Source organism: Centroberyx affinis, unplaced genomic scaffold, assembly GCF_046629955.1.
Source record: "Centroberyx affinis isolate AG114_WGS23_722 - 3 ecotype Tasmania unplaced genomic scaffold, CSIRO-AGI_Caff_v1 ptg001183l_1, whole genome shotgun sequence".
Lineage (NCBI taxonomy): Eukaryota > Metazoa > Chordata > Actinopteri > Beryciformes > Berycidae > Centroberyx > Centroberyx affinis.
Genome location: NW_027279709.1, coordinates 120140 through 238270, shown reverse-complemented (window position 1 = coordinate 238270; position 118131 = coordinate 120140). Strand labels below are relative to the sequence as shown.

Sequence of the window (118131 nt, the reverse complement as noted above, 5' to 3'; positions counted from 1 at the left end):
AAAACTGTTACAGTGTCAGGTTCTAACAGTTGACTTGAGTAGTATGGAACTCACTGCACCTTATATGGCACAACTTCACCCACTAGCAAGGTGCATGGGAAAGAGCAGGAAAACTGAGCATGAAAGGAATCCAGTCACACTTGCAGTACTGAGAAGAACAATTTGTTCTTAAAACCTACACATATCTGCACTTGGACTTCATTATTATAATCCCTGTTGGGCAATTGGTGTGCAGCAACTGCCAATATGAAACACAAACATCCATACATGAACATAATTCAAAGGGTCACAATTCCAGGCCTTTACCAGGGTTCCTTATTTGCTCACACTCAGTTTTTTTGGTGCATAGGTCTCAATGAATACATGTATAGTAAATGGCAGGAAACCTGCACTGCACCTTGTGCTTTTAGCACTTGGGAATAAATTGTACTCCCAGCTCACATTAGCCAGCCATTCTTAATGTGACGTGGTGGTAAGGAAAGGAGAAGCAGACGCCACCTTGGGGATTTCACCCAAGGAAATGTCACAGGTATCGGACTAAATACCCAAGTAGTATGCATAGGTTCATCCACTAAGGATGACAGAGATACGTTTCCAAATTATACATGTAATTTATTAAGATTTAAAAAAAAAAAAAAAAAAAAGGGGACTGGAAGGAGCTGGGGAAGAACGGGGTTATGAAATAAGACTGTCATAAACAATAGAAAAATAGACAGTTTATTCAGTGACACAATACAATATCTTATTTTAATCAAACTACTTCCAGTCTATTGGGTCGATTGCTAGTGGGAGGAGTTGTCACTACCATATATGGGATCCTACTACCATATATGGATCCCTCTAGGGATGCAGTGGAATCCAGTCAGGAACAGTGCTCCCTGCTACATTAAGTCTTAATAGTGTGCGGGTGTCAAGCCTTTTACAATAACAGTTGATGTATAAATGTATAATTGCATAGACGTGTGTATACCTGTAGGTCTTTTTATGATGTCTGGTAAATGTCAATGCCTGAATTCGAAGTAATAAGTTGTAATAAGTTGGATAAAGGTAAGGATTGTTCATTGGTTCCGAGGTGGATAATGCCCAAAAAGTCTGAATTACTGGGACTTTCACAGTCCTTTGGTTGTATGTGCCAAGTATCACATCTTGTCAGTGGACTAATAGAATGAGAGGCAGATGTCCCTGAAAGAGGCCAAGCTAGGACAATGTGTCCAACATCAGGCAGGAGTTAGACACTGTGAGGGTGCTGCATCAGAGTGAGGTGTTCATACTCGCTTCAGGTTAGTGTGGGAGTAACATGTGGGCCACACACTTGCACAGCTTTGCCTTTGGCTCTGGATGTACAGAGATTGTTCAAGCATGCACTGCACGTCCAACTTCACTCATCACTCAAAATCACAACTGATTTCTCAATAGAAGCTCTTCCACAGTATATCTCTTGAACATAACTAGTAGCAGTTAATACTTAATACTTAGTAATTGAATGAAAACTGTTCAGTACCTGGAGGTGGGCCTGAAGGTGGGCCTGAAGGTGCATGAGAACTGGGCCCAGTTAGACCGGGGCCAGTGTAAGACTTATGTGCTGCTGAGTGAGCTTCAGGCTTGTGATGACATGCTGCACAACGCTAGTGAGGCTTTACTTATCAAGGTAGTGAGAGGCAGCACTCAGTATATTTGTGATCAACCTAAAATAATCTGTGTTAACCAGTTTGAAGAAAAATGCATTTTGGAATCAATCTATGTAGCTTTTTTTTGTCATCAACAGGGTTTACTTTGTCTTAGGAATGTGACTCCACTTGTCTGAGGGCAAAGAGATCTGGTTTAGAAAGATCGCGGTGTCCTAGAGCATTGCTGTGAATTCTGGCCTGTGCCCCTTAGGCTAAATCAACACACTGAACACCATGAAGGTACAGGTCATAGGGAGAGTACAGGTCCTCTGTAGGAACAACAGACAGGCCTGATGCTGGCTCCTTGACCTGCCTCAGGGCCTGAGGGAGCCTGAGCCACACCAGAGCCAAGCAGAGCGTTGTCTGCAAAGCCCACGGCAAGAAAGACTAGATTCACATTTTACTCGCACAGGAACACAGCAATAAACCAGGCAAGGCCATCAGATCAGACTCAACTGCCAATAGAAGGGAGCCCCACTCCTGACCTATACAGCTCAAGTGCACCCTTCAGGTGAACTAATATACTTCTAATACCTTTTGCCCTTGTGGCATTATACAGTATTTCAAGTTTTCTTGTTCCTCTGTATTCTGGATGGAGCCGATATACAGTGAAAGTAAGCCTCATGAAATGAAGAGCAGAGTGTCAACATGTGCTCCTATGGGGGATTGCAGATAATCCAGGAATATTGCTCAGTAATATGCATTTCAATATACATTAAAAAGGAGACTTGCACCCTTTCTTGTTCTGTTTTTTTTTTTTTCCAAATGAACTGAACTGAACTTGTAGTTCTGTCATATCAAGTGCAGCAGTGTTTTAGGTTCACTCAAGTTAGGACAAGTATGGCAGACTTGGAGTTATGCAATCAACTGTGTTTGGATTGCATGTGTTTGTGTGTGTGTGTGTCTGTGTGTGTGTGTGTGTGTGTTGTCTTGTGGTAGCATAGTGGTATGCCTTAGAACTAGGATTGTGTGTTTTGTGTGCATAGCAGACAATGAGTCAGAATGTGCTGATGCAGCTCTTTGATAGAGGGAGTGATGGACCCAGCCCTAACCTGAGTCGACCGCCTGAGCACAGCCATCCCAGGACGGAGATTTGTGCCTTTCCTTTCTGTCCTGCTGCCACATAGGAGACAAAGTGGCCAAATCCTCCAGCTGCTGACAGGCCGCTGCCAGACAATTGCACCCACGGTCAAGCACACGCTTAACAGCCAACAGCTCAACTGCCAACGCTAGTCAAATCCAACAGCAATCACGCTTGATTTAATCTACGTAACCCCAAGACAAGTTTCTATCTTGCTCCAATATACAGAGGGGGTGGACAAAATAACGGAAACACCGAACAATATATGAATACCAAGTTCCAGAAATAAAGAGTAGTGTCACCCTTTGCATTCAGAGCAGTTTCAATCCTCCTTGTAATGCTGTCATAAAAATATGTAGTGGACCATTCTTCAAGAAGGAAAGTGTCCAGTTCTGCAGGGATGAAGGAAGTGGAAATCAACGTCGCACTCTGCGCTCCAGGACTTCCCAAAAACAGGTTAAATGATATTCAAATCTCGTGATTGGGAGGTCATGCAGGCGTTTGACTTCACCCCAGTGGTCATGGATTTGTTCAGCTGTGTGTATGGGGGCATTATCATGTTGTAACATGGGAACAACGTGTTTGCTCCATAGGTGCACCTGGCCCTGTAAAATGGCCTCATATTCCTCAACCTTTGTACGACCATGCAGGCAATCATTGGACTAAGTGACACCCACGAGATTGCTACCGATACCATTACAGATCCATCACCATAAACCTGGCAGCAGACTTTGTCAGTGGAAGGCATCCATTGGCTTTCTACAAGTCTGTCCAGATGTAGGAAACGGGTGGAGGACGATTTATCAGCCCATATTACTTTTTTCCAATGCTCAGGGGTTCGGGTTTTGTGCTCCTTACACCAGATTATGCATGTTTGTGTGTTTGCCTTAGTTTCCGAATGGCAGCCCTGCCATAAATACCAGCTTTGTGAAGCTCACAATGCACAGTTTTTGAGCACAGTTGAGTCTATAGTCACACTAGTTTTGATTCAATTCTGCAGTAATTTTAAGGCTGCAGTTTTGTGGTGTAACACTAACAGTAACAGGATATTCTGTTAAATGTCTGTCTATGGCTGTCGGTGAGCTTCAGCTTGCAACCACTGATGTTTAATGATGCAGTTTGTCCTTGTTTGGCATATGTTGTCATAGTTTTCAAGACTGTTCTCATTGTCACATCAAATAATTTTGCAGTTTTGTGACTGATGCACCTGCAGTTTGGGCACCAACTATTTGGCCTTTTTGGAACCCTGTTACTTGCCCAGTGTTTCTGTGGTGATTTGAATGTTTTTTCATTTGCCTAAATTGTACCAATTGTACAATGTTGGAAAACAATATTGATATGCTTTCAATTTATTTTCCCTTTGCAAATATCCATCTGTGATATCAAAGTTCAATTGCATAAACCGTCTTGCATTTATGAAGAAAGCTGCATGCAAAGGGTGTTAAATAATGGCTCATGATGGATTTAATGGGAATATTAAAAAGAAAGTGCTGTCTTTCGGTGTTGGTCTCCTGCCACCAGTATGCCAAGATGACATAGCAGCTTTTCTTGAATTGTAGTAAATATTCTGGTTGATGATGATGATTAATGACAGTGTAAAATCAACACACAGAGATACATTTTACGAATGGGTGCAGATCACTTTAGGCTAAGTGTGTAACCTGTAAGCAATTAAATTTAATTCCCTGCAATATTTATTTTTAAGCCAATTTGAATGGCAATTTACAATTTCTTTCATATGTTCCATCAATTTTGTGCAAAATGTACATCTTTAGACCACTGCGTCTGCAACTTTTAACACATATTTTTAGTTTGCAGGCCTACTTAGGTGCGCATAGCTCTTGTCACCACTCTGATCAAAATCAAGCAAAAGACAAAACATTCTTGATTCATACTTCATACATTACATAAACGACCTCAAGTAGGCTATTTTACATCTATAGGAGACACTGCTCCTTATAGTTTCCCTTACGAAAAACCAAAAGACCACCTTAAATGTTTCTTGATTGGATTTGTCGGTGTGGGACGGGTGTTATTCGTGTAGCTTCTTGTTGCCCGTGTCCTGGCGGGGTTAGGATGCGTCAGCGGGACACGCCTCTGTCGGCACACGGATGTTTTCCAGGCTATAAAGCTATAAAGCAGTTGCAGACAGCCTGTGCGGAAATCAGTGCAGCAACTTGTAGCTACCCTTTTCTCCACTGCCAGCATCTGTCTTCTGCCCTCACCAGGTAAAGACAAAGATCTATTATTCATTTGCATGCTACTGTAGGCTATATATTTGGAAAATAGACTAGTTCTGAGAAGTTATTTCAGCTGGTCAGTCATCATTTATTAAATTATACTGCTTAAAGTATTTTGCCCTTTTCGAGGTGTTACAGTTGGTATTCGCCTTAATTACAAACAAGTCGCTGCTAGTCTGAAATCTAGTAGGCCTAATTGTTCCTCATTGTGGGCTGATTTCGACAATATAGGGTTCATTATCACATACAGTCTGCAGTCAAAGAAAGAATGCATGAATAAACGCAACTTTTTTTTTTTTTTTCAGAGAATTGATCTAGTTTTCATTGCCGTTGCAGGCGCTTATGTTAAATGAGAAATAAATTATAGAAACAAGGATTTTCGTCTTCTTAATAGACAGGAAAAGTGCAGATAGTTGCATCTCACACAAGATCTGGATACATGTTGAATTTTCCTCTCTAACTACACCATTTTATTTTTCCTCGCATAATTGGAAAATGTAGACAGGGCAATTACAGGCTACACCGTTTATGTCCTTGTCTTTGGGGAGTGGCTCTTACTCGTGGGATCGGCTGCCTCTGTCAGAATAGCCTACCTCACATCAGCATTTTGCATTTTGATTTTGACAATAAGGGAAGAGGACTGGGCACTCCCATCAGGTGACTGGCTGAAGCTACAAAAGCTGCAAAGAAAATAAATGGATTTTGAGAGCTTTTTGAGATTTTGAGAGAGAGAGAACTCTATGGAAGCCCGTTTCGGACACCTGTTAAAAAAAAATCTGGCGCATTTTCTTTTCTTTTTTTAACATCAAGTGAGATTTTTTTCCCAATAGTATGACTTTGTATCTCATAATTATAAGATGCTAATTCATATTTATGAGATATTATCTCATAATTATGAGATGCTAAGTCATATTTATGAGATGCATGGAGGTTAACTTTAAAGTCAAGGGAATGGGATGATTGAAGTAACATCATGCAGTAATGACGAAATATAATAGGCTACAATAGCTGCTTTAATGAAGTTGTCATGCACACAAAATACTACATTTTAACACAAATGAGTGTAATCAAGCTTTTCACTCACATTTCATAGACCAACTGATGTTTGCTATAATTAAAAATCCCTGAAATCTGCCATAATTTGTTGATTCACTGAACATATCACACCCATCTTAAGCAAACAATTCCATGCACAATGCCAGTCGACATCCACTGTTTTACAGGAACCTGTTTATGTAGCCTACATAAGAAACATCTTTGGCTTTCTTACAGCATTATGTTTACCTGCAGCATATAAATCATCTGCTCTGATGGGAATCTATGGGATATTGTGAACACAAGACTTTTGAATGCTTTGTGACCTCCACCATTCATTCACCTTTAGCAGTGTGATTAACCTTTAACACCGCAGAGGCTCTCCAAGTTAAGGCCGAGTTAACAGGCGATACAGAGTGTGTATCAGTATGTTTATATTACTTTGTAGACTAGGGCTGGGCAATATATCGATATTGATATCGTGATATGAGACTAGATATCGTCTTAGATTTTGGATATCGTAATGTGATATGGCATAAGTGTTGTCTTTTCCTGGTTTTAAAGGCTGCATTACAGTAAAGTGATGTAATTTTCTGAACTTACCAGACTGTTCTAGCTGTTCTATTATTTGCCTTTACCCACTTAGTCATTATATCCACATTACTGATGATTATTTATCAAAAATCTCATTGTGTAAATATTTTGTGAAAGCACCAATAGTCATCCCTACAATATTGTCGCAATATCAGTATTGAGGTATTTGGTTAAAAATATTGTGATATTTGATTTTGTCCATATCGCCCAGCCCTACTTACAACTGAACATTTAGCCCACTTCGTAGAAAATACCGAGATATATATTGTGTATCGCCATTCAGCCTAAAAATACAGAGATATGATTTTTGGTCCATATCGCCCAGTCCTATTGTAGACCTTTTTTTTCTCAATAATGGCAGTTCTGTCCTCAGCTGAGGATGAAGAGAAAGGCTCAGTTGACCTGAAGGGTCTGGTGAGCCCCCTTCCAACGCTAGTCTATACTGTGTGTCAAGGCTAGTTTATACTGTAATTGCAGTGGCATGTGTCATTTGTTATTCATACAGGTGAGAAACATGGCTCACAAGGTGTTCCAGACAGCGGGGAAGGAGCCTGGCCTGCAGGTGTGGCGGGTGGAGAATATGGATTTAAAACCGGTTCCTAAAACACTCCATGGAAACTTCTACACCGGGGACGCTTACCTTTTGCTGTACACCACACCTTCCCCTTCTCACTGCATTCATATGTGGCTGGGTAATGGATTTAGGTTGTTCATTCACTGATGACACCTCCAAGCAAACTCTGGCTTATAATGCATGTTCCCCCATTTCATTACATGATGCATGTACACCAATCAGTGCATTTTCTCCCTCTTACATTTTTAGAGTTTTTCATTAGTGTTTAACTATTATCACTGATACCATAGGTGAGGACTGTTCCCAGGATGAGAGAGGTGCTCTTGCCATTTTTGGCACCCAGCTGGATGATTTCCTGGGCGGCGGCCCAGTACAATTCCGTGAGGTTCAAAACATGGAGTCACTTGACTTTTTGGGTTACTTCAAGTCTGGCATCAACTACAAGGTGAAACATTGTGTGTGGATGTATGTTGTTTTCATGGTGGTGTGAATTATTTCAAACATATTTGCATGTTGTGCAACAACCTTACTGTTGCTATAATTTTTTTTCTTGTTCAACATTTAGTAAGATATGAAATTATTATACTTCATGTTAATATACACACTTACACCAGGACTGGCAGTGGATTGTACAAAAAGTTACAACGTTAGCCTAACATAGACCCAGTCAGCTGGCTCCACTAATGTAAAAAAGTACAATAAACTGTAGAAAGAGATACTAACTGAAACCGATGGAAAGACATAAGTTAAACAGGTTTTGAACTGTCGTATGTTGATGTGAGAAGTAGGAATCCTTACAGTGCTATTTTGAGAACTGGAGTCTTAGTGGGTTGCTCCCTCAGGTTTTCCACGGAGGGTTTCCATGGAGAGATTGAACTGGCAAACAGGCCGAGTGAAAACACATTGCTCTCTTATGCCAAAACACCAAATGGCTGCAAATGTTGTAAGCTGAAGTAGGCCAGCAGTCGAGGCAGAGTTGGCAGAATATATCGTTTAATGAAGTGCACTTCAGCATTGTGCAACTGCAGATTTGGAGCTGAAATGTTAACTAATCTTCTCATGTCAGAGATACCATGCAGTTGTAGTTAAATGTAATCATCCTAATGCTATATTTCCTCCTGTCACAGAAAGGTGGGGTAGCGTCAGGCTTCCAGCATGTGGTGACCAACGACATGAATGTGAAACGTCTGCTGCATGTTAAGGGTCGTCGATTCATCAGGGCCAGAGAGGTGGACATGTCCTGGGACAGCTTCAACAAAGGAGACTGCTTCATCATTGAGCTGGGAATGGTGATCTGGAATAGGGGCTAGATAACAAAAATAAAAAAAGACTGAAATAATACTGCCTTCTAGTATTGCAGTACTGTTTCACTGTAACTTCACCTTCATCTCCTTTTCCTGTGCTCTCTTTCAAACCATAGGACATCTACCACTGGGCTGGCAGCGAATGCAACCGCTACGAGCGCCTGAAGACCTCTCAGATGGCCCTTAGTATTCGTGACAATGAGAGAAACGGCCGTCCTAAGGTGCACATGATTGAAGAAGATTGCGAACCTGATGCTGTCATTAAAGTGAGTTTTTGTTTTTAACACAGGAAACCCTGGGAAATGTTTGTGGGTGGTGTTGTGACAACAGAGAGAGAATATTTATCTGACTCATTTCAGGGCCAGGAAGGATGTTAGTAATCATGCAGGCTTGCCTCTAATGTGTGTGTATTTATTTATAGGTGCTTGGATCAAAGCCTAACCTCCCACCAGGAAGCTCTGATGACGAGTCCACTGATAAAAGCAACAAGAAAAAGGCATCTCTCTATGTGGTAAATATACATTGGTAGTAACACGGCATCAATTATGATCCATGGTAAACATGTTATATAAATGTACTGCATGAAAATTTTAAATGAATTCCTTTGGATATATAGTACAGTATCCCAAAGATTCAGAAGATAGATACAGATATTTTGAGTATCTCTTTATGCTTTCTAGATCTCTGATGCTGCTGGCTCCATGACAACATCTTTGGTGACTCAGAGTAACCCCTTCAAACAAGAGATGCTCTCCCCCAGCGAATGCTACATCCTGGACAATGGAGCAGACAAGAATCTCTTTGTCTGGAAAGGTACTGGAGCATGGAGTTTTCTTCTGCAGTCTCTTGTTCTTTTGGTTACACTGTTTTGTTTATTAATCATTGCTCAAGTAACTCTTAGCAACAACTTGGTAGTCAGTATTCTGAGGCTCCTTTTCCATTTGAGAAAAGAGGAATATGACTCAATCATACATTTTTCTAGACGTTGAGGTCTCTAACCACTAAACCACACCCCAAACTACAGGCCCGAGTGCAAATCCATCTGAGCGCAAAGCTGCCCTAAAGGCTGCAGAAAATTTCATCAAAGAGAAGCATTACCCCAACAGCACCCAGGTACAGTAGTGACAAAAACCTCCTAACAAAACTTTCTATAAAAAACCCTAACTCCCTGTCTCTTCTTACAATCTATAAATACATTTGTGTCTATGAATAAGCCCTGCAGCTGGGTGCCTTTTTGTCTATTACTGACATGCACAGGTCCAAATATTTCCGGCTGGAAGTGAGACCATCCTGTTCAAACAGTTCTTCTCCAACTGGAGGGACAAGGACCAGACCATGGGCCCAGGGAAGGCCTACACCATTGGTCGCATTGCCCGGGTGGAGCAGGTTCCCTTTGACGCCTCCACCCTGCACACCAATAAGACCATGGCTGCCCAGCATGGCATGGTGGATGATGGCTCCGGGAAAGTCCAGGTCTGCTCACTACAGTAGCATAAAGCACCATGTTTTAATTTCACTACTTCTATCCTGTGTGTTATTTAGCATGGAGTATTACACTTACGGCATTGATGCGTGTCTGTAGATTTGGCGTGTGGAAGGGGGTGAAAAAGTCCCTGTAGACCCATCTAACTACGGACAGTTCTATGGAGGCGACTGTTACCTGGTGCTGTACAGCTACAACACAGAAGGCAGAGAGCAGCATATCATCTACACCTGGTGAGTGTTCCCTGTTGGCCACATGAGGGAGACATTGCAGGCTTTTTAGACGTGATAGTGACTGGAGAAGCTCTTGCAATATTCCCCTCCATTTCCCCTGAGGAAGTTGACTGTATTATGTAACGGGCATTGCTGTCCTTAGGCAGGGGCTGAAGTGCTCTCAGAATGAGCTTGGCGCCTCAGCCCTCCTTACCGTCGGACTGGATGACTCCATGGGAGGATGCCCTGTTCAGGTGAGACATTTACTGCAAAAACATTATATTACACAGTTCTTGCTTCAGTGCTTTATTCCTGCCATTCAAGCATCTGGAGAACCGATTCCTATCATCCCTCTCTTAATTCATTATACATGTAGGTAAAATGCATCTTGCTGAGGTGTTTCCACTACTGTGTCTCTGCAGGTTCGTGTCACTCAGGGCCAAGAACCCCCTCATCTTGTGAGCCTGTTTAAGGGGAAGCCTATGGTCGTCCATTTGGGTGGGACATCCCGTAAAGGAGGTCAGACCCAGGCTGGCAGCACACGACTCTTCCATATCCGTCAGAGCTCCACTAAAGCCACACGGGCTGTTGAGGTCAGCCTCGTTTATTAGACTTAACATGCATAAATTGATAGCTAAAGAAGTCCTTTTTATGACTAGCAGTTCAAACCATGTCTCTATCTCTCTCTTTCTATCTCACTTATCCAGGTGGAGCCATCTGCTGCCAATTTGAACACTAATGATGTGTTTGTGGTGAAGTCACCTAATTCTCTGTTCCTGTGGAGGGGAGTGGGAGGCACTGAGGAGGAGATGGTCGCCGCTAAGTACGTCGCCAGCCTGCTTGGAGGAAATCCCACTGAGGTGGCTGAGTCCAAGGAGCCAGGTGAGTACTGCAAATATAGCATTGTTTTCTAATGAGAATGGTATAAATGAATCATGCACCCTACTGTTCTTTTTGCCTTATCCGCAGCTGGTTTCTGGTCAGCATTGGGTGGAAAGAAGGAGTATCAGACCTCCAAGAGCCTGAAGAAGATGGTACAGTCTGTACGGCTGTTTGGCTGTTCAAACAAGACCGGCAGGCTGATAGTGAGTATTTCACTTTTTATCCATTTTAATTCATTATGGGGTGGCAGTATTTCTTTCTTCTTTTCTTTTTAAAAAAATTGCTGCATGGAGCCAGCATGGAAACTATGTACTGCACAATATTTATCTTTAGGCAGATGAGGTGCCTGGGGATTTCACACAGATGGATTTGGCAACCGATGACATCATGCTTCTGGACACCGGGGATCAGGTAAACCCTTGGCCTGCCATCACTTTCGATGAAGTGGTCCAGTCTCTATGTGAATTTCACTTTTATGGTTTCCTTATCCCTAAATCCCTTGCGGTTGTTTCTTCCTCCATCCCTGCTCCCACCAGATCTTCCTTTGGGTTGGCAATGACGCCAATGAGGTGGAGAAAACTGGAGCAGATAAGATTGGTAAAATAAACTAAGCTATAATTAGGGATATATTGTATATAACCTGATTTTCACAGCCATTTTCATAATCTATGCTCATGTATCACTTCTTTTTCTTACAGCCAACGAGTATGTGGAGTCTGACCCCTCTGGTCGTCGTGGCACTCCCATTATCACCATTAAACAAGGGGCAGAGCCGCCCACCTTCACCGGCTGGTTCCAGGCCTGGGACCCCAAGATGTGGGAAAACAGACCCTTTTGAACGTTCAGTCACCTCAATCACATGCGTACCCACTCTCCCTGCCTGCTGTTTGCTTAGCTTTAGTGCATAATCCTTTAACTAGAAACACACAAAGCAGGGGCATCTGCAAGACATCTGCAAAGACACATTGCTTATCATCTGAAGTTGGACTTAGAAGCATAATCAAAGGCAATATCCTGTAACATATTGTGGGCTTGGAACTATAAGTTTCTATCTGAGTGGAGTGCAGTTCTGAAATATTGAGCGTCAAAGATTTGACAAACCATCTGGCAAAACTGTTATGTACTTTGTATCTTTTCAAATAGTGAACCCCAAAAGGTTCTATTTAAAAGATAATAAACAAATAACATCACAGAAGCATAAAGTAACATTCAAAGATCATATGTGGATTTTGATTAAAAAAAAAAAAAAAAAAGTCAGAAACTTATAATTACAAGCTCATGATATGTAAAAAAAAATATTGGACCAAATGTTTTTTATATATATATATATTTTTGGGGAAATACTGGAGAAAAAATAAGGACACAGTATATGGTAGCTAAACACTATACAATATGCCTCACAAGTGCAATGTGGCCTTATCATAACTAGAGAGTTTATTTGTTATTTCATAGGAAAGAGATTAGGCAAATTTGAATGAATCTGTTTTCGACATGAAGAATGTATGTTCTCAAGACCATTTTGCTCATTTCCAGACTCGACTGCAAAGCCACATTTACTGAGAGTTTCTCCATTTAAATGTTTTTAATAAAACATTCTGCATTTTGAAAGTCTGTCTGTCTATCTGTCTGATTGTGTTTTTAATTATTTTTATTCAGACATCAGCCTATGTTGCTGCTGTCATGTTTCTGACCATATTTTTCAAATTTCACAAATCACTGCAACAATAAACATGAGTCTCATATCATTAGCCTAAGCCCTCAGTGGGTGTCAGCAATGTGCGTAGGCCATGCTTGATGGTAATCATAGGCCCATGTGCACAAGGCTATTCTGCTGAGTTGCAGAACTGCGGATTAAGAAGAAGGGTTTTAAAAGAGCCTCCATGTCTTGTACCGCCTCCTTCTTATGTTTGCTCTCATTCCCTGCTGCGGGAGTTGTGAGACAAACACCATCAGACACAATGAGCCAGAAGGTAGTACTCATCACAGGCTGTTCCTCTGGGATCGGCCTAGCCTTGGCTGCCCGCATTGCAAAGGATGAGAAGAAGAGGTTCATGGGTAAATTAGTGACTTTTTAATAAGTCTACACTTGCCATGGCAGACGACGGTGTTTCTTTGAAATTGTTTGAGTCATTGATGTGCAAATAGACTGTAAAGAATCAAAAGAACTGAAGGAAAGTTAAATTCTTTGAGGTATACCTGATTAAACATTTATTAAATAGCGGCAACTGTAGTATCTGCATGGCACATGTATCAGACTGGTATGAAAACGGATTCGGTTTTGTTTATTGATGTCAGTATCATTAGAAGAGACCGCTACTGGTACAACTGTATTCTGTATGTTGTGCCTTGCAGTGTATGCCACCATGAGGAACCTGAGCAGAGGCGAGGCGCTGGTGGAGGCAGCAGGTCGGACACTGGGCAGGACCATGGAAATCAAACAGCTGGACGTGTGCGATGAGAACTCCATCAAAGCCTGTGTGGACAGCCTGCCTCAGCGCAGAGTGGACATTCTCAGTAAGTCACAGCCATCTGGTTCGAAAGAGAGATCCAACAGTTATTTTCACCAGTATTGTTTATGCCAATATGCATTTTCTCAGTTCATTGCAATTTGGCCTGAATAACGTTTTACCTGACCGTGATGTAACACTGGTCTCTCCTTGCTATTCCTCTCATAGTAAGTAATGCTGGGACGGGTCTGATTGGACCCATCGAGTGTCAGTCTATAGATGAGATGAAGGCTGTCATGGATACCAACTTCTTTGGACTAGTGCGGTTGCTTAAGGAAGTACTTCCCGATATGAAGAGGAGGAAGAAAGGCCACATTGTTTGCATCAGCAGTGTCATGGGCATCCAGGGTGAGGAAGGATACAGCTTTTCATGAGAACATTTAATTACGGTTACAAAACAGAGGCTTAAAAACATTTTGTTCTGTTTTGCAGGAATTTTATTCAATGACGTCTACGCAGCATCCAAGTTTGCTGTGGAAGGTTTCTGTGAAAGCTTAGCAGTACAAGCCCTGAGGTTTAATCTGAAGTAAGAGACTGTCTTCTTTCATGCTGCTTCTGGACTATATGGGGACAACATGTGCTTGTTTCATTTTGGTCTTTTGGTGAGACATAAATTGGTCTCATGAGACTGGGATCAGTAAAGGAAAGATAATGCATCCTGGAGCAATATTCCTCTCTGGGGCCAACAGAATGCAACACTTGTCCACATCACTAACATCAGCACACTCAGACTGCAATATCCCAACACTGTTTCATGCCAAGTGGGGAAAAAAGTGCCATCCTCAGTATGTCATAGCAATAACAACCACATCACACCAATGTTTCGGGCAAGTCCTAACACATTTGAGCTAGTAGAATATTATGTAAGAGAATAGCTCCACTGGGTGGTTTCATCTAAAATGTGAGCAACAGAATAGGGGCAAATATTTAAAAACAAAATGTACCATTACACTATTGAAGGTCAAGCAAAAATCTCTGTAGCATTTTGTTATGTTTCTAACCAAGACAGTATACTACTTTCTTCAGTTTCCTGGGGAGAGGGATGTGATAATACTCATGTTGTGCTTCTCCTCCTTTTGTTGCCTCAGTATCAGCCTGATCGAGCCAGGCCCGGTGATAACAGAGTTTGAGCGTAAGGTCTACGAAGAGGCCTTGAAGACCGATCTCAGCAAAGCCGACAAAGTGACCGCTGACATGTTCACTAACATCTACCTGAAGAACTACAAACAAATCTTTGAAACCCTCGGGCAGACCGCTGAGGATGTAGCAGAGGTACAGGACTGCTCACCCACAAAACATGCTGAACTCTCACTTTGTCTTTAACACAAGAAAATTGCCACCGGGACAAATTCATGTACATTTATTGCACCTGGTGAATAGCGATTCTGATTCTGAAATATGTTACTGTCATGTCTGGATTTCAGTCAAATAAGTGCAATATGGTTTGTGATTGTTTTGTTTTTTTCTCCTAGCATACTCACAAAATCATCACCATGAAGGATCCCCCATTCCGCCACCAGACCAACACGCTGTACACTCCCATGACCACCCTCAAATATGCTGACCCTGATGGTGACCTGCCCATCGAAACCTTTTACAAAATGGTGTTTGAACATGACAAGGTCTTCAATGCCAGTCTGAACTTCCTCAAAATGTTGCGCTGGAGAAGTCGCAAGAGCTTTACCTTGGACAAGGATATGGATAAGGATAAGGATAAGGATAAGGAAAAGGAAAAGGAAAAGGAAAAGGAAAATGAAAATGACAAGTCGTAGAATTCACCTAACATCTTTTCATTTTACACAGCAAACTTCCTTGATTCAGCTTGATATAGTCTCTTTGTGTTTTGTGATATAGAGTCTTCTCTGTATAGTTTGCCAATGCTTCTGCAATTTTCCATTATTTTATTTTTAGCTTTCAGAATTCTTTGATGTGAATGCTCAAGAGATGATTATTGTGAACGGATGAAAGATGAAACGTCATGAATGGATTTTCAAGGGATGACAGTAGAAGCATGCAGTCTCCTTTTTGAGGAGTCTATGAGCTCCTGCTGGAGCTTTTAAACTGTACTATATGGTATTCATCAGACCCCCTACCTCTCTTAATTCTTTAAGCCTCCAAAGCCCTACATTACACCATTATGAGCAGTAAGCAAAACTGTGAAGGGCATAGACAAAGTCGGTGCATCAGATGATGTGAGTTTATGTTAATTTGAGAAACATTTTTGAAATAAATGATGATAGTTCAGACGGGATGCACCACCTAATGGAGGGCCAATGTGTGTTTTTTTTAAGTTCTTTTCTGAAGCAGATTTTTTTAAATGTTTTTTATTAATTCTTACACAACACGTTCTTACACAACGTTCCTTGCACTGACATATTGTATTTAAGCACTGGATTATGCAATTACACATAGCCTAATCTGGGATTCAGCCTTCTGCTTAAAGTATATGGCCTCACATCACGTGGATTTTTATTTGAGACGATGTTCATCATACTGTTATTGGGTTATTGTTTTGTCTTAGATCGAATAAGTGATAGAATAAAATAGAATAGAATAGAATAGAATAGAAGACATCTTTTGTAATGCTCTAAGTGGGCAGTAGATGGCGGTACCCAACACGTAGCAGACAACACACGTCTCTAAACGAATAATATATCCGGCTCTTTGTTTGACGTTGTATCCGGACAAATTTCAGCTAATGTTGCCCAGAATAGAACGTTATAAATGAATTAGTAAGGCTATCTGACATGTTTGGCTAATCCGGTCGATATTAGAAAAAATAACCTGCCGTGCTGTGGCGACGTTATTCTGATCAGCGTCTCTGACCGTCCAAATATATGCAGAGTTGATTGTTAGCAGCCTAGCCATGTTCTCAAACGCCGCTTCCCCTCGTCTTCAGGGTTGTGGCTCGCTTGCGACAGGCACCACAGCCACTAGCTAGCTTGTTAGCTAGCTAGCCTAGCATTTTTCCAGTATTCCCTTTTCCATGTTCTCTTCTTTGTGCTTTAACGTTGCCTGGACCATTTTTGTCACATTCCGCGTAGCAACAGACAGAAGAAGCTGCTCCTCGTTTGTTTTAACAGTTAGAACTAGCTTAGTTAGCTAACTAGCCAGCCAGCTAACTTTGAAGAAACGTCTTGCTACTTAGCTAATTTAGATAGCTAATTTACTGTTGACGCTGTCTTCGTGTTGCACACATTAACTTTACAGAGAGAGCGCCCTGCCAACGCAGGCTAACTTCTTACACAAGCTCAGCCGTGAACCTGAGCTCTTATATTTCGGAGTTTGTTGTCAAATCGCATGCCACGATGGCTTCTTCTTCTGGAAACGATGACGACCTCACCATTCCCAGGGCAGCTATCAACAAGATGATAAAAGAAACCCTTCCCAATGTACGAGTTGCCAACGACGCGAGGGAGCTTGTGGTGAACTGTTGCACAGAGTTCATACACCTCATATCCTCAGAGGCCAATGAAATATGCAACAAGTCCGAAAAGAAGACCATATCTCCTGAGCATGTTATCAATGGTGAGTTCTTGTTTTCATGTTTCCCTCTGTGTTCTTCCAACTGCTGCCATCGTGTATTGATGAACACAGGTGGGGGGGGGGGGGTGTCCCTTTCCTAGTCATGCGTGTCTTGGCTGAAGTTTCACATGAGAGAGTGATAGTTTTGCTTTTGCCTCTTACTTTCTATTTTCCAGCGCTTGAGAGCCTTGGTTTTGCATCATACATCACAGAGGTGAAAGACGTCCTGCAGGAGTGTAAAACTGTAGCGCTGAAGAGGAGGAAGGCAAGCTCTCGACTAGAGAATCTGGGCATTCCAGAGGAAGAGCTCCTCAGACAGCAACAGGAACTGTTTGCCAAGGTACGATCTGAAACTAAGTATTTATGTTGTGAACATCACATAGCATCGTTCTCAAATGGTGCAGCATATGATCCTTTCCAATTCCCTAATGAGCTCTTCATTTGTCTTCTTATATTCTGTGACTCTGATGGTTTGATTGTGTTTCCACAGGCACGCCAGCAGCAGGCGGAGCTGGCCCAGCAGGAGTGGTTGCAGATGCAGCAGGCTGCCCAGCAGGCACAGATGGCAGCAGCATCTGCCAGCGCTGCCCAACAGGCTGGTTCCTCCCAGGATGAAGATGAGGAGGACGACATGTGATCCCAGGACACCATTAAACCTGTCTGAATCCCTCCCTTGGACAGTGTCGGCACAAATCGCCCAGTACTGTCAATGGCAGAGACCTGAGATGTCTTTTGACAACTGGCGTACATCAGTCCAACTTCAAAAATGCACATCGGCATGGACAGTTTCAAAGATGAGGGGGGGATTTCTAGATAGCCACATGTCCGGAAACAAGTACCTGAAAAGACAACTGTTTGGATTAAGACGCTGTTATGAAGTTTTTGATTCATCTCATCTTTCCCCTTTTTTTCCGGTTGCTTATGTTCAATTTTGTCTTGACATTGTTATGTTGTGAGTGATTTGTAGATTTAGAGATGAATTGTGGATACACTGAAGACAGATGGTGGTCAGAACATGTCAGTGATTTTGGCTAAAACGCAGCAAGTGTTCACCTCTTCAGGTATTGCCCCTTTAGCTAAATTTTGTTATCGGTTGTACTAGATAACATTTGGTGGCTTAGGAGAACGGCTCTAGAATTATTTCAGAGCAACTGATTCCTCCTTTCTTGTTGTCCTTTTTTGACAGTAATTTTTACAGAAAAGGTTTCCTTTTACCCTCCTCTTGATATATTTGTTTAACAGAGGATCATTTGAGGGTTTGTGAATATGTATTTGAATTTTTTTTGTTAAATAGAAAATGAAATGGACGTTTTGTTTTATTTTAGCTCGGTCATACAGTTTATGATGCATTTTCTTTTCGTACTTTCAACCACAGTATTGCTAATTAACTACACCTTTCAGAATCCGAATATTTTTGACTCATAGAACCAAAGATAGAGGATAGACTAACACCCCTTGAGTTTGTGATTTTCTAAGGTGTAGGTGCTATGTGATGCTTGGTTGCTGATTGCATCCAAGATAATATACACAATGTTAAGGATGAACTATCACTTTGTAAAATGCTTTGATATCCCGGCTGAATTTGTTATTTCCCCTCCTCCGGCGCAGTATCAAACATTTGCATTGTGACTGTGGTAAATCCTCAGTGTAAAGATAAGTAAACTAGTTGTGATACACATTCACTTGCCTACTACAGAGTTGTATTCTTTAAGCAATAAAGGAAACATGTTTTATAGACAAATATTTTCTCATTGTGTTCTTATGAATTATTAAACAGCACCCATAACTATTTGCTCTTTTAATAATTCTTCTAAAAGATTATGGTTAGATACACATGGTGATGAAAACACCTGACCTCCCTTCAACTGCGGGATACTATTTTTGGATGTCTGATGTTATGAAACGTCTTGTCTCGGATACCTGTCGGCAAGTAGTCCAGCTGCAGAGGAGCAGTTTGTCTGTCTGTTGGACCAGTAGCATAATCGCCTAGTCGTGTACGTCATTTTCCCAAATAGCGTTTGAGATGTCTGGAGCAATCATCGAGAACATGAGCACGAAGAAATTGGTTGTATTCGGTTTTATTATACTTACTTTCCAAGTGCTGTCAGTTTTGGTCGGAGGATTAATTGGTAAGTAATCAGATTTTCATCCTTGTTAAATTGCTCTAATTGGAAATGGTTTATTGACGCCGTCAAGACAAGCGCACTAATACGGTCCGTGCGTAAAAAGCGCACCGAAATAACTGCGCGCGTAAATCGACACATTGACTTAACTAGCATCTGAGCGAGATCATTAGAACACATCTTTATTCTACTAATACTGAATGTTACTTTATTAAAACAATACACTTCTATTCCACTATTATTTCTCTTTGTTAGCTCCCAGTCCCACCAGCGCCATTCACTACTTGGCCACCAAATGTGTCGCTCGCCACAGAGCGGGCGGCTGGCTCATGCCATGGGGATCAAACCGGTGTCAGAAGATTTACAATTTTGATGACGCTCTGGCGAAAACTCTTGATGCCAACGACATAGTTTTTGCTGTCCATGTCCCGCTGCCCAACAAGGAGATGAGCCCCTGGTTTCAGTTTATGCTGGTTGTACTACAGTTTGACATTGCCTTCAAAATGATCAATCAGATTGGTAAGAGGTGTGTCTTTGGGTGTCAGTTACACTGGTTCTTGTGGTGGATAACAAATGATAAATGTAACCATATACTCTTTCCGTGTAGAAGAAGGTGTTATCATCACTATTGATGCTGGTTTGGCATACAGAGATGACGTGTTGTCTGACTGGACCACAACATTTCACTCTGTGGAGCAACGACCACTCACGTGTATGTTTTCAATCCCCAAGGTAAACCTTTTCATCTGAATGCATAGACCAAATACATAGACCAATAATCATCAAATTTAATTTGTTTATGCCCTGTAACATGTAACAGTCCATGATTTTTGCAGACATTTGAAAATGAAGGACGCTTTTATGACTGCGACCCCATACCGTTTATAGAGCTTGGGAGTGTGGCCCACAAATATTACCTCATTAACCTGCGCCTGCCAGTAAATGATACAATGAATGTTGGCATTGGAGAAATAAAGGACATCCATGTAGTGGTGAGTTTTATAGTCTAATTTGACTGCTCATATGTGTTTTGTTTGCAGTAGAGACTGTGTCCCATACAAATATGTAATGTCTCCCTTCTCCAAGGGCATCCACCAGAACGGAGGCTTCACTAAAGTGTGGATCAGCATGAAGACTGTCTTCAGTCCCTGGATATTTGCAGCAACAGCCTGGTACTGGGGGAGAATCAGCCTCATGACGAGACCACCGGTCCTGCTGGAAAAGTAGGAGCCAATTAGGGGAGAGTGAATACATACAAGGAATGCTTTGTCTTATAGTGATACATTGCGATGTCAAAGCCTTTTTTTTTTTTTGTCTACAAAATTACATACTATTGAAAAGGTAACAGTATCAAAGGTACAGCCTCTCAGGTTAGCCTCTCAATGAGAACTTAAAGCCATAGGTGAAATCTTTGTCATATGTTAAGAGGTACACAGAGCCTCAGGGTGGCGTGTGGAAAGCAGGAGAAAGGAAAGATGCTTGATCTAAAGTGCTTGATTGGCCTGGTAGAAGCAGGTTAATAACCCGCCTGCAGCATAAAGGCATTTGTCTTTTAAGAGCAAATGCAACTCCTTCTCTGTAGAGCACTAGTTCCACTGTCTGCCTTGTGTAGGGTGATATTCGCCCTGGGTATCTCCATGACGTTCCTGAACGTGCCGGTGGAATGGCTCTCCATGGGGTTTGAGTGGACCTGGATGCTGCTGTTTGAAGATGTGCAGCAGGGCGTCTTCTACTCCACACTCTTCTGTTTCTGGATCATCTTCTGTGGTGAACACCTCATGGTTAGCATCTTGTACTTTCTGTTTTGTCCTGATGCTGCATGCCTTCACAATATCTATACCATTTATGTTCTTTCCACGATCAATCATTCAGGACCAAAGTCAGAGGAATCAGCTCTCAGCTTACTGGTGGCAGGTTGGGCTAGTGGTGTTTGGCTCGTCTCTTCTCCTCATATTTGACCTGAGTGAGAGGTAATGACTTTTGATGAAGTTTATTTGTATTTCTATGTACCACCATTGTATGTATTCATCTATGTCCTTAATTTCTTACTTAAGGGGCGGTCATTTGAGCAATCCTTTCCACAGTGTTTGGGCATCCGCTTTCAGGACAAAGGTTGCGGTATCCTTCAGATATTCATTTTGCATTGTAAAAGTCTGCTTTTGCTTTATAGGAACATGTATGTGTGTCTCTCAGGCCTCTCTCAGTGTGAGCCACGCTTTCTCCTTGACCGCCTCCACAGATTACTTTCATTATTGTGGCAGCGATTTCTGTTTGCCTGTACTTCCTTTCCCTGTGCCGTATGGTGGGTTCTGTGTTCAGGAACATTGGCGGGAAAATGCAGCAGCTGCCTGCAATGCCACAGGCTAGGAGACTGCGCTATAAGGTTTTGTTTGTTTTGGTCACTTGTGCACATATGTAGTTAAATTCTTACTGACAAATTGTTAAGATCTGAATCAAAAATGTTACTGAAAATCCTTGCATACAACTGTTTAAGCAGTATTCCTGCTGTTTCCACTCTCTTATTTGTGTTGGTTTTGGCAGGGTATAATCTTCAGGTTCAAGTTTTTGATGCTGGTAACTCTAGCATGTGCAGCCATGACTGTTGTCTTCTTCATCATAACTCAGGTGAGAATAACCGTTTATGATCAGCATGGAAGCGATAGCTGCTTGTTGACTGAACAGTAGTATATTATTATTTACTATTTCGTCATGATTAGCCTCCTAAAACCATTCCTGCTGATGTCCTGCTATTTCAGGTCAGTGAAGGACACTGGCACTGGGGAGGCTACACTCTTCAAGTGCACAGTGCCTTTCTCACTGGGATCTATGGCATGTGGAACCTGTATGTCTTCACCATCATCTTCCTCTACGCTCCCTCCCACAAGCACAACAGAAACAAGACAGGAGACAGACAGCAAACAGGTCTTTAATATTTCTACTCGATACTCAGAAATACAGTTCTGTGGGAACAAAGAAATAGATATTAACTTTGTAAACATGTTCAACTTGTTCCATCCCAGCAAATGTTTGACTCATGTTCACTATTGGTAGATGTGCTGGAGACGCCAGAAAGCCAGGAAACCCAGCTGACCTACTGTGAGCAGGGGCCAACAGAGAGTTACAGGATCACTGGGAAAGTGGCTGAGGAATAGGCAGATTCAGTTTTGGTTAGAAGACATGTTTTAATGTGTTATTTCTTTATACTATTGCTGTTTCTGGACCTGACTTGTATTTGTTTACATAGTTATGATTCCAGTGTTTTTTTTATGTACACCTACCTGACTATATGAGCGTCTGAGAATCTAAAAAGGTTCTATTATCTTGTGCTCTGTTCTTACTACTTTTATATGGACAACATAAAAACAACAGGAATCAAAAAATGTGGTCAATCCATATATATTAATTCCTTGATTGTGTGTGAAATGAGGACCCCGCATTTTAATGCACTTAACTTGTAGCCTATTAGATAGTTGTGATTCCACTGTTATTTTTGCACATCATGTGAGCCTCTGATAATGATTGTCTTATATTGTCCTTTGATTCTCTTGTGTGGATAACTGCATTAAAAACACGGTTCATCAATCATGTCTTTCACTCAAGCATCTACCTGATGTACTAAATCAACTGCTATGCTATGTGTTTTTTTTTAGCCTAATTATATTCTCTGACCCAGTTGGACACATGGCCATGTAAAGATTGTAAAAGCTATTATAGAAGTGTTTTTATTACATGTTATTATTACAACAGTTGACCACCTTTTTGGTACAGTGCCTCAATCTTGGTCTCTGCTACTATTCAACTCCCACTTTGGTCTTGTTTTTGACTTATATTTTGACTAAACCTGATCTTGATTTGTCATGGATTTGCCTGAAGTGGTCCTGACCGTAGCCCTGGTTTGGGCTGCTTTTGGCTACATTCTGATGTATCTTCAACACTGACAGAAATAGAACTCAAGGTTAGAGAAACAAGGTATTTATTTGAAGGTTGCTGGATCAAATCCCAGGTCAACACAACAACCCTTCAACCCTATAAACTGTATCTGCAGAGCAAGTTGCCCACTCCATCAGATGGCAAACAATACAAAAAATTGCTCTCAATGTAGCCTATATAGGTCTATTTGAGATAACCGATAGGCCTATATTATGCAAATTTGTATGAGACTGCAAACTGCTTTAAACCAGACATGACATGAACAAGTCGCACTTGTTGGACTGCATGAACTTGCATGAACTGATGAACGTGGACTACTGAACTGGTGAAGTTGAAAGACAGAGGGCGCACTTGGTACTTCAAAAGAGGAGATGAAAGAAATTGCACAATCCCAGCCCAGCAGCTCGGCTCCCACCGCTCCATACCCGCAGATGACTAGAGGGAGACGCTGTCCTGTCGTGTCTCCTCTCTCCTGTCACTCATGCTGCGAAGCGCAATATCAGCGGAACTGAATTTACTTGAGCATCCTCATAAAACTTTTGTTACGACATAGAAGATCTCAGACCGCGCAACTCGGTTCTGAATCAAAGGCATTCCATTGGGATTATTTTTTATGACACCTCGTTGAAAATAAACCCCAAAACTGATATCTCCGCTGGACCTGAAGCCAGGTAAGTGGATGTGGATGCATGGAGTCTGTCAGACATACAGCTGCGCAGAGATAATATGAACACTCGTGTGACTTAACAGCCAGAATCTTTTCCTAACTCTCCTATAACATGACAGCGGCGGCATAGGCAGTGATGTTGTGGTTGAATTACTAGCCTGGTAAACTATGACCTCCAGTGTGTGATCACCACAACTCAAACAACCACCAGTGTAAACAAGCAGCAATTATATTAAGTGAGGAGAAAAACAGGAGGAAACAGCAGGGTTACCACTGGGCATGGAGTATCATGGAGTTTTGAGAGGTTTATTCCAGACAGGGAAGCTCAGGAAATTTGATTAATTCTCTGTGAAAGTCGGGCAATATCAGGGAATTTTATGAATTGGTCACTTCACAAGAATATACCAGAATGTATTCTACAACTTGTTTTCACACATTCACTGCATTAGCTGTTTTTTCCCATGGTTTTCTCCACAGCAGGCCCAACAAATTGGGACCAGACTGTTTACACCTTTACAACTTTTTTTGAGCTGAAAAGCAACATTAACAAACCAGGAAGGAATAAAATGTTTAGGTCATGGAAGTACTCCAATTTAGTTATGAAAAGCCATGGAAAAGTCATGGAATATTACATCAGGGCCACAGTGAGAATCCTGAAATGGGATTATTTTTAATCAAGTTAACTACATGGTCTATTGGATTATAAAAATGAATGCATTTTGGATCATGCATCTCCTATAATTTAAGGGTCATTAGGTTGGCACATTCCTCATATTGGCGTCACAAGGGAAAAGTTGAATACACTTGACTCTGTATCCTACCAGACAGCCTAGAGGGTGATGGGTTAGTATTCCTTTCTATTTAACCCTCAAGGTTGATCGTGGTCGTCTGTGCCTTCTTACCAGGAGATTGTACTCCACCTCCTTCAGTATGTCCCTATTATTTTACAAAGACAAACAGAGGCTGTAAAGTAGGCCTGCTGGCTGGATTTGATCAAGGTACCAGGGTACAAATGCCCGAGAGAACTACAGAAGTCTCTTTACTTTGTTAGTGGCATGTTGCTTATGGGAAATTGTGAACGTGAGGGCTGGCTATTTATTGATCAGTTCAAATCCAGTGTAGCAAAGTAGTTTAACCATACATGATGATTTTACCTGAGATTATAAATTTAAGAGAGATGGTTAGTGTAGATCTGGAAAAATGGTGAACAATATTAAGTTTTCATTGAAGCAACTGGTCATTGTGGCACTGATGTACATTCAAAGATTTTGGAGGAGGAAGAAGTCAGTGTTTGCTGTGTATTCTCACATTTTCACATTTTCAATCTACATGAAACATGTAGTGAAAATGTTGAGTGAAAGTGTTGGTCAGATTTGTTTTTGTTGTAGTCTTGTCTTAGATATTTTTTGTACAAGGTATTGTATTTCTGCTTGATACCAAAATACATATCTATATGTTAAAACATAAATGCACTTTTTACAATCTTCTGTATGTAATGTATTCTACTGGAATGCACTGCTCAATGTCATTATTGGGTAGATAGGACCAACTTTTTGGTACAGTATCATCTCACTTAAGACTCTGCATGCCTGATTCTTGGTATTGACTATTACTCAACTTTGGTCTGGGTTTTAGCTCATTTTTGACTAAGCATGGCCCTGATTGTGCCAGACTAGATACATAGCTGTTTAGAGAATGACACATACTTTTAAGAGTGTATTTTCTACAACCCTGAAGTGTGCAGGTTACAAGAAGTAAGTTAGTCTGTTCCTTATACTTTTTAAGGAACCTTATACAATATACTTATTATTATTATGATGTATTGCCTTCTGCATACTATGGGGATTCTTATTCAAATATCACACCTGCTCTAACAAAACTTAGGACTGATATCTTATTATAAGAGCATGTTTCAGAAAGAATCTCTCCTATATTCACTGAAGAAGTCATCAAATAAAACCTGCATCCACTGATATTTATCTAATATATTGATGAGTCATTTTATCATTGATCAGAAAATAGTGACTACCTGATTCATTTACTCAGCTCCTAGTTTTGGAGTTATTAATGTTTACAGTAACACTTGGTTAAAGGACTGATTAGGCCCACTGTTCCTTTTTCAAGCTTCTGGCATCTCAGTCTGACACCACCTGAGTGGGTTTTTGGTGATGACGTGGGTTTGGTCATGTTGCCTGGTTACACTGTGCGGACCCTAGCGTGGTTTAATCTCGTGAGAGCGCGCCCCCCTCGCCCCCCCCCCCCTCCTCTATTCCTCGACTCAAATTCCACGCTCGGCCTCGGGGGAGCTCGTATTTGCGTCACTGCTGGTCACAAAGCCCTGCAGAGAATCATTCTAGTCAACACATTCAAATTGCCACCATCGGCTTCAAGCCCTGTTATTTGATAGCAATATGAAGAAAACGTTCACTTGCTTTTGGAGCACATCAAAGCTCAGTCAGCCACCTCACTGGAGCGTATCAAAGTGATGACGTTATTATGCTGCCGTTGGCTCGGAGAATATCAACGGCTGCAAGGCCAATGTTCTGTCACACATGAGAGGGCTGCTTAGTGCACAAGGCCCTAATTGCTATGGTATAATCAATTGATGAAACGCTTTCACAATGGCCCATGTGGGGTATGTTGGCTATTCCTCATAGATATTCCCTTTCCAAAATTACATTATCATTATTATAAGAAGAAAACAGAATAGGACAGTTTAACCTATACTTTTTCAAATTTTGATTAACTTCCAGTGTGGAAGTAAGTATGTATAGCCACTTGTAAACAATGACAAAAAGTATCATACTATATCACATACAGCACTTTGTTTGATACAGTCTTGCTTCATTATACAGTAGTGGCACCATGTTTTTCAAAGTGGATTCAGCCTGTCTGTGGATCCTGATGAGCCAAAACCATGAGGGTGGGTGGATGTGGAAGTGAGGGCATGCCCATATTTTTTTGTGTGGGGATCCGGAAGCAAAGGTCTGCCGGACAGGGGTAGGATGCTGACGTCAAGGAGCTGAGCGTTGCCATGACAACAGAGCAGCATAGATGGAATTAAGCCTCCATGTCTGTCCTCGTCCGTGTTATTGGGTTAGCAGACTGCCACGCTCCGAACTGATGCATGATACTTACTGTCAGCCCCTTCGCTCCCACCATCTCTGATTCAAAGTCGTCTGTCAAGATACTAATTACATAAAAGTTATAAATGTGAGCCACCTGTGTTGCAGTGATTTATCTCTAGATGGGTTCACAGAGAAGTGATAGACAGCAATTGACTTCAAAACCAGCACTGTCGAAGAGGATGGCAGGCGACATTTTGATTTTGATAAACTCTGAATAAAGAGCCCTTTTCACTTTTTGGGTAATTTTTGTGAAAGGGTCATGTATATTTTGGTGTACTAGTGAAAAGCATCTAGTGAAAATGTCTTTCTGGCCATTGAATGTGGCTATTCTTTTGGGAGTGGTACATGGGTAGAGGTAGAGAAAAAGGAGAGAGTGATGGCAGCATGTTATTTTTGGAATGAGTCTTCCATGTGATTTATACGTCTGTGGTTACTGCTCACAATCTGTTACTTCTGAGTCCTAAGTCCTTTCCTTTGAGATAATTTTGAGTCAGTTAGCTTAGCTGTATTTGTCAGATTCAAATTCCAGTTGAAATCCAAACTAAATGAGGTAAAGTTGTCTTCATAGTCTTCAAGGCCCCCAAACAAGATCACCTTACCCCTGCATTGGAGTATTATTGACCAGGAACGATTCCACAGTTGGGATTATTAGCCTGGTATGTTCCTAGAGGTAGGGCTGCACATTAAATCATGTATACTAATTGTGCGTTGCAATTTTAGCTTCCACAATTAATAATTGTGTGGAATACTTACATATTGAAGATACTGATTTAAATTTTTAAAATTTAAAATATTGAAAATGTCTGGTGTAATTGAAAATAGTCAAAATGGTGATAAAAGATGCAAAAAAGGTGCAGTAAATTGTGTTCCTCAAACAATTAAGCAATACCTAGCAAAATAATCAGGATTATCAGTTTAGCCATAATTGCAGTTAAAATTGGTTTAAGCAGTGGAGCCTATTATTACATACAATCACTGAGCACTTTATTAGGAACACCTTACTACTACTGGGTAGGTATCAGCTTTCAGCTCAGTGTCAACCGGCTACCAAAGTGACATCTGCCTCAAGGTTTGACGTGTTGCATTCTGAGATGCTTTTCTGCTCTCCACAGTTGTAAAGAGGTTATCTGAGTTACTGAAGCCTTTCTGTCAGCTCCAGCCAGTCTGGTCATTCTCCTCTGACCTCTCTCATCAACAAGGCGTTTCCGTCCGCAGAACTGCCACTCACTGGATGTTTTTTGTTTTTCGCACCATTCTGTGTAAACTCTAGAGACTGTTGTGCATGAAAATCCCAGGAGATCAGCAGTTTCAGAAATACTCAAACCGGCCCGTCTGGCACCAACAGCCATGCCACGGTCAAAGAGTCACTGAGATCACATTTTTTCCCCATTCTGATGTTTGATGTAAACATTACCTGAAGCTGCTGACCTGTATCTGCATGATATTATGCATTGCACTGCTGCCACATGATTGGCTGAATGGATAATTGCATGAATAAGCATACAGGTGTTCCTAATAAAGTGCACAGTGAGTGTATATAGACAAGAAATTTTGTGGGAGGGGATCTAATGGGTGTGGGCAGTGGATTCAGCTCCTGGGCCACCAGTTGCCCTTCACTGAGCTAGATGTATTTATATACAGAGATGTATTTCTTTAAGAGTGTGTCAGTGCCCTTGTAAATATGAGCTCACCCATGCTTAAAGGATAAGGCTGGTGTTTTTTAATGCATTGCTTACCGTCAACAAATCCTATAAAAATTACAAAATCAGCAATGATTTTGTTTTGCCCATGTCTCGTCCATGTAGCCGGTGCCCAATGCAGCCATAGAACTCCATTGTATTAAAAAAACGATTAAAAACACGTCACAGAGCCATGCCGTTGCTCTGGGCAGCATATTTCATCATCATGATGCACCAGGCCGGCCGACTTTTTCCTCAAACAACTTAATAAGCCGGCTGTAAACACGTTTGCGATCTCAGGAAAGTAGTTCCGTAGCACCGGAAATAGTCCCAGGCATAATGAAGAATTTGTTCCCATTTGAATTTGATTTGGTAATAACTACAATAGCCTGACTTTTCGTGGTAACAGCTAGCGATTTTTAAAATTGAAACTATGTCTTTGTGAGCTGTATTTCAAGGTTTTTAGCTTACAGTTGGAGCCAATGACTTCAGGGTTGACGGCTAAAAACGGTACGTGGGAAGTCAGAAAGTAATGGGAGTAGAGCAAACTCATAGGATTTGTTGAAGGTAAGCAATGCATTAAAAAACACCAGCCTTATCCTTTAACTGTTTATGTTTTGGTTAGGATCTATATCTATGTCTGCCTTTCTACTGTTACTTTGTAGGAGAGGAGAAAGTGCTGTTATGCTGCCTCAGCATTCCTCTTCCTGTCCCCTTGGCCCGATGTCCTTGTAGCCTGGGTCACTCCCTCCGCAGAATGACATCTGCGGAGGTACATCTGCCCATGTGCACTAGTGGCTGACATTAAACACTGGCTAGGTCACCCTGTGTATGATGGCACTGACAATGTGGAACCTGTCATATTGCTGTGCGAGGATATTTATAGACATGTGCTTTGCACGGCCCCACCTCTCCTCTGTGTGCTGTCAGAGCGCAGGGACACAACCTGCAGACTGCTGCTGGACTGTCACTGTTGCACATGCTCAGTCGAGGTCTCTGAGGTGCATCTCCCTGCTGCAGCTCTGAACTGTCCAGGGAACGAGGCTCCTAATAAAGCCATTGTCATTAAATTTAATTACCTTTGCGTCTTCATGCCTCCCTCATCTCTACAGCAGTTGACTGGTTCCTGCATGGGAGGCGTGCGCTGATGTGTAATTGGTTTATTTGGTTGCCACATCTCTCTTAGTTTGTTTTAGATAGTGCCCATCTAAAACATGTAATATATTAGGATGTAATTCATAAACTACTATGAAGCAGAACCACTTGAAAATGTGGCTCTGCTCAGATGACAACAGCCATATTGTCCCAATTGTCTGTTACCTGAGAGGAGAGGTGCTATTGCCTTGATGACACAAGAGCTACTGGGGCTTTGGATAAGTATGTGTTATGCAACACATTCGTACCAGGAGATTTGTAAATGCTCATTCTGTAAAGCTACATAATGATGCCTAAGTCTTTATTATATGGAGTTTAGCTGCCATATGGCTGCACTGCTGTTTATACAGACATGAGACCCAACATTCCCCACCAACACTGGACTGAACCTACAGTATGGCAAATTATCAGCTGGACAAGGAAGTAACAGGTTGCCTAGCAACTGGAAGACACAGCAGGTAATAAAGTATCTTTGGTTTCGGCATTGTACAATAACAGACCTCTTACTGTTGGTATAATAAATAAAACAGTTATTCTTAGTTATTCTTATGTCTTTTATTATACTGTAAGTGCAAAGGTTTTGATTAGGATGACAAAATCCCATTTCATTTTCAAAACAATTAACAAATTTCTCCTCACTTCCAGTTCTATTCATAGGCATACACAGCTCTGCTTTGTACATTGAAATAGTGAAGACATGCCATAGTTTCCTTCCATCATTACACACGCACACAGTCCAGGCTGTTGTTTACTGTAAACATGACCCACCGAGCTCCTCTCTGTCCTCATCCAGCACATTCATATTTTAACTTGCTTTGAGACCTGTAGGCTAGGATGTGGAATAAATGTGAAATGTCTGAGGATAACTCAAAGTAAAAAGAGTTTTCTTTAATTGAATTCAATTGTTTACAGTGATGGCACGAAACAGAAAACATACACGCTTATTTATTTTCAAGAAGCTCTCAAGTCCCAATCCAGAATGGTTTTGACCATATCAGTTTTGTATTTTGATATGTGGATGGAAAAAACAGCTGATTTTTGCAACTTAATGAACCTTAACAAAATCAAGGTGTAGGTGTATTTTATGTCAAAGTTAGCAAGCATCACATCTTCAAAATGCATTATAAATTCATTCTTATTTAAGAATTAAAAAAAAAAATCTTATCTCAATTTTAGTTCAATGTTTGTTTAAGAAAAAGAGATTTGAACAAAAGAACAAAAGAAACTCCTTTGAGGGTGAGTGCTGCATTTGGACTGTCTGCTCTCTAGTTCAGACTCAGTATTTTGAAAATGGATTAGAGTCGAGTGCTCTGTCTCAGGTCTCCATGACGAGTTCCCTGTCTGTTGCCAGGCAATCCACAAAAATCCACATATGACCCCTGTCATCAAAGTGAAGTAGCCTGGCTTTGTCATCGCTTATTTCACACACTTACCAAGTTTTCTGTCACTATAATTCAACACACATCTCCCTGGAACAACTCTTGCCTTGCCCAAACATTCATTATTCCCATTCAGCACCTTTTAAACCAAATGTTCATAAAGGAGAACTTGTACTGCTGATGTTTTTTTTGCCTTGCTGTCACTCACTCTTCTGCTTATATAAGTCACTATTAAGGCTAATTGGCATCCTGTTTCTTGACCTACTCTTCCTAGACCAAGGCCTTAGTCCCTCTGGAAGCTCAACTGGAATTCTGTGTTTAGTTGACTTACTCTAATGCTCAGACAGTGCCACATGTTGCAGTGTAGATGAGAGTTGTTTCAAAGACATTATACCAATACCATGTAGTAACATGCAGCTCATTAAGCAGTCACTTTGATTTATGTATTTCTAAGAATGTGCTCGTATGTATCCTGTGCCTTGTGTGCATCACTACTAGAGATGCTATATGGATTACTTATATATGTCTGTGAAGTTTTGCATTAGAGTGAAGTAACAGGGTCCCAGTAGGCCTGCTCATTTTAGCTTATTCAACTCAAATTGCTGGACTAAAAGTGCTAAACAGACTGATTATGTGCTATGTGTGGAAGATTGGTGTTATCTATGTTAAGCAGATCTATGTGAGTACAAATATGGCCTCTACTGGGGAAGAAAGCTTTCCTACTGTGAGCTGATATAAAAAATATAGGCCTACAGCCACACAGAGAGCTCTTAGACCAAAAGACTAGCCATCTGACTGGTTTCACTGGAATGTGGTAAAGAATGCTGGGAGTCTGACAAACCAGCTGACTGGCAACGATGGCAAGCAGAGGCCAGGATGTCCACACCCACAATACAGTCCAGTCTGCCGGCGCTCAATATCTCCCCTGAATGATGAAGAAAGGCTGAAACTTAATGTGCCAGATTTGGTGATAGTGAATTGGCATTCATCGCACACATTACGCTGGCTGTGGGAACTTACACTTGCAGGCTTTTGTTTGCCCTCTGCTGGGAGGAATAATCAGCTTTCACTCTGTCCGAAGCCCCGGTCTACACAAGGTCTAACCCTTTCCCGTATTCACACAAATCAATCAATATTTTGTCAGCTGTTACTGGTGAGATTAAAGATCAAAATATCTTGAATGCTGATGGATCAACTGTGCTGTATGTGCTACGCTCACCACCCTTTCCATGCCTGTGTTCACTGGCAAATCTGGCTCCACAGTCTTGAAGAACCCATTCAGTCTGATTATTTGTTTGGCTGTAGTGGGTATTTAGTGTATTTAAACACATTTCTTCCTCTTTTCTTTCCAGATTTATGCTGCTCACACAGACTGGGACCTTCGATACATCCTCTCTGAAATCTCTTCTCACAAAGGTCAGTGTCGCTATCCGGTAGACTGGCTCGCTTTGGAGTCAACTGTTGCAGCTAGTGTCCCCAGCCCATACTGTAATTGAGAGAAGGAGTAATCAAGTTACAAACGTTGCTTCACCAGTCTATCCATTATTAATCAGACCCATTCCCCGTAAGTCTTTCATATCTCTTGCCAGACTTTACTGAACTGCCAGTGAGGTGCTTCCCTCTGGTGGTGAAAATGGAATTCACAATAGAGTTGTAAATGGCACCAAGCAGGGCATAAAATGAACAGCCTCCAGCACCCAACAGTAAATTTTGACTGTGACTGGTAAATTTGTCCACTCCTGGCAGGCAGGCAATCCTCCAACCAACTCATGTAGAGTCTTTTCTTTATTTTAAAAATTAAATTGACGCACAGTGCAAATGAGAAATTTGTGCATTGGAAGAAGACAGTATCACTGTGTTTATTACTTGTGTCCTATGATAACCTTGCCTTAATAGAATTTCATAACTCAGAGGGTTGTTCATCATGTTTCTTTTCATTAGATGCTACCAGATTTAGTATCTATTTTTTGTATCCATTGAGTGGTGCTGTACCAGGGAACAGCCACAAAAATCACCTTATCTGATGAAAATTCAAAGCTCAGTGGCGTCAGGAGTCTGAAAAGTGTGTCACAGTGTTTCCTCCGAAAAGTGGTGGGTGAGTAATTTTGGCTTTGGTCCAACATCCCTCACAGTTTTGGTTGTAGAACGCCTTCACAATTTTGGTTCTAGTGCACGTTGTTGCACGAAAGCTGCATTTGGATACTTTAAGATTTTCATTGCTTTTTAATTTACATGTTTTGTGTTGGCAATTTCCTTGTTGTGGAAGCCCACCATACAATATAGGGGAATGCAGGGGAAAGACTGAAATCATAATTTGATCTCCGAGGCAGAGGCTCCACTCACATCAGATGCTGGATTATGACAAAAGCTTTAGTTTGAATGTTCTATAAAATTTCATAGGTTTTTCATGGCTTTTAAAGTTCATTTTCAGATAAACTGGAAGCCTGTTGCAGTGTTCACGAGGCATTAAAGAGATGCCAACTATCTCATGGAAAAACATGCTGTCCAAATGTCTGAGCTAAGAACTCCTATTCTACAGAGTTCATACCATTTGACCCACATGTCAAACATTGAAAAATTGTCCTTTGAATGAATCCAGGATCGCCTGGATTGTTGCCAATCAAGGAAGATATGAGTGGTAAACTACATGTTGGAGCACATTGTTTGATGTTTTTGATGTGACCCCTGTTATATTATTGTGTTGATTAATTATGATTAATCTCAGTGTGGTTTACCAAACTTTTTTTTACAGTTAACAAGCAGCTCTGAAGAACTAGGGTGGGGTTCATTATTAACAGATGAAGTCACTGATGATGCTGACTATTAGTAGCAGACTTAGCGTACTCCTGTGTCCTGTGATAAATGTTCGTCCACATGGTGGCAGCATCAGGCAGCAGTGTGCTACAGTGTGCTGCACATCTGTGCTAAGTGACTTACAAATTACTAACTATGATGTATTATCCAAATCCTCTCTCTTTGTCCTTCTTTGGTCATATTTTGTGAATCTGTGGTTTAAAACACTCATAAGCAAGACCCAATTATGCGACTTTATGTGACTCAACTGTGTAATATTTGCTCCTTTTTGCAGTTTGGTCAGGATTTAATTTATTGAAAAGATGTAAGATGAGAGCCTAAATACCTGATGATAATATGCATTTTTAAGGGGTTTACAAAACTGAATATGTGAACCCCAGTCTAGTGGATTAGACTAAGCTCTCGTAGACAGAAGAGTTGTCGTGGCCCATGCCACTCACAGCAAAATGACTCATCATTGCAATGTAGTTTCTAAAATAAACACAAAGGTACAGTATATAAATGGTAAACTGGCTTGTACAAAGCCTGGGTCTTGACCCAAAGTTTAAAAAGGGTTCAAGATTATTTTAAAGAAACTGATATCAAAGGTTATTGACTACCTTTCCAAGCTGCTGCAGTATAAGATCTGAATAAAATACTATGTCATTAGTAGATCAGGAACTTAACAACATGCTAACCCTAACCCTATATAATAACCTGTCAAATCAGTTTTAGGTCTGAAGGCAAGTTATTTTGAAAACGTTCCCAGATAAACTGCTGCTTTAGGGGAATATGGAGTTCCTGAACATCACCAGTAATTAAATGTGAGAGTGAAAAAGTGACACAGTGGAGATGGGCAGGTGTTAAAAAAAGGCTCTTCTTTTCCCACTGGGCAGGTGTGATGCTAATTGGTTGCAGGGCCTCAATCTCTTCTGCCCTGTTGGCAGAAACAGACACTCGCTCTCTGTTAGTGGACTCAACACTAATATCACTATTGCGTTATTATTAGTTTGTGATTACCGCAAGGAAGAAACAATTCTCTTTGTCTGTAAAGACATGTGAGCGTAGTATTTTTTTTGTCATTTTTACTGTAAGGTAGTCTCTCATGTAAATCAGTAGCCAATTCCATTGTGCAGCCATGGTGTGGCTTTCTGTAAGTAACTCCCATTTTCTAGGGAAATGGTTGATCTTCCCGACTATCGCCTGCATTTCTACACACCTGATTGTTGGAATTTGTTACATAACGGCGTGGCTTCTGTGAGAATACTTACTGAAGACACTAGACCATGGTGTAAGTGTCAGGGTGAATGAAGGTTTTGGCTAGGCTAATGCAACATGAGCTTTTGAGTGCCTGGGTGTGTGTTTATTGATGGGCTCCATGTGTAGGAAGTGATTTTTATACATTTACTGGATTGTTGTCCTCCTCTAGGGAGATGTAGGTCTCCTTAGGCATGTCCTCCATCCTGTTGTATAAGCAACTGCTCATATATGGGCATCTTCCTTCCTTCTGCTCTGTTGGCTTGGTTCCACTGCATCCGCTTCCTGAACACACACACAAACACATACACACTCCCACTCATGTTGGTTAGCTATGGGTACAGGCAGGAGTGGCTTTCCCCAGTGCAGGAAGTGATGTGGTTAATACTCATTTGATCACCAGTTCTGATGTCTTGCATGCATGACCATGAGCCAGAGCTGGCTGTGCACATATGCTTTGTTTTGTTTTTTCTGTTTTTTGGTGGTGCAGTTTACTAGGCTACTGTAACCATATGTTGCACTTGATGCAAATACCTCCAATGTCTGCACATGCAGCTGTGTATGTTCCTCGTACCACATGTCAAGCTTCCCCTTTCCTTGGAAACAGAGGAAAAAACCTGTCTTCATCTGTAAGAAATAGCTTAGAATTGAATGCACTCTAGCAGCCCAAGCAGCCTTCAAGCAGTGGCGCTTTTGTTGTTGTGTGCAAATACACACACACACACACACACACACACACACACACACACACACACACACACCACATGCGCTTCCCAGGGAATACAATGTGCTTCATGTGGCTTGTAAAAATAAATGTTAAGAGTTCCAGAGATTTACAGTCTGAATAGTATTCACCTGTACCGCTAACTCTGGGGATTCAGACCAAAACTCAAAGATCAGTGTGTGCTGTGATGAGACTGCCTATCCCATCTGCACAGCTGTAATGTAAACCCATGTAGGCTTTAAAGTAGGACAAGCAGCCTCATCAATTTTATGCCACAGGGCATAGAGACTATCACTACTGTGCACCTGAGACAGAAACTACTTGGGATAGTAATTCCTCATCAATTCCTTTTTAGTTCACCTTGAAAAACTTTTACAATGAGAACCATATACAGTTAGGCTCATATAATAAATGTAGTGTGCTTAGCCAAGCAGGGGCGGTTTCCATCTGACGCTTTGTAGGAATACACAGGTGAATGTATAGTGTAGCCAGCATTATACCTGCACAATCCCATTGGTGTGAATGAATTATTACTGCAGTTAGAGTTGTGTTATTAACCTGGGTCCCCCCTCTTGTTGCCTCCTTGTTCCATATCATCAGCCCACTCAACAACTAGGTCACAGCAGATCTTGTTTCCATGGATGAGATTTTCACACAACAATCTGCCAGGCAAGGGACTGACTACGCCTCTCTCTGTGAAGGAAATTGCAAGGAAAGTTATTGCATTGTTTTGTGTCTTTGTTTTGCAATGTTCATTTGCCTTTCTAAATGTTGCTGCTTAGAGGGTCTTCGAGGGGAAAGTGCTCTTGAAAAGCTAGAATATGTCTGTTAAAAAGGTTGTAATTTCCTGGTTGTGTTTGCATGGTCTTGACAATAAGCAGTAGATACAGCTCGCTCTATCTGTGCACGTGCCCTCGTGTCCAATTTGAGACGCTCCTGTGCCACGTGTCTTGGAGACAAGAATTTCAGCCACCCTGATCTTTGGTGTGGGAGTCGTCCAGGGAATGTCAGCCTCCAGTTAACAAACAGAAGGGTCTGGCAGCAAAGAAAGAAAGACCAAGGAGCAGTTGAGATGTCACTGCCCAGAAAAATCTGCCCAGCCACTGGTTACATGCCTGAAATTCCTGCTGCAAGCTGCTTTTTCCTGTTGCCTTTTGATTTTTTTCCCCCAAGTCAGTCTAAAACACTTCTCCACCAGACAGCGGCAAAGGAAATATTTGCCAGTCCAGAAATAAGTTCGTTTTAATTGCATCGCCTAGTGAGTGCAGTTGGTGGTCTGCAGTGCTGTAAAAATGTGCCTTTGATTGATGTTCATTAGGGGCGAAACAGGGTGGTATGCTGCTCGGCATTGCAGACGCGTTCCATCGGAGTTACACTGTTCTCAAAACAAACCGCTGCAACCGGCCCTCACATACTTTCCCTGTGAGATCCTGGTCGGCGCTTTGAATGAATACAGCATTATAATGTTCCCAACTGCACATGATTGGAAAAGGCTCAGCCATCATTTGCACACACTGTAGGTTGACTGAGTTTGAATAGCATTAATGGTCAGTGTCAACCTAGGTAACACAGAGCTTTGGGAAGGTGAATGGCTTATTCATTTCATATTGGTTGCCCAGCAGGTTAACAATGCCTTACAGTTTAACACTCCCACACTGGCGATCACTGGCTCTGTAGCCTTTTTAGGAGCAATGACCAGCTGATATCAACATTCATTTTCTCTCTCAGGTAAATGATTTACTGCAACATGATAATGTCTATTCAAAAGTGTGCTGTTTACTTTTTATTGTCAAAGCATGTCTTATAAGGAAAATGAGCTGTTGAGTGTTACCTCTGCCTGTTTGTCCAGCTCCCAGCTAGACAAACAAACACCCGTGACTGGACTGTGGTGGTTAGTATGCATGCATGTGCAAGCCTATAAAATATAATATATAGTTGTTATATACAGTGTGCAGCATTCGTTCTTTGTAAATGTGCTTGCATTTTATTCTGAACTATTTTGACTGTCATTACAACTGGCATTGTGTATTGTGTGTTGTGCTGCTGAGCGTCCTGCGTACATGTGTCTCTGTGTCTGTGTCAGTGTGTGAGTCCACCCAGAGGACAAACGCTCTTGGCTCCGGCACCACAGGGGGCCTGTTAATGTCACAGCCAATTAATGTTGGAATCAGTTGCTGCACCATGGCCTAGACTGAAAATACCACACACACACACACACACACACACACACACACACGTGCGCGGACAATGTTGTTATTGCCTATATGGGACTTTGTTAGGCCAATAGATTTATAATCTGGAAGACAGCCAACCTCTTCTCCACCCTTTATAGCACCATGGCACTTGTGTTCAGAAACTGAGAGACAATGAGACACAAACCGATTGACCGATCATTAGAGTAAGATATGATCTAGGTCCCTCAGGAAAGTCAAATTCTCCATCCGCTCTCTTTCATCTTGTGCACTGTTGCAGAGCCTACACTATGATCCACTGTGCACAAATGCCACAACTTTAAATAGGGAAACTATATTTTATGCATAGTCTGATGAACTCTCCCCTATTTGCCTTGTCAAAACATGAAAGGTCTTTGCCCCGCTTGAGAAACTCTTTCATTTTCAGTTTGCTGAAGTCACAAGAGAAGATTTGGCATTTCATCCATGTGATATTTGAAACTGTAGCTATGCCTTCATTAACTGCAGGGATCCAATTTGCTCTGACAGACTGGTAGATACTAAGTTATGTTATTTAGAAATATGGGCCAAAAGTTTTATTTCATTTCAATGCATTTTTTTAGTGCACAAAGAAATCTAGTCAGATAGCATTACAGCTGGGATTCAACCCAATTGGAGTTGCGACTGGTACTCCTAGCAAAGTACAACAGACAACAGTGACGCCCCTATAAAGTACCTATCTAACACTGGTATTTTTAAATTCATGTTGAATGACAGCAGTTTTCTAAGTAGCATGATGAATGGCCACATTCACGCTTACTCTGATAATTTGCACTTTGCACATTGACCTTTGTGCACGGTGGATTGTTGGGATGCTTTCTCATTACAGTAAATGAGACCTGTTTCATTCTTCTGTCTCTCTCAACTCAATGTGCATGCAAACTGTTTGGTCATAAATCGAGAGGCCCTCCAGCTTGGTAATAAGGTATAGGGCCAAAAGGCAGATTACTGATGCATTAAGGCTGCAAGGTTACAGTCAGGTTGCTTCCAGACAGAGAGAAACTGCAGCTCTGTCCACTGGTGGAGTCTCCCTAAAAGGACACTTTGGACATGGTATCCACCCCAGCAGCTCTGAAGTCCACTGCCCTCTCCCCTGCCTCCCCCAAGGCTGCTCATTATGCCCCGTTTAGTGCTCACTCAGCTCTGGGGTGCTCCAAAGTTCACAGGAAGGAGAAGGGGGTGGAAGAATCATTCCTGTTAGTGAGGTCAGAAGGCTGTGCTTTTTTCCCAGCCCTCCCCTTATTCTCTCACTCTGTCTTTTGTTAGTCGTGATAAGCAGTCAGGTGGCAGGCAGTGAAGAGCTCTCCCTATCACCGTAGCACCACCTTCCCTCAGAACCATGGCATGTCATGATTAGATCCTCCTTCACACTTTACTGTGGGAACAAAGAGATAGTTTTCAATCTCTTTTCTGTTAATTCAGTCAGTGCTTGTATGCTTAAAGTATGCTACAGTATTCAGCTGTCTAGATGATTTGTGATCTTTGTAATGCCAAAACAAGTTCTCATTTCAGAATCCAGAAAAACTTGCCGTGTTGTAATCGGAAATTTTGTACAGTTGTTTGCATTAAACCAGTATAGCCTTGAATTTCTCACTGAAAAAGTAGCCTATTCTGTTGCATGGGATCCTCTTATTCCTCTTAGTCCAGTTGTATTTAGAGCTTTATTTTTTTAGCTGTCAAAAGGGAGTCGAAATGCTGTTGGTGCTTGTTATGTTCAGGACATTCTACATGGAGACTGACATTGATTATGATAATTACCCTTAGTCACTTTCATGATTAAATTTTGCTCCTACCATATTTGGGTCAGTATGACTAGAAAAAAATGACTTCAAATATTGTAACAGTGCTGTGAGAGTGGAGTAAGAGGAATTAGTAATATAGTGCTGGCAGATTTAGAGAAGCTATACAAGTGAGCCAGCAGAGTTAGCAGCATGTTGTACGACGGGCCTTCCTTTGAGATGGGACAGATAAAAGGATGACATAAAGAAGCCTAGCATGCATGTGAAATGATGACTCTGTGTGAGTGTGTCTGCACATGCCTGTTTGTGTATGTGCATGCTTGTGAGTTCATGTCTGCCCACAGTCCATTTCAACACTGGAATGATGTGTAATCAGTTTACCCCTCTTTCATGTTGACGTCTTTACTGCACTGCAGCTCATATTTGCAGCTTTGCTTGTTTTTGCTGTGGCTGAAGCAATTTGGGTGCTGTTTTTTGTTTTGCTCATACTTACCTAATTGGCTGAAACGTATCATAAATATTTTGCATCACAATGTTGTACAGCACCCATTTTATATCATTAAGTAATTTACAAGTCGTGCAATCATTACAAATACAAAATGCCTTGTATCCGTTACATTCAATCCACGGTGCTGTGATCAGCAAAGGTTTTCTGCTTTGTCTACACAGAGTCCCAAGACAAGTTAGTTGTGTGTGTGTGTTTAGGGAAATGGGGGAAAGGTGAGAGCACTCTGTGTTAGTAACCTTGAAGGAATTGCAAGGTAATGTCAACTTTACATGTGACAGGCTGGGAAAGTGCAAAGTATAGTTGCTGATGTTTACCCTTTAGCAACGGAGCATGTTCGTAAAGCATGTTGGCCTCTTGGACTGACATCATTAATTTATCCACGCCTTTCACACAGTGCTGTTTGCATCCAACATTACTGGTTTTGAAAGAGGTGAATGAACCACAAATGTTCGGTGTGTGTTGCAGTGCTTGGTTTGCTGGGACTAAATGATGTTAATCCAGGAAAATGATATATTGTGTGCACACACGGCCCATTACATATTCCCAGTAAAATAATTGCCCTGCAGAGCAATCCCCTTCCTTCAGCTTTTCTGCAGCCTATTTACTCCTACATAGCTGTAACTATTCTCTCATAGTTACAACTGAAAAGGCCTAATTTTCATGCACAGAGAACTCACTGCTCAGCAAGATGGACCAATTTTCATAATGAGATAGATGCGTTTGGTTGGGGAGGGTAAGCGCTGGATTATTGTAACAATGAGAGCTGTGACTTGGTTGTTTGGTGCCATGTGAGAGAGGCAGGCTAAAGGTAGTGTGAGAATGAGGGGCTGTGGGTTTACTGAATTCCTATCCAGTGAGCTGAGCATTGGCTTCTGTCTAGACAAAGCTCAGTTGTCGGGGAGACCCATGCAGATCCAGGACTGCCCCGGGCACCAGGAAGTATTGGTGGGAGAGGGGACTTTTTCATTCTGTTAACTTTTCCCTCCTTGGGGGATTTGAACAAATGCAGTCAACTGCTGCAAGCTTTTTTGGCGGTGGGAGTTTTTCTCCCATGATAGGGTGGAGACAGCTCGGTGCATTCTGTAGCGGTGATATCAATGGTGTAAAGATTTCAGTTCTTTCAAGTCTCCCACTCAACAGGAAATAGTAGCCTGGCCCACCTTGCACAGTAAGCATTTACCAGAACGACCGCAGTCTCTGACTGGCCTCAGTAAAGCCGTGTCCAAGCTTTGCACACATTCAGATGCATTCACTAGTGTTTGAGGAGGAGGGAATAAAATGAAACTTGCACACACAGAAACACACAGACACAGAAGCACAGACAGGCACAGACACAGATTCAATCATTCACTGGTGTGCTGTCCTCTTGTCATAGCCATCAGACTTTTTTTTAGTTAGGAGTTAGTTCAGTTAGGAGTTTTTACCTCGTGACTCCAGAGCACATAAGCAGTTAGAGTTAACAAAACGACGCTCTCAGCTAGTGGAGCCACTTGTTATAGCTGTATTGTCTTTGACTGGACTGTGTGCAACAGATAAGGCGTAGACAGGCGGCAGGACGGCTCACACTGAGGCGGATCAGGCAGCAGACAGGGTTGACTGAGGGTTCATTAACTGTTATGCTCAGCCGTTCCCTGAGGGCTCTCTCCTGGAGCCATATACATGCTCCGTCTGAGCCCAGACAGTCTCTTGCTCTCAGAGGATTTTTTTGTGATGACAGCAAAGTTATTAGGTGTTTCCAATATCTAAGTTAAGATAATGCAGTCTGGAAAACGACAGGAATAGACGTCCCCCACCACCCTCGGCTCTGCAGCTCTGCAGTATTTGTATTTTGCATTGAAAAAACACTGAATAGAAATACACTGCTCTGTATTTCTTCCAAAGCAAATGTTCTGCACACTAGTTGGCAGATTTCAAAAGGGTCTGTTAAAAGATCTGGAGCTCCAAAGCTTTTTTTTTTTTTATTGCACTTGTTCAAAGTGAATATGCAGCATGCAACAGGTTTGCATGACAACCCCGCCTTCATCCGTATGTGAGCGTTTATGTATTAATAGAAGCAGCTGGTGGCACATTTTGTTGCATCTGGCCATCCAGACTTCGCTCCAGACATGCTGGAGCATTTTCTCTCTGTCTCTGCCTTCTCATTGTCTTTCACTTCTCTCTCTGTGTGTCAAATCAAAGCAATCTCTCAGAATGCCAAACCTGCAAAGGCGAATAGCCACAGTTTCTGGAAAACAATCAAAGTGAAAGAGCGTGGCGGGGGAAATGTGAGCACATGCGTGATGATGTGTAGTACAGGAGAGCAGCACCTGGTTTAGGGCTTTTTAGCTGCTTGTCTTGCATTGACTTCCTAGCACATGAAAGGAGAGTAGCCTGCACTTCAAAGAGAAGCTTAATCCATGGATGTTACTCACTATACCTCTGTGCAGGGTGTGTATAAGAGGCCATAGATGAACATACTATTTCTCAGGGAATCAAAAGCATATTACTCAGAGCTTTGAAGTTTTAATGACTGCCACTGTCTGCAGCTTGTGACTGGACACACACACACTCACGCACGCATGCATACACACAAAGGAACCTGTTTTTCTACACGTGGGGCCCAGGTGGGAAGAGAGGACAGAGACTGGAGTGAGAATCTGTTGTCCCATACCTGACCTCACCCTCGGCAAAAGTGTTGCATGCCCCTACAGTGCTTAAGGGAAAGGAACAGTGAGAGGAATGTCTCTGTGGAGCCCAGAGAGAAACTCACAGCCTCTGACTCAATGTCTTGGAACCCTCTTATCCTGTTTTAGTCAACAGCGTAAACACAACACCCTCTGTATTTCTTTTCATGTCGGCTCACTTCACACAGCAGGTCTGTTTTGAGCAGCTGTTTGAACAGCACCCATGGCACCTTTGAAAATCTGTCACTATCGTAGACCATAATCGATGATGGGCCTGCACAGACGGGAATGTTATAGTATTACTCATACAGTTTGTCTCCACCAAATATATGCGCTGCGACACTGTTTGTTGTGTGCTTGTTTATCTGTGGGAGGTTTGAGAAAGAGCCTGTCTCTTACCACTGCACGCCTGACTGGCCTGTGCTTCTGGACAGTCTGGCTCCCAGATAGCATCAGGCTGTCGGAGATTAGTGCTCATGAGGGCGCAGTTAAACTTGTAAAAGCTCCGGACTCCTGTTCTGGTGCCTCTGTTCTACACAATGCCCCAATAGCAGCCCAGAGTGTGGCACAGTACTGATAGCATGTCTGCATTGTCACCATGCCTCTCAAATGTGCCTAAGCCAGAGAGCTTATTGTAGAGTCAGCCACAGATCCTGGCCCAGGAGTGGACTGTGGAGCCTGGCGGTGTTGTTGCCAAGCAGTTTACCAGTGCAAAGCACAGATAATGGAGCTGCTTACTCTCCCATGGCCCAGCAGTTTTGGAACTGGCCAGCTTACTAATCAACTAATCATTTAGGCTACAGCACTCAGCCAAGTCTGCCTTCTCTGAATCAGTCACTGAATAACACCTCTATAATTCATGAGCAAAGAGCATCTTGGTGTATTTATACTGTCTTTTGTTTAGCTATTACAATATTAATGTAACTACATTAGATACTGTACTGCGTCATACTTATTTTACTTACTTTAGAGACATACTTTATATCACAGACTAGATAGCCATTGTTCCATTGTGAAGTACGCAAATGTACACTTAGTCCTAATGTCTAGCCACTGATTTTAATCAGATGAAAGCGATTTATTTGTATGGCTGTTAGGGCACCTGGTCTAAGCAGCGATTACACTTACACACCACAGGGCAATCCATGCTGTTATAAACTCCTCACAACCTCTTTCTCAGTACTGTGGAAACCCACCTGTGCAAACTTCACAGCCACATTAAAGAAATGTCTGTGGTGAGACTACAAATATGAATGTATTTTGTATCAATGGTTTCAGTGTGCCGCATGCTTACATGGCATTAGTACACATACTAACCTCATGGCCAGAGAAGCAGTTTGGATGCAGACTGGGATACTGCAGCGAAAGGCATTTCAGACATTCTTTTAGCTGGAAGGGTTTTAAAAGGCCTAAAAGGTTTTTTAAGGTATTGCACCCCCTGCGGTGCCACAATTCCCTGCTACTGGCTTTTGTTTATGTTGGTGTTACTGGACTGAGGCCTCTCTTCATTCTCAAATTAATTGACTAAGCTCTTGATTTAAAAAAAAAAAAAAAGATTATGTGACAGTAAGACACAAAGGTAGTTTTCACTTGTGAAAAGTGGTTTTTACATTTGTTATGTTGTATTTGGTTGGATGTGGAGATGCTTCTCCATAAGAAAGTCAAGCATCTATGTGTATACCTATAAACAATACAGGCTTCGTAAAAAACGTCAGATTGTTGATGGGCCTGCCTTGGGGCATTAAAGCTAGAGGCAGTGTGTTGTTTATTTATCAAGTGAGAATGTTACAATCCCTCTGAACTGGCAGGAGTCCCGTAAAGGTGGCCTTGCCTTGGCCCCAACTACCCAGGAACAGGGGCTTATTTGAAAGGCAGCACATTTGAGGTTAGGGACCTGACTGGATCAGAGAAAAGCTGCACAGCAAAGCCTGTGTGTGCCCAAACCAGAGGGAAGAACTGATACTGCTGCAAGTGTGTGTGTTCTAGCGTCATCCACCTCTGCCAGGCTCACCACTGGGTACGACGTGCCATCTGGCATGTCCGACCTGAGAGAAGAGTCTCCAGTCTCCTCCTCCATGATTGCCTGAATGTACGACTGGTGGTGGAACATGCCACAGCTGCCAAAAACTGTATTTTGCCACCCATTCACATAGTGGACAACAAGTACACTGCTCATGGATATACAAATTACATTTTTAAAGAGCCTCAAATATTTTCCTTATCCATCTAACTCAATTTTCTGTGGTTGGCCATGCTCCAGATGAGGACAAAATCTTGACATTAATGCGTATATTCATTAGTTGTTCAAATCTCCCTGAATGTTGGGTCATAGGTGTAGGAAGCCCTCTGCTCTTCCCATTCCCTCCTTTTGTGCCGGCTGTCAAACTTGCAGGCTTTCAGTACGACTTTTGTCATCCAGTCACACCAGGGTGCATTAAGTGACAGGTGACCTTCAAAACCAAATATGTCAGTGGTCAGGCTTGTAATGTGATCAGAATTCTCAGAGCCTGGACATAATCCAGCGAAAATGCGCATGCAAGCAATGTAGTGAGACAGAGAGGGAGGGAGTGGAAAAGTAATTCAGGCACAGATTTAAATAAATATAGACAGAAAAAGTGTGGACATAGAGCAATGTAATCTCATAAAATCCGATCTTTAGGATTTAGAAGATCTCAAAAATGACATCGAAATGACAAGTGTAACCATAGTCTTACGCTTGTATCTTTCAAAATTGCAAAGGGATGTGGAGAACAGCTAAAACTGAGTACTGTGACTCTTAAAAACTAGGTTTCTTGACTAGTCTGCATTAGTTGTAGGTCAATAGCAGGTCTTAACAATGGCACAGTAAAACATAAAACACTTAGCAGTGCGGTTGGCAGACAATAGCCTGACTTGGAATTTAGCTTCTTTACAGCTCATTACGTCTCAAGTGCCTCCTTACAAACCTATAGAGCTGCTGGCGTCACACAGTGTTCCTGCAGACGTTGGTGGGTGGGACCGGCCCATCTCTGACGCAGCTGCTCCCCTTCCTGTGTCCACTCTTGCCTGGTCAGTGCGGTGGTCAAGCAGCTGAGGCTTTAAAAGCTACAGCTGTGTGACGACAGAGCCATGACAAACTTGCAAAGTACCCTGGAACAATGAGTGCCCAGGCTGTGGAAGCAAAACCTACTAAAGCAGATGTAGTAGTGAGATTGTGTGCAATAGTACAACAGTGCAAAAGTGTAATAGTGGTTGTGGTTTGATGTCATCATGCAGTCTTCAGGACATCTAACTGCTAAAAACTTGTTTACAAGACTACATACTAATTTTGCCAAGGCTATATCAAGACCAGATTGCAAAAGTCATGGCAGTCATGCCATAGTTACAGCAGCTAATCTTTGTGTTTACTTCGGTTATTTACAGAAGCCTGTGTGCGCTGCCTCTATTTTTAAAGCCGCCACACCATATTTAATCATTTATACTTCAGAGGGTAGCTGGTGATTCTGCTTCCTGTGGAGGAAGCGGAAGGGAGTGGGTGGGGGGATTAGAGAGATGCATGGTCTCGTCTCTGTACTCTGCGCTGTAGCTGTCCATGTTTCATCTCCCTTCCGTTTCAGCCTGTCCCCCTCCTCCATAAACCCTTGACCAAAGCACAGACCTAACACTGAGCTCACCACATGTCAAGGACCATTTTTGTCAGTCCCATAGAGCCTGTAAAGCCACGTTATGATGTGTTTTGGTCATCCAAAGCAGGGTCGCAGGAACATGAGCTCCAACCTGTCAGTGTTGAATAATTGTTGCTTACACAGATGTGAGAAAATTATCTCATCAATTGTTTAATGGTCTATGTATGCATTTTTATCTTTGCTACTGTTAGCTTGAATACATAGTACTGTTTTTGAATCAGATGTTGTTTGCCTCTCCTCATTTTCCTTGGAAATCATCTCTACCCGTTTGTTTAGAAAACAGAAAAGAAACAAGATATCCCAAGCTGTAAATTCAGACATTTTCCTGTTTTGATTCACTATTGCCGGTGTGAGAGAGAAACTTGCAACAGCTTCTCCTTAGAGGAGCTAAGGCAGTGACTTAACAACCCAGCAAGAACAACCCTTTGTATCCTGTGTGAATTGTGAAATACGAATATGTGATTGGGCAATAGCTTTTACGCACTTTGAATCAATTCCAGATTAAATCAACTGTCACTTTTGGGAAATTGTGCAGCTATGCACACTAGTGCAGTAACTTCTTAGTAACTTCACTTGCCATTGGCTGAGTTTCTTATACTTACTGCCATATTGTGTAAACCAAGTCTTGCAGTAATAGTAAGTGCTGTATAATGTATGCTGCTTTCATTCATTTATTATTATTTATGTCTTAATTTTTTTTTACAACACTGAATATGAAATGTTAATTTGTCTTTGCTTTTTAATAGACATAGAAAAGATAACACTCCCTACTAATGGGATAAAATGATGTTGTTGACTTGATTGCAATAATACACTGGACAGTATTTAGAGCAACAGCGTGACCTCAGTATTGCTTCTTTAATCCCATAGGAACATCTTGTTGCCAGGAAACATCTGAATTGATTTATTACACAGTGGCTTTGTTGGGAGCATCTACATTGGCCAAAAATACCAAGCGTATCCCCACCCTAATTAATGTAGATAAGTGTTTGTTCTGACACAGGTTTGAACACAACTGCCTGAAGACTGCCATGTCATCGAAAATGCAGAGCTCCAGTAGCGTAGCTCATGCCAGGCGGACAGTGCAGCAGCTGAGGATAGAGGCCAGCATCGAGAGGATAAAGGTACAGCCGCTTTATTTTTATTCATGGTCATTCACACCTCTCTGAGTAGCCTACTTCTGCTATATGTGTGTCAATGTGAATAAATGCATGGACTGACTTCTTTGCAGGTGTCCAAGGCCTCGTCAGACCTGATGCATTACTGTGGAGAACATGCCAAGAATGACCCGCTACTCATGGGGATCCCCGCCTCAGAAAACCCTTTCAAGGACAAGAAGCCTTGCGCTATACTGTAGTGGAACACCTGAACTCTTGCTGCTTTTTTAATTTTGATTCTTACATAGGGAAAAAGCTGATACGTATACTGATCACAACTTGCCTTAAGGCCAATTCCCCTCTACCTTTCCCCATGCCTGTTGTGTTTTCACAACTGTAGCAGTTTGATAAGGAATGTATTCTCCTCTGCCTTTCATTCAGATGCCGATTACACCAAAGACCACCAAGAGACAACTGAGGCAGATGTCAGCAGCCGTGGCCTGTAGAAATAAAGCTTTAGCTCAAACAAAGATGAATAAAAGTTTGTATCGAGGCTCAATGGTGACTGCTGTTTCTCCTTGCTGTTATCTGATGTGATCTAGAAGACCTCTGCTGAAAAGACTTGAGTCTGGATGGGGGAGTTTCTGATCCTCTAATCATCACAGCATGCATAAACAAGCCCCCTAAATTATTGGTCCATTCTGTTTTGCAGTCTTTCAGCTTTCACCCCTCAGTCTCATCAGTGTCGCCTTAACCTGGCTGTAGGGAGCTGTTAATCTATCTTGTATGCTGCTGATAATGAGCATGCTTCAATGTAAATGGCACTGAAGATAACAATGCCCTGTCATTGGACAAGTAAACCACGCTGTCCATCACAGGAGGAGAAAATGGAAAGGGAAAAGGTCCATTGCCAGTGACGTACAGCCTCTGGTCAAACCACAGTCAAAAAACACTATTGTCACAGTTTTTTCCCATCTCTATCTAAGGTTAGGGTTAGACATACATTCTCCACTGAGGTTAAGGGAGGGCATAGGCATAAATTTAGCTTTCAAGATGAACAGTATGAGTTCTGGCGTGAACCTAAGAACATCTTGGCATGTGTTTATTTGACCTTTCGGGGGACCAACAATTCAGTTTATATGTAGACTAGGATTTTTATTTTTAAGATGTTGAGAATTTCTGTTGCAAGTCTAAAATAGTGTAATGCACATATAGTGTAGATCCAAGATTTGGGATTTTTCTTTTCACATTCCCAGCTAGCTACATCCATGGCATTGTATCTTTGTTATACGATAGAGTTTCATAATTGCATCTATTTATATCGAATGCAAAGCTGTCAGATGTGGTAAAGCATGCTCACTGTCTGAATAATGTCTCTAAATTGTGATGTTGTTGAATACCAGATGGGTAGATTCTCACTGACACGAAAGTCTGGGTCTTTTTTTTTTTTTACTAATTTTGTCATGCATTGGCCTTAGAAATTAATGTTACTTTGAGTACAACTGTTCTCTTGTTAATAATGACACACACTATAGATAAAGTAGCAATATAAATCATTGTATAAGATGTGACCCTTTTGCATGAGGTATTCCTTACATTGATGTAAAAAAGTATTCCTAATGAGGCCATCATTGCTGAAAGAGAGATTCAAGACCAATCTGTGCCATTCCATTAGATCTACTACCACAAAAGGAAATGCTCTGTTATTCTGATCATAATGTTTTTTTGCCAGCGGTTTCTCAGTGTTCCTGTCTGAAAAGCTTTGGCTAATCTGAGATGTTTTACCATTCAGGCACTTTGAAACCTGTGAACATGTGATGACTGTTATGGTCTTCTGAGTTTTAAACATTCCATGTTTACAACTGCTCTACTCACAGTTGCTATCAATAGCAATTTATTTCAATTCTTTTATGTATGTGTATGACTGGGAGTGTATACCTGTGAGTTTATCTGTATGTTATTAGCCTTTGTGTATTTGTGCTCATGGCAACTAATTCTGCAACTTAACCAGCCAGGGCCTTAATGAAGTATTCCTGCTTCAACCTCACAACTACCTTTTAGTCACAAGTGCTAATACTGTGAAAATAATAATGGCCCTTTTGGTGAAGGGAGTATATCTTATTATAGACTTTAGACTTTAACATTATGACAGCATATTTCAACATGACTAATGTTAACTAATAAACTACATTAAGATATCTCTTTCAAGTTGTCTAAGTAAACAGCGCTACATGTTCCTAAATACTGTAGTATTTGTCTCCATGTACAATGTGCTTGCTTGAAATTGCTTGAAATTGTTGGTAGAAATTGTTTGTTGTACTTAATGGGTTTGTACTGATTCAATCAAATCTAAACTCAGTATTTCTGTTTTACCACTTTAATTGACCCTTTGAATTAAAATATTTTGTTTGGGTAGTTGCTGTATTTGGTTGATTTTTGACAGTGAATATGAATGAATTTGTCTTTTTTTTTTATTAGAAAAACAACTACAATGTCTATTGTATGTGATTTCTCACACATTACACGGTGAGTGTTTAAATCTAAGTGGTACTGTAGGTAGCAAATTATGTCGCCTTTACCTGTGTTTGATAAACACTAATAAATGTATTGAAAACAAGTCATTTAAACTTTTCATTTATGTTAGATAAAAGATAATACATGGTAAAATGCATTTGACACTATTACTTTTAATATTCCTAGTTTCTAATCTGTGATGTCACAAAGACACAAAACCTAGAGCTGCTCCATTGACAATCACTGTCAATCAACTGACTATGAGCTCATAGACCATTCATTCATCTTTATATCCAAATGAGCTTCAATTCATTATAGTGTTAAATGTTATGAACCAGAAATTGTGCCCTTTAAATCACTCTCCCATTCACTGTCAGTGGAGTGGTTCCAGGATTTGTTTTGTGATAATCCTCAAGGGTCTTGACTCTCTTGTTCCTCGCCTTGCTCATGTTTACATGTCAAGAAGAAACTCGGGGTCCCCACAGGTCATGGAATTGGAAAATAATGGAATTTTGCGAATCCTATTCCAGATAGCCGAAGTCAAGTATTTTGAGTCGGAATGTCAGAGATGTTTACATACAGTAAACTCCAAAAGTATTTGGACAGCAACACAGTCTTTGGGCGCTTTTATGCATGTTTATACTTTTATGCATGTTCTATGTTTGGATGTGAAATGGCATGACTAAGACTTTAAAGTACATACTGCCAACTTTAAATACTATTTCTATGAATTAAAATTGAATTAGTAGCCAGTTTTATGTTTTTATTCTCTTCCCCTTTCTATACAATATGTCTTTGCTCTGACACCTTTACACTGCATTTCATGATATTACAAAGACAATGGTTTTCAGCTTTGAGTTGCAGTAAGTGTTCGTAAGTAAGTGTGTGAAAAAGTAGATACTATTTCGCCTACTTGCAATTTCTCTCGTTCATACAATCTTTGTGTATAAAACTGATTGTGTTTTGTAATTTTGTTTAGTATGTAGTTCATTGCACATAGATAAGTCTTGGAACATTATGTGGGGTAGGTCATGGAAACTTTGGCTTTTGGTCAGGGGAAAGTCAAGCAATTTAACCAGAGAGGGAACACTGTATCCAAGATTGTAAGAATATCATGAATTAGGTTTTAAGGAGGATTTTCACTTATAACAGCATAAAGTTAGCAGCTTACAGACAACAAATAATGCTTGATACACAACATATATTTTGACGATAGCAACACATTCTTGCCCAAACTAAGAAGGAGATGCCTATTCAATCAAAATTGTAAACTAACCTGATTTGCACTCACTAGTGCCTTGGTAGAATGACTCCTTATGATTGCTTTAACTGGGCCTGTTGTCAACACTTTAGTACCTTTGTTGTAAGTGACGCACAGCGTAATGCCATATTGGAAAATGTCTAATCCTTGAATAAGTGGCCATATTCAAGCAAGTGGCTTTATCTCTCTTGTGTAAGGTCAGGAGCATGTAAACATTCTTGTTTGCTCTAATTTCTGTGTGACTGTGTTTCTGTGCCCCCAAGGCAAGGCCTGCCCCTTATGCAATAATCCCTATGCCTCTGAGCAGCCCTTTCTCTCCTTTCTCAGTCACCATAGGTGTGATGTTACACCGAAAATCAGGTCAGGCCATATTTGTTGGCCCACATTGATGTAATCCTCACTTGAGTCAGATGATGGATAGGACTGGCTTTGTGGCAGTGGCATTTGTGATGATTGTGTTACCTATCAGCTTGGTGAAGAAGCTCCGGGATAAACCAGTAATCCAGTATCTCGGACCTATTTTGTTGTAGCTCCTCCCTGCGTGACAGGAAGGCTTTGGTCAGATAATGGGTGCTTCTACCTTAGGATGATTGAATGGATTGCTTTCAGATATAAATTCCCTGTCATCCTGCCATGATATTTCTGGTATTATTGTTTGACTTTCCAAAGGAAAATAAAATATCAACCCTTGCATGTCTTGTCCAGAAGACCATTGCACACTCAGTACTGAAAAATGTTTTGTTATATTGAATGCTGACTTCCAAAGGACAGACATAGCAACAAACCTGCAGGGCCACTGGAGGATTGGTTGTGGCTGGAGTGTTCTGGCTATAGACCGTGGAACTCTCACTTAATAAAGCCCGTTTAATTATATGGTTTTATTAAAGGGACTCCCAACAACATTCCCATATCTCTGACGATTCCAGAGTTCATAGGGGTGAAGGAAAGATCTATGTGTTTTGGCCTCTGTGTATATGGCTCATCACATTCACATACTGGACTTTCCCTTTAACTTCAATCAATTTAACACAACCACAAACCCTACAGTCGCACCGTCACCCCCCAGCATTCCATTCCAGTGAGGGTGGACGGTCTCGCATTCTGACCCAGTTCTTCCCCCATCTGCTATCTACTGCTTAGTACCAGCTGATAGCAGCACCGAAGAGGCTCCTTGTCCCCTAATATCCCTGTCGCTCTTTTAATAGGTTCACACTGACATCACTACAGCGGGTCAGCCACTCTGCCTATGTCGGCTGTTAATTAGGAGGACTACTATTGTTAGAGCGTCACTGGTCAGGGGAGCGCCTGCTGCGCCTCTATTCATGGGACTATTTTTAGCCATGAAGTTAAAGTACTGTACAACTCCGGCAACGGAGACCTGAATAGTCCTGACTCATGCACTCATTGTTTCGTGAGCCTCTATGTAGAAGGCTTTGTCCCTCCCCACTCTGTGCAAGCACCGATAAGTTCTGGTGTTCTCTGACAGCGCTGTCTGAAATGGGTCTTTAAAATAGATTTTTTTTCTTGCCTTCCTGCTATTTTTAATACAGTAAGCAGTACATTTAGCTCTTTTTTGCGTTGATGCAGAAGGCCATGAAGAATGAGCTGTCATGATGTGCGCCATGCTGGTCAGAGTAAACAATTGTGGGAATACTCCTCCCCTGTATGTCTAAAGTTACAAAATCAAAGGTCAAATCTTAGTTCAGTACCCAGGCATAAATAGTACTGGTTTCAGTGAGTCAACAACGCATTGTTGAGATATCAAGCATGTGACAGAATTAGACTACAACAGGTTATTACAGTTTGTTCTTAAGTTGTAAAAATATATTTATCTCAAAGCTGAAACTGTAATTTCAACATTGTACAAAGGATGTACTGTAACAGAGGAATTGGGACTGATGCAACATTAATATTTGAGACCATATAAAGCATGATGTTGCCTTTGTTGTTACCAGGTCCGAGAGAGGTAAGCTGCAGAATAGGCTGCCTAGATGGTCTTCTGGAAATATGTTGAATGTACACAGCAGCCTATGTAGTGCAATGCCAGGACAAAGCCCCGCCCCAATGGAGCTGCAAAGGTGCTTCATATGGGCTGGCAGGGTCACTGTGGTTTTGAGAGCTATATGAACTGTTCTCGACACAGTGTCACTCTACTGTTCCCACAAGCATGCAAAACGTGTAGTGCCTGGAAATCATAAAGTCAAAAACACCTTGAGAACTTTTTATGTTTTATTTCATTCAACTTATCAACAAGGTAGTATTTGATGAACTATGCAAAATAAATACAATTCATTAAATTAATGAGAACACATAAAAAACAACAGTTAGTGGACATGTTGATAACATTGCATTGCCCTTATAATAACCTGTTAAGACTTTCCCTTTTGAATGATCCAAATGACAGGTCTTAAAATACTAAATACCATTAAATAAATGTGCTTTAAAGGAAATGCTTAGATTTGGTCTAATTTTCAGGAGAAGTTCTTCAAGCTGAAAGCTCAGACTAGTCCATTCCAGCACGGTCCAGTTCTTGGAGTCTTGTCAACTGTCTGCTTTCCCGGTCCAGTGCTTGAGCTCACCACCACGTGTATCTGCCTGCTCACATGACTCATTTTCCCATAAAGGCTTTTTCCTCGGTAGAGAAAGCCACAGTCATACTTTGGAAATCCTGTAACTTGGATTGCTGAGTCACTCTTCCTGGAGCTGCGAGTCCACTCTGACCTGGCAAATTTGTTGGAACGTTTCTCTTCCTTATCTTCTTTTTCTGCCCCTCCCACCTCTCCCTTCCTTTCTCTGGGGACAATCCCAAAGAGGTCCAACACAGACGTTAACACGGGTCTAGTGCAGTCTTTTTTCCCCCAACACACAATGCATTCAGATTCCTTGCTGTATCATCGGTCAGGCAGGTTAATGACAGGCACCCACTGGTCCAAACACCGACTGTCTCTGCAGAATCTGTTGACTTTGCTCAGCGCAGGGTCTTTCCAGGACGACGACTGAGGGTTCTGCAGAAGGGAGGAAAACATTTGGTTACTATCAGTTGGCTTATCATATGTGCAAACACTAGAGCTGCAACGATTAATCGATTAATCGATTAGTTGTCAACTATTAAATTAATCGCCAACTATTTTGATAATCAATTAATCGATTTTAAGAAAAAGAAGTCAAAATTCTCTGATTCCAGCTTCTTAAATGTGAATATTTTCTGGTTTCTTCACTCCTCTATGACAGTAAACTGAATATCTTTGGGTTGTGGACAAAACAAGACATTTGAGGACGTCATCTTGGGCTTTGGGAAACACTGATCCACATTTTTCACCATTTTCTGACATTTTATAGACCAAACAACTAATCGATTAATCGAGAAAATAATCGACAGATTAATCGACAATGAAAATAATCGTTAGTTGCAGCCCTAGCAAACACGCAGCAATAATTCATATCCCATATTACAATTTTTGGCCATTGCAAGTATTGGCACAGGGAGTGAGTGCTGACACTGATACAAAAGTGTGAGCAAAAGCTGAATTCTGCATTCATAGAAGTGTGAAAGGTCAGCATTCTTGTGCTGTCATATGATAGTCTCTTCTTAGAACGTGTGTCTGATGAAATACCCAGTAAGAGGCATACAGTGGCCTATGAAGGAAAGGCCCGGACATAGACTTTCACAAATTATTACACACTTATTACACTAGAAACAGTCCTTGGGCCCACTTACCAGGCTGGATGTAAATAAAGCCATAACATCTGCTATTGAGTTTTCAAAGTAATGATAATTTAATGTGGCTCAAAAAAACTCAGCTCAGCCCTAGTGAAAACTGACACAGCCTGAGGGAGGCCCAAACAACTTAAGGAGCCTTGTTGACAGTCTCAAGGGAAGTGGGTAATGCACAGGACTATCACAGTAACTGGATGTGAGTAATGACACTTACAGTAACTAGAACACAGTGCAAGTCCATGGGCTCCCCTCCAGGCTTCACTCCACCGAGTATCTCTGCCAGGCGCCTCATGTTGCTCACTCGCAGGATGTTGATGTCATTCTCGCAGCAGAATGCCTGGATTAAGGTGAAATGAATCTGAAGGGCCACATCCTCTTCGTCGTCTGTGGCCAGCAGACACAAGACCACATTGTCTGGATCCCTAATAGCAAAGAAATAAAAAAAATGATGCTTGATCAGATGATATGGACTAGTAACAGAATTAAACACAATGTGTGACTGAAATGACCTGAGCTAGTGAGCACTACTCCCTACTATAGGCTTACTATAACCCCACACCCTCCATCCAAGCATTTCAGAGAGAAACGAGAGGCTAAAAGAGATTCATGCCATGTTCTTAAGTATCTTAAGCAGAGCAAACCAGAGGTAGATGTCTTGTTTTAACTTACACATTCAGTGACTTTGCTGCCTCGTACACCCCGACAGTGATGCAACCCTGTGGTAATGCAGAGCTGAGCACTTCCTCCAATGCTTTTTCCACCGATTCCATCCTGAGGAGACAGCAGTTTCACAATTACTTACTAAAACATTAACTAGCAAAACACATCGGTAATAACGACAATGAAATAGCTGGTTGCTGTCAGCGACAAAGTTTTTGTGTAAGTTATCCCAGGAATGTCACTAACATTAAATGAATTATTGAATTGTAAATATTTCTTGCACACTGAAACGCGTGGACCGTTTTTGCTCAGTATGCATGCAGATCACCAAGATAATGACCGTGTTTAGCTAAGCTAACTAACGTTAGCAAACCGACTTTGTGACCGAAACGAGAAATGTTAAGTTAGCTCGACACTGCACTTAATGTTAGCAAGTAGACCAACAAAAGACACCCAAAACAAAAACTATTAAAGAAACCTCACCTATTCTGCTAAACAAAATAAAATGGGTCAAAATTGGGTTTATTTTTTTCCGATTATCCTTCCCACCAAGAGTTGTAAAAAACCATGAAGGGACTTCAGCACCAACGGTTGGTCCCAGATAAGAATCTAAAATTTATAAAAGTTTACATCCTAGGGAGGATTGAAACAATGCATCATATGCAAAATTACAACACATACCTTTCTGAAGAATTATCTCCACTGGTTTCTTCAAAAGTCATATTGCACATCCGATCGGACAGGTGAGAGTATATCCAGAGCAAAAAGTGTCTGCAGCTCCTGTCGCTTCAGTTCAGTCAAGTCCGTGTGTGCAGTGATTGTCGCTATAATAAGAACTGCCGGCCGGTCGGCTGTTTCCAGTGGGAAAAGGCAGCTTGTGCGTGTAGCCAATTTGCATAAACCAGTCCCCTTGGTCACATGTAGATGTAGGTTTCATTTTTCAAGTTGTCTACTAGCGACACCCCGTGGCTGCAACACGCAATTAATCATTGTGATTCCTGTTATTTTCATGAGACGTTCACAAGAAACAGGTAAAACAGCTCGGTTCTCTGTAGCCACATAAGCACTGGCAAGAAATGCTAAATTAATGTTAATCACATCAGCAACCGTGACATCAAATCATACAAAATCAATGATAACACATTGTAGGCTATTATGATGATGATGATGATTTTGTCAAAATTTTAAATTTCTTGGTCGACCCTTTGACTCCCATTAATTTTGAATGTTGCAACAACAACAACAACAACAACAACAACAACAACAACAACAACAATGATAACAACAATGATAACAATAATAGGCTAAACATAAAAAAGTTAAGCTGTCAAAATTCCATGTACCTAACAATGAAACAACCTGTTTATGCCTGTTTATGATATATGCTTTGAAAGGTGATGTAGACAATGTCACTAATTTTGCTATCCTGTACCTAGGGCAGGACACCCTGACACCAAGGTCTCTGTGAGGCAGCAAAGAGCACTTCATGGGTGGAGGAAAACGAGCCATGCAATTTGTAAGGACACGTGAAGTAGAAATAGATTGGACGATGAATTGATCAATGATGTTCTGTATGTTTCTAATTGATAAGCAACCAGGCCAAACCTTTACAGAAGTTGTAATTTAATTTGAGATGAACGTAAACTTGCTTTTATCTCACATTATAAAAGGATAAAGAGCGCCTCTGGTGGAAACTTAGGGGTTAAAGATTTGTTCAGCTCCGAAGTTGCCTTTAAGTACTGACTAGGAACCAGCTTCTCTGAACCCCTTCCCGTAACCTCACCGTCACTGAAGGAATATAAAAACTGACCGGAGACCAGTCGTCTATTCTACTCTGCATCTGAATGGCTGTGACGAGGTTGTCCTCTCCTGCATCTTCCTGCCAGGCAACGTGGCAAGACTCAATACATATGAGTTTTTTCTTTTTTGTTTTTTTACACATGCAACACACTATTCAAGGACACGGTGGTTAGTCAGGTCGAAATGACATAGACAGTATTTAATTGTCAGTAAGTCTTATTATATTTAAACACAGACGTGATTTCATCTGTTCTAGCCTTGTGTGGCTGCAGCTGTCAAACTCAGGGCGTGCTCCAATGTTTACTTTCAACTCACTGGGCCGGAGGAAACATGGGCTGGGATGCCTCTAAACCGAGACGAAGGTCAGAAATTATATCCATACACAGCCTGAATAGAATTGATGAGTTTTGTTTTTAATCACCAGGATCATTTACACTTTTCATATAGAGTTTTTTTCTGTACTCGTAGCGTAGCAACAACACTGTGTTAGCCTATATGGGTCACCGGCGTACACTTCAGTAATTTTGAACTTTATCCCCTTGTTATCATGCTGGCCGCCGGTCGCCTCGGTTCATGTTGTGCTTTAGTGTGAAATGATGTGGCAGTCGCAGTTGTACTTTGACTGCGTCTGGAACCGCAGGTAGGAATGCGTGAGCTGTAAGTAGCTACTTCAGCAACTAACTATACTAACAATTTGAACAAACTATATTTCTTTGTGTGGATTTAAGGCTACTATAGAAAAACGTCTGTCAAAGTAATTTTCATACCATCAGACCCACTCAAGCTTTGAACGTGTGTTCCTAGAAATAGAACTGCAAACTTCTATTTCACATTGCCTCAGGTGTTAAAGTGAGAAGTCTGTGAAGGGAGTGTGTGTGCATCACATGGATCCCAGAGGTAACCCCTGGCCGGAGACTGGCCGTCACTCCCACAGAGCGAGAGACAGAGAGGACTACTCCAGGTCCTCCTACCAGGACAGGGACCAGCACTACCCTCCACCTGACCCCAGAGAGAGGGAGAGGCAGCGGGCTCAGCCAGATCCACGCCACAGCGCCTACTTCACCAGTCATGCTGCCGCCAGACCAGAGTACACACCCAGCACTTACAACACTCAGCAGTATGCTTATGGCTATGGTCGACCAGAACATGCAAGACCCCAGTCCAGGTGTGTACAGTGATGCCTCCCTAAAACCGATGGGATAGTTTTGTGATGAATGATCTTCAGTATTACCTAGGAGTATCAAAGCTGCAGTGTGTGTATGTGTGCTTGAGTGAGTGATTGATGAAAGATACTTAGTGGAACACATGACATATGTTGAACACACACATTATACGCAGAATGTAGGCTACAAAATATAAGGACATAAAGAAGGACATAAATAAGACATATGAGTCTTTTCATTAAGTACACTGATGAGGTGAGTCCAGGTAAAATCCAGTATCCCTTATTGATTTCTCTTCTAATCTATACCAGTCATAAAGGAGGAGCCGTAGATAAAGAGAAGCAGTTGAGAAGTTAAGAGGAGGATTTTTAAGCTTTGAGACAGTTGAGATGTGGATTGTGCAAAAGGGGCTGCAACTCAATATCAGGAAATGACTATGAATATTTTGTACGTTCTGCAATCTGTGTTGTGTAATTATGTGATACAATACATGATATATCAAATAGACAAAAAATAATTTTTCATAAAACTTTCCAGCATGGTGCATTGATGTTGGGGCAGCATGGTAGTTCAGTGGTTAGCCCAAAAAACACGGGTTTTGGGCTAGTTTGCATGTTTGCATGAGTTTCCTCCGGGTGCTCTGGTTTCGTCCCACCTTCAAAACACAAGCAAGTCAGGTGGATAGGAAACTCAAAATTGCTCACGTGTGAGTGTCATTGTGTGATCTGTGACGCACAGGACCAGTCCAGGGTGTTTCCCTGCTGGGCTCCAGCCCCCTGAGGCCCTGAAAAGGAATAAGCAGGTAAAGAAAATGAATGAATGCATTGATCTAACTGGGGTACACTTTTGTTTTCAGGCATGGGTATGACTATCCAGCCCACAGCCACTGGGAATACAGGGACAATTATGGTTATCATAACCATGAGTATTACAGAGGACAGCGGGGGCATCCAGGTACGGTGAAACCACACAGCTTGGTGAGACAACAAAGCCTTTATCACCAGTGTACTACACCCTATGTCTTGGTAAAGAGCAAAGGATAAGATGCTGTGTCATTTATGATCATTCAGACGCTGGCCAGTGGGCTCCCCAGGACTCATGGAGATCGGACCGTTATCATGACAGAACATATGAGCCAGAAGCTTCAGGAAGCTCCTATACAGAGGAATACAGGTGAACCACAAGAGTCCACCTCTGTGAAAATTTACCCCTGCAACGTTTGGTGTCACTTACTTTTATTTGTAACTTAAAGTGGTAATCTGAAAGATTGCTGTTTTGTTTTTTAAAATTTTGGCAACATCTTTAGTGATAAGTGGTCATTACTGTTGTGTTTTTGCACTGCACTTCCCAGAGATCACATGGTAATCAAACAGTGTTTCCAGTACTGTGATGTCTTTTTCCTTGGATTTTTGGTTGATGAAGTTTGCCTTTATGAAGGTACCACTCTTTTCTTTGTCTGTTCATCTATGGTGGCTTAATACAAATGACCAAATTCTTCTTCTATTTATTCCTAACAAGTCACTGTTGCTGCTTCAGCGGCAGAGGATTTTTGCCTGGGAATATCTTCCCACTATACAAATTTTATTTTCAGGATAAAACCCCTTGAGATGTACCATCGCGTTTCGAGGGGGTCCTGACAAAAGACAAAATAAAATATACACAACATAAGATACAACACAATATACAACAAATAACAGACATGGTTACAGTTACAATTACACTAATTATAAAAGGACAAAAACAAACACACACTCACGCACCATGCACACACCAAGAAATCTAGACACCCACACCCGTATTATAACAACAGTAAATAGTGACAGTTAACAGGAGAAGTCTGTTGTGAGGTGAGTGATAAGAGCATTTTTAAATCAACCTAAATACTGCAGAGATTTCAGAGAAGTTCGCAGTTCTAAACACTATCCGGTGTTTAGAACTGCAAACGTAGCAGAAAGTAAAAGCTTTCATGAACTTGGTGTAGGTTGAATCACTATTGTGTTATATCAATCGGCATTAGAGATAGCAAAATGGAAATGTATTTATATGAAAATGTCACACATTATTACTGTAATTCTTTCAGGTATGACCAACAGAGAGACAGCTCCCAGCATTACCTCAATGACTACGATGATAATCCCTCCAGAGAGAATGAAGAGGTTTCCTCTTATTACCCCGGGACCCTAGCAAGTTCCAAAAACTCAGGGATGTCCTCCAGTAGCTACGAGCTGAGTCAGTACATTAATGGAGCTGAACATAGTGACCCTGTCCCACAATCTGGTCACACTGTATCTGATGCAGGTAAGCATATAGTTAAAGTCATTGTTCTCTCAGCTCCACTTCATTCAAGAGGCTTGAATGTTCATCTGTCTATGCTATTGAAAACAGTTATTGCTAAAAGATCTTGGTCATGATAGTAACTTATCAATATCAACTTGTTTTGTTATGTTTCATATCTCCTCAGAGCATGTGCCTGTGGCTGTGCATGGGATGGCAGCTCCTCTGAAATACTCCATCCCTCATGCTGTTGTCAGCTTCGGGCCTGCAGGCCAGCTGATACGAGTCACTCCCGGCTTTTCCACACAGGAGAAGGCTAGCCAGCTGGAGATCCACAGTCTGGAAGTAGGCTCAGGATTAGCCTGTGTTGATAACATTTTGAGGACCAGTGCTATTTGCCTGAGTAAGACTGCGTCAGGTTTTTTGTGAATGTGATAATCTTTATTTCTCCGTAGGTCATTCTTGGTGAGACACAGGAACAGCTGGAGATGAGAAAGTTCCCTGGACCTTTTACGAGGTATTGCTTCGTCCTTTTCTCTGTGAGATTCTGAATCTTCAAACACTTGCATGTTTGATTGTTTCTCATTCTGGCTCAATACACCAGATGCCAGATTATTCTGCACGTTCATGAACACCGTAATGTGTTAGTCCCATTCTGGAAAGTTTCTTAAAATGAAGTGTCTAATTGTAATTCCATTTCACCTTTAGGTCATTCTACCTCAGCTTTAGGTTAATAAACCAAGTTAAGATGCCACTTCTTATATCCATTTGATAGTTGTTTTTTCCCTCTTTGAAGGGAAGACTTGCACAAAGTAGATGCCATTGAGTTTGCCCACCAGAGGGCAGACGCCTGCATGAGAGACGACAAGTTGCATGACAGGAGCTCTGCTGCTCTCTTGTGGAATCTACTGATACTGCTGTGCAGACAGAATGGAGTAAGCTGATCCTGTCTTGGTGTTATAGTATCTATAAATACTATACCTCTGGCTTGCCATGAAATAACTATCAAACTGATCATCTCATGTTTCCTTCTGAAAGTAATAACTGTATTTCCATGTATTCAGCAAATAGTTGGATCAGATATCGCAGAGCTGCTGATGCAGGACCCGCATTCACATGGAACCTGGGGCTCAGATGTTGCCACACTCATTGACTTCAGTGAGGGTCCAACACCTGAAACAGAGCCTTGCAATGGAGATGACCTGCTCACGGGACATTTAACCAGCTCCAGCACTGAGGCCTCGCAGCAGGCCCTGCAGAGCTACACTAAGCTGCTCCTGGCTGGAAGAAAGAAGGTTTCCACTTCTCTCTCATCATCTGGTGTTCTCTTTAGCTTCCTCTGATGATCTCTCTGTTGCTCTAAACCCCGGAACATAAATTACTTCATCTCCAGAGCAGTAGACACTTGATTATAGCTATAACTGACCACACTGGCACTATATTATAATCAGATAGTTGTCCCTATTCGATTAAACTGTGTATGATTGGGCTGTGTCTATCTGTCAGTCTGTCAAATGTGATATCGCAGGTCATATCTCAGACTCCACTGGTCTGATTTTTACAAAAATTGGAAGGATAATGCATCTTCGCACTGTTCCAGCTTTTAAAACTCTATATACTATAGTCCTATAGTTTGTTTAATGCTTATCTCAGACACGACTGGTCCGATTTTGATGAAACTTTGATGATGCAGTGTTTAAAACATTACACTGGTTGGCCCAGTACATTGCCTGCATCATTCATAAGGAGCGACATGTTTACTTGTTCATAATTGTCATGGATGTCATCTTACTGCTGTGATCTGACTGTTTGTTCCCTCCCTCCCTTTCCCATGTGGTTTGTAAGGAGGCCTTAGAGTCGGCCATGAGCAGCGGCCTGTGGGGGCATGCCCTTTTCCTGGCCAGCAAAATGGACAACAGGTCTTATACCACTGTGTTGAACAGGTGAGTAAAGCAAAGTCATCTGAGACATGACAGCTGCAAGAAATCGGCATACAGTTCTATACGAGCGGTAATTTGTGAAGAAATTCTGCCTCTTACTAAACTTAGATACTTAGGGTCTGCTTGACACTTGTGTTACAACAACAAGCAAATATGGGCAGTACATGGGCCACTACATGTATTTGAAGTATGTCATGAGGTACCTGTGATTTTGAATTTGTACGACTTGATTTGACACATGACAAGATGGTGAAGGTGCAAACTAATTAATCAATGATGGTCCAAAATGTCACCACTACTTCTGCCTAGATTTTCAGTGTTTGTTTTGCCTTCTGGGTCATTTGTATTTTCATGAGACAAATCTTATGACGGTACATTAAAGAAATCATTAACACTTGTCTTGGAGAGCGTAAATCATCTGGCTTGGTGTATAGTAAGTCCAATTAAACCATTTATATCTCTGTGCGTACATTGCTGGCATTTCAAAGGGATGCTTTTGCTGCGTGCAAGGCACTGTCACTGATACAGAGAAATGTTTGCCCTATATCATTAAACCACAGTTTCTCTGAGCTATGTATCAAGTAACCCAATCCATTTGAGGCCTATTTTGGCATCCTCAGCAATATGTGTCAGAGCATGTCAGGGCCACATGAGAGGGGGCCACTGGATTGAGGAATGCCCGGGGGAGGGCTGGGAGCCTGGCTGACATTAGTCTGTGTTTCACAAGTAGGAAAGCTCCTGCGCTATCAGGGCGGCACATCAGCTGCACTTGGTAGGAGGAGGAATGCCTTCTAGCTTTGATGATGTTGGTTTGTTGCAGTCTTAACGTGCAGTGCTGCCTTGTGACTCTGTTGGGCACAGTGTTTTGTAAGCAGCGCCATGATGACACAGTGGTTCTGTCTGCAGGTTTACAGGCCAGCTAACAGCCAGCGATCCCCTCCAGACTCTGTTTCAGATGCTTTCTGGGAGAATCCCTGCTGTAGCCACGGTAAAACAAGACAACCAGAACAACCAGAACATAACTGAACTCTCAATCATAATAGCTTAACTTATTGTGAGATATCTTATGTCAATGCCATGTAGCGTTTTAGCATTTAAGGTGTCTCAATGTGATGTTCTGTGCCCAGTGCTGTGGAAATGAAAAATGGGGAGATTGGAAACCCCATCTGGCTGTTTTGCTGTCCAATGAGACAGGAGATCCCGCCATACAACAGAGGGCTATCATCACTATGGGGGACACACTAGGTACGAATGGACTGACTAACAAGATTTTAATATTGTTTTTGCATAGACACATAAACTGATTTTTTTGTGTTGCACTCTCCCAGCCTCAAGAGGCCTTATACATGCTGCCCATGTGTGCTACCTGACAGCCTACGCTCCCTTTGGGGTCTTCACTCAGAAGGCAGACAGGCTGGTGCTTCTGGGCAGCAGCCACAGGTGAGCTGGGGTTGCATCTTGATACCACTCACCAGTCTAATCTGTATTCAGTTGGTCATATTTGATGTGACTGATGGAAATGTAGGATTGAGATCAGCAATTTAACTTGCTGCTGAAGCAACCACCTCTTTAAAAGAAATAGAAATAAGAGATATAATGCCAAGAGATTAATGTTTCCTAATGTTCATCTTACCTTTATATTCAATATGGCCTATGTGTTGTAGGACATGTTATCCTCTGTATGCTTTGTTTGCCTAATTACATATGTTATAACTTAATATATATTTTCTCATCTGAATTTCCCCTTTAGGCTCCCTTTCCCAGACTTTGCCAAAAACTCTGCCATCCAATGCACTGAGTTGTTTGAGTACTGCCAGACACTTGGAGGCAAATACTTTTCAATTCCATCTTTTCAGGTAGCTCACATTTATTTTACATTTCATTGCCTTCTGCCTACAGTATTGTAATTATTGCCATTCTCAAGCAAGTATAATAGAGGCCTTTGCATTCGTAAGAAATGTAACTGTTTGATGCCATGCTGCTGAGTCAATGCAGTAGAAACCTTGCTATTACAGTATATGGAATGGATCATTTCAGTTAATAATGTAATCATGCTTGATGTGTTTTGGTCAGGTGTATAAATTCCTGTATGCCACTAGACTACTGGACTGTGGGCTTGCATCTCAGGCCTTCCATTACTGTGAGTTGGTAGGACAGACAATTCTCAGACAGAAGGAGCCTTTCCTTGTGCTGACTGGAGAGGTTGTTAAGGTATCACCCTCACATTAACACACACGCATGCACACTCACACCCACACAATGTAACCGTTATGTCAGCGTGTGTCAAATTAAGATATGTATGGTTGTATATATAGTATGTATATATAGTATTTGTATCCCCTCAGCTGGCAGAGCAGCTGCGACACTCAGAGGGCCACTTCAGTGAAGCAGGGGGCAGCGGGCCTGCACTGGACCCCGACTGGCTCAAACAGCTGCGCTTAAGGCACCACAGCTTACAGGTGACAATTCCACAGCATGCCTCACCATGGCTTTCATTTCACATAATGTTTCACCTCTGAGATGGAAATACTCAGCTGACACTGCTGTGACATAAACATGTAAGTCTAATCTGGAGAAAAATTATGACAAATGAGAAATTATCTTTCATGGTACTTAGTTGATCAGTTTTATTGCTTTATTCTACTACATTCAATCTAAGCTATAGAGGTGGCTTTGTTGTTATAAATAGTTTGTTTGAAATAGGATTTGGCTTCCTTCTGTGTCTAAAACTATATGCTATGTATAAACATGCGATTTTGCTCATTCAGATGGGGACTTATGCTGCTATTGAAACATACCAGCCACCTCCTGAGGGAAGTGCTTTGGCCTCTGAGGATAACAAAGTGTGTTCAGGTAATCTTTAGTTCTGGTCGTTATTTCTACTAATACACTGTGTGTGGTCTGCTTGCCACCAGAGAGCAGTGTCTTGCGCCTCGGCTGTCTTGTACATCTGCTGGTGACTCTGGCTAGAATATTGAAGGATGAAGGATCACTTTTTCAATTTCAATTTTTCTGCAGAATCTGACTTGGACGACCTAAGGAGTGGTGTCCAGAGTCCAGAGGCTGAACTCCTTTATTACAGAAGTACTGAAGAAGAAGTGCCTCAGGTTGGAGGACAAAATGAGGACATGACAGCATTGTCATGGGACATCAGGGGAGCTGAGAACTGGCAGTATGTATGTGCAGCAGCATGCTGTATGCACTTAGTATCAAAAAATGATTTTTACTGCACATGCCATACCATAGTCCTGGCACCCTGTTATGACACTGTCCTCTCCCTGTTGCTCCCTCTAGGCCACAGGCCAATTCTCCCCCACCACTAACAGTGGTTTATGCTCCTCCAATGCCCACAGTGGCTGGGAGCCAAGACTTCAGTTATCATAACACAGATAGTGCTGAAGTCAGGACTGGCCCACCCAATTTTCATTTGAATGATCTCCCTTCAGCAACAGAGGGTAAGTGACAGGCCCTGATGTTAGAGCACAAAGGGTTAAAGCATTCATTCCTTAATTTATTCATGAATTTACTATTACTGCTGTTACTGCAGGCAGTCCGGTTTTGTGTGATACTTTGATTTCATTGTTCCAACAGGCAGTGAGTCTTCCTCTGGAATAGGCATGGTGAGAGATGTTTGTAATATTCTGTACTGATGAACAGGCAAGGAACATAAAGATGTGACCTCCTGGTTTTGATGTCATCACGTTTCTCAGTGAAAAGCAACCAAATTTCATTAATGGTGGAGTTGGGAGCACTGAATGACATTAGTACAGGAGGCTGCTATATTTATGTTCCTGAAGTTTGCTCATTTTTTCTCACAATTAGAGATAGGCTGTTTTCCAAGTCTTTCATTGCCTGTATTACCATTAGCATGCATTGTCATTTATTGCTAAAATGAGGTTCAAGGCTAAAATTTTCAATTGGATTTGGTGAGGTTATAAACAAATTCAGTATGTAGCAATTCCATTTTACCATTGTAAATACTGTGGTTTAAGGATTTAACCCACATTTAATGTGTACAGCATTGATAATAGTGTTTCCAAAATGTTACTTGCCATTGGAGATGGGGGGTCAGATGAATGCTATGCTGGAGGTTGACTACAGTCATGGGGGGCAAAGGCAACAGACCATTCCACAGGTTATGGCTTCAGACGGCAAGGCCTCAGAACCGACCAACATCCCACCAAAACAGGTGAGTGGAGCCCGAGTCATGTCGACACCCGTTAAACCACATTAGAACTTGTTTTTTATGCTTTATTTTCCATTTGTTTCAATTTCTCTGTTTGACTGTGTTGTCTGTGCAGAGCACCAAGGGAGGGTGGTTTAGTGGATGGTTCAAATCGAAGCCCAATGATGACCAACAGGAGAATTCAGAGCAAGCCAACCCAGCTCAGACTGTAAGAATCAAGTAAATATATTCTGTTCAGTTTTATTCAATTTAAGTATTCTGTCTTGGGTGATGCAAAATGTTTTTGTTTGTTTTCTCAGGAGCCAGTACCTGCTACCATGTTCTGCCCCCCTCCTCCGCCTGCCATGGGCTCTCCTGCTATGTTTCCATCCCAACCCTCATCTGCTGGGATCAATCCCTTTTCAAGGAAAGCAGGTGAGTTACGGGATGATCGCTCATAGAATATTTTGGGTTCTTTGTCAGTGTTGTTCAGTCTTTATGTTTTGTAAGAGTTTTCAACTATGCAAGTCACAAATATATTGCAAAATTACAAATCCTCCTTTGTCATGAGGTATTTGTTGGGTTACTACGCTTCTATAGTGTCTTTCAGACATTTGCTGAATGTGTCCACTGATATATTTTGGCCGAAGTACAATCACAATGTATGGCTCGCTCTATCATTTTCATCACATAGACCACCTGACACATTCTGAGTGATAACTAGCTTTATGTGTTGTTTCCACTGGCAAAAGGGAAACAACTCAGGTAAAGCTAATCATAGAAAAACAGATAGGAGGCTGGAAAGCTTCTTAGCTTATGATGTTAAAGGTAGTAGGGTTGGATGCTCTATGGAAGAAGAAGGTCTTGTAGTCAGAGGAAAGGGTAAAGAAGCACACATACAGGAAATGATCTCAAACAGGTGGAAATGGTTACAAGTCATCATCTGAGAGTGCCATGTCCTTACCCTGATGAAGGCCATGGAGCCGAAACATGTCGGGCACAGTTTTTAACTTTTCTTAATGAATAGCCAAATAGAACAAAGGTTTTTCTAACCTGTTTTGGAGTCACTTTGTCCTCATAAAACGTATTGATAGCTTTCAATTACTCAAATGTACTACATTAATCTGGGCTGCCACCAATTTGGTCTACAGCAAGCCACACGAATGTGATAGTCCTCTATATATATCCATGTCATATCCATAGGCCAACAGCTGGGGTAAATACCCTGTCGACACCACCGGTCTGTATCACAGGTAATAGAGATTTCATCAAGACAAATATCACTCTACCATATAAAGGATTTTAAAGAGGTGGGCAGTAATTATTTGTAAATCTCTTGTGCATTTGCAGGATCGCTGATACCACTCTCACCCAACAAAGTGGGGATATCACAGTACCGGCCAAAAAGTGGGTGCATGACTGCCGCACTGTTCAAGTGCTTGACCTGAGCTTGGAGGAGCCCCATGCCACTTTACAGCACCCCATCACCATGCCACCAACCGCATTTCTTTTTTTGGATGCCCTTTCAAACCCCCAGTGCTTGCCCATCATGCAGCATGGTATTTACAGAAATACACTGGATGGACTAGCAGAGTAACTCATATTGCAGGAGCTAAAGAGCTGAGGTGCGTTTCCTAAGAAGTGACAGTGGGAAATTAACATTGCAGGCAGGAGATGGCTGTGGATAGTGATATCCAAATCAAATTTATTGCCAATTATGTATACGGGATTTGACCTTATCCAACAACACTAAGGCAAGCTTTACTGTAGGGAATTGCCTAAATGGTTTGGTATAGCTGGTGCCACTCTTACCACCTGGCCACCAGCTAATTATGTCATCTGACTCTCATAACCTCTTAAAATGAACCCTAAAAGATTATCCACGCTGTATGCTGTAAGAGAATATCCATCAGCTAAACATACATTTACGAGGCGCAAATCCACCCATCCGAACAAATATTTCCTTACAGTACATAACTGCATTCACACAGGAGCACAATCAACCAGTTAATCAGAATTGAATTCAAAAGCAAAAACAAGATCCAAACCAAAATGTATTTATATATTGTGGTAATTTATAGATGAAAATGAGCTATATATTAGAGACTTGGAAAAAGATTTTCCTTCTCTACATACAATTTCCCACTATACAAATGGTAAAAAAAAAGAAAAATGTACAGAAAAAATGGAAGAGGGCATCTACTTATTCCCATGTTGCCATGACGATGATATCACATGGTGGGAGGGGGAAGGGGGTGATCAGGTTTGGGATAGACCTCGGCCAGGCAGGCAGCCAGGACATTAGCTGAACTCTATCCCCCTCCCCCCGCCCCACAGACACTCGCTGGATCAAGTTCTACATGCTGATGATGTGTGCAATGCATTAATCTGGGGAAGGACTTTATTAAAAGTCCTGTTAAATAAATATTTGGCCGGAGACAATTGAAAGCTAGGCTATGCTAAATCTTGAGCGGGTCCTGTATACTCTTGGAGTAAATATATTCTTTCAAAGGACATTTTTGCAAAACTCATTCCAGATCAATTACCCTATGGCACAATGTAAACATGTTTTTAGGTGTAAATGAGTTTTTTTTGTACTTTTCTATCTTACATAGCTTTATGATTTATGTATTACAGTATATATTGATGCTTTTTTGTACCCAAGTACTGGTTTACCTGAAAAGTATTCATTGTTTTATCTATGCCATTTTGTTGCACTCATTTCTGTGTTATAGCCTAATGATTAAGGCAGTGCTCTCAGTGTTAGCAGAGTTGTGTTCATATAAGTACCACTTTGAAAATAAAATGATAAATAAGTCTTGCCAAGCAATAAGTGTAATTCCAAATGGGGCTTCTCACTTTGCCTCCAGCAAGTGACAACACGGCAGGTGCCGTCTCCTTTTACCATTAGTCTGCAGGGGCCAAGTCTGAATGGGACATGCTGGCCGAGAATCCAGCACACGGAGACATGAGGACACAAGTCACACTGCCAAAGTCCAGACTGCCAACAGTATGCCAGACCACAACGCTTCACATTTTAGCTGATAATTTAAAAAAGACACTTTCAATTGGCATCCCCAAAAACTGTAAGTGAATCCTGTCTAAATTAATTCCTGACCGGTCATAGACTCATTTGTTTTTACAAATATGCCATTTCTTCTTCAGCCAGCAAGCATTATTATTAGTGAAAAAAAGAGTAACTTGATTGTGTTATTTTTGCCATTTGGCAGAAAACTTTTATTGAGATTCACCCTTATAAATAATTTGAACTGAAATAACAATATGCATACTCAAATTTGGAAAATGTTAAGACATCACATATGGAGAAATCATGTGGCCTATGTCAAGATTGCAAGTAACTCAGGGATGCAGATTGTGTTATTTAAGTACTTACATACTGGGATCACACTTCGTAAATCAGTGAAGTCATGGACTTGTAATCTTTGAAAGCAGCTTCAAATGACAACCTGGCTTTCATTTGAGTTAATCCCTTGACCATGTTTTCCTATGTTTGAAAGGAAATTCTTGTTAATAATTTAAAGGTAACCGAATTTACTTATAGTAAATTAAGAGGGCAGTAGAACAGTAGTGCTGTGGCAGACGTGTGTACCTGTCGTCAAACAGACTCAGACACTGCTGTCCTTGTGGCTCAGCCTATGCTGTGCAAGCTTTGAGGCACACGGGAAAGATTTGTCACACTCCACACAGACAAAGATCCTCCCAGCACAGGTTTGCTCTTGGTGATTCTTCAGTGTGGTTAGGTGGCTGAAGCTCATGCTGCATCCTGTGCAACTGAAGGGTCTTTCTCTACTGTGGACATACTGGTGACGAACCAGGCGGGAAGCCATGGCAAAGGCCACCCCGCACTCTGCGCACTTATGGGGCCGCACTCCGCTGTGAATGGCCTCGTGCTCGAGCAGATTGGAGGACTTGGTGAAACACTTGGAGCACACCGAGCAGACGTAGGGACGCACCCCTCTGTGGATCTTCTGGTGCTCTGCCATGCGACTGGCCAAAGCAAAGGCCTTCCCACAGTCGGGGCAACAGAAAGGCCTTTCCCCCAGGTGCTTACGCTCATGGCGCTGCAGGGAGAGTGGTTTGTTGAAGGTCTTTCCGCAGTGTGTGCACGGAAAGGGCTTGTCATTGGTGTGCATGTTCCGCTCATGCTTTCGGAGGTCAGAGGAACGCACAAAGTCCTTGCCACAAGTATCACAGACGTAGGGCTTTTCACCAGTGTGTGTACGGATATGCTTGCGGTAATCTGAGGACCAGATATAGGTCTTGACACAGAAGGGGCAGTGGTAAGGTCTTTCACCAGTGTGGAGACGCTTGTGCTGCTGCAGCGTGCCTTGGTGAGAGTACGCTTTGCCACAAATATCGCACACATGTGGCTTCAGGCCGGTGTGTGTGTCCAAATGGCTCTGCAGGTTGCAGAACTTCTTGAAAGCCCAGTGGCAGTGTGTGCACTTGTAGGGGCGGTGCTCTGTGTCACCTCCACCACTGCGCTTTTTCATGGCTGCAAAAAGTCGAGGGACCTTGCCGTCCTCACAGGCATCCAATAATATTGCATCCTTTATGGGAGGATTATTTACATTATTCTCTGTACGGTTATTCACACCTCCGTCCCGAGAACATTCCTGAGAGTCGACATTTAGCTCTTTCAACTTTGATACCCTGTGACTGGCTGAATCATCATTCCGTACCTCGTGGCTCTTGACGTCTTTGGTGCAGTTGTTTTCCTCATGTTGCACAGTGTCCAAGTGTCCTTCAGTAGGTCCATATGGTTTGTTGACCTCGATATATTCAGCGCATTGCAAGGATTCCTGACTGTAGTGCTCATCACAAACTCCCCTTTCCCCTCCCGATGAAAGCTCAGCAAACTTCTCCGCAAGAGTCCAGTTTGGTGTTTGAGGGTTAAGATAAAACATCCCAGTGTCACTACTACCTGAGAGTGAGTTGGTACCATTAAATAAAGAGTCACTCTTCACACTTTGTGTATTACTGACTAGCAGGCTGTCTGGAAGAAAACGAGAGACACGATGCTTCTCCTGGTACTTCCTTATACTTCTCTTTGAAATATACTTTTTACCAACCACCCTGTCAGGAAGCCCTGGGGACACTTCATCAGCCATATTCAGTTTTACAGTGGTGAATGAAATCATGAGTTTGCATGAGTTTCAAGCTGCACAAAGATTTCCTGACACTGAATTCCTTCCCGAAAGAGCCTGAAAAACAAAACAAAACAAAGCAAAGCAAAACATCTAATGAGCTGTAAATCAATGTGCAGTGTCAACAGAGAAAGTAATGCAAACCTAACTAGAAATAATCCATATGTCTGCATTGCTTTCTTAATCATTATTACACTACATAAATGGTTCACACAAATGTAATTTAAAACATAATTGTCTTATTGGCAGAAGGTATCCCCATACTATAGGGCAAAATTGCCACTATTTACTGCCTGCTTCATTCATCAATATCTTGTTGAGAAAATTTCTTACACGGTAACCAATATCCTTGCACCCTGCAGTCACTGACAACTGAATTCCCTAACCATAACACCCTAAGTTGCTCCACCACAGTTCTTGCTTATCTTCGCATAAACAACTAAAACGCACTGAATCAACATCATGCATTTTTCCCTACACAAGTGCACAGCATTTCACAGCGACTTACCTTGGTCTTCCTCGAGTGCAAATCAGTCCTAAGGCCGCCTTTCGACCAGGTCAACCGGGAGATGCCTAGTGGCACCAATAGGCGGAGTTTGGGCGGAGTTTGGCAGCAGTGAAGTGAGACATCTCTGGGTCAGCATCTATACCCTACTAGTCAGCAACAGATATGACATTTTCACTGACTGGCTCAGTTTACCTCCTGACTGACTTAGCATTCTACTCACTTACGCATAGCCTGTAGCCTACAGTACATAGTATATAGCCCGTTCTAGGTTAAATGCACAACCCGTTCCCACTGCTGAAAACGCTGTTGTTGTATTTCTGTTCACTTTGTTGTGATTTTAAAAGCTCTCTTTGAACATTAACGGTTCTCTCCTAATGCTATGTATAAAACGGCAGTTCTGAAAAGGAAAGAACACAAATGTTCAATAATTATTTTATTGTTCATAATATTGAAATTGAAGTTTTATTCACATAACTCTAGAGCAGTATTTCAGTTTTGCGCACTAATATTCGAATGTGGTCACAGGTGTGCGTTTATCGGGACGTGATACGTAGCCAATCAGAGCTGAGGACCTGAGCTACTATCCGCTTCATAATGACGTAATTAACCAATCCTTAGTCCATCAGCTGTTCACTATATCTACTGTAGACGATACAGTTGTTATTATGAATAACAACAACAGTAATAATAATAATGATAATAATAATAATAATAATAATAATAATAATAATAATAATGATAAATAGAGCCAATAGGGCAAATTATTTGACAGAGAGAATATAAGATTGATTCAGCATTATGAAAATGTCCACATCTGAAATGCAGGTGAAAAGCTGCCAGATTTAGTGCCATTGTGAAATTGTCAATTTGTGCTGATGGTGGTGCTATTCAGCATGACCAAATGTGGTCTGACACACTATGGAGCCCTTTGCAAACAAATATGTGAAGTTTGGATGATTGAGCATTAAGCATGTAGGAAATATGTCTCCCTTCTTGTTTGTCAGACAAACGGTTACAAGAATCAAAATTCAGTGATACAAAGATGGAGTAGATAGTTGAAATATGCTGTGTGTAAAATTTGATGGAGATTACGGCAACTTTGCAGGATAAATAAAAACAAAATAGGTTATTGCAAGGTGGTGCTATGGACTGCGACCAAATATGGTCTGTCACACTTTGGGGTCCATCCCAAACATGCATGTGAAGTTTGGTTGCTGTAGCATAGTGTTTAGGAGCTATGCCTCATTTCCTGTTTGCATGTCTTCACTGTCAAATTTGTTTGTGTTTCACAGCAAAATGGTTCGCAGTATCAAAATTCTGTGTATCTACATGCAATGGATTTATGTTGAGCCCCTTGAGCCACAGAAAAAAAATATTCTGGGCCTTATGGTTCAGGAGGTATTGGCCAAAATGTACAGCTGCTTGTCATAGCAACTTTACAAATAGCAACTGAGACAGTAGGCTACCATCTGGCTGACTGGGTTGATTTTTCTTGGTCAATAGTGAGAGAGATTTAAACCATCTATTTACCAAATTCTAACGTGAAGCATTTAGGAATTATGCCTCCCTTTGTGCATCGTCGTCATCAACGTCCTTCATGTGTCACGGCCAAACAGTTATGAGTGTCAATAATCTGCTCAAGAGGCCTGATGTCTGCAGCTCAGTCATGCTGTGTGGAGACTGAGTCAACTTTGTAGGAGAAATAATAATTTTAAAAAAAGTTGTTAATTTCAAGGTTGGCCTGAAGGTGGCACTATTGAATGGAACCAAATGTGGTCTGTCACAATTTGGGTTCCATCCCAAATGTATCTGAAGTTTGGTTGATCTAGCATCAAGTGTTTAGGAATTATGCCTCACTTCCTGTTTGCATGTCATTGCTGTCAACTTAATTTCTGCACCACGGCCAAACGGTGTGGATTTTTACAACTTTAAACTACATAAAAACTTAAAACTACTATGCATATTATTGTTGAAAGTGGTGGTAATTTCACAACAAAAACATAAAGGTTATACTGATTACGAACAGTTTTAAAAAGAGGTTAATCAGCCAGTCATACTACTGTTCTCCTGGCCATACGTGTGGGTCAGCTGGAGCTCATTGGATTTCTTTACTGTAAAAATGTTATTGCAGTTTGAAATGATAGAGGATGTGTGTTGCTTTAGAATGTTCTCAAAGTTTCAAAAACCAAAAAAAGTGTATCAGTTCTTGTCCACTGTTTCATAGAAACAGAAGGTTTTCTGTTTTTAGTTACCTTATGTTCTTCAGTACTGTTTGTGTCCCTAAAACAAAAATCAACATGAGGAATGGCCTCTGAGTTGATACTATGTTGTTGGGAGAACATTTTGTACAGTTTCCCATTGGCCAATGTTCTGAGAAGAGTCTTGATAAATAAGATGCAGTACAGCTTACTGTCAGCAGAGGACCTCGTATCCCTAACTTTCCTAGCTCCACTACACTATGTTGATGACTTAACCATTCAAAGTAAGCAGTATTATCCTCATCTAGGCTGTATAACCAAGGCGGCTGGGGTTGTTCACTTGATGCTGCTTTCTCATGTATGTAATTTGAATGTTGCTGTCACACATACTGCTATTTCATAATCATGAACAAAGGTCCATGTTGTATTTATCGGTAATCTGTTTCTTCATCAGTTTTTCATGGATATCTGGAAATGCTGGCCTTCCCGCTACTGTAATGTAACACATCTCCTGAATTATAGAAAAGAGCGTCTCAGAATGAATCCCTCTGTTCCTGACATTGATAGCGCTGGCCTGGGCAGAGACAGAGTTGTTCCTCTTCTCTGGACAGGCCAGTGGCAGGACTGACCTAAGGCACCGGGCAGGAGGCAGCATGGCAGACAGATAAGGGGGTTGAACAGCATCTGTGAAGTAGCTGAGAGGTTCATGTGAGACAGATTTCTCAATTAAAAGCGACAGACAGGGATGTGCCGGTCTGCATTCACTGGATTTTCCCAGGAGAACAAACCAGAGTGAAATTCTACACTCAACAACAAATCTGCCTTTCATAGCTGTGTTTTCAAGCTGGCAAATACATTGTAGGAGCACACCTATCAAGTTTTAAGCTCTGTGGAATTGTTTTTGTGTAAAGTTTCCCACACAACCACACTGCATATTCATACTCCCAGTGCAAGCTTTCAGAAGTATTGACCAGTGTTCTTGTATTACCAATGACTGTATTTGGAACATGTGATATCTAAGGAATCAATGCACTATGTCAAGCAAATACATCATGCATATTATCAACAAATACAAAATATGCAAAATATATATGAAATTATTTAAATAAAATGACAGTTATGTTAATAACTTAAGTAAGTACAGCTGTGGTGTTATTGAAATGGAAAATGGCCTCTGTAACACACTAAACAGCAGAATAATTATTTTTTCTACTCTTTTTGATTTATCTGCTGTAGTTATATAGTTATGACATTGTGTGTGCATTGTACTACACTTTGCCAATTTGGCAGCATTTTCTCCTGCTTACGTACTTAACAGCATGTATTTGGTGAAGTCATGCCTGAGAAAATTAGGTTGACAAGCATCTTAAGTTCAAGTGCTTCCAAAAGATTTAGCTGATGCAAGTTTAACCGCATTGAACATCTCTTCCCTGCCACAAGTGAGCTCCTCTGGAAGAATTCACTTAGTCCTGCCATTGCTAGTACAGCATTTGAAGTAAGGAAGTAATTTAAAGTAATATAAAATGGGGGATAAGATGTTGAAATGTTCATAACTCTGTCTAAACTAATATGTTTGTCAATAGGAAGCTGTCACAACAAAGCTGCAGTGGATTGTTGTTTAAGCGCTCAGTGACGTTATAAACGAACCCGGATGCCGAAGCTGTACTAACAACCAGTCTAACGAGCGTCACCAAGGAAGTCCCTGTTGTGATTAAATAAATTGGGGTTTGTTTGTTGACTGTGTGTTTGTGTATCTTCCAGACCCCCAGTCAGGAAAGTGTCTTGTTTTTCCCTCACGACCAGCTGCAAAGAAATAAAGAAGGAACACGTACATGGTCACACTGCGGTTGAAAAGTTCATGCTCAAGCTCCAAGCAAATACTGCTCATTTGACTGTTATATATGATTACAGTATTTCATTATTCAGTATTCATCAAGAAAAATACAATTGGAACAAGGATCATGCATGCGACTTTGCTGAGTAGAGGCCCTGTACAAGGATCAGAAATGAAATGAAATGATTTTAAAGAAATGCAGGCCAAATGAAATGTGCTTTGCTAGAGTTTTAGGCATGAATAAATACTTCATTGATGTAGAGCCCACTGGCACACTGCACAGAAAAAGTGCAGAGTCATGGTGGGGGTGGTACTTGGATTTCATGGTAAAGGAGACTGCCTTAATTGAGAACATACCCGATCTTGGAATTTTCCACAGTGCTCCACTCTATAGCTGTGGAAATTGCTGGATTTGGTGGGCTATGCATCCAGTTTCATAAATATCATCCCATAGCACATCAACCCACACTGTCTTTCAACTGATATGTAGAGAAATTACACACAATGTAGTTATATATGCCCCCTAGTTGTATATGATTCCTATATTCTATTACTACATAGCATATATGCTATTTTCATGATTGGGTTTGCAATTTTGCCAATTGTTTGTCATGATATTACAATTGTAATAAAACATGTTACAATTTGTTTTATTTCATCATACAAATGAAATTATATAGGGGAGGATTTATTCTGCAAACTTTGAATCTATACACACTGTGGCCACTAGATGTGTGTGTGTGTGACAGAAAGAGACAGAGAAGAGAGACAGACACAGAGATAGAGAGTTTTAGGAATGACTGAATTCAAAAGTAGAGACTGTCTTAATCATTTGACCTAAGTGGTACAGCTACAGATACTATGGTAGCTACAGCTACTAAGACTTGCAAGGGCCTCGGCCCATTTCCTCTTTCATTATGCCAAACCCAAAATGTAAAAAAAAGTGAATAAATGCATTGTCAATTTTTTGTGTCGCCACTACGTTATCAGCATGCAGGAATGCTGGCACTGAGGTCCATTATGACTTTGGGTGGCCGTGTAGATATGTTCAGGGCCGATATCACATCTGGGAGAAACCAAACAAGCTTGGTACAGTCAGTGTCATGCAGAACTGACAACTCTAATGCACCATCTCAACAAAGTGGAAGAAATTGTTGTGCAAATCATTGCAGTTGGCTCAAATAAATACTCGGAAAAAAAACTAATCAGCGAAGAGAACGTCCTGTTTGTTGTGATATTCTACTGATCCCCGAGGAGAGATTTGTCTTTTTGCTTACCCCTCTACAGGAAGTTCAGAGTTCAGGATCAGCTGCAGAACAGTGACGCTGGAGCTGGAAGGGATTCAGTGTAGACTGCAAATGCTGTAGCAGAGGCTTAAACCAGCAGGGACTCTCAGTTGACTCCTTACTCACTATGCCACTTTGCTGCCCTTTCTTATTCTTTTCATCATCCACATAAAAAAACAGTGGGAAAAAGTCTGCCAAGGTAGCTCAAAGATTGGAAGTTCCTTGAAATTAAAGTTTATTAATGCTACATACAAAAGCGCATAAGTAAGCACGGGAGGAACACAATGCTGCTTAAGGAAGAGCTTTAATCTTTAAACATGTTGCATACCTGCATGTATAAAAGCCTTTTTGTATTCTTTTCATCATTCAGATAAATTATTGCAATCTTGTAATGGAGTTAAAGGAATGAGGGGATTTTGCTCCATGTAGGGTTAGTGTTTGACTCAGACATTATAGAGCCTCTGTCATACACTTTTAGAGTACCAGTCTTCAATTTGGTGCATAAGTAATGCATTCAGTGAAATCCCCAATGCCTAATCTTACATAGGATTTTCTGTGAGGCTAAAAACACTGTCAATTTACTGCTCAGAACATCTGTTTTCATGTTGTCAGTGGAAATCAGTTGCCTGCACGTTTTGTCCTCACACATGTACTGAAAAAAGCAGTTTGACTGGTTGTTCTCAGATATTATCACACCTGTAGTTTCTCAGTTTACATTGATGTTCTCTATCTCTGCTTTCAACGTGATTGTGTCTGTTTCACTGGGTTTCTCTATAAGCCAATTAAGGGCAAGTTTGAATTTGCCCTAACCTACAGTACTTGTCTTTGATGTTTTGCTCTGCTACTGACAGTTAAATTTGACAACTGCTTGATGGTGATACGATGTCAGAGAGTTTTTAATTGAAAAACATCTGCTTCAGTATCATTGAAGGCTTACTATAAATTGCAAGGAAATGAGTTATAACTAATTCACTTAATGTTTGTATGGAGATTGTGATGGATAATGCTCCTTCAGACACACCATCATGGACAGGCTCCTACTTTTGACTAGACAATCCAAAACTTACAAAAACCTGCACAACTGAAGGAAACACTAAATCAGCAATATCCTGTATTTAAGTGACCTCATGCTTTGAGGCAAACAGAAATGTGTCCTGAGGCTAGAGTTTTCTCTCACCACAGAATACTATGTGGTCCAGTGACGCTCAATGAGCAGAGCATGACACTAACACTAATAGGGTTAAGGCTTCGATTCCTACTGGGGTCATCCTTGCTAAAAATGCACACGCTCATGGCAGTGTTGCTGCCATGAGCGCATCATATGCAATGAAGGAATGTTTTTCAATAAATTGAAAAGGTGGGTGCACAACAACTGAAGACACTTTATTTTAGAAGTCTCAGTCTGCTGCGAGGTGTTTTTATGTTGTTGTTTTTTACTTGCAACAGGGCTGTGACAGAGCTGTGTGTGTTTTTGCTCACCCTGTCGTCAGTCTTTGACCTTTGTAAAATTCCATTATCTTTGTGCCGGAGGATGGGGGTGGTGTTGCCTTTACGGTTGGTGGGGGAGGAAAAAACAAAACAGGGGAGCTGAGGAGCCAAAATCTTAAGAGTCTAGAAAGAAGGTGCTAGTAAATAAGTCGACTGCAAAAACACTTGAAACTTGTTTTGGACCTGTTTTGCTTGAAACGTATCTGTGGTATGTGCGATTAGTGATTGATTTATGTTGTCTCATTACAATCAGACAAACTGTGAAAAAAACTTGAAGAGCAGTTTTGTACAGCTGATTCAGTCCAGCAGGGCAAAAACTATTCTATGTAGGCTCCTAAACAAACACGGTGGAGCATTTAGGCAAAGTCAGCTTTTTCAAGACTATATATTGTTGCAATTTTCGAACTTTTTCAAAGAACTGAATGCTCTCAGACAGTAGAAAAACACACATAAAGTAGCACAAATACATGAGAAACAGAACGTTTTGTCCCAATTGAGTATAAGAAATTTGACACCGGAGAGCTCAGAAAAACAGGATGAGAGAAAAATCTGTCGAGGAGGAGCAGCCTAGCCTGGTCTTGCCTTCCATTTACCACGCTTAGGAAAGAAATAGGTGAGGCTTTGACACATGTTTACAACTTCTCATGTTGGCGGTGACTTTTAGTGCAGGACAGCTCACATCCTGCACAGGAATGAAGCAAACACATATGACCACAGACATATGAATACAACACTCCATGGCTCAAGTGCAAGACAAATCCATCATTCGCAATCAAGCATTCATTTTTATTTGTAAGTATCATCTGTACCGGGGGAAAAAATCATAATATTTAGAAGGACATTAGCAAGGTTTTGAAAGGGAAAGCAACATATTGTCAATTAACTGGGACCTATTTTTGTTAACCTCTTGGGTCTTTCTTGTTAACTTTAAACAACTTCCCATTAACATGCAACCCGTCATGTGAGCGACTCTTTCGTGGGTGTGAAAAAAACAGCTTTGCACCAAAGTGGGTTTTCTCACAAATGTCATAGAAAAATGTAGAAACTTACATTTTTGGTTACATCTGTCATAAACATACATAGCACATAAGGACCGGTAGAACCTGATTTTGGGCAAAGATCACAAATGATCAAATCTGACCCTTGTACTGCTAATAAAGTAAATGGTACTTCAAAATGTGATGCAGTTATTGTTTTCTATCCTCCAACTTCATCTATGTGATATATTTTATCAATGCACTTTAAATGTAAAACAGAAGAGATAATTAATGCATTTGCTTCCACCACATGTCAGTGTATGTTTGTGTGCATGGAGCTTATACTTAGGCTTGCCCCACTGCTGTGACTTGCTCTTCTACTCTATCATGTTTCTTATCACTGGGTCAGCTGGGCTGCACGTGCAGCGTGACGGCCCACTTACTCTCAGCGGGACACACACACACACACACACACACACACACACACACACACACACACACACACACACAGACAGACAAAGAATTTACTTGTCTAAACATCACAAACTTTTTTTTCAGCCGAATTTAGATGTAAACTAAATTGAACTGTGAACTTTGATTTATCCTGTCATCCAGCTGCAGAAGCAAGTATCTCATTGACTGTATTTACTTTACTACTCACAGATAAGATGTGAGATTTAAGGCCAGAGTCAGTCATGTGAAACAATCAGGACAGTCCTATGTCTTTGCATGATACCCGGTCATGTATTTGTTTAGTTAAGACTGTTGAAAATGCAGTTGTGCTTTAGAGCTGATGACGTTATTCACAATAGGGGGGTGGAGGGAGGGGTGGGGGGTCTTGAGTGCAATCTCCCTCCTGGTACGATCCAGCGATCTGCAACCTCTCCCTCACTGCGCGGCTCTGCTTTCACAGCTGCTCAAGTTTCCGACCATCAGGCTGGCCGTGCTACGCTGGTTTTCACAACATGTCCCCAAACACACTGCCACAGGGGAGACTGGGAGGTGGGGGTGGGGGTGGGGGGGGGGGTCAGGAACACAACCAGTCTGTTGTCAACAACGTGGCAATAGTTGTGGCTAAATGGGCTCTGCCACTACATAACAGAGGAGACTGCATTCATGTGATGAGATTAGACACAAGTCACCCAAGGATGGTGCTTCATTTGGTGTTCTGACTTTCAGTATGTGATTAAGTCTGGACCCGCTCCTGTAACTCCCTGATTGAATTGCAGTTCACTCGCCATGCTATTTTACAGTCTTTACAATGAATAGTCTGCGTTGTAAGTTGGAAAAGGGCAAAGTGAGATTATGTAACTGGTCTTGATATGTGATAGGCAGCTTGTTGATGCTACTGTGTTAAAGTATGACCTTTTTTGACATTTTCTAAGGTAACCAAAGCAGTAGGTTGTAAATTGAGACCTTTTTTTTGTTGCTGTATGCACTATGCATATTCTTGACCTGGTTGTTGTTATATAATAGCCTGGTATGGTGCCCCACCCCTCCTTCACTTCCACACAGCATACAGATTGTCTAAAATTGTCTTAGACTGGGGCTGCCATGGAAACAAGGCTTTATCTGGAATGTTTTTCTTCATTAGACTCCCACTTTGCCCATTTGATCTTTTCTGAAATTATTCTAATCGTCATACCCTTCTGTTGTGGAAGTTGTGCGCTCTCACACTTTCGCACCCTTCTGTGTACAGGACGGGGGCATGTCATTTAGGGGTGGGGGTGGGGCATGGGATAAGGGGAGGGGGGCTACTGCTAATGCAAAAGGAACACTATTTATTGAAAGATAATTGAATTATTCAAATTGCCTTCTGATAATTATATCACACAACTATTCACTACTACACACTCGGATGTCATTCACTTCTTGACGTATAAGCAGAATAAGCTGTTTGGCATTGGCAGAGAAGATTTGGCAAATTTTACATGAGCGCAACCCACATACTCAGCTGTGCTGCTCATCCCACAAATGCATGTTCCTTACAAATGGGGCACCATTTAAAAGGGAAATAAACAGGCTTTCCAACGGTATAAAATGTATTGCCAAGAAGCATTGTTACAACAGAGAAATAATCTACCAAACACAAAGTTCCGAACTTTTTGTTCGATGTTTATTTAATCTGTGTGCAATGTATTATGTGTTTACAAGTGAAAATGCATGTAGATTCATGAAGAAATCCCTGCTGATATATTGGCATGGCCAGTTGTATACTGACCCATTGAAATCACCAAAGCTTCTGTCTGTCCCACATGCTTCAACGTGCCAGACAACTCAAGTTGCTCGAACGTGAAATACCATCTTTCCTAGGTTCTCAGGTTTTTAACAGCCTCAGGGAGGAACAACCCCTCCTCCATTTTCTTAACTGGCCTACTTTCAGAACTGGTGCAAAGGGCATCGTGGCTTTTTTCAAAACAACATACCAGAAAGACAGTTAGTCATACTATTTTGGGATTTACACGTGCCATAGCAAAACAAAACCCTGCGTAGTCAGCATAGACAGTGTGCTCACGTGCTCGTTGTTATAACTGTCTTTTAGAACAATGGTTCTCAACGTGGGGTCCGGGGACCACCAGGGGTCCTTGAGGGGGTTCCCAGCAAATTGATGAATTGTTAAACTTCACCATTATTTCATTTACAAGAAGTTAACACAATTAGAGAATGTAGAAGAATGACTATTTTGATCATAGTTTCACTGATATCGCTCTACCTACAATACAGACAGCCATGATAAAAAATATTCTCAGATTTGGGTCCAAGAGACAAAATCTCATCAAATGGGGGTCCATGGATCTATAATGTGGACTAAATTAGGGGTCCTTGATATGAAAAAGGTTGAGAATCACTGAATTAGAATACTGGTTGATCAAGTTGCAAAAACCTTTCAAAAGTTTGATCATGTGTTGTAATTTTCTACAGATGGTAGTCACTTGGTCTGGTCAGCTGTTTGAATGAAGAGGATAACGATGTACCCAGACTTAATTAACCACCATTTGTTAAACATTACAGTGCATTTTTCCTTAATGCTGGTCACGTTTCAGAGATTTATACTGGCTAATAGTTTGGACATGACATACTCAGAGGTTTCTTACAAAAGACAACTCATCTAGTGAGGAAACATAGGATAGGTATGGCATTTTACTTAACACAAAAGTCACTTGTAAAAATGTTAGATGTTTATTAAAGATTTTTTGCAAGTGACTGAAAACAGTCATTATCACATACATTATAAAAACAAACAAACATTAGATTGGTTTATATAATATGGGCCACATGAGTACTAAAAAACAACATTCAAACGCCTTTGGAAACCTTTGGGTCAGAGTTACAACCTCAACAGGAAAATCCTGTTGGACTATTGGCAGTTAGTACAAGTTAAACACATTACGTAGATGCAAATCTATAGAATTATCTACATAAACAGTATAAGAATTCCACTATGAAACTTTACCACCATGACAAAATTTGCTGTTCTTGACAAAAAGGCAGTGTTCATGTCAGAGGTAAGAAAGTACGGTATAAAACTGAATGCACAAAGAATGCAAGACTACCCCAAGCATCATCTCATTCGTCAAGCAAAAATTTCAACAAGATCAATCCATAACATCTTGCAATGGACAAGCCTAAACAATACAGTACTTGTAAGACACATATGCCTTCTTATGGTGTGTTCTGAGAGGTGGGAATCAGTCTTGGAGCATTCATTTGCTGTAATCTGTGGGTTCATCGCCCTCTTCTTTAAGTAAACACGTGCGTATCAGGGCCTCTGTGACAATGTAAGGGTCACAGTTGGCAGACGGGCGGCGGTCCTCGAAGTAACCCTTCTTGTCCTGGCCCACTGAGCGAGGGATGCGGATGCTGGCTCCGCGATTGGCCACACCAGCTGAGAACTCATGGATGTTTGATGTTTCATGATGACCGGTCAGACGCCTGGCATTGTCAAGCCCCCCTTTGGGATCATAGGCCCGGATGTGGTAGCTGTGCCTCTTCCCCAGCCTTTCGATCGACTCCTCAATGGCTCTGTGGGGACACAAGACAGGATTATGCAAACACTTAAAAACCCAATTTCAAAAATCATATCAATGTAATAAATTGCGAGTAAGAACACATCCTTACTTCAATCCACCATCGTCGCGCATCTCCTTTGTGCTGAAGTTGGTGTGGCAGCCAGCACCATTCCAGTTCCCTGGGATAGGTTTGGGGTCAAACGATGCCACTACACCAAAATCTTCACACACTCTGTGAAGGATGAAGCGAGCAACCCACAAATGGTCACCCATGTTGATGCCTTCACAAGGCCCAACCTGGAACTCCCACTGAATGGCAACAGAGAAGCATGCAGATGAGATGCTAGAATGAGGCAGAAAAGTTCAGTTTTCAGATCCAAACTATTAGTACATCATTTACTTAAAGCTACAATCCACACGATTCTTGTTTTTCTTAATTTTGGTGACAGCTTTGGTGATAAGCGGTCATTGCTTTGGTGTTTTGCACTCAATATAGGCACTGACCCAACATACTGTGATAATAGACACTCAATTGATACGGTGGGTTCTTTTATTTCTTCTATTCCAAACAAACTGGGACTCCCTCATAGGTGTTTAGAACAGCAAATATAGAAGCTTTCATGAACTGGCTATAGGTGGAATCACTATTGGTATCAATCGGTGATAGAGAGTAGCAAAACTGACATTTATGAAAAAGTTGCGGATTACGACTTTAAGACAAAAGTACAATACCTGAGCTGGCATGACTTCAGCATTGGTTCCACAGATTTGAACCCCAGCATACAGACAGGCTCGGTAGTGGGCCTCCACTATGTCCCGTCCGTACGCCTTATCTGCTCCCACTCCACAGTAATAAGGCCCTATTCAGGCAGAATGACACAAAATGTTAGGACAGCCTTAAGGATTTGTTATGCATTATATTTCCTTCCAGAGCTACAACTGTGAAACTCACCTTGAGGACCTGGGAAGCCATTGGAGGGCCAGCCAAAGGGATGTCCATCTGTTCCAAGGATGGTATACTCCTGTTCCATACCGAACCAAGGGTGGTTATTTTCCACCATGTTCATGATCTGCTTACAGGTCTGGCGGAGATTGGTCTCTGTTGGAACAGTAATGCAGGTAAGCTAAAAAGGCAAGATCGCTTATCCACAACAATGTTCCCGTTCATTAGTAAAGGCTTACCTGCAGGCTTGCGGTTGTACTTGAGCACTTCACAGAGAACTAGCTTGTTGGGGTCTTTCCTGAACGGGTCCCTGAACATGGCTGCAGGTATCAGGAACATGTCACTGTTGGAGCCCTCTGACTGGTAGGTGCTGGAGCCGTCAAAGTTCCACTCAGGAAGATCTGAAATAGAAAAACATGGTGTTGAGGAAACTGGGTATGGTTGTCACACTGTTTACTCTCTCAGCCACAATGACTATTACAAGATTCTTTGAAAACTGATAATGAAAGATGAGATTCCCCAGGTAGAAACTGGTCTATTATTTTCCATCACTTATTCCAAAATGAAATTATAACTGGTTGAATACAGTGTGTCCCCTTGTGACAATCAACCCCTTGGCAGGGTTTGTTGACACATGATATGGGATTAGTTGTCACAATGTTAGCAGCGCAACTGGTTTTGCCACAAAGAAATGAACAAAACAACAATTGAACAACTTTAGACTTCATTGAAATCAAATATCTATATTAGAAATCATTGATCTAGAAAACAATTGCTCACTAAAAATATCAAACATCACAGTTACTGTACATGATAAGCAAACCCTGCATTGATCAGATTTAGTCAGATCTTACCCTCAATAGTCTTGGGCTCAGAATCCAAAGTTCTGGTCTTGCAGCGCAGTCCTTCTCCAGATCCATCTATCCAAATGTACATGGCTTGGACCTTATCTCCTTGAGGGAGATCCATGTACTGCTGCTTCACAGCTTTGCTCAGCTGTGCACTTGCTGAGGTGGCCATTTTGACCCAAAAACCTGTAAAGTAAACAAAGGAAATGATAAGCTTCACTATTTTCCGTTATTTAAGAAAAAAAAATAGAGCCACACATCTGGGGAGAAGGGGGCTGTCACTATTCTGTCAAAACAAGATGCACGAATAAGTTCATATGGCCAACCAGAGATGATGTCAAGAAACAATAACAAGGTGGACGCAAAAGTGATTAGAAGGGATGTAAATGACGAGGGAAATGCACAAGCTTAAAAAACTACATTACGGGCTGTGGCAGTACAACCATTAGACGATAAAGCCATCAGTAGATTAATCATCGAAATTTCTGATTTAGTCTTTTTGTAAAGGTTAGGGTTAGAAGGCGAGAAAATTGAAACAACCTATAGTGTACATCATATGCTTTTTTCCACAGGGTGCCTCTGTTTCAGGCATTTTGTAGAAATGTCACACACAAGACATCAACAGCACAACAGGTTTGCATTGGAAGGAGAGGAATACCTAAACACTGAAATAAACAAGGTGAAAACAAAGGAAAGTTTCAGTAGCACACCAACAAAAGAAACAAAACAGGCTGTAATCGCCTAGCAGAAAGAAATCCAGCAGCAGCAGCAGCAGCAGAGATCTCTTCCTTTTCGAATGGTTGAAAATAATACGAACATAATTACCTTATGTTAACTGAAGAATACAATCAAAAGACTAACACAGTCTCTGGATGTCGCGTCCGTTTGAGGCTCGAGATTGTTGTTCATTCCTGCCTCCTCACGGCGTCCAAGTTGGATTTATAGCGCTGCTGAACATTTCCCCTGTATGTGATTGGCCAAAGGAAAACGTGATCCTCCTTCTGTAATGATAAGATGCAGCGTGTTTCTCCAATAACCCCTGGCTGCAGCACGCGGAATGGGGCGGGGTCACATATAGGCGGGGCTGGACGATGAGCGGGGGGTATGGATATCCTAATGAGACAAACAGCACCATCTGCTGGACGACTGCAAGGCGTACAAATACAAATCTGTACTCAAATAAATATATGTATATATATAAACACACACACACACACACACACACACACACACACACACACACACACACACATAAATACACACACACACAGTACATGAATCCAGGAATCAAACTCAATTGTGTATCATAATTACTAATTTGGATGTCGTTTGCACAGAATTGTCTCCAGGGTCCAGGTGACACAAGCAGAGCAACATGTCTAAATGGGGGATAACACACAGCTGTTTAGACAAGGACATTCAAGAAAATTGAAAAGTGGAACATTGTAGAACTGGTTGAACATTGTCGAACTGGTGGAACCACCAACTTTTGAACACTGCAGAACTGGGTGAACCACCAACAGCTGAATAATGCCGGACAGGTTGGCCAAGAGCTTGATTTTAAGGAAACAAACAGAAAAGAAATTTATGAATGGGTGGTAACAGAACATTCCCATTTTTGGCTCAGTTTCAGTCCAATCTTTTGTTCAATAACAGGTTGATTTATGCTTGGGGTCATCTTTGAAATGTAAAACTGAACACAGAGCCATAGACAAAAAGAACAGAAAATTAAGAACAGAACCTTAAAACTGAACAAACTTTCTGTCCTTAAAAACCTTAATGTTCCCATTTGGCTTTCATCTCGAAAGCCAGTGCCATTTAGGGAATCTATAAAAAATATCTCCCTTTCTTGTGGCTTCATTATCTGCAAAATAGTTACTACAGCAAATAGAACACACAATAAAAAAATTTGAGCTGAAATACTTCAAATATTGAAATTACAGTAACAGTATTAGTAGATGTAATACTTTATTAATCCCAGCAGGGAAATTAGTAATATTTTGTAAAAGTGTTGAGCATGAAATACAGATAAGTAAATTCATATCACACATATTGTCCAATGCCCTGGGCGCCACCCAGGAACCAGAATCCACTGGAAATCGTCTCTTTTATTCTTGTTAGAAATGGTAAAATTAATAGTTTACATTCATTGATTCCCATATGATGCCAGAAAATATGATAATGATAACGTGCATCACTACCGGGAGATGGTGTACAGGATTCTGTGACATAGGTGGAAACCAAGTGTGAACGACATAGCTGTTTGCCGAGAATATGATGATGTCCTGTAAGACAGTTGTTATTTCAGTCCAGAAAAGATTAGAAACAGCAGTGGACACATTTATATTGGAAAAGGTATGCAACTTCACTACCTGGTCATTGGCCAGCTTTTCTGTGACTTTAAGGCAGCTGTTTAGGATCTGTAAAGGAAGAGGAAAATGGCAACATTGGCTAAATTTGTACTGATGCCCTTCATTTAAGAAAAGAATACAAAGACTGTCATGCTTTTGATTCATACATAACCACATGCACTATGTGTATCCTCAAATAGCAAGAGTGATCACGTTTGAACCAAAGTCTAATTTAAAAATACTGTCTTACTTTTTCTTCTCAATTTCAAACACATAGACCACATTAGATGAATAAACAATTACATGCACACAAAGCAAGCTTTTCATGATTACCCATGGTGATCCTTCCATTCACATCAAGGCTAAGTTCAATATTGCTTCCCACAATTTTCTTGAACTGTTCTTTTGCTTTGTTGTTTCGGTCAACATTGTAGTGGTGCAAGATATTCCTCTGTAGGAAGATGTGTGCAGAGGGTGTGAGCATATTAAGGAAGTAATTGTTTTTCCGCATCCCCGAGAATAACTGCTCTGCACATTGACTATTAATGTGCCCAGAAAGCTCTGGAACGAGTTCAATTCTCCGTAGGAGATCCCTTTCATCTTTGCTGTTGCATTGAAGGAAAACATCAAGCAAAGCATAATGATCACATGATCCAGTCACTGGATGGCAGTCCTTGTCCTCTTCTGCTTTCCTATGCTTAAGCCATGCCAAATTTACCCTAAGCTTCCTCTCTGCAGCCAGTTTGATATTCTCTGGTGAGGGATGAAGTAACCTCCCCTCATGAGGATAGAAGGGAGGATCCAGTGGTTGTCGGCAGTTGGCATGACTGGCCAGCCCCCTTGCGTAGTCGTACACTGTAACATTTGGAAAATGTTTCCATGACAGAAGCATATCGGTGAAGTCTCTGGGACTCTCGGCTCTGAGATTAAACTTTATAGAATATACGACTCCACATGGGCAGATTATTACAGCCCAACCACCTAGAAAGAAAGACCATTCTCAGTGAACTTGGCAAAATGGTAATCATGCAGTTTGATTTGGACAAGCTAGCTAAAAGCTGAGAATTAGCTAAATTAATTTAATTCTGTACTATTCTTTATTCTGAGAAAAGTGAGACACATAATTTTGTGCAGATGGGATCACTAACCAGAAGTCGTCGGCCATTTTCTCACGAAGATGAAGGACAAGGTCCATCTTAGAGCCCTTGCTGTCAAGGCCACACTGCTTACATAGAGCCCTAACTTCTGCTACCTATTGTGACATGAAAAGTAGATGTATCTGATTCGCATTAAATTTAAAATAGTTTCAACAATCATGTAGGTAGAGGTTCTGAACCTACCTTTAGATTTAAAACCTCATCAGCCAGTCGCTCTTCTGTCACCTGCTCGTCCGCATCAGTGGAGACGTCTGGCACATGGAGCTTGGCATACTCCGTGTTGAACACAATGTCCGACTGGTTTGCTGTCCAATCCATGGTGCCCAGTTCTGATAACTTGGACGGACAATGAAAGGATTCTTGCCGTCACCTGAAATATATGTCAAGCATTTGAGTATATAAAGTCTAATTTATTCTTTTTCATAGAATCATAACTTCCAGGAAACATCAACAAATTACCCTAGATTGTGTGATCTAGATTGTTGAAATACCATTTCACAGTATTTCCTTGCTTTAAAACTGATTATACAGATAACTTACTAGGGTAGAAACTGCGGCTTAGGATTTCCATTGTCACTGCATCCCAGAAGTCTTTCACATTGACTCTACCATCATATTGCTGAGGTGAATTTTGGATTTCACTGACTGAGAAGAAAATCAGTTAATGAAACAATGGACAAACAAAACAAAACATAAAACACGATAAACCACTGCTACAAAACTTTTGAAAAGCTTTTCGATCTTGCAATGTATTTCAGTTATGACTGACTTTCTATTATATAGACAATTCAACTCAATTTTAAAAGCTTTTTACCAGGCATACTGAAAGCACCCTTCTTATGAAGATCCATGATAACTGTTACAGAGTGGTACCCACAGTATATATAGGCATACATGTAGAATTTTTAGTATCGCTAGTCATCAAGTAGGCTATAGCATCCATGCAATGACACTAATGACACTAAATGAGACAAAAAGTAGGCTGCAATTTGTTCTGTGGTGAAATATCCAATAACAATCTCAGTGATTCTAGTGATTAACCTCTGAGCAAGTTTTAACAAATACAATACAATACAATACAATACAATACAATACAAGACAATACAATACAGTGCAATACAATGCAATACAATATGATACTATTACTATGCTATGCTATGCTATGCTATACTATACTATACTATACTATACTATACTATACTATACTATGCCACAGCCTACAATACAATACAATACAATACAATACAATACAACACAATACAATGCAATACAATATGGTACTATTACTATACTATACTATACTATACTATACTATATTATACTATACTATACTATACTATACTATACTATAGCCTACTATACCATACTATGCCGCAGCCTACAATACAATACAATACAATACAATACAATGCAATATGGTACTATTACTAGCCTATACAGCCTATGCTACTATACTATACTATGCTATACTATACTATACCATACTATACCATACTATACTATACCATACTATACTATACTATACTATACTATACTATACTATACTGCAATAGTTATGTGATACCAAGCTGATGGGACTTTTCATTGTCAATGAAAACAATAAACACAGAAGATGGCCTACATTGTAAAGCCTCTGCACTGTAGAGACTTGAAGAACAGATGGCACAGGATGCTTCAGAAATACCTATACTCTCTGTCCAGTCCAGCAACTTACCTTTTACCAGCATGCATGTGTCAGTTATAGGTTGTTAAAGCTGTGGGAAGTAGCAGCGGCCTAAAGGTTAAAAAAGTGAGCTTGTGTCCAGATGGCCACAAGTTCACAACTCTGGACTGGCATGGGAAATCAGTTTGGGGGAACTGAACGAGTGTTGGTCCTCCCTTCCTCAACACTGAGTTGACCATTTAAATCCCAACTGTTGAGTGGAGCTGCTCAGTGGACAACAGTAGAGGACTGGTTGCACTGCTGAAAAATAGGAAAAAACTCACTCAGTTAGTCTCTTACACAGGACATGTTGGCTCCTCGTGCCCCAAGACTAAAGCTCAGTCAACCTTTCCTGGATAAATAAGTAAATAAATAAGTTATGTGTAAATTGAATATATTGATAAGGTCAATAGTTTTTACAGTGCATATCTGCATAGTATGGTCTCTTCCTGGCAATGTAAATATAATATGCATGCTGTAAATTCAAATAATTGTTCATATTATTAAAATTAGGTATTCCCACATTTTTCTCATATATATTGCATATGTACAGTATATCTTGACATATTTATCTTCAAATTTTTTCCTATACACCATATATTTCATATATTTGTATCTCTAGGCCTCATTTACTTCTTTCATATACACACACACCTAAAACTTGTCTTAGATGAGGCAACATACAGTGCTTCCTATGCATGACCAGCCTAAAATAACTAGTATCAAATATGAACATCTTGGGAAATCACAAATCAAAACAACAGCAACATCAACAAAAATAATAACCTTTATTTATATAGTACATTTAAAAACATAGTTACAAAGTGCTTTACAAAAGAACACAAAAAACCCATAAAAAAGATAGCAAAAGCAGTGAAAGCAAGGTAAGAAATATGAAAGCAAGACAAGAAAGACAAAAGTAAACCATAAGAGGGTCAGAAGAATTAATAAAAGATCTTTACATAAAAGTGAGTCTATAAAAAATAGTTTTAAGAAGTGATTTAAAAGATTATTCCAGATTTAACCAGCCTAAGCTCCTTAGGAAGTTTGTTCCAAAGTCTTGAAGCCCTGGTGGCAAATACCTGATCACCTCTAATTTTTAATTTACATTTTGGAACAGCCTATAGGGATCTAACCTGCCTGAGGACTTCAGGATATGATCAGAGTCATATGGGGTTAAGAGGTTTGTGATATAGTTTGGTGTCAGACCAATCTGTGCCTTCAAAGTAAAAGTAATCAGTAAAATCAATTCTGAAACTGTTGCCTGCAGCATTTTGTACAAATTGGAGACAAGAGTGACTTTTGACTCAGGCAGAAATATAGAACAGAAAGTTGTAGTAGTCTAAGGGAGAAGAGATTAAGGCAATGATAAAGGATGAAATGCTTAATGTGTTTGTCAAAACTCAAATTAGCATAAAAAAATTACACTTAAATATCTTGCCAATGACTTTACATTGATAGACATAGTACTTCTGATTTGGTTGTAAAATCATCCCACACTTTATACCTACAAGGCTGTTTATGAGAGTGGCTAGATGATTAATGTTATATTTATGGATAATATGTGAAAGTGGAAACACCAAAGCTAGCAGAAGCTGCAGTCCCACCGGCTGCCTCAGTTCCTCTGATGCTGTAAGGCCTCTTTCAGGTCTTGAAGAGAGGAGCCACATCGTCAGGCAGTATAATGCCATTGCATCACACTCTGCTGAACTGGATAAGCTCACATCCAGAACGACAGATTTAGGCCAAGAGAAGAGGATTGAGCCCCCTGGTAGTGCCACCAAGACCTACTGCTCCAAAGAAACCAAGAGACTTATGTGGAAAACTCCCCATAGTGCAGACTTTGTGAAGCCGAGGGCCAACTAGACTCTTTACAGTGGCTTCCACTTGGGGACAAAACAGACATGTAATAGTGCACTAATGTGGTGTATAGTCAAAAGGAAGGCCAGAGAAGGCCAAACCTGAACCAGGGACTGACATGGCTGGATTAAAAACCAAAGAATGCAGCAAACAACCTGGATTAACCCAGTTTACCGAGAAAATCCAACCTCCAGAACAAGAGGAGGAGAGGGTGGAAGAGGTCGAGGTTCCACACACCTGTATGGAGACCCATGTCTGTTTCCTTCTATCTGCCCTCACTGCCCCCCACACCCCTCCCACTACCTCCACAGCAGGTCAGGACAGCTACAGCCATATGCAGCCTGCCTCATGTGGTGACAGCTCGGCTAGTGACCCTGTCCATGCGTTCTTGTTGATCAGGGGCCTCAAAGCAGAGTTGCAGCTGCTGGCCCTTTGGCAGGAGCTGGAGCTTTTGACTCTCTACTTCCTCCACTCCCAGAGACAAACAGTGGCCTCAAGGATCATGCAGACATATCTGGCTAAAATCATAGAGAGGCGAGTCAGCCTAGAGGCTAACACCATCAATCAACTCTGTAGACTCTTACCCTTCTCTGTTGAAACTGTCCCCTGGGTATAGCTACAAAGCCAAATATGAGCTGTGTGAGGCACTGTTGTTGCTATATCAGTTAAAATCCTATTTTGATACAAAATGCAATGCAGTTGCTCCAGCAAGGGAGAATGGTTCTGAAGCCACTCTGGAAGGAACTGTATATTTGTTGAACAGACCATGTTTTGTACCTTGGAGATACTCTGCATGCTGTATTATTTATTTTTGGATACTGTGGACTGAACTTTCCATTCCTATGTTGTGACTAAATTAAGTAGTCTACAGTATTGCATTGCAACACAGCCCAACATATTGTACACAATATGCTAAAGAAATCAAAGACACATGTTAAATGACAGAATTTCCCAGAAAGAACATTTCTGTCTTCTTAGACAAGAAAATAACTGACTATTTTCTCTTTAAAGGATTGTCAACAAGAGTAAAGTGCATAAAATTTGTGGTCAGACTCTGACATCTAGTGGCTAAAAGGCAGCAGAGAAGCAAATTACAGCCGTGGGCCTGGTCTGCCTGGCCTGCCTTTCTGAGGATTTAAAACCACTGTCTATGGAGGACTAGACCTGCTGATTCTGTAGAATGTGACAAGAGGAGGATCTGCCCACCTCAATCCACAAAGACAGGTGAGACAACTAGAGTAGCCTATAGTAAATTCAGTCTTATGTTCACTTAGACTGTAACTTGTATTTGTATGGTCCTGTTCAACAGTGGGTTTGTAATACCTTTTGATCTGCCTCATGAAGTGTGAAATATCTGAAAGTGGCAGTTCAAATTTAAACAAATGTTATTTTTGAACTTCTAAAAGAGCCAACACAACTACTTCATTTCTCAGTGAATGTCTGAATGCTGACATCACCTCCATGGTGCTAACCATTTTCCTACAACTCTTATTTGTTGTCACTGTCATTACGTTTTTATTCAAATTCTATAAAAATAGGCAGTCTCTCAAACCAATTCATTAGGGTGAGTTCCTGTGTTTCTGTGCCCAGGCCCAGCAGAATGTATCTATGGACTTCAATGTGAAATCAATTACAGTTCTGCCACACTTGCAACATTCAGGACAGCACACAGCTTTCTGAAACTCCTGAGCAGAAGTTGTGTTGAGGATCCCCATCTGATCTTCTCAGGTTGTCCACCCACCTATCAGAAAAAGGTTTTACAACTGCAGTATTATAATAATAATCATCAGAAATTATGATATAATTGTGTACTGAACATCCTAAACTGGTATGGGCTACAACTAAGAAATATCAATATCTCTGCAAAGTCACATACAACACTTTCCAGATAGCTTCCAAATTTAGGCTAAGAGACAGACTTGCATAGGCCTATGTCTTTTCAGATAAATGGTAAATGTTGACTTGCACTAGCTTTGCTAACAAACATAAACAATTTCTGCCTAATTTTGTCAATACACAAAACAATGAAAGACAAGCTTTTAGCAGATCGACTGAAAGTGATCCCAGTTATATTGATGCTTCAAACAACATTCACTAAGATACAGATTTAAATAACTCTAAAGAAACTTTACAAAGCCAAAAATTGTAGAGTGTGAGGTTTGGCCTGCAAGCTGTACTGCACCCTGCATTAAAGGAAGCATTTAATCTTTCTTGGTCTTCTTCGTACTGATGGTATCTGCAGAGATGTATGCTCAGGATCAGGGGCTAATTTGTCACAGCTGAAAAATGGGCCACATGACCTCCATCAGATTACAAAGAAAATCAATGTATCTTTCTATATGAAACCATAAGTTGTGACTGAAATGTTGGGAATAGGTCCAAATTCTAAGAAACCATTTATGTCTGCTATTTGGCTTTCCTGCTACATGTCTTCCAAAGCTCTGCCATCAGAACACGACAAATAATCTGAGAGCCAGCAAGGAAGAAGAAGAAGAAGAAGAAGAAGAAGAAGAAGAATAAACGATGACTTTTGTAAAGATACAATCATTTTGGTCATGTAGCTGTCTCTGGCAACAGATGAATTTATTACACTGCGATTGACGGCCTCAAACGGATCTTCAAGTCAAGCCCTCAAGTCAACAGGTAGACGATCACCAATTAATTAGCCTATACCAGAGTTTTTCAAACGCTAAACTGTTGTAGCTACATCTGAAACCAGATGACATAAAATGAGTCTCGACTTTCTTTCTTTTTTTTTTTTTTAAATAAATGCTCAAATCTGACTATTTTTATGATATAATTACCATGTTGACAACGTTGCACAGACGTCGCAAAACAACTTAAACTTCCATTGTATTCTGGCATATCCATAGTATTAAATAATAATAATAATAATAATAATAATAATAATAATAATAATAACTTTATTTGTATAGGACTTTTCAATACAGGTAACAAAGTGCTTCACAACAGTCAATATAAAACACACAAACAAATAAAAAAAATATATACTGTATATATATATATGCTGTTGTGTGTTGCAGATATTGTAAAGGATGGGCTAGCTGTTTTATTATGACATTTCAACAAAGTTGCACAGACTTTGTACAACGACCTAGAATACCCGGTAAATTTTAGCAACATTGCAGCAACGTTATAAAGTACAGGAAACGTCATGCAGACAACATTGAACAGACGTTGTAAAACTAACGTGAAGTACCTGTTGCGTTGTTACATTTCAACAACTTTGCAGCAACGTAACAGTAACAGTAACGTAACAGTGACTGTACTGTTGCAGTAACGTCGTTCCAACGCCATAGCCTTAAATGTAATGAAACGTCACAATCACGACGTTGCAGGGACAGTTTGTAGGGAAAGAGGTAAACGTTTCCTTTAGAAATATGTATTGTTTCTGTTGCGTTTCTAACAGAAACACTGCCCATCGGACTTGGTATTGCTGAGTAAGTATAACTTAGAAACAAGTGGCCTAGGCTATATGAAAATCAAACTTAAATGTTATCTGACTTTTTAGGTCGCTGTGACTGTTGAGTGACTTTAGGTTTCCTATTCTTATGGCACAGTTCTCCAAGCTTACTCGTTCACACATAAGGCTTTTCTTTTTTAAATGATTCACTTCAACCACAAGGGGGCGCGATTATTCCACCAGTCACACATCGTGTCGCCTGCAGAAGGAGCATCCTGAAAGATTGAGACCCAAAAACATCAGGAGCACCAGTTTTGCAGTTTTATATTATAGAGCATCACAGGCAGTGGTTACTTGAATAACTGTTTATTTGACTAAATAGTAGGTCTCATATTGTAAAAAGTTGGATTTCTTGTTAGTGTGATTCTCAGTCACAACATGCAGAGGGCATGCTGAGCAAGAATGCAACCTCAGATAAGTAAGATGAAATAAAATGGATAAACAGCATCAATGCATCAATTGCAGAAAGAGCAAAAAGGATATGCCTATATTTTCTTCACAATAGTTAACAAACAGAGAAAGTAACTTGCTACTGCAGGTCTACAGTAAGAGAGAAAATTCAGTGTCTATTTATTGTGTTTTAATTCTTGTTTGAGGATGGATATAATGGCTCAGTAAATTGCTCTCCATCTCTTTCTTTGGGGTTAGAATACTAAATATTTGGGGGATTTAAAAACCATTAAGTGGGACACATAAATGAGAGCCGGGCGCAGTGATGGTCATTTCACCCCTCCAACAGAAATGGTAATTGGCTAATTTCTGTTCTAACGTGTGCCATAAAAGCCTTACCAACCCCCTTAATTATGCCTCCATGAAAAGACTTGCTTTGCACAATAAAAAATTGTGTCAATTAGTATGCAGAACAATGCTTAACATATCAGAAAATTAATCTACACAGCACTTTGAATTAAAAGTTTCTTTCACGAATAACTAGGGCAGGCCAGCTGAGAATGGTATTGTATGTGGTCTAGTTCATTGTAAATTACTCCTTTGTTACCACTGTTAAAAAGCAATTAAAACAGGGATTCGAGTGTGGTCTTATTCTCTGCAAACCTGTCAGTGTTATATACTAGAAAAAGCCCTATGTCTACTATCTGTTGAAATTGAAGCTCAGTCTAATTTATGTCGTGCCTTGAAGTGAATTGGATTCTGAAAGGATAAAGTATTGGGAAATTGGAAGCCTAACAGAGGATCGGGGATGATTCTTGCCAAAGGAAGTCCTGTTTACCCACGTTATTGTTACAGAAAAGATGAGCTTATCTGATACCTCGGTGTTATTAATGATGAAGGATTGTGCGGTAAGAATCTGAAAGCTGCCTAAGGCCATGTTTTCATAGATTTGGACCGTAGTCTGTCTCCCTCCACACACTCTGCAGTTGGTTCATGGCTGTTTAAGAAAATGAGAGAAGAAAATGTTTTGATGTCAAAGATGTCATATTAATTTTGTTGCAAAAAGTGTGAACTTGCAGGTTTTGTTGTCATTGACTCACCACTTATCCTGCCACTGAATATCATATTGTTGTTGCATTTAAAAAAAAACAAAAAAATAATCAGTGATGATACATAGTTACATCTATCTTTCTCTTTCCAATAAGCTGTGAGGTTTTCACATAGGGCGTCTGCTCTGGATTCAGGTTGAAAATGAGTCCTTTATCTTTAATCCTACATATCAACATGATCAGACTGTTTCTATAAGCCAATATAAAGTACTTACGAAATGTAAATGGAAGAAATATTGTAATGTTTCACCAGAGCTCAGGTCTGATCAGTGTCAACCATGCAGCCCACTCTTTCCAGCTAAATGCCAGCAGCCCACTCCTGGTGAGAGCCACCCTAGAGGCAGTCGACAACGGCTCATTTCCCTAAAACACACTCTTTTAATTAAACAAACGGGCATAAAAAAGGAGAGGAAAAGAAAGGAGACGCTCCCACTATTCCCGTGTGAGGAGAAGTTCATTAATATGTAGAGACCCTGTGGGTTTCCAGACATTTTCTGCTGTTCTACTCTGCCTTTGCCAGTAATAAGGCTGCTGTGGCAGAACAAGGTGAGACAGAAGCAGCGGCTGCTGGTGCTGCACTGCCCTAACTATCGTGTGCTTACCCCTAGTTAATGCTAGCATGATCAAGACACTCCTGACCTCATTCCTGACACCACTAGAATGTGTTCTGTTGTGTTTTTACAAGATTAGCCTATCACAGCTCCTGCTTTGACATTCGACAGTCTTTCAGATTTCAACCTTTGTTCTAGTTCAAACTAGACTCGTACCTTTCAGCTTAGGGCTCAAAATGTGCATTTTTAGGACAAGACCAGTTTTGTAGCAGTTATTGCATTTTGGACGTTGTACAGTAGGGTTAAGTTTGACTTCAGCAAGTTGGCAGCCAACCAGTGATTAGAGTTGTAAAGACCTGTGCTTCATGCGTCAGTGGACCAGTGGTTTGAAATAGTTTTCTCTGGAGATCCATATTTTCTGAATAGTTTTCTTGTGACCTACTAACCCATAGTATTTTATGTACCTTATACTACAAGCTTCTGGGAAAATGCTGTCAACGTAACATAGCCAATAGCATTTGATATCAGTTTCTTAAGAATAAATTGGGGACCCATTTTTAATCCTCCTTCAGATCCACCTTTGGGGCTCAACGCAACTTTTGAAAAGCTCTGCAGTAAACTTCTGTTTGGTATCAAAGGAAGCTGTTGGGCGGGTTGGGGGGAGGGGGGGGGGGGGGGGGGGGGGGGGGGCGGCGGCATTTGTTATATAGGCTTGTTGTTGCCTTTGTAGTCATCTTGTTGCTTGTCTCTTAATTGATAGAGAAAGTACACCAGAATGTTCTGGATTGTGGGTGTTATCTCTAGTCTAGCATCCCCTCAGCACCGCAGAACTCATTTCTCACTTTGGTTGCAGGGGCTTGGAGCGCGTCCCTTTCTTACAGCCCTCAGAAGTCAGGTGGCCCTCAGCCATTCCAGCTGTCTGTCGGGTGTCATTGTAAATCAGCGTCACGCAGGGGGTGTAAAGACAATCACACAGTTTTGCATGCTACATTTGCCTTTAATCGAGGGGAAATCACGCGCAGAGCAGACCCCCAAATAGAAATCTCCAGCAACACTTCTGTGCATGTGTAATTAGCACAGTAAATCTCCTAATTAGCTTGTTGCGTTGTCAGTGGTTATAGCGGCATCCGGGTGGGGGGGTGGAGGGGAGAGGGGGGGGGGTTGGGGTGGTGGTGTTGGGGAGGTGGGTGGGGGGGCTTCAGCAGATGGCGGCGTGCTGTCTTGCAGGCACAGTCGTGGAGAAGGAGAGGGAGGCTGTGTCAGACGCTCCCTCCGTCAGACCACAGCCAGAAGCCCCCCCCGGACCCCCCCGCCCCCTCTCGCTCCTCCACCCCAGCAGCCACAGAAGCAGAAGTTAAGAATAGAGGAAGTCTTGTCACATTGCATGTAAAAGCATCCTGTGTTCTGAGGGGTGATACATACAAGGGCGTACTCGAAAACAAACAGTCGCCGCTCGGGTATGTAATCCTGATGTTGTTGTTTTTTTTTTCCCCTAGTTATTAGTCCCTGTTGGTCAGATACTGTCACATATCTGTACCTCTTGCAGTTGAGCTTAGGCCTCAAGTTGACATAATCCATTGTGGGTCCTACTGGGTGCCTTTATTAGACTGAGTGTGAACGCGCCATTGGATCACGGTACCTACTTTGATATTGTAAAAGAACATCAGAACATTTTGTGCTGTCAAATTTTCACTTTACGTTTTTTTTTACTATTTGTCAGGCGACCGCAGACAAGAATGTTTTAATGATATGTGCAAGAACTGTGTTTTGTGTAGTCTGGAGTGTGTAGTCTTACCCGGGACTTGTTTCAAACCCTTGTCTCCAGCATGCACCACAGGTTTGGAGTAGGATTTCGATGCACACAGTGCTGTAGGTTGGGGGACATTGAATACGGCTGCAGAAATCCTGATTCTACAGTAGATGGAGAAAGCAGCTGGATGGAGAAAGTCTCCCTCAGTCGGCCACTGCTGAAATACACCCTATTAAGGACAAATTATTGCTCCTACAGAGGCAGCTGCCCTAAGTCATGCCTTAGCCCGTCCGAAATTTGTTCTGACACAGAGAACAAAAGCAGTTTCGGGGACTTATCCTCCTCCAGATGTTGAACTTGATTCGAAAAGAAAAGGTGATTTGAGGGGGTTGGGGGAACAAGGGGGGGTTGAGAGGCATAGCGGCAGCTGCTGCAAAAGGGAAGCAGACAGGGATGTTGCATTACAGCGCCATGCCAAAAGGTGAGACAAATACATTTCAGGGCTACAGCAGCATCGGCGAAAGTACACTGTTTATTTGTCAGATGTTGTTGCGGTTGATGAAATCCTCATTGGGCCCTCCTTGTTTTTCTCTTTTAAAATCACTTTCCTCATTTCACCTGTCCTGGGGCAGCCTGCACAAATATAATTATTTCCTTGACACTGCAGAGTGGAAACACTATTGCTTACTGTTTTATACGGCAAATAAAATACCAGCTTGAAGAAGATGCTGTATTTAATATTGGATTGTATCTTATTAACAGTTATGCACTGTTCATTACATAGAGACACATGAACTGTGGGCCATAAACAGCGGTTTTGACTGAAGTCTTTCTTCTGGTGGAACCTGCTCTTGTCTGTTCATTCTGTTAGGGCATGTGGCTGCTTGTACCACCATCAGCGCTCATAGATATAATTTTCCTGTACACAGAGCAAGGGCTTCCAGTCTATAGACAGCACCATTATTAATTTCAGAGCGCCCTAAGTGTGTTCTGTACCTCTCTTTTTCTGTGACCTAATTTGTGATAAGTTTTCTTTGGATTTAGTCTTTTGATAAAACATAAATTATAATGTAAGTATAATAATAGTAGTATTGTAATGTAACTGAAAAAGTAACATCATAATACTATTAGTAGCTGTATAATATTTAATGACTTGTTTGATGTGAACATTATTTTGTTGGATATGTCAATTTGCCAAAGGCACAAATACTCTGTGTTCGCTATCACAAACTGCACACAATTTGAGAATCAGAGTGTCCTATATATTTTTTGATATAGTTTAATTAAATGACATCCAATGATAGAAAAAGATATAGTTTCAATTAAAGAGCCTTAATTGAAAAAGGTCATTTCAAAAACTAAATTTTCTATTAGAAATTCAATTACCTCCCAGAGAAAAGGAATGGGGAAGGGAGGTTCTATTGAATATAATTCTTAATAATGGACTCTGGAATGTAATAAGTCGGCCAATTAACTATTTTTTATTTGATTTAGGTAGATTTTATGATCTTTGTTCACAATATCAATTACGTGGAGAGCTTTGTATAGGCAATGTTCATAATGGTTGGAAATGGCATAGGAGGAAAGAACCCTTGACTAATTAATGCATCCCTAACCAGCTTTCAATTATAACACGAATCACGCACTAACACACATCTAGGTCATGATTCTCAAGTCTTGTTCAAAATTTTATTGTACTAAACTTGTCTGTTTGAAAGCAAAATACTTTTAAGCTCACATTGAGAAACGCATGTCAAAATGTATTGTTATAAGTCACCATACTGCAGATGCAGTTACATTGTGTTGAGTTAGTTTTCATGTCATTGATGTTCGGATGGTCCTTTAGACATTTGTCAGGTGAATCTTTGCTCCGTCTGGCTACTTTTACAGTTTTGACAGATATCAATCAATCCAACAGATGAGGTCAGCTGTTTTAATTTGCTCACACTGCGTCCTGGGAAATGAATATTCAGCACTTTGATAGAGCTTTGCTGTTTATGCACATCGAAGAGATTAATTTGCTGGCGCTATTTCTTTTTTCTCCTCAGCTGCATTCACTATAACATGCAGACCGTGGCAGGCAAACTTGTGCTACAAAATAAAAAGGCATAAAAGTGAATATTTGGTGGTGCCTTGCAAGCCATTTCTTTCATTTGCCTTGGGTGGGATGCACTTGCTTGTTTTTAGCAAAACAAAGGCCAGGTGGCTTGGTTTGACTTCTATCGTTATTGTCTTTTGGCAAAAGACAATAAAACCCACTTGAAGGGCTCACAGTCAGAAAAATGAACATGTGATACACTGCTTTTTTGTTCTCCGTTCAAATTCTGGCTTATTTTAGTGATCGCATTTTATTCAGATGTGAGGCAGTATAGTCTCAGAAACCAATCCCCAGAAATCCTTGTAGAAAAATGTGCTTTTTGACCATCAAATCACAGAATGTTTTAATAAAAATCCATTACCAACATGAGAAAATCTGCTTCCAAAAGACATCCTCTGTGACTGAGTTGGTACATGTGGCAAGGGGATGATCAGTAGGTTCCAATTCAAAGCCATAGCACAACAACCATAACATTGGAGTCATAACATTAATAGTTATAAGACATACTGAAAAAATGGATGAAAATCAGTCTAGGGCAGTGGTTCTCAGCGTAGGGTCCAGGGACCACCAGGGGTCCTTGATGAATTGTTAAACTTCACCATTATTTAATTTACAAGAAGTTAACACAATTAGAGAATGTAGAAGAATGAATATTTTGATCATAGTTCCTCTGTTATCTCTCTACCTACAATACAGACAGCCATGGAATTCTGGACAAAATCATATCTAACAATAAAAATATTCTCAGATTTGTGTCCGAGAGACAAAATCTCATCAAATGGCGGTCCGTGGCCCTAATGTGGACTAAATTAGGGGTCCTTGATATGAAAAAGGTTGAGAATCACTGGGCTAGGGGTTACCTGTGCTGCTCAAGGGCCCAAATTTTATTACCCAGATTTTCTGAGCTGGTCCAAGGATTTGATCACAATCTCAGTTGTTATTTATCTCTGTCTTTCTTTGCATTGAATCTTGATCCATGCCAATCAGTTAGATAAGGCTGACAAATAAATGAACAATATGTAAAGTAGACATTCTTCATTGTAATAACGCTCGCTTTCATCCTGTTTACTGGGGATGAAACTACTGTGGGTTCAGAGCAAAACGATGGCAACATCAGCTGTTTTCCAGCAGGGGGCAATATTAACCAGAGAGGGAGGGGGACAACATCCCATCACAGCACTGGAGGAAGGGTTAACTGGGATTAAGGTTAAGATTTGTGTCTGCAAACCCCAACGTTACTGTAGAATAAAATTTGCCTTGAAATTTGACATGAAAATAACCGAGCAGTACTCTAGGAATGTATGAATTAAATAATGTGGTAAGTTGACAGATAAATTGGGATACATTTGTAGACTCAGCTACAATACGGAATATCTATCTCTGATTACAATGTGCAAAGCTGTTACAAACGGCAATGCATTTTTCCTTAAATAAGTTAGGGATTGAGCTCAAATGTACAATTGCTGAAATAATGTGAAAGACTAATTAATGATCAGGAATCGTGCATGAAATGCATGAAGTAAACAAGCATTTGATTAGTCAAGAGAGACTTTGATGCAAAATGAGCTGAAATGGTACACAGCAAAATTTATTATACATTAGTCTCATCCAAATATGAAAATGTGTTTTGTTTTAAGGATGAGATTTGATATAAAGAGATTTTTTTTATAATACTGTAAGCCTCATAGTTTAATACTGCTTCCTCAGGCAGAGAAGAATGAGAATAACACAAGCAGTGGATTATTATCACTGCATAATGTATTTTCACCTCCAGAGGTGATGTGAAAGTGTCATACAATTATTCAGAATTATACAAAAAAATAGGCAAAATATCCAAAATATTACCATCCTTCAGACCGTGATACAGCGCCAACATTTTAGGGCAACGTAGAACAACAATTTCCCTGAAAATTATTGTCCAACAGTATTTGTTGACATACCTTTTTATGCATATATCTTATTATGTTCTTCACTTTGCTTTAATCTGATTTACCAATCCTTATCCCTGTTGAAGGTGATACTGCACATCTTGTTTTCCACTGCTCATGTATTATGGCCCTAGGTTGTACTTTGGGGATATTTAAAATGAAAAAAAAAAATGGTGGGGAAAAATTGGATAATAAGATCAAAAATACTGTATATGGCTAACATAAAATACAATATGAAATAACAGTAAATAGTGAATAACTTTGGCATTCAATTCACACTTAAACAATTTTCCTGTAATAGTTTATGTTGTTGTAGCATCTCCTTTGTTCCGCCTCTTACCATCTCTGACTCTGCCAGGCCACAGGGTGTCTATCAGAGTTAAGTTGTGGAGGGAGATTAAGCCTGTGTGTGTGTGTATGTGTGTATATGTGTGTGCATGCGTGGGCAATCGTGTGCATGTGCATCGGTGTGTGTGTGTGTGCATGTGTGTGTGTGCGTGCATGTGAGTGAAGGGTTGGGCGGCAGCTGGCCAAGGCTTTTTTTCAGTGCACCCGCCTTGGGAGCCCCCACTCCAGCTGTGATTGATGCGCTCCTGTTGCTGACCGTGCAGAGGCCAGAGCACAGGGACCCGCTGAGGCTGATGTTTATTTGTGGTCAGAAACCGCCTCGGTCAGGGGGCCCTGGTCGTCAAACATCTTAATCCTCACAAACACAGCTCTGGGTCTGATTTTCTCCTCAGGAAGGACACATCAACTTCTCTTTTTGCTGTTGACTCCAGTAGATTGAGTCAAATCTTTGTTGATTATAGTTATTTTTCACTAATGTCGTGTGCAAAATGATAGAAGAAACATGCACTGTGTTTAAGAAAGATACCGGTGGGGAAAGTCAAGGCTGTAGACATAAGCCCAGCATTCTTGGTTTTTACATAATGGAAAAGTGCATATTGGCTGTATTTAGCTTGCTCTTCAGGAGCATTTCATCGAGAAGATCTCTCTCTTTTTTTTTTTAGAAACCCGTGTGTTTTGCTATGACCAATCCAAATATAGCCTAGTAGTGGACAGTGGAGTCTAAACACAAAGGACTTATGTTTCAAAATCCAAAGATTAATGATGACATTCAGACTGTGAAGTGGGAGAGTGCCATATACACTCATGTCTCTTTGATCACCGTGGACGCAGGTTTTAGTGCTGAATGAAAAATGCTTTTTGTATGTGACATTCTGGAGCACTTCAAGGAAATGATCGGTCAAAGTGCAATCAGCAGGCGAAGCCAAAGCTTCATACCTAAGTCCCTCTGGGGCTATAAAGGTAATACCACAGAGATCTGCCGTCACTGCGGGAAGAGCAGCTCACTGGAGGCCAGCGGTTTGTTTTTGTTTCTGTTTGAACCGAGAGTCAAGTTCTGTTCACATGGAGGTGATTGGCATTGCAATTAAAGCAGACAAAATTATATTATTGTCTTTGTAAAAAGCTTTAACTAAAGAGTAGTAATTGTTCAATTGATGGCTTCATAATGCAATATATAGAATTATTTCATTACACTGGGTTATGAAGCAGCAGATAGTTTTGAAAGTTTGCTACACAGTTCATTGTCATTTATGCTTATGATAGGGCAAAAACAATAGCAAATCATACATCAAGCCACATAATACATAACACAAATAAGACAAAGCTTACCATTTAGCTCCCACTCACCAATAGCAAATACATTTTTTAAAAGATGTAGCATGTCTGCCTTCCTATCATTTAGGCAGTTTACATGCAGAGATAGGCATATGAGTGAGAGCCAGTGATACAAAGCGCTATACATAGTTTGTGCCCAGCGACTCTCTGCATGCAGGACCTCTCTGTCTCCCTGTGGCATGCCTGCATGGATGTTTGTTTTTATAGAGACCTGCCTTCACTCTCTCATTCCTCATTACACCACAGGTTAATGGTTGACTTTTAAAATTAACGACCCCTAAAGATATACAAGCTCTTAAGGTTAAAGGCGTGATATATGATTTCATGCCGTAATTACTGTTAGCCACACTGTTCAAGCTATTCTCAAAGCCAAAAAGAAAAATGTTATCTTTTTATTTTTGCAGGGCTTGTGTTACTGGGTGTGATGTGGTGCGACACAGAGACTGAACTGGTCTATTACACTGAGTTTATTTTGCATAGTTCACACCGGTTCACAGTTAGAGTGATGGTTAAAGTAGTGTGTGTTAATACTCACTGTCTTGATTTCTGCTTTGATTCACAGGACTGTAATCTGAATTGACTTATGTCAATTGACTTTTTTTTTTTTTTAAGTAAGGGGCAATGGAATAACTAAATAAATCCAATATGATTAGTGCAGTATTTTATTGATTAAGTTCACACTGGGTCACGGGGTTGCAAGGTGACAACAGATGCTATAGATCCCTCCAGGTTAAGATTAAGATTCCTCCTCTCATACCAAAGTCTGACACTGACACTCCTGCTACAGTGTCCAAAACATTCAGTGGATTACCAGGAATAATAAAACCCAACACCCAGCACTTTAAACTGGATGTGCCTATCTGATGCAGGGGGAGATTGATCTCCCATAATGCTTTGTCTTGATGAGACAATGAAAAATGGCCCTAGCCAGCGACATGTCAATATCAGGGCTGGAGATGCACCGACGGTCTTAGGTTCTTATTTAATCCGGTTTTCTTTAAGATGATAGCTCTTGTTACATTTTCACTGCCTGTCTGTCAGCTTGACATTGCAATATTCCCCCACTCCTCAGTTTCCTGGTCGGTTTCATTTATTTTAAAACACCATTTCACACACGGCTGACTTTAACAAGGCATTATACAGCACTGAGGGAGAGTCTGGGAGATAGAATTGTGACAGATACAACATTTTTTATGGTGAAAATACAGAATATTGTAAACAGTGGAGTGTATAAACGTGGCAGAGTTCAGAGAGGAAAACTGCTCATGTATGTGTATGTGTCAGTCAGTCTCTCTTTCCCTATGGAAATGATGTCCAATGTCAGGTCTTGTGACTCCATTCATTTATTGTTATAGCGGTAGCAATAGCCGTAGCATTTTTTTTGTTTATTAGCAATGCATTTTTAGGCTTCATTTTTTCAATTAATCAAACAAACATAATAGGTCAGAGATGACAGATTTTTAAGTATTGATTGTGTGTCATTTAGTTATAACATTTTATTGGAGAAACATAAAGTGTGTCTCTAATGACCCACACACAGGCAACCATATAAATAGGCAATTTTGCCAACAATTACTGTATGACATGCAGTATTTCTGTCCTGACATATTTCGATTGCCTCAAAATGTTGCCCCTCATCCACCACAGCCACATGATGTTGAGAATGAGAGGGTTGTCATATTGTTTGGTGTGGCCACATGAAGCTTACACAATCCAGCTTATTTTTACATTGTGTATGCAACTATAAAATGGCTGATCCTGCTGCCTCAATCCATTCTTTGAAAAAAAAACAAAAAAACATGTCACAGAGAAAAAAAATATTTTGACAAAGATGTAGCAGGTCATGACAGAATCCCCATGAAATTTCAGTGAAAAGGCGCCACCCTCACATTATCGGGTTAGTATTTCCCAGTTACAAGTATTGCAGCCTGGTCTTGATGTAACCACTATGGCATATTACTGTGAGCGAGTAGTGACAGTGAGGCTGTAGTTCCTCACTGCACCCTCCACGATGCAGCTGTGGGTGAAACATGCCGTGGCTGACATATCAGTGATGTTTATTAAGAGACGAGTCTATCAGGTCTCATAAGCCAGTTCTCGCAGGCGGCAGATCTTTTGTTTCTTCCGGAGGGTGTCATCAATCTTTCGTGGCTGCGCTCTCCTGGGCGCTTGATGGGAGATCACGGATCCCTCCCTCCCATCGCAATGGGTTCAGTGGTAGAGGCAGGTAGACAGCACACTCACACACAATCGCACACACATACACACACACACACATGCACATACACACACACACACACACACACACACACACACACACGCACAGAAGCCTACATGCTCTGCAGAGCACCTCCATTCTGGGATGGAAAGCACAGAGGGATGCTCCATTGTAGACATGACACTGTAATTCTCTGTGTATCACTAAGAGGGATAAGCTTGCCAACAAATAGTGGAATATATATTTTACATTTATGTTTTGACACCCTGTATGGACTTTGAATATCCGCTACCATTGCTCATTCATATTTTACTACTACAATACAAGGAGTGTTCCTGTTTTCCAAAAATCATTCACTATATGTTTCATGTTCACTGCTGTCATACAGGTAACCTATATAGGTTTTCTTTTTCTAAATATATCACTGTCAAACTGTGACGATGAACATCGCCTCAAAATTCTTTAGTCCATGTTAACTCTTTTCTGTCGGCACATCCTACCTGCGTGATTTTCCTCCAGCTACCTTACTGGGCTCCTGGAAGCATTTTTATGCTTGCCAGCAGGGCAAGCATCTCCATCCAGATCCCTCTTGATCTGCTGAAAGCACAAAGTGACTGGAGGATTTTTATTAGGTCCTTGTTGAACTGCTCATGTCTGAAAAGCCTGTGGCAGTAGCCTTCATAGAACAGCTGATGGGCCTCATGTAAAATTAATCTTAACACACAACATTGCATGACAAACAAAAGACATCACATACCACACAGTCCCTAATAATCGTTCAAAACTATCACTCATACAACTAACCAGCTTTATTGAAAATTCTTTAACTTTAGCCATGTCTAAACTTCAGTAATACTTAACAAACTGTGACTTAAAAATAACTAAAAACCTTGCTAATGTACTTACTTACTTATACTTACTGTTAGCCTATCTCATTAAACTCAACATCATGAAAGAAGCTGGCCCCAGCCCACAAAAGTTTAATGGTCTTCTGCCACAGTTATATATAATTAAAAAAATCGTCATCTAGCCAAATGTTTGATACATCAGATACAAGAATACAAATTTCAAGTATAACCTTAAGAAAATTGCTCAGAATTCTATATAAAATAACCTAAAATAACCACTATGCTATTCAAACAGTCAATTATTAAAATTCTTTATTTTTAATGAAGATGGCCCCACTGAACTATTCAAACACACTTCCCCACACATTTTATCAAAGTTATTTAAAATAATCATTAAATCAGTAAAATTTCAATTGCAATGTAATAAATGAGATTATTTATACTGTACCTTTTGTCATCTTAATTAAGTGGTGCTCCTAAAAGATTGGAAGTATCCATGACTGTAATATAAAAGCATTTACATTTCTTACATTATTTGCCAAGATGCTTGATATTTTCAGATTTTTGGGGGGAGAATCAAGCTCAAGAACTACTAAATAGGGACAAATGAAAGCCTGAAGCAGATTTTTTTTGGGCCACTGTCTGAAATGCTGACAGTCACACTCTTTTTGTTAAATTATGTGTCACCACAACCAATTTCCATCAAATATGTTAATGAGAAAATCCAGATGTACCATCTTTAATAACTGTCACAGATTATTCTATTAACAGTACACCAATCAGACTTCACCCTACAGCATAACAATGGGTTCACACAATATATCAATATAAGAAGAACAGTACCGATATATGCGTATATGCAGTATATATATGCAGTATATAAGTAGTATAGTAGTGGTGTATTTAGGGAAAGTAAATATCCATTCAAATGTTTTTATGGTGTGGTCTTGCAGCGAGTGTCTCTTGCCTGTAATATGAAATTGATATACTTGGCCTGTAGAGACTGCTTGGATAAAAAGTGCCCTCTGCGCCAGCTGAAATGAAATGAAAGTAGATAACGGCATCGACTCAGAGCCTTCTGAAGTGTCATAACTTGTATGTAAATCTCTGTGGCTGGGATCGTAGACCTTCATTAAGTGCGCTTTAGTAGATTTATGAAGTGATCTGTGCAGAAGTCGTTTGTAGACGCTGTACCACGGTAGACCTGGACATGATGTATATACTCCACTTGGCTCCGGCTGGACTGTTGAATCTGAAATGGCACTGTCCAGAGAATGCTGCTTGTTTCCAAAGCTGAATGGAGAGCTGCTGTTTATTCTCTGAATCTACTGTACCGTATTGACCTTTAACAAGATATGCTTGTAAAACTTGGTGCTCACTTTTGCAAAGGGCACCCATTCTTTTAAGTATTTTTTACCATTATGATTCTTTTACAGCCTCAGCTGCTACTACTACTGCACCTCTATGCTCATTGTTACCATTGTCAAGAATATTAACTGTGTAAAATTAAGTGCTTCTCTGTGCTTCAATTCTTATTACAAATGGTATTCAGACGGTGTTGCACCACAAAGAAAGGTTGGTGTGTTAGGCCCAGATTCCACACCTCTCCATCCCAATAGTAATGAATTGAAGGGATCATTTCATACTAATTGCTTTTTCAGGATGATAATCCAAGCAATAAACTGCAGAGAGGCTCTGCTTGTCTACGGGGAAATAAGCCCAAATGAAATAAACGCCTGTTCACTTTTGATTCAGTTCAAATCTGTTCATTTTCTAAGCCAGCGTTAGAAGAAAATACATGCTGGTGCTTGGACAGAGAGAAAGGGAGGAAAGAGAGAAAGGGAGGAAATTTGAATCAATATTTCCTATTAGAGACGCTGATGCTTAAACCAACAATGGCCTCTGCTGAATGAGGTCCAATGCATTGTGTGTTCAGGTGTGTGGAGTAATTGAATTCTCTATTGAAAAGGCTCCTCTGATTAAACCAAAGAATAAAAGGAAAATGCAATCAAAGAGACGGTTGCTTGGGACAAAGAGTTACCTTCAAAGTTTGTCGTCAAAGTTATTTTGATTAATGTGTGAATCAGTTCCTCGAGTGGAGTTTGCTGTACGTATATGAGAGGAACACACTGGAACATATTATTCTGCAAGCATGGCTGTTTGCAGGAGAAACTGCTGAAACTTTATGTATATTTAACTATTCTTGTTTTCTTGCGTCTATAGTTTGTTCCTGACGCATTTTTGCGCTAAGTGCGTGTATGCGCCGTGATTTTATATGTGTATATGTGTTTATGGCTGCCAGGTGGTGTATTGTGTTAATAGACAGATAAAAATCAGTGAGGAAATGGCCCTCCCAGTGCTGACCCTTCCACCACCCCAGCTCTATCTGTCAAGCTGTCCTCCCGCTGACTTTTCACCCTCTGATCCCTATCTCCTGCTTTGGAGTAAGGGGAAACAGACCAGCACTCCTGGAGCACATTTCAAGCCAGTTTAAGAACGCTGCACAAATGCCTTGAAACATCGGAACACTTTGATAAACACATATGTCCTGGCCAGGCACACACACACACACACACACACACACACACACACTATAGACATTCTCATCCGCATGCACATCAAAGTCAAAACATAAATTGGAAGTATATTAGATATACAAGCTAAAAAGCACAGCGAAATGAAACTAGTTTCAGATTATTTCTTGTCTTAAATGGGTTTCATGGCTTGTCCTGTGGTATCCTTCCTGTTGGCTGGAGCTTTGGAATTGGACTCTCAGAAATAAATAGCCTACAGTAGGCTGTTATTCACATTGTGCATAATGTGTAGACAGAATTTGATTTGATCCTCACAGTATATTTTTGGTAATCACTACCCGTGTCCTCAGCTCCTTGGATATCTGTGCATCAGTTGCAGATAAAATTTGCCGTGATAAAATGCTGGTGCAGGAGAAAAGTAAGAATCGGTTGCTCTGCTGATTAGTTTTCCTAGCCTGTGTGTCAGATAGTGATCAGTAAGAAACTCTTGAGTGTGTTTCATCCTGTCTCGCTGCTCCAGCTGCCCAGTGCTGTCTGTCCTACCTCTCATTCTGTTGGCCTGGCGCAGCAGAGAGGAGCAGGACTGAATGGATGTCTTGAAGGCTGAAGGAGACCTCTCTTTTTAAACTGCTATCTGATAGGACAGGCACAAAGGAGCCAATCATGGTTCTGCTGAAGTCGGTATATTGGAGACACATACATTACCGGTTACCAGGCGAAGGTGAGAAACAGAGAAATGAGACAGGCTGCTCTGTAACCCGTTCTGGGGATTTCACTTCTGCAATCCCTGCAAACTCAAAGTGATAGGCAGTTAAAATTTGATTATCCTCTTCCTCCAACTTCTGCTCCTGATGAGGCAGTGACAGCAATAAACAATTTGGAGCGAGTTGCTTTCCCTTGATGAAAAAGTACTGACATCTTCATTCTCAGTCTCTCAGGTGTTTTTTTGCGATGTTGTTAGTTAATGTCTTGTGTTGTCTGCTCTGTGTTCCAGACAGATGCCTCTAGTGGCATACAGGGAATACTATAGGAGTCCACCTGAAACAGACACGTTGACTGGCACACAGGTGGATCCACTGCTGTATGAGTGAACATTTATTAAAATCTTATCTGCAGCAATGCGACAAATAAACCTTTATTAAGCAAAATACAGCATTATTCAGTTTATTACCATCAGTTGTCTTTGGATCAACTTTTTTATCCTTAATATCAGTTGTGCTTTTGGTTTGAATTTGATGTTGTGGCTAAGCTGTTGAGACTTCCAAGGTTACTGTTATCATTTTGATGTATATTGGTATTATTGTGGTAATAATAATACCAGTTTGCTGTTACATAGTGTAGTTATTTCTGCTTTGGCTGAATGGACCTTAATGGAACCAGCAGCAAAGGTCTTCTTTCAAGTATAGCTGATGGTATGTAAACAGGATTATTATATTAATTTTGATTTCAAAATTTTCAAAATTTTCAAATGTTCATTTTTAACTTTGTAAAAGAAAGTGCTGTAAAATTCTTATTCTTATTATCTGATGTAGCAGTAGTAGCACTATTGTGTTTTTTACTATTACTATTTGTTGTTTTTACATTATTACATTATAATATCAAAATTACATCTGGATTTGCAACATGATGTCATGACTGAATACTTCAATAGACAGCCGGCCAACATTTACTCCCAGCCTCGTTCACGCTGCCTCTTGGAGGAAATATTAGGCAGAAACATCTCAGGCGTAATGTGCCTATTAGATTATTCCAGAGACCAAACAACGCTGGGAGAGGAGGCAGAGGAGAGGGTGGCAGTCTGGGAGCAAAGCCTCTGTGAGCGCCGGCAATCAGGTGGTATTAGGCTCTACCAGTTAGAAGCATCACTGAGGCAGGCAAAGCTCGGTATTAGCCGTACATGTGTACATACTCTCAGCCATCATTCTAGACACAATAATGGAAAACCAGATACCTTATCAAGCTGAACTGTCAGGCTGGAGGCCGAGGCGTGGAGATTAAGTGTGGGATATGTGTGACGGTGCGATGCATGTGGTAGGGAATGAGGATGGGGGGGTGGAGGGGTGGAGGGGTTAGTTGCTGAGCTGTAAGTAAAAAGCAACTTCCTGAGGTTTGGTTGCAGAGACGTCCCAACTGTATTATGTCTGCTTTGTTATACGGAGACAGTACAGCGTGGTTTTGTTCTTGTTTTGTCCTACTGGGAGATCCTTGCTGTGTTGCTTGATTGACGCCGGAGATCCACCCACTCCGGGTTTGCTAATGAGAAAAGCCCCGCGGACACAGAAATTCAGCAGACATTACTCCCTGACCTTTGTGTGCTTTGCCGGGGACGGCCCCGGCGAGGCGTTCACGCAGCCGCGGCGTCGCAGGCGCGTCAGGCTCCCCGGGGCTCCACTCGGGGACGGGGAGTAACACTAGGGAGCCTCGTTATGTGCGCAACATCAAAACGAATCAGGCTCCGTCCGCCACCCCTCATCTCAGGCCCCTACTGCGGGCTGCGGGGTGAGCGTGTGGAGGTAATGAGACCATGGTGCTCCTCGGCCCCCACCACCACCTCCACTACGAGACACTAACAACTACTGGTGCCTCGGGGATGTCCGTGAGACAGGCAGCGAGAAAAAGAAAGAGTGAAATGGGGAAAAAAAAGAGTGTGAGAGAGAAAGAGAGAGAGCAAGCAGTCCACCTAACCAGCTGAACTGGAAGTTATCCTTATGAAGTGTGTGTGTATGTGTGGGTGTGGGTGTATGTGTGTGTGTGTGACTCATGCCCTGCCAGGGGTTTTTGAGAGGACTTGAAGGAGCTGTGCCAAGTTGTGTGGAAGTTTCTCTTGTTGCCAACAGGCGCTGTGCAGTGAACCCTTTCCCTAAAGTCACACAGAAAGCATCTATTTACTTATATATGTTAATGATTCATTTATCTTATGAATCCAAATCCTTTGAGATTACATTGACTATATTTGTTGCTTTTGATTGTGATAAAAATTCACGTCTGCATACTGATTTCTAAATGTACTTTCCATACAGTTAAAGGAAAAGCTAGCAATGCCTTGTCAGTTTAGAAGCCAATATAAAACCTTTCGTACAACATCCAGTAGAAGAGTGACAGAGTAGGGAAACTACTCCAGCACAAAAACTTCTCCTTCTTCTTCTCCTTCTCCATCTCCATCTCCATCTCCATCTCCATCTCCATCTCCATCTCCATCTCCTTCTGCTTCTTCTTCTTCTTCTTCTTCTTCTTCTTCTTCTTCTTCTTCTTCTTCTTCTGGTTTATTATTACTCTATCAAGCAACCACAAGCCAATCTGGTGGCCAAGGCTTGGCATACAACTGGTGTTTTGTTTACATCATTGTCGGTGGGCAAGTGGCTGAGAGGCAGAATGCCACTGAAAGGCATCTATTGTAATATCTTCCCACACATGGTATGTCATGTGTTTTGCTAGTGTATATGCCTCTGCTCACCTGACAAGTCATTACACCCACAAACAGTGAAGTGCTATCGCATGCACACAGCACCGTTTAGACTGAAGGAATGCAGCCGATGTGTTACAGTAAAATGATTCAAAGTTCCTCCCTTTCTCTCTGTCCAAGCACCAGCATGCATCATGCACAATGTTATGTACATCACAATATCAAATATTATATATCATGTTATATATCATGTTAGAAGGAAATTATGGCCGATATTTTATCTCTAATATGAAGCTAAAGATTTGGGTCCAGTGTCAGCTTGGTACTATTGGCCTATAATAATGCATAGGAAAATTGATTCTTCAATTTTCCATGCAATGTTAACGCTGAATTAAATTAAATTAAATTAAATTAAATTAAATTAAATTAAATTAAATTAAATTAAATTAAATTAAATTAAATTAAATTAAAAATAAATTCAACCAGTAAACTACCATAAAAAATTTCATGGACAAAAAAGCATAGGAATTGACCAGTAAACATGCGGTCACAGTAAATAGACGGTTCAAGACTCTACTCTTGCTAAACGCCATCGGTGAGACAGCAGTCAGTCAATGAGACCTGTAGCTCAGGTGGAAAATATCAGCAAGTTGCCTTGGCGACTAAGTGGGGTGGACCAATCAGATTTAGGGTTAGCTTCAAAGCCACTGGTCAAGCTTGGTACTAATAAAGCTGTCTACGCTGCGCTGGTCCAAGACTATATTTCTCCCCCAATGCAAACGACTAGTCTTGGACCTACTACTGGTCCCTGCCATTTAATTTGTTCATACTGACCAAAGACAGAAATTAAACAAAACTTTAAGTTACTTAAGAAAGCAAAAAATTTAGGACTGAAACAGTGAGGTGCATAAAAATATACATTTGTGAGAGAGAAAGTTAACTACAGATCTATATTTAAAAAGATCACATCGTTCTTAGCTATATTATAGAGTTTCTATCCAACTATATTTATGTGAATTATGATGTATAGAATAAGAAATGCTAAATGGAAACAGCAAATTTTCAGGTTTCAAGCAAGTTTTCACACTGGCTTTAGACAGAGAAAATTTTGTTGATAAAGAAATTTTGTGATTAGAAGCGACAGAAACACATTTATTGGATAAATATTGATGTGGTGGAAAACCTGAATTTTTCTTATGGATGAGTTTTCTGTTGTAGTTACATTCTACTTCAGAAAATGTTTTGCTTCAGCTCAGCAAATGGAAACACCTAATTCGCATTATATATTTTTTGTGCTATTTCAAAACTTTGCTTAAATTGCACTTGACAGTTAAATGGAGACTTGGCTACTGACTGATGCTGGTTGTGCAAGCTATGTTTGTTGCATTAGGTTAGGCTACGTTAGCTCTGGTATTCCCAATGGGTTTTCCTATTGGTTTTCCAAATTTGCCGTTTCAGGTAATACTGATTCTGTGTTGTTGGGAATGTTGTTTGAAATGTATATCGTATAATCACTTGTAACCAGAGATATACTGTGTGTGGACAGCAATATGGAGTATGAAGTATATATATTTATAGTACATACTAATCCACACAAACACAAATACAGTTTTTGTTAATTTGGTAGGGTTAACTTCTTTTGTTTTGGATTCGGTCAATCATTTTGAATCTGGCAGACTTTGGCTGTACACTAATTTCAGCACAAATTAAACTGGTGAACAGGAGGAAGTGTCTCCAGCAGCATGTGGCACACCAGCTCAAGCTGTTAGCAGCTGAACAGACACAGCTGAGGAGAAGTCTCCCTGGGTCTCAGGGGGCTCGTGCAGCATTCTGTCTGTCCTTACCTATTTCACTTCTTCTCTGCTCTCTTAGGGGACTTCTCCTGTTAGTGTAGTGTTTGCTGTAAGAGACGCGTCTGCCTTTCCATCTGTGCCCAGTTTGAGAGTGAGCTAAACTGCAGTCAATGTCACACAAGAAGTTGCTGAATTATTAAGAGTTCCAGATTTGCTGTGCACTGCACATCTTTGATCCATCTGTTGGAAAAGCATTCATATATGGCAAAGTGTACCTTCCGCAGTTGCTGGCAATCTGTCGTGGATCAAAATTTGATGGTTCATACATTTATTGTCACCATAAAGAAGTTTGACTTTCCTCAGGTATTTGACTCCATCTTATCCAGCTACCATTGCTTTCATTGTATATAAAAACCTATAATACTAGAGAATCTTGCAGACCTGTGCAACTGTTTGTATTTGTATTTATTTTTTTGGACTGTTTGTATTTGTACTCTCTTCTGCGATGGCATCATGGATAAAAACCTCTTTAACTCTGAATGCTTTAATGTAAAGTAATCAAAATGAAAACCGTTATGCCACTTTGACTTGTGCTTACGAACAATTTGCTTCTCGATGCGCGGAGAGAGAGAGAGAGACAGAGAGAGAGAAGGGGAGAGAGGCGAGAGAGAACAG

At 41.0% G+C, this 118131-nt stretch overlaps 9 protein-coding genes across 10 annotated transcripts; 6 read left to right on the top strand and 3 right to left on the bottom strand.

Moving 5' to 3' along the window:
• The first annotated feature begins 4894 nt into the window (after window positions 1-4894).
• On the top strand, window positions 4895-12683 carry scinla (scinderin like a). Its single transcript, XM_071524342.1, has 17 exons — window positions 4895-4976; window positions 7123-7309; window positions 7482-7636; window positions 8319-8480; window positions 8612-8761; window positions 8917-9006; window positions 9176-9308; window positions 9520-9608; window positions 9753-9968; window positions 10078-10211; window positions 10354-10444; window positions 10613-10783; window positions 10898-11072; window positions 11160-11275; window positions 11406-11483; window positions 11609-11669; window positions 11771-12683. Exons 2-17 carry the CDS (start codon window positions 7132-7134, stop codon window positions 11908-11910), a joined length of 2139 nt encoding a protein of 712 aa, XP_071380443.1. The 5' UTR covers window positions 4895-4976; window positions 7123-7131; the 3' UTR covers window positions 11911-12683.
• A 343-nt stretch (window positions 12684-13026) lies between these two features.
• LOC139648273 (retinol dehydrogenase 8) lies at window positions 13027-15788 on the top strand. Its single transcript, XM_071524343.1, has 6 exons — window positions 13027-13127; window positions 13425-13586; window positions 13748-13927; window positions 14012-14105; window positions 14668-14851; window positions 15052-15788. Exons 1-6 carry the CDS (start codon window positions 13031-13033, stop codon window positions 15349-15351), a joined length of 1017 nt encoding a protein of 338 aa, XP_071380444.1. The 5' UTR covers window positions 13027-13030; the 3' UTR covers window positions 15352-15788.
• A 459-nt stretch (window positions 15789-16247) lies between these two features.
• dr1 (down-regulator of transcription 1) lies at window positions 16248-18836 on the top strand. Its single transcript, XM_071524330.1, has 3 exons — window positions 16248-17107; window positions 17281-17444; window positions 17595-18836. Exons 1-3 carry the CDS (start codon window positions 16888-16890, stop codon window positions 17739-17741), a joined length of 531 nt encoding a protein of 176 aa, XP_071380431.1. The 5' UTR covers window positions 16248-16887; the 3' UTR covers window positions 17742-18836.
• A 291-nt stretch (window positions 18837-19127) lies between these two features.
• On the top strand, window positions 19128-22549 carry LOC139648271 (protein wntless homolog). The gene is made up of 12 exons (XM_071524340.1): window positions 19128-19233; window positions 19483-19746; window positions 19835-19959; window positions 20064-20219; window positions 20314-20450; window positions 20840-21008; window positions 21100-21197; window positions 21282-21345; window positions 21467-21610; window positions 21769-21852; window positions 21984-22149; window positions 22279-22549. The coding sequence occupies exons 1-12, from the start codon at window positions 19128-19130 to the stop codon at window positions 22377-22379; spliced, it is 1614 nt and encodes a 537-aa protein (XP_071380441.1). The 3' UTR covers window positions 22380-22549.
• A 1049-nt stretch (window positions 22550-23598) lies between these two features.
• On the top strand, window positions 23599-51060 carry gng12b (guanine nucleotide binding protein (G protein), gamma 12b). The gene is made up of 4 exons (XM_071524321.1): window positions 23599-23828; window positions 32518-32581; window positions 47749-47869; window positions 47977-51060. Exons 3-4 carry the CDS (start codon window positions 47777-47779, stop codon window positions 48100-48102), a joined length of 219 nt encoding a protein of 72 aa, XP_071380422.1. The 5' UTR covers window positions 23599-23828; window positions 32518-32581; window positions 47749-47776; the 3' UTR covers window positions 48103-51060.
• Window positions 51061-53849: 2789 nt separating this feature from the next.
• gadd45ab (growth arrest and DNA-damage-inducible, alpha, b) lies at window positions 53850-56815 on the bottom strand. Of its 2 annotated transcripts, XM_071524322.1 has the most exons (4): window positions 56677-56815; window positions 56005-56106; window positions 55550-55757; window positions 53850-54622 (listed from the first exon to the last, which is right to left on the bottom strand). In XM_071524322.1, exons 1-4 carry the CDS (start codon window positions 56724-56726, stop codon window positions 54509-54511), a joined length of 474 nt encoding a protein of 157 aa, XP_071380423.1. In that variant the 5' UTR covers window positions 56727-56815; the 3' UTR covers window positions 53850-54508. The 2 variants fall into 2 exon arrangements, with proteins under 2 accessions (XP_071380423.1, XP_071380424.1); XM_071524323.1 differs by lacking the exon at window positions 56005-56106.
• A 1864-nt stretch (window positions 56816-58679) lies between these two features.
• Window positions 58680-70083, top strand: sec16b (SEC16 homolog B, endoplasmic reticulum export factor). Its single transcript, XM_071524339.1, has 23 exons — window positions 58680-58960; window positions 59815-59912; window positions 60029-60131; window positions 61039-61256; window positions 61453-61577; window positions 61688-61749; window positions 62029-62167; window positions 62297-62527; window positions 63078-63175; window positions 64079-64160; window positions 64300-64417; window positions 64501-64612; window positions 64923-65028; window positions 65246-65383; window positions 65518-65631; window positions 65941-66025; window positions 66191-66344; window positions 66467-66627; window positions 66764-66792; window positions 67233-67361; window positions 67474-67566; window positions 67658-67772; window positions 68688-70083. The coding sequence occupies exons 1-23, from the start codon at window positions 58680-58682 to the stop codon at window positions 68783-68785; spliced, it is 2889 nt and encodes a 962-aa protein (XP_071380440.1). The 3' UTR covers window positions 68786-70083.
• An 880-nt stretch (window positions 70084-70963) lies between these two features.
• On the bottom strand, window positions 70964-72265 carry znf648 (zinc finger protein 648). Its single transcript, XM_071524318.1, has one exon. The coding sequence runs from the start codon at window positions 72263-72265 to the stop codon at window positions 70964-70966; it is 1302 nt and encodes a 433-aa protein (XP_071380419.1).
• Window positions 72266-83976: 11711 nt separating this feature from the next.
• glulb (glutamate-ammonia ligase (glutamine synthase) b) lies at window positions 83977-87612 on the bottom strand. Its single transcript, XM_071524319.1, has 7 exons — window positions 87423-87612; window positions 86604-86783; window positions 85989-86150; window positions 85759-85905; window positions 85539-85666; window positions 84916-85115; window positions 83977-84819 (listed from the first exon to the last, which is right to left on the bottom strand). The coding sequence occupies exons 2-7, from the start codon at window positions 86767-86769 to the stop codon at window positions 84501-84503; spliced, it is 1122 nt and encodes a 373-aa protein (XP_071380420.1). The 5' UTR covers window positions 86770-86783; window positions 87423-87612; the 3' UTR covers window positions 83977-84500.
• Between the last annotated feature and the right edge of the window lie 30519 nt (window positions 87613-118131).

Coding starts and splice junctions, on each gene's coding strand:
- scinla (XM_071524342.1), top strand. CDS start 7,132: ATGGCTCACAAGGTGTTCCAGACAGCGGGGAAGGAGCCTGGCCTGCAG. Junction 7,637..8,318: donor AGTCTGGCATCAACTACAAG/GTGAAACATTGT, acceptor CTCCTGTCACAG/AAAGGTGGGGTAGCGTCAGG. Junction 10,445..10,612: donor TGGGAGGATGCCCTGTTCAG/GTGAGACATTTA, acceptor GTGTCTCTGCAG/GTTCGTGTCACTCAGGGCCA.
- LOC139648273 (XM_071524343.1), top strand. CDS start 13,031: ATGAGCCAGAAGGTAGTACTCATCACAGGCTGTTCCTCTGGGATCGGC. Junction 14,106..14,667: donor GCCCTGAGGTTTAATCTGAA/GTAAGAGACTGT, acceptor TTGTTGCCTCAG/TATCAGCCTGATCGAGCCAG. Junction 14,852..15,051: donor CCGCTGAGGATGTAGCAGAG/GTACAGGACTGC, acceptor TTTTTCTCCTAG/CATACTCACAAAATCATCAC.
- LOC139648271 (XM_071524340.1), top strand. CDS start 19,128: ATGTCTGGAGCAATCATCGAGAACATGAGCACGAAGAAATTGGTTGTA. Junction 21,198..21,281: donor ATATTTGACCTGAGTGAGAG/GTAATGACTTTT, acceptor TTCTTACTTAAG/GGGCGGTCATTTGAGCAATC. Junction 22,150..22,278: donor AGGAGACAGACAGCAAACAG/GTCTTTAATATT, acceptor CACTATTGGTAG/ATGTGCTGGAGACGCCAGAA.
- znf648 (XM_071524318.1), bottom strand. CDS start 72,265: ATGTTTTATCTTAACCCTCAAACACCAAACTGGACTCTTGCGGAGAAG.
- glulb (XM_071524319.1), bottom strand. CDS start 86,769: ATGGCCACCTCAGCAAGTGCACAGCTGAGCAAAGCTGTGAAGCAGCAG. Junction 85,116..85,538: donor CTGAAGTCATGCCAGCTCAG/GTATTGTACTTT, acceptor GTTGCCATTCAG/TGGGAGTTCCAGGTTGGGCC. Junction 84,820..84,915: donor CGCGACGATGGTGGATTGAA/GTAAGGATGTGT, acceptor GTGTCCCCACAG/AGCCATTGAGGAGTCGATCG.
- gng12b (XM_071524321.1), top strand. CDS start 47,777: ATGTCATCGAAAATGCAGAGCTCCAGTAGCGTAGCTCATGCCAGGCGG. Junction 47,870..47,976: donor CCAGCATCGAGAGGATAAAG/GTACAGCCGCTT, acceptor ACTTCTTTGCAG/GTGTCCAAGGCCTCGTCAGA.
- dr1 (XM_071524330.1), top strand. CDS start 16,888: ATGGCTTCTTCTTCTGGAAACGATGACGACCTCACCATTCCCAGGGCA. Junction 17,108..17,280: donor TCCTGAGCATGTTATCAATG/GTGAGTTCTTGT, acceptor TCTATTTTCCAG/CGCTTGAGAGCCTTGGTTTT. Junction 17,445..17,594: donor AACAGGAACTGTTTGCCAAG/GTACGATCTGAA, acceptor GTGTTTCCACAG/GCACGCCAGCAGCAGGCGGA.
- gadd45ab (XM_071524322.1), bottom strand. CDS start 56,726: ATGTGCAATATGACTTTTGAAGAAACCAGTGGAGATAATTCTTCAGAA. Junction 56,107..56,676: donor GGAGATAATTCTTCAGAAAG/GTATGTGTTGTA, acceptor CTGTCTCCTCAG/GATGGAATCGGTGGAAAAAG. Junction 54,623..55,549: donor TGCACTGTGTTCTAGTTACT/GTAAGTGTCATT, acceptor TCCCTTCTGCAG/AACCCTCAGTCGTCGTCCTG.
- sec16b (XM_071524339.1), top strand. CDS start 58,680: ATGGATCCCAGAGGTAACCCCTGGCCGGAGACTGGCCGTCACTCCCAC. Junction 65,384..65,517: donor TGACTGGAGAGGTTGTTAAG/GTATCACCCTCA, acceptor GTATCCCCTCAG/CTGGCAGAGCAGCTGCGACA. Junction 66,793..67,232: donor CTTCCTCTGGAATAGGCATG/GTGAGAGATGTT, acceptor TTGCCATTGGAG/ATGGGGGGTCAGATGAATGC.